Here is a 144,179-nt window from a genome sequence, read left to right as displayed (position 1 = left end):
GTATACAAAGAAACTGTCTCGAAACTTAATTGCTTTGGATATTTTTTTCACTAAAACAATACACATATATGATATCTAAACGCTCTTAGAAAATGATGATTCCGTTTTCTATGCTACAATACTTAAGGACTTTATCCAATAATTAAATAATAGGATGTTTCTTTTAATATTTCTTAAAACTTAGCGACTGTTTAGTTGACAAAGTAACTTTTATTTCTCCTGCGGCTGTTTTCACACAGTGTTGCAATTATTGGTGCGAATAATCGCGGGAGATTGAGCTTTATTATCAAATGATAGCATTGTTTTTATGAATATTTCACATTTCAATACTAAAACCATTTTTTTTTGCTATAATCCCAAGTGCCTGCTCCAAGAGAAACTCCCCATGCTGAAAAGTGTTCTTTTCATTTGCAATAATTACCTTTAAAAGATATTTAAAGAATGTAAATAGTACAAGGGAAATAAATAAACTCCAACCCGGATTCACCACATCGATATAAGTCTTCCACAGGCTTCTTTGAAGAACGCATATCAAGCAGTAGGCTCCCTTGCTTTTATCATTGTAGTTGTCGAAATAAATTTTATACACACAAGCATTTAAGAAAAGTGCATTCACAATTTTTGGTCCCTTATGGAGCCGGATCAACAGCAGTATTTTGGCGGAAATGTTTAAGAATTATTAATATTTTCAACATTTTGTTATGAATTAGATTTTGGTGGTGTCAGATAATGCTATTAGGTCCTTTTAAACATATATTGTTAGTTTGATTTGTGTAATTTGGGCTACTGAATATAAATGGTCACCACTTCCTTCTATAGTACCTCTTCACAGGCCTTGGACAAGACAATCTTCTCTCAGAGGAAAAGAGGCTGTATCTCCTCCATTTAAATAAAGTTCTTTAACAAAATATTTTATAAATGTTATTTTCGCCTGTCTTTTTAGCCATATCAAATTCAAGACCTGCTGTATGAACCTGAAGACATTGATGTTTCCATATTCCAAACTTTAGTTAGTTGGGCACACGTTTTAGAACACATATGAGCCATGCCATGACAAAACCAACATAGTGGGTTTCCGACCAGCATGGATCCAGACCAGCCTGCGCATCCGCGCAGTCTGGTCAGGACCCATGCTGTTCGCTAACAGTTTCTCTACTTGCAATAGACTTTGAAAGCGAACAGCATGGATCCTGACCAGACTGCGCGGATGCGCAGGCTGGTCTGGATCCATGCTGGTCGCAAAGCCATTATGTTTGTTTTCTCATGGTGCGGCTCATATTATAAATATTCCTAAACAATTTCGGTGATTTTTTTGTTTTATAAAAAGGATTTTCATTTTTATATGAATTTGCAAGTTAATTTGCAATCTGAATTTATCAACGAGTCAAGGTGACTAACTCTCCAATTCTAGAATTGATTTTACTTTCCAAAGTATACATGGCCTTTCTAAAAGAACAGGACCTTGTAGTTACATCATCGGGTTTTTTGTGAAAGTCTTCAAGTTTTGCTAATATTTCACAAAGCATGAATGCAACAACTAGAATTATTTTACAATGCTTCTCGTACTTGAAACTCCTTAGAATCTAGAACTGAGATTACGCGGTCAATAATCCAGCAAGAAACATATGGAAAAATTGCATTATTACAAATTCATATGAGGAACACACATTTGCGGTAGACAATAAGAGAACATCAAACACTGGCACCAGACGATAAATCAAATGTCATTAAATTATGTATTGTGTACATGTAATACCCTACCAGTATGAATTACAAACGGTGTTCGTGGACGAGCATACTACTAGCCAGTTCTCAGTTCAACAAATTAATACTACGCATGTGGGTTCGTACGGCGCTTTCATGGCGCTCTCACGGCACTCGCACGTTCTCCGCACGGTGTCATTAATATCGTATTTTTTACTAAAGACATCGTAAGTTGACAGTACGAGTCCCCTGGGATAAGCAAATTTGAATATCTGCTGTCTAAATTGGATGTTTACAAAAACTTTGTGTAGGAAAAATTGATAACATTTAAGAAAACTTGAAAAACGCAGTATCACTGCGATTTGAAATTTGCGAAAAATGTGATTGGTACACGACTGAATTATTCAATATGATTAGTACCCATTCGCCTAACTGCGCGTTTTAGGTGAGAAATGTGTGATTGAAATGGCTATTTTCCCGTCATGACCTAGTCTATAATGCTATACATACTGTCATGTACAATGACAACTTATTAATAGTCAAAGTGCACCAAACAGCTGACAAATACAGGATCTTACATGAGAGCCCATTCGTACAAAATATTCTGCTTTATTTCACTCCCACGGCGTAAAACGTGATCAATGTTATTGACATTTGATAGCGTAAAGTAGCAGCCACTTAACTGTAATCAATGTTGACTGTAAAATATAACATAAACTATTTCGAGCTGTTCGTTATGTAACTATGTTGTAAATAACATATATTCCTATATAAGACAGAAAAAAACATTATATAAGATAAATGTATTAGAAAGGTGCCTCATGTTTTGTTATTGTAGTTTATTTTCTTTTATCGAAATTCACTTCACAGTTACAGACTTGATTCAAAATGATTTTACATTCGAAGATGTATTAAAACCCCAACAAATGTATCTAATTCATTTTTATTTCCTTATACAATACAGTATTCATGGATGAACAGGGTTGAATGTAAATGAATACATTATTTAATACTACCAGATTTATATAGCGCCCTTTGCATAATTTAACGGGACAGCGCATTAAAATGACGTCACGCACCTGATATGAAATTCAGACGTCAATATGGAAAATATTGACGCTTTCGGTTCTATTATAACTGAACGGAAAATAAAATTAAGTATGTAATGATATTCTATATTTACGTTAGATGGATGCATAAAACGGAGCCTTGATACTCGTCATGCCTTAAGTCATACAATAAAAGATAACATCGGTGATTTATGAGATATCAAGGTTAATAAGATAAAGATATATCAATATGTAGTTTCAGAAAGAAGTTGTCTTCAGATAATATGGTCAGACGAGGAGACTCTGAACACACGGGAGTAATATTATTTTTTATTTCAGAACTCTGCCACCTGTCAAGTTCACCATTACCGTTGACAAACAATGACGTAATGCTCAGACAAAGGTTGCCAAGAATACACTGATTTACGCATAGATACAACTGTTCGAGGGAATAATTTAAAATGCCACAATAAAACTCAGCATATGTAATTCCCAAGTGCACTTACAGGTGGTCAATCGCATTTGAGCAAAATTTTATGACATCTTTCATATATTATTTTAAAGATTTTTTAGAAAACAAAAAGACCTATTACATACAGTTAGATCCCTATTGGAAATGTATATTTTATTATTTTTATGAATTTTGTAATTACCTCCCTTTAACATAAAAGTATTTAAAAAGTGAACTACTTTTTGTATTTTGATTTCAGTATTATTCCTGATTTTACATTTGTATTAATTGTAATTAGGCTATTTCAACTACCCGAAACAAAAGGCAAGTTTTAAACAGCTTATAGCTTCAAAATTAATATATGTTCAATCTATATTGATTGTGCGCAACCGAGATAGATAAAGGGAGGTAATAATATTTTTATAAACTTGCTTTTCTAATTAAATTTGGCAAAATATGGTCTTTTCAATGCAATTCTTTGACAACTTTAATACAATAGTGCTTCATATTCATATCATTCCTTGGGCAAAATATGTTTGTTTAATTTATACTTATGCTAAAGTAACGCTTTCTTGATTGGGCAACCAGGATAGGAAAATCAAATTTTCTGCCAGTGAAAACCTGACGTGTATTAAGCTTTCATCACAATCGAACTTAAAGAAATTACTATCAACTAAAATAGGGCAGGCATCATCCGTAGTTTTGTTGATCAAAACATTGAAGGTTTGCTCGTACGCAAGCCGGACGTAACGTAATGCAGACGTCTGGACATTAAAGCTTGTAATATGTTTCTGTATTAGAGATATTTTATTGTGTGTTTACAGGGAAGTTGACATGGAGATAAGCGCCGTTTTCAACAGCATTTCAGTTATTTTCGACGAGCAATTATCCTAACAACCGCTCCTGAATTCCTAAATTTTGTTCCTGCACATACCTGTTCTCCACAAGTAACTTCTTACTTCATATGAATCTGAGGTGGAGGACCAATGATTTCAGGTATAACATCTTCTGTCAAGTAGAACATATGTGTTTTCGAGGGAACGAATTCACGACCCCATGACCCGTTGAATTCCGTTGTCCATAATGTAGTAATGGAGCGGGATTTCTTAAATAGCTAATATACCCTAAAGATTGTGATTTATTTTGGCACTTGTAGAAAAGCGTGCCTTGTTCTTAGTCATGCATCTTTCGAAATCTTTTATTTATAAAAGGTAGAAGAAACAATCCGCATTCCTTCTATGACAGCCATTGTGATATCATGATATGATAGTTCTTTCTTTGGAAAATTGCTAAGCTAGACAATTGTTTTGGCGTCAATCGGAAATCCCTATGAAGTGTGCTTTATTTTTGTGTTTCATTGTAATGAAATAAATATTAAAATTTTCTCTTAAAAGACAAAAGTCGACAAAAGTATGTCCGTTTATAAATATTTTCCCTTGATGGGTTCTTTTTTGGTGGTAAGACAAAATAAAGGTTGTCAAAAAAGACAATTTTATGTCGAAGAAAATAAATATTTCCTAGTCAAAGCAACAAAAAGGTATGCACGGCGCCTGCATTGGCAGAAATTTATGCCCCCAAAAAAAGAATATACGGTACTTTAAGTTCCACAATAATACTGACAGAAGAACAAGGAAACTGTATTGTTAGTGAAATTGCAATCTTCATTCGAAATTCTTCTCACGGGGCGCCGTCGTACTGCTTAGAATGTCTATGCAGCAAAATTATTGCTTCTTTATTTGATATTTACGTTTGTAGCATACATAGAGGGGTACCTTGATTTTCACCAGGACTAAGACTAGCTCATAAAAGATATTACATTGGTTATTTATAGGACATTCAGACGAACAAAATGAAAATATTTCGTAATCAATTGTCAAAATGATGTATACTACATATGCAATTTTAAGACTTTGGAGATAAAATACACGAAAGTTCTTCCTTTAATATGGAGCAAGGAGAATTACTAGGATTGCCTTTATTCATATATTCGATTGTATTACTTTCATATTTCCTAAATCCATGGACGTTTTTCTTTTCTTTTTTTTTTAATTCATCTTATGTCAAAGATGATTTGCAGAACAAATAATATTGCTACCAGGCACGTTGGTAAAAGATCAAGTCAGTTTTCAAATACCTATACTATGATAGTTAAAAAGGATAACAAGAAATGATTAAAGAGAACACTTTGATAAACATAGATTGATAATTTAATATCGCTGTTGAAAGTTTTTAATAGGCATTTACAATACTAAAATTTAAAGTTATTTTGACTATTGAGTTCGTGTATTAGGTGAACATCAACATCAACGATTTTTTTTTAATTTTGTGACTTCCATTTACGCAATTGATGTCTTTCGACGAATACAAACGAGTGAATATGCATTTATTCTTATGGAAATTATATGGCTTTATATAAGAATGACTTGTATTGCTAGGTCAGTGAAAATCTTTGTTTTAAAATCGCGTTATTCAGACCTATGTTAGGTATACGTTTACAAAACCCTTAGACGTAACAGAAAACAGTACCTAACTAACATTTAAATACTTCTGACGAAAAGAAATAATAGGTTCTTTTTTCCCTTTTTCATTGTTCTTTTTTTTTTTTGTCTTTCAGTACATTTTAAAATTTAGCAATTGTTTAGTAAACAAAGTCATTTTCATTTTTTCACCCAGTACTGCAATTGCTGTTGTGAATACTCGGGAGAGACTGAGCTCTTTTATTACATGATAGCATTGCTTTTTGTAAATTTTCCTGTTTAAGACTGAAAACATTTTGAAATAATCCCATGTGCCTTCTTTAGGAGAACTTCTCTCGACACCTAACACTGGATGTGATGTTACTGACAGATGTTTTTTTTTTTTATCTTTTGCAATAATTAGTTTTAAAGATATTAAGCAATTGCAAACGTTACCAAGAAAAATAAAATAAAACTCGTTTTTACAACATTGCAGGCAAATAACGATTATTTTATTGATCTGTTCATTTTTTTTCTATTTTAGCTGTTGAAAAATGTCAATAAGCATCTAAAAAAGTCTATTTGCTCTGATCAGTCTATTTTGGTGCCTTACAAAACGCGTTTACAGTGCGTTTTGACTGACAAAGTGATACCAGTGTGAAAGTTTTTAATATTGATAATTTCTAGGTGTATATATATTTATCTTGATTCAAAAATAACGTACTTACAACGACAATGATCAAAAATGGAACAGCCACGTTCCACGAACGCAGCCATTCCCACACCCACCCACGTGTTGTACAATAATGCATGGGTGTGCGAGTGCGTTCGTATGACTATTTGAAAATGATACAAAAATGCACAATAGTACAAAGGCAAAGTAACACAATTAGACCACAAGGGCGGTCACTATTGCTCACAATTTTTTGAACGCGGTTCCCAAATACGGCAGTGATTTTTTAATGAAAATGCTCTGCTAGTAAAACATGCAAACTTCTCAACCAAAATATATGATTCCATTTTATTTTTGCCAGTAAGAAATGGTAAGAATTGTACTTTATGTTGTAAAGACAAATTTCAAAACATCCAGTATATATTGCACCAATAAGAGAAAACATAAACCTCAGAATTCCATATATATTTTCAAACAAGGCACTTTGAGCTACTTCAAGCTGACCTATTGAAGCTTTTCAATAATGAAAAGGAAAGAAGGACCGGCCGGAAATTGCACACATTTATTTGTCGTTTCAATACACGTTTCCATTTGATATTGAAAATCACGGCAAAATATATCTGTTAATTTTGCAGTGAAAAATATTTTGCACGGCCTTACTAGGGAAATCTTTTATATTTTGATTTTCTCAGATCGTTCAGCACGACTTTTATGCCGTGTTATTGGTACTGTTTAGTTTCTCAGTTTGAGCAATTTCGTATCCTGTCCATAACTCTGTCATTCATCAACGGATTTTAATATTACTCGGCAAGAACTTTCCCCATGATGAGAGGACGTGCACAACCCGGACCCCTAGTCTAAAGGTCAAGGTCACACTTGGAAGTCACATGTCAACAGGGCTTTTTTTCCTGTTTGGTCTGTAACTCAACAATCTATGAAGGGATTTTAATTACTTGGCACAAATGTATCTCATAATCAGACAATGTGTCATGTACGACCTAGCTTAAAGGTCAAGGTCACACTTCGCAGTCAGATATTAACATGGCATAAACAGTGTCTTATTCGTGTCTGTCATCCATCAAGGCATTACAATATTACCTGGCATAAATGTTCCCTATAATCCGACAACGTGTCATGCGCAACACCAAGAACACTAGCTCAAAGGTCAATGTCATACTTGGCTGTTAAAGGCCAACACGGATTTTTCCTGTCTGGTCTGTATTGCAACAATACTTAAAGGAAATTTAGTATAACTTGGCACAAATGTACCCCATAATAAGACGATATTTCATGCGCTAATCTAGAACCCTAGCTCAACGGTCAAGGTCACACTTGTAGGTCAAAGGTCAATACGTTTTTTCCTATATGGTCAATAACGCTGTAATCCATTAAGGGATTTCAATAATATTTGACACAAATGTATCCCACAATGAGACAACGTGTCTTACGCAACACCCTTCTCCCAATCAAAGATCAGGGTCGCAGTTGGAGGTGAAAGGTCAGTAGGTTGTTGTTTTTCCTTGCTGGTCCATACCTCTGTCATCCTTTCAGGAATTTTAGTATTACTTGACACAAATGTTCCTCATAATGAGACAGTATGTCAGGTGCAATACCCTGACCCCAAGCTCAAAGGTCAAGGTCAGACTTGAAGGTCAAAAATAAATATTGATCTTTTCCTGTCCAGTCTATCAATATTTTGATATCAGCTCACGTGTCATATGGACCCAATTAAAAAAAATTGTTGGTGTATTTTCTTCAGAATTACTTCCCTTTAATATGATGATTTCTTACATTGTTTCTCATATTTTCATATCCTATTTCAAAAAGAAATGTTATCAAACTTGACATTAAAAACTTTTTTATAATTATAGACACTATAATCAATCAAAAACTGTCGACTTTTATGTATGCAAATTTTATTCCAAACTTCGTATTATTATATATTGTATATTATAGTACAATATTGTTTATACATCATTGACAGATATCAAGATCATTTTGTTATACTGCAGTAGAGAAAATTACTAGTAGTTGCCTTCCAGTTGCAGACTTTGTATTGCATGGCAATAGTTCATTCACTTGTCGTGAAAATATTGCATCTTGTGTTCAATCAATGAAAAACATTTCGATCTTACACTAAAACAATCAAAAATATATCATTTTTATTTCAACTTTCTGATTACGAATTGGTGTTTTACTGTGTAAAAAAGGTATATTTTACTCACAATTTTCATTTTATGTTTTGAACACATTCCCTCTGTGGATTATTAGAACCTTCTGGCTATTGTGGCTTATAACATCTCGAACATTTTCGGCGGTCTTCTTTAAATCGCCATTTATGCTGCGATATACTTACTTTAATACTCGAGTAATAAATCACTCAATATCGTAAAGGACCACCAAATGTGCCATTAAAATTTGTATATGGAAGAAGGAGTTTGTTTAGGACAACATCAATTTAACTTATTTTATATAATATGGGTAGGGAAGTTTTACTTAAGTCGGTTCTAGGGGTGTGAGAGGTGTTTTGCATTTCATTAATTCTCAAACGAATCTGCTTTTATTTTGCTTGGTTGCGTTCTAATGTTTCCAAAGTATTTTCTTATAAATTTATTTCAGGAAGAACTTAAAACACCAATTCTCTGTCGCCGCTGTACTTTTCATCTGAGGTCTATATCATTCTGACAAAAGGTATTGATATACGTACATTTCGTTAAGCTCACTGTTGCATAAATCACTGGTGTTATGTTTTTACAAGCCAGCGTAGGTCCTGCTGAATACCAATGCTCCACTTTATATATGCAACAAATGTACGTATCAAATAAAGAAGCAACCATTGTTCTGTATGGGCATACTAATCAGTACGACGGCGCCCCGTAATAAGAATTAGAAATGAAAATCACAATTTTTTATTTCCACTAAAAGCACTGTTTTCTGACTCTTCTGTCAGTGTTATTTTGCAAATATAAGCATTGTATCATCTACTTTGTATATTTTTCTGCCGTTGCCGGCGCCGTGTTTTCTTTTTATTGCTTCGCCTAGGATATTTCCTTCAACATAAATACTTCTTTCTTGACAGTCTTTATTTTGTTTTACTGCCCAAATAAAACCTATCAGAGGAACAAATATGTGTTAAAATGACATGGTCTTGTCTGGTTTAGTCTTTTAGAAGATACTTTTTCGAAAATGTATTGCATGGAGTATTCCCAATTAAGACATGTCAAGATATCAAGATATCTGTGAAAGAATGAAAGTTAATGGTGTCCCTCATTTTTGAAATACGGAAGAGTGTTACATGGAACTAGGCTCACTTTTCTTCTTTTTTTGTTGGGTTTAACATCGCACAGACACAATTATAGGTCATATGGCGACTTTCCAGCTTTTTTGGTGAAGGAAGACCCTAGGTGCCCCTCTGTGTATTATTTCATTACGAGCGGGCACCTGGGTAGAACTACCGACCTTCTGTAAGCCAGCTGGATGACTTTCTCACATGAAGAATTCAACGCCCCGAGTGAGGCTCGAACCCACATCGATGAGGGGCAAGTGATTTGAAGTCAGCGACCTTAACCACTCGGCCACTTATGCCCTCACTTTTCTCCAGATGCCTTAATAGATAACAATCTTAAGGATACATGAGCTACTTATTAAGTCCTGCCCACTTAGCTCAATAGGGAGACCGCAGATCTATTACTCGTGGAAGCGTGAGTTCGATACTCTGGTGATGGATGGTTTGACAGTTAACATTGTTACTGAAATCATTCGTCTCCCACCTCTGGCATGTGTCGGGAAGTTGGCATTTACTTGCGGAGAACATGATAGATTCCTCATCTGAACTTTGTCTGAAGTATAACTCATTTTGACAATACATATTTATATATATTCATTTTTGTTAACCTTAAAGACCTGCTCCAGCCCTACCTTTTAACCTTAAATTGTCATTGAAAAAGCATGAAAATCCTGACTATGAACAGTGGCGCCTGTCAAAATTGAGTCTATTTCATATAAAATTCTTTATAAAATACCTGTGGTTTTGCGTGCTAAAATGTGGCGCGAGGCCGTTAACTGTTACCTATTGTATACACACAATAGTATTTGAATAGTTGCGGAGCAGGGCTTTAATGTCTAGTAAATCATAAGTGGTACATCATTTAATTAAATGTTCCATATTTGTGCATTTAGCCGAATATCAAAATTCACTGAGTAGGCACTAGTAAGACGATGGCCTGTCTGAAAAAGTTACTCAGTCATCAATCTGCTATCTATTTTTATGCTTTTCTGTCAGTTAATCAAAACTAGAGGCCCTTTGTTTTGTCCAAAATTTTGCCAATGCATAACTTTTGTTTTATTTTTATGTAAGAAATATATATCTTTTCTAGCTAGTGCTTTAGCAACTGGCTATAGCTCTAAATCAATTACATCACACAAATATTATGGACGTGTAAAAAGTAGTCCCATATTTATTTTTATAATCTTGGTATTGTGTGAGTGTGTGAGCAACTAAGGACTACTGTTTTAAACAATAAAAACAAGCAGCAACGGATTCTAGAATAATTATGAACTTTATATTCGCATTCGAAATATTCGGAATCACTCCGCTTTAGGGTTTAGGGTTAGGGTTATTGGTCCCACCCTGGGGCAAACTTAGTTTTACATAGAGTTGTATAGGGAAAACCTTTAAAAAATCTTTTCTTGAACCACAATGCACAAAGTTTAAATATTTGGCATATAGCATTGTCTAGTGGACCTCTACCAATATTGTTCAAATCATGACCGGTCTATGGACAATGAAATATTGGTTCTTCAGGTGTATCGGTTGAAATATCACTCAATAAGCACTGGCTATGAGTCCTTTCCAGGCTTTGATTTTGTCATAGGCATTTCCTTCATGACAGTTTTTGTTTTCCTTTTTCCTTGTCATAAACTTTTCCTTTATGGAAGTTTTTGTTTTGTTTTGTTTTTCCTGTCCGCCGGAAGGAAGATTTATGAGAGAAAGACATGTTTAAATCCACAGTGTAATCATGAAAATACATTTCAATTATGTTGATACATGAAATGTGATGTTGGGAAGCTTTGGATGCTTACGTGGAAGACAATGTGTATGTATGGTATAGTTTAACTAACGGAAGTTTTTAATAGAAAATAAACATGTTCACGACATGAAAGTAATTGAACCATAGAAGTATGGTATTCACTTCACAAAAATATCTACCTGTATTCGCAGCACTTTATACAGTTTGAGTTAACCAAGGAATACCTATAAAAAGAGTTTGAGATTGTTTCGAGGTTTCAGAAATGCTCTAGTATACCAATTAAAGCTTGACCGTCAGATAATTAATATCCTAATTGCTGCCTTTTGTCAAATAGCTTGGAGACCAAGCTATTACGTGCGTGTACGTTGAAATGTCATTATGCCTCTTCTGGGATTCCAATTACCGCAGGTATGGTATGGCTAGTTTAATACTTGATCCCTGTAACTGCTGAGAAACTCTCTTGTTACCTGTTTTTCTCGAATGATATAAAGCTATACTAAGCACAAAGTGCTATTTTCTGAATGCTTATTTCGGGACAAAGCCAAAAAGAAAAAAGAAAAAAAAGAGATAATATTTGATGCATGTCTTACATGTGTACACATTCTAGGCTTGCTTTATTTATTTATGTTTTTTTTTTTGTTTTTTCTTCACTTTTTTGTGTTTTACACATATAGTGCCTTTTGTTACCATTGCGTGTTTATTTACACTGTCCAGGAGGGTTTGTTGCGCTCCCTTGAGGGAAATTTGATCGTTCAAAGGCGGAGTCCCGCTGTGACCCTTTGTTTGTTTTGTCTTGGTAGTCTAAAAAATGTTTGGGTTTTTTTTCTAATTTTCCAATACAGTATTTTTTTGTATAAATGTTTAACATTTAACATTTCTCTTTGTAACTTTTACAACATTTCAAAATATTCTCTTTCCGAGCCCACTCTCCGTACACGTGACTTTTTTTTTATAGATTCTGTAATTTGGAACCCGATAAAACAAACAAACAAATTATATTAGGCGCCTTTCTGTGTTACATGTACCTTTATATAATGTTTCTTTTATATATATTTCCTCTAAGTGATGATAGACTGAAGAAAAAGAACGTCGTAAGTTATTCGTTCTCCACCTCAAATTCATGAGAAGAAGTTGTCAGCTACTTACGAAAAACATGTCACTGCTGGTAAGAAATCTAGGACCACAAGTTATGCTAACTGGCCGTTTTACATAGCTGAAATATAGTTGAAAGGTGATAAAACAGAAATGAGAAATTAAAGCGGGTCTTTTTGCGAACTGGGGTAATTCAGTGCTCCTGGAAATTTTATGCAGTAATATATGAATAAAGTATGTTGAATTGAATTGTATTCAATAATTTACTAGTTTCAGTAATTCTAGAAATTTACTTAAACTTACAAATTTTATCATTAAATTGTCCCAGGACATCAGTCTTAACGACTAATACGAACACGAATTTTCAGTTAGAAAACCCATATACTTGAAAAAGAAAAAAATAATTAGTTTACCAATCAACTAACAGCGTTCTACGTTAATGACGGCCTTATTCTGTCACAATATATATTACAGCATCTTGTCATTATAAAGGTCAAAGAAAACTGGAAAGAGAATCTTATTATAAAGGTGGCTATATTTGTATACTAGTTATAGATGTGTTCGTTTTATGGAGTAAATTGTATCTAAACGGAAAATTGTTTAATCAACAATTTACGTTTTACATTAGGCCATACCAAATTTAGTTTAAACAAATTTATTTCTAAATCAACACCCACATAATTACACAAATACGAAAGGGATTGGAACGAAAGAAAACTTACTTAGTTCCCCTTCCTATTCTACCTGTATCTTTATCGTCCTCGGGCTAGTAGATCTTCGGCTGTCAGGTGGGAAAAAAATCTGAAAATGTTAAAAACGCTGGGGAAGGGAAAGATTTAAACCTTATTACAATGACAATTTCTATTCATTTACAGAATAACTATACTTAGATTTAAGCGATTTCAGCTAGGTAAATGCTTACATGTTACATGTATGTATTTTGTTGACAGTTAATGATATAACACTGATAAAAACCGACAAAACTGCATTTTAATACTATTCAAGTTTACTCAGATAAAACGAAAATCGACTACATACCAATGTAGTATTAAAATAAAAATGTTGCAAGTTCTATACTCGTGCGAGCCGAAAACACGAGATGCAATTTTAAAGTCATATGTCCTTAACCTTTGATTCATCAAGGAAATGTTGACAGTTGGTGAATCTTGGCAGCTGGATGACGTTAACTGAAGAAATAATGCAAGCCCCAAATAGTATAAATACTAGCAAAGAATCCGTTTTTGACAAAAGGGACATGATGGCCCTATATCACTCACCAGAGTTTCACACCTCAAATTAGTTTAATCAGAAACATTTCTGCCAAATAACTTTGAAAAATCGCCTGCAGATTAAGGTTGTTGAAAGTTTTTCTAAGAGACATATATAGAGAACTAAACCCATTCTTGTTTTTTCTCTTTATTTTTGGGGGTGGCGGGTGGGGAGAGGTTAACGTCACACCACTGACACATATATAGGTCATAATGGCGACTTTCCAGTTTTTGATGGTGCAGGAAGACACCAGCTACCCCTCCGGGTATTATTTCATCACGGGCGAGTGCCTGGGTACAATCACCGACCTTCCGTAAGCCATCGGATGGCTTCGTCACATAAAGAATTTAACGCCTCAAGCAAGACTCGAACCCACATCGGTGAGTGTATTTAAGTTTTAAATAATACGTGCAATAAGGAACATTGGCTACTTACAGACAGTTATTTAGTATTAACATGTTTACTGTCATCAAAATAACCATGATTCAATGCAATCTATTGACCCTATAAGGGTGGGACATTTTCGAGATCACATTTAGTAAACAAACGTCACATCGACATAATGACCATGGAACGTTTCCGCTACCATCGTTAGTGGACAATGCATTTGATGGCAAAACTGGAATAAATCGCGGTTTGGACAACATCATATACATATTAAACGTCAATGACGTGCATAAAATGGTTATTAGCACAAGTAAACCTATATTAGCACGAGGCTAACCTATATACAATTACAGACTTTGGGGTGTTAGAAACGTCATTGCCGTTTAAAGTTGATTAATATATATATTTATATTTCTTCTTGTGGACTGTATTTGATTTCTTTTAGCCACGTTTGCTTCTTAAGCAAGTTTTTCAGATCGGCGATAATATGACATTTCGAAACGTGATAAGCTACAATAGCCGTATAGAATTGTGTCAGGGCAATTTGCTACATCGTTTAAGTTAATCAGGCTAAAATGACTCGAAGACACCATAGTCGTCACTGTATAAGTGCACGTCTTGAGTGTCCACGTGCTCCTAGTGACCGAGTAACCGATATGGGCGACACAAGCAAAATAAAGTCTGATGACTTCGCGTTTCAATGTAAAGCACGCATAGACGGGTCACTTTCCCCCCATGTTAGCCTTTAAGTTGGAGGAGCGGGAGATCGAACTGAAACAGACTGATGCACATCAAGCACCATGTATCAATGAAACATGCATTTGTTGCCAATGGCGACACCATTTTAAATTTGTGGCAGTCATGGAAAGAATGCAATTTCCTTAAGTTTCTGTTTTGATCTGTCACTCTTGATTTGAAGTCATTTTTTGGTTTCCAGGAAAGCTTTGAGCAAGGCTTTGCCTTGGAAACATTGATCAGTTTCTTTGATTTCACAGCATTATTCCCAGTTTTTGTTTTGATCAGATGCCTATGACAGAGCCTTTCGGTACTCTTCTTTACAGCAGAGCATGTCCAGTATCTGGTGTCAATGAGGCTCGCAAGCATCTGTTCACGCAGAGTAGGTCTACAGCGTGCATTCCTCAATCGTCTGGTTGCCTGTCAAGTCGGGCATATGTAGGGTCAGGCATTCTATCCCTTTCCAAGTCATGACCAGAGGTATTTCTGACAAATTGGAACCTTTCTCGTAGTTCTTGCCGCAATCACCAATCTCATGTCAATAGCTCCTCAAGTACACATGCAACCTAGATAAAGGCTGTCGAGGAAGATGTAACGTCAAAAAAGCTGAAATGTTCTGCACTGCCTTATGCAAGTTTACTCATGTTGTCTACAATCTCGTGCATGTGTGTACTGACACGTGAATCTGACATGTACCTTATTGCAGATAACAGCTCACTTTGTTGAGCGATATATATATATATACAGTTGACTTTCCCATACGTGAGATCCGTTAGGATACAAGTTCGCATTATAAATTATTATATAGTAGAGAGAATTAATTAATACGAACTAAATCACCACCACAATATACCAGACCAATTACGGCAAAGCGCCTAGCAGTACAAACGAACACGCACATGCCACAGCAAGTCCACTAACCCAATAAGATTAGTTTCGATACTGCTTTATATACGAGCCCGAATTGTACTACACATTCGTACTGGTTCAACATTTGCATATATATACTCAAATCTCTGTTTTCATGTCTCACAAATCAGTAGTGACTTTTTAGTCTTTATAACTGATTGGGACCAGAGAAGCTACATTTTCTCTCTCTGAAAGTTAACTGGATCTCGAGGATACTTTGAATATATATAGATAATTTGTGTTAAGGGATATAATTATATTCAGAACAGTTGACTTTCCCATACGTGAGATCCGCTAGGATACAAGTTCGCATTATAAATTATTATATAGTAGAGAGAATTAATTAATACAAACTAAATCACCACCACAATATACCAGACCAATTACGGCAAAGCGCCTAGCAGTACAAACGAACACGCACATGCCACAGCAAGTCCACTAACCCAATAAGATTAGTTTCGATACTGCTTTATATACGAGCCCGAATTGTACTACACATTCGTACTGGTTCAACATTTGCATATATATACTCAAATCTCTGTTTTCATGTCTCACAAATCAGTAGTGACTTTTTAGTCTTTATAACTGATTGGGACCAGAGAAGCTATATTTTCGACGAATATATATATATAATGGGCATGTCGTATTAGGTGACATAGAACCATATTTTTATATAGAAACTAAGTTGAAGGATCTGCATAAATTGACTAACATCTATAAACCAGGTTTCATGAAGAAGCCTTTAAAAAGGTGTACCTTTGAAGTTATGGAAGAATCCACCATTAATTTTGTGATTGATGGACGGACAAAAGACGGATGTATAAATGTAACAAGAGCTGTCCGTAAGACAGCCAGTTAAATGCTCGACTATTCGAATTATTGTCCCAGAAGCAGGAAAATGTTACCCTAAATGTTAAAATATCTATAGAGTTTCAATCCAGTATCTCCCTTAGTTTTGGAGATAGTAACTTGCATGCAAAACTTTAACCAGAAGTTTTATATTCAAAAGGGGACATAATTTGACCAAAATGCATGTCAGAGTTATGGGACTTGATGCAATCAACTAGTTTTATAACCCCGAAGGTACATGTGAAGTTTCAATTTAATATCTGCATTTGTTCTGCAGATAGCACGCAAAACTTTAACCAGAATTTTCTAAGTCTAAAAGGGGGCATAATTTGCCCAAAATACATGTCAGAGTTATGGGACTTGACCCGGTGAGATTGATAATTGATCTAGAAAAAGAAAAAAGAAATTTCAAATCTATATGCCTTTTAGTAAAAGCTGTATGTACTTGCACGCAAAACTTTAACCAGGATTTTCTAAATACAAAAGGGGGCATAATTTGGCCAAAATGCAGGTAAGAGTTATGGGACTTGATGCTATCAGCGAGTTTTATAACCCCGAAAGACACATGTGAAGTTTCAATTCAATATCTGCATTAGTTTTGGAGATAGTAACTTGCATGTAAAACTTTAACCAGGATTTTCTAAGTCCAAAAGGGGGCATAATTTGCCCAAAATACATGTCAGTGTTATGGGACTTGACCCAGTGAGGTTGGTAATTGATCTAGAAAAAGAAAAAAGAAATTTCAAATCTATATGCCTTTTAGTAATAGCTGTATGTACTTGCACGCAAAACTTTAACCAGGATTTTCTAAGTCCAAAAGGGGACATAATTTTGCCAAAATGCAGGTGAGAGTTATGGGACTTGATGTTATCAATCATTTTTTAACGCCGAAGACACATGTGAAGTTTCAATTCAATATCTGCATTAGTTTGGGGGATAGTAACTTGCATGTAAAACTTTAACCAGAATTTTCTAAGTCCGAAAGGGGGCATAATTTGCTCAAAATACATGTCAGAGTTATGGAGCTTGACCCAGTGAGGTTGCTAATTGACCTAGAAAAAGAAAAAATAGCTTTCAAAGCTATATGCCTTTAAATGATAGATGTATGTACTTGCATGCAAAACTTTAACAAAGGTGTGACGCCGACGCCGACGCCAGGGTGAGTAGAATAGCTAGACTATTCTTCGAATAGTCGAGCTAAAAAGGAGAAAATAAAATAATAAGCATATTCTCAATTTTTCCTTCTATCTATGTTAAATTGTTCAAGAAACAATTTCTCTTACTTTCGAAGAAATCGCAGGATGACACTGTTTAGTCATATTCTTGAACTATTTGTTGCCATAGCAACCACGTTTGTCGCCAAAGCAACACATTTAAATGACATTGGTATTCTCCAAATTGCCATGTATCCATGTACCGTACCACGTTTCATGAAAAAATCTGTTGCACTTTTAAAGTTATCGCAGTATCCCACTTTGCACGACTGACGGATTGACAGGCATACGGGGCAACCCATGAGCCCCCTCCGGCTAAACACTAGCAGAGGATTAACAACAATTTTTAATATGATGTTGTTGAGGGGATACAAGTAATATAATGTAAACTACATATAATAAAAAAACATTCTAAAATATGAAAGAACGACAACGTTTTCGCTATGATAATATTAAACTGAGCTTTAATGGCTATATTTTAGCCGCTACTAAGAAAACAGGAAGAAATCAACAGCATTTGAATTGTTACTCTGTGCTTTTAATTAAATTAAGATTTATTTTATCATATACATGTACATCTCTATTTCGGGGCAATTTGGGGATGAACGTAAATATAATCACCTTTTATAAGATTCTCAAACCGTAAATATTGAGTTTTGGCGGCCATCTTGACAGATATCAAATGAGCAACCCATGAGCCCCCTCCGGCTAAACACTAGCAGAGGATTAACAACAATTTTTAATATGATGTTGTTGAGGGGATACAAGTAATATAATGTAAACTACATATAATAAAAAAACACTCTAAAATATGAAAGAACGACAACGTTTTCGCTATGATAATATTAATCTGAGCTTTAATGGCTATATTTTAGCCGCTACTAAGAAAACAGGAAGAAATCAACAGCATTTGAATTGTTACTCTGTGCTTTTAATTAAATTAAGATTTATTTTATCATATACATGTACATCTCTATTTCGGGGCAATTTGGGGATGAACGTAAATATAATCACCTTTTATAAGATTCTCATACCGTAAATATTGAGTTTTGGCGGCCATCTTGACAGATATCAAATGAGTCCAATGAAAAAAAAAATATTTTGCTTTTATAAAAATCTGTGCCATATCTGATGCTTTTTCCCATTTTTCTGAAGTATTTTTGGCATTTCCTGTTTTGAAATGATCAGGCTATAATTTATGTTGTCAAATTTGATCTATGTTTATTGTCCTCGGGCTGGTAGACCTTCAGCTGTCTGGGCGAAGAAAAAATCTGAAAATTTGAAAAACGCCAGCGGACAGATGTAACATAACCATTAGACCATTTCTATTCACATGCCGAATTTCTATATTAGATTTAAGCCATTTCAACTTGATAAATGTTCCCATGCTACAAATGAATTGTTAAAAGTCAGGTTTATATTTCATGGGTGTAAAAGCTATCGTGAAGTATTGATATTTTTTTGTTTTTTTATCAACATTTCCTTTGTTGATACCTGCCTTGTAGGTAGGTTTTGAAAAACAAGAGCACCGCCTTGCGGGTGATGACGCTCATCTGATTTTTTTTGTATAATAGAAATATTGTCCTACCCATGATTTTCTAAGTCTAAAAAGGGCCATCATTCTTGCAAAAAGCAGGATAGAGTTATATTTCTTGATGTACAGTGTCCACTTATGATGGTGAAAAACTGTTGCAAGTTTTAAAGCAATAGCTTTGATAGTTTATGAGAAAAGTATACTTAAACATAATACTCAACCAAGAAAATGATTTTCTAAGTCCAAAAGGGGCAATAATTATTGCAAAAAGCAGGATGGAGTTATGTTGCTTGCTGTACAGGGTCAGTTTATGATGGTGAACAAGTGTTGCAAGTTTCAAAGCAATAGCTTTGATAGTTTAAGAGAAAAAGTTCACCTAAAGATAAAACTTAACCAAGAAATCTGATATTTTCTAAGTCCAAAAGGGGCCATAAATCTTGCAAAAAGCAGGATGGAGTTATGTTTCTTGCTGTACAGGGTCAGCTTATGATGGTGAACAAGTGTTGCAAGTTTTAAAGCAATAGCTTTGATAGTTTAGGATAAAAGCTGACCTAAACATAAAACTTAACCAAGAAAACTGATTTTCTAAGTCCAAAAGGGGCAATAATTCTTGCAAAAAGCAAGATGGAGTTTTCTTTCTTGATGTACAGGGTCTGCTTATGATGGTAAACAAGTATTCCAAGTTTCAAAGCAATAGCTTTGATAGTTTAGGAGAAAAATTGACCTAAACATAAAACTTAACCAAGAAATCTGATATTTTCTATGTACAAAAGGGGCCATAAATCTTGCAAAAAGCAAGATGGAGTTATGTTTCTTGCTATACAGGGTCAGCTTATGATGGTGAACAAGTATTCCAAATTTCAAAGCAATAGCTTTGATAGTTTAGGAGAAAAGCTGACCTAAACATAAAACTTAACCAGGCAACGCCGACGCAGACGCCGACGCCGACGCCGACAACTGCTCAAGTGATGACAATAACTCATCATTTTTTTTTCAAAAAATCAGATGAGCTAAAAATGACGAAGAGTTTTTGAAAAATAATGCTGAAGATTTAAAAAAGAAAATGATGGGAAAGTTTTGAAAAATGATGGGGAGGTTTAGAGGTTTTGAAACACATGGTGGAAAGTTTTAGACAAAGATAGGGAGGTTTTGAAAAAAATTATTGGGAAGTTCTGAAAAATGATGGAGATTTTGAAAAAAAAAATGATCGAGAGGTCTTGAAAAGTGATGGAGATTCTGAAAAATTATGGAATGGTTTTGAAAATGACGGCGAGGTATTAATGGCAATCTGACTTAAGTACTTGATCTTCTAAACGAAGATCCGAGAACGACCCTTTCACATACGTCTACTGTATATTTTGGATTTCCAAAATTGCTATTTTTATTTTCGCAAATCTATTTTTATTTGAGCCAATCAGACGACTTGTTCGAATGTCAAAGAGTAAGAAAAATGTGCAGTCATACCAGGGCTCGAACCCGGGACCCCTCGCTTTGGTCTACCGACTGAGCTAACCGGCTATCTGACACATTAAGACATAAGAATTGTAAATATCAAAAATCAAGGCTTATTATAGATTTGCAAAATGTTGTAAGTTAAGCTCCGATTGGCTAGCGAAAGGGTCGTCAGAAGGAGGCTATCAATAGCTCGTTCTCAGATCCTATGCGTAGCGTCGTAATAGGAGATGTACTTTAGTCAGATTGCAAATAATGGTAGAGTCGCTTAAGGCGGATCCATCTTGGTATGGCATTAACGTGAAAATGTAACTGTAGCCAGGCCTAAGATATTAAGCGGGTTTGTGATCTTGAGCTCAGACATCAAAAATTAATTGAAAAACATTTCTTTTTGGTACTGTTAAAGGTGGAAAATACATAAAATATGTATTTTGTTGCCAGTTGATAATATAACACTGATAAAGAAATGACACAACTGCATTTTAGCTCGACTTTTCGAAGGAAATGTAGAGCTATTGCACTCGCCCCGGCGTCGGCGTCGGCGTCGGTGTCGGCGTTGGTTAAAGTTTTTGATAAAGTCAAATATCTCTGTTACTATCAAAGCTATTGACATGAAACTTAAAATAGATATTTACTATCAAAGTCTACACAAGGAGAAACAATCCCCATAACTCTGATTTGAATTTTGACAGAAATATGCCCCTTTTTAACTTAGATTTTTTGGTTAAAGTTTTTGAAAAAGTCAAATATCTCTGTTACTATCAAAGCTTTTTACTTGAAACTTAAAATCCTTATTTACCATCAAAGTCTTCACCAGGAGAAACAATCCCCATAACTCTGATTTGAATTTTGACAGAATTATGCCCCTTTTTAACTTAGAATTTTTTGTTAAAATTTTTGATAAAGTCAAATATCTCTGTTATTATCAAAGCTATTGACTTGAAACTTAAAATACTTATTTACCATCAAAGTCTTCACCAGGAGAAACAATCCCCATAACTCTGATTTGAATTTTGACAGAATTATGCCCCTTTTTAACTTAGAAATTTTTGTTAAATTTTTTGATAAAGTCAAATATTTCTGTTACTATTAAAGCTTTTGACTTGAAACTCAAAATAGTTATTTTCTATCAAAGTCTACACCAGGAGACACAATTCCCATAACTCTGATTTGAATTTTGACAGAATTATGTCCCTTTTTAACTTGGATTTGTTTTTACTAGCAAAGCTCTTATTCAGAGTCAAGCACTGAGAAAAGTCGAGCGCGCTGTCTTACGGACAGCTCTTGTTAATAACATTGTAACATAATGACTCAAGTTACCTCAACAAAGAAAATGAAAATTGACTACATACCACTGTAGTAACAAAATCAAAGGTTGTGAGTTCGATTCTCATGCGAGACGAAAACTTATGAGATGCCATCGCTCACTAGAATTTCACACCTCAAATCATTTTAATAAGAAACATTTCTGAAAAAGAACTTTGAAAAATGGCCTGCAGATTCAGAATAGAAGATTTTCAAAGTTTTTCTTAGAGTCATATCTAAAACACTAAACTCACTTTTTTGTTGGATTTAACGTCACACCGACAAATTTATAGGTCAACTGACGACTTTCCAGCTTTTGATGGTGGAGGAAGACCCCAGCTGTCCTTCCGGGCATTACTTCTTCACGGGCGGGCACCGTCCGAGTAGAATCACCGACCTTCCGTAAGCCAGCTGTGTGGCTTCGCCACATGAAGATTTTCACGCCCCAAGCGAGGCTCGAACCCTCATCGCCCGTGAAATATGCCAGTTAGCATTTAGTGTGAAGGGAAACAACTACAACGGTGCACATGGCAAAACTACCAATACCGACAAGAGTTGCGATTCTCGTATATTTTACGCTCAAAGTTGGGGATGGTGTAAGTATATAATATGTGCAATAAGAAACATTGGCTACTTAAAGACAGTTATTTAATGTTCACGTATTATAACGGTCATCAAAATAACTATATTCAATGCAATCTATTGACCCTCTAAGGGCGGGGCATTTCCCAGATCACAGTAACAGACGTCATACCGATATAATGATTCATTACGCCAGGCTGGAACGTTTCCGCTACCATCGTTAGTGGACAATGCATTTGGTTGCAAAATTGGAATAAATTGCGGTTTTGACAATATCGTATGCTTATTAAACGGCAATGACGTGCATCAAATGGTTATCAGCACAAGTAAACCTATAATAGACATTTGCGAATTAAGTCTACGTGGACTGGGGACCGTCTCAACATAATTTGATTATATTATGAGTGGTATGAAAAAGAGCTTATAACGGCAATAGGGTTTGGGTTATATCATCACTATGCGGTAGGTGATATAAATTCGGATGTGCCTGTTTTTAGCTCGACTTTTCGAAGAAAAAGTAGAGCTATTGCACTCGCTCCGGCGTCGGCGTCGCCGTTGGTTACAGTTTTTAATAAAGTCAAATATCTCTGTTACTATCAAAGCCATTGACTTGAAACTTATAATAGTTATTAACTATCAAAGTTTACACCAGGAAAAATAATCCCCATAACTCTGATTTAAATTTTGATAAAATTATGCCCCTTTTTAACTTAGAATTTTTGGTTTAAGTTTTTGATAAAGTCAAATATCTCTGTTACTATCAAAGCAATTGACTTGAAATTTAAAATACTCTTTTACTATCAAAGTCTACACCAGGGAAAACAATCCCCATTACTCTGATTTGAATTTTGACAGAGTTATGTCCCGTTTTAACTTGGATTTTTTTTACTGGCAAAGCTCTAATTCAGAGTTAAGCACTGAGAAAAGTCGAGCGCGCTGTCTTACGGACAGCTCTTGGTCCGTGTTTCTGTCCATCAGAGAGAAGTTATGCTACACATATCGCCAAAAGTATTAAAGCGAGGCATGCTCTCTGCATGTAAAGTGGTGAACATTTGTGCCAAGTTTCTTTAAAATCCTTCAAGCACTTCAAGAGTTACACATCGCACTCAAAACAAAGTTATACGACTTTTGACCTCACCCCTAAGTGTGACATTGATCTTGTCTCGATGTGGTGGACATTTGTGCAATGTTTCTTTAAAATCCCTCAAACAGATCAAGAGTTACAGAGCTGACACGAAACAAAGTCATATGACCTTGACACCTAAGGGTGACCTTGACCTTAAAATGAGCCACCTGATACAGGCGCTCTGCACGTCGTCTTGATGTGGAGAACTTTTGTCAAGTTTGTTTAAAATCCTTTAAGGGGTTCACGAGTTACAAAGCGGAGTCGACACGAAATTGCTAACGGACAGACGGGCACACAACAGACAGACAGACAGACAGACAGACGGCCAGATGAACACCTGTGGTATCAAAAAATGCGTCCCCTTGGGCGATCAGACTAGCTCATCTTTTCAACTTTGACGCAGATGCGCAACTTATAGTATTAAAAACGTTTCAGGAAAGTGTTATGACGCTAGATAATTACTTTTTGCGATATGTATAACAAAACATTTCTCTGGTGAACAGACAGACGGAAAGACAAATCCAAATCTTATCCTGTTCGGTGACATAATAAGCCAGACCTTACCATCATTATAGGAATGTTTTCCTACCAAACATAAATTAAAATTATCATGTTGAGACAGTCCCCTTGAAAAATCGATCGTCTTAGCGTAGACTTAATTCGCAAATGTCTACTAGACATTTACGAATTAAGTCTACGTGAACTGTGAACACCTAAGACGATCGATTTTTCAAGGGGACCGTCTCAACATGATAATTTTAATTTATGTGTGGTAGGAAAACATTCCAATAATGATGGTAAGGTCTGGCTTACTATGTTACCGCACAGGATAAGATTTGGATTTGTCTGTCCGTCTGTCTGTTCGCCAGAGAGGTGTTTTGTTATGCATATCGCAAAAAGTATTTGATCTAGCGTCATAACACTTTCCCTAAAGGTTCTTCAGTATTATAAGTTGCGCATCTGCGACAAAGTTGAAAAGATGAGCTTATCTGTTCGCAATGTATCCGTATTCCATCGTCGTCGTCGTCGTCCGAAATGAAAAAAAAATATTAACTGGGTTAGCTGGGATCAAAATGTAGGTCAGCAGGTAAAACATTGTGAAAACTGTAGAAAACGTAATATCTTGCGTCTCCATTCCTTTGTTGTTTTATACGCCCGAATGAACGTATTTTGGTGTTCGTCTGACCGTCTGTCTGTCTGTCTGTGTGTCCGTCTTAGGGGTCAAAGGTCACATAACTTTGTTTCGAGTGCGATGTGTAACTGCTTAAAGGATTTAAAAAACTTGGCACAAATGTTCACCACATTGAGACGACGTGCAGAGCACATAGCTCGCTTCAAGGTAAAGGTCACACTTAGAGGTTAAAGGTCACATGACTTTGTTTTGTGTTTATGTTGCTTTGCATTGCGGTGCTCTTGTTTTTATTTGGCAGATTCTTTTTTTTTTTTGTTCACTTACAATATTTTTTATTGAATTACTTCCCTTTTATGTTACTAGAAATAGGTTATTTTGTAACTTTTTTATTATTAGCCGGTAGGTGAAAACCGAGACCACTTATCTTTGGTACAACATAGTACCTGCAAAGTTAAGGTGTATTTTGACACATCTGTACCCGTTAATAATTTTAGTGGACTAAGAGTTTTTCGGGAAATTTCTTCCCTTTGTTGTCATTTTCCTTAGGACTTCAACAGTAAAGTTCTTTAAATTTTGCTCAAATCCTCTGATATTTGACTTTATCAAAACCTTTGGGGGCCTCCGTGGCCGAGTGGTTAAGGTTGCTGACTTCAAATCACTTGCCCCTCATCGATGTGGATTCGAGCCTCACTCGGGGCGTTGAATTCTTCATGTGAGGAAGCCATCCAGCTGGCTTACGGAAGGTCGGTGGTTCTACCCAGGTGCCCGCTCGTGATGAAATAATGCACGGAGGGGCACCTGTGGTCTTCCTCCACCATTAAAGCTGGAAAGTCGCCATATGACCAACCATGTGTCGGTGCGACGTTAAATCAAAAAAAAAAAAATTCAAAAACTTTTACCAAAAATTCTAAGTTAAAAAGGGACATAACTCTGTCAAAATTCAAATCACAGTTATAAGGATTGTTTTTCCTGGTGTAGACTTCGATAGTAAATAACTATTTTAAGTTTAAAGTCAATCGCTTTGATAGTAACAGAGACATTTGACTTTATCAAACATTTTAACCAAAAATTCTAATTTAAAAGGGGGCATTATTCTGTAAAAATTCAAATCAGAGTTATAGGGATTGTTTCTCCCGGTGTAGACTTTGATAGTAAATAAGTATTTTAAGTTTCAGGTCAATAGTTTTGGTAGTAACAGATATATTTGACTTTATCAAGAACTTTAACCAAAAATTCTAAGTTAAAAAGGGGCATAATTCTATCAAAATTCAATCAGAGTTATAGGGATTATTTCTCCTGGTGTAGACGTTTATTGTAAATAAGTATTTTAAGTTTCAAGTCAATAGTTTTGATAGTAACAGAGATATTTGACTTTATCAAAAATTTTAACCAAAAATTCTAAGTTAAAAAGGGGCATAATTCTATCAAAATTCAATCAGAGTAACGCAGATTGTTTTTCCTGGTGTGGACTTCGATAGTAGATAATTATTTTAAGTTTCAAGTCAATAGCTTTGATAGTAACAGAGATATTTGACTTTATCAAAAACTATAACCAAAAATGCTAAATTAGAAAGGGGCATAATTCTGTAAAAATTCAATCAGAGTTATGGGGATCGTTCTTCCTTGTGAAGACTTTGATAGTAAATAAGTATTTTAAGTTTCAAGTCAATAGCTTTGACAGTAACAGAGGTATTTGACTTTATCAAAAACTTTAACCAACGGAGACGCCGACGCCGACGCCGCAGCGACTGCAATAGCTCTACTTTTTCTTCGAAAAGTCGAGCTAAAAACAGGCACGTCCAAATTTTATATCACCTACCGCATAGTGATGATATAATAACTCGAACCCTATTGCCGTTATAAACTCTTTTTCATATCGCGCATAATATAATTAAACTATGTTGAGACGGTCCCCTTGAAAAATCTATCGCCTTAGGTGTCCACAGTCCACGTAGACTTAATCCGTAAATATCTATTAGCACGAGAACCAAGCCTATATACAAATACAGACTTTGGGGTGTTATATTTACATTCGCCCTATTCTTGTCCATTTGAAATTATGACGTTCATTTCGATGGCACAGTGAAAGGAAAGACGACTTTGCTTAGTGATAACGGGCCGCTGTTTCGACGACATCCACGTTTAGCCCACTGGCACCAGATCAGAAAGAAAATGCCTCCGTACGTGTTACACCCTACCCCTAGGTATTCTATAAGAACCATGGTCGTGAACGGGAAAATATACTAACCCATTTCAATCGCGTATTTCATATCTAAAACACGCAGTTCAGTAAATGTGTACTATTGATATTAAACAAGTGGTAAATCTTCCGTTGTGTACCGGTCACATTTCATCAGTAGTTCTTATCTTAGAAAAACAACGTGTAGTTTACATTTTTTTCACAGGTACTCAAAAAACTTGCTTGAACTTCCCTGGTGAAGTTCCGTTCTAGTTTATAGACACACTCTGATTGGCTGATGTGAAAATGTATGTCAGTCGTCATTTTACTACACGTGTACGCTAAAATGTTTAAATGCAGCATAAATGTGCAAAATGAATTAAATAAACAGCATAGATGTATAACTATGTATGATTTCAAATTCAAAACCATATACAAGATGAATTTCATTCATCATTTCGAGTCTTATCGTAAAACTGTGAATATATTGCATTCTGTTTTTGTTTGTTTACATTTCGCTTAACATGTGCACACTGTCGTGACCTCTAGACCGGATGTTCATTAGGGAAGTTCACGCAAGTTTTTTCTGTAACGTTGACTAAAGCATAAAATATACGGAGCATCTCTGCAATATGGAATATTGAGACAAGGTGACTGGTGCACGATTGAAGATAAATTATCGCTTGTTTAATATCAATAGTACACATTTACTGACCTGCGTGTTTTAGGTATGAAATACGCGATTGAAATGGGTTAGTATATTTTCCCGTTCATGACCATGGTTCTTATAGAATACCTAGGGGTAGGGTATAACATGTACAGAGGCATTTCTTTCTGATCTGGCGCCAGTGGTTTAGCCAGGGAGAAAGCTCCTTACATGACGTCGCAGTTCCGTCAGGTGAACAGAATTGCAGGGAAGCTAATTTTAATGTTAAATGCAACAGAATGTGTGTAATTCATAATATAACACTGTTTACAAATGGAAAGGAAATATAATGTAAATATAAGAAATGAATTTATTTTCCGGAGTTCCGATGATGCGAAATGAACGCCAGAATAGAAGTTTATAGGCTGTTACCTTTTGTTACTAGTGTTACAAGGTACACATAGATAAGCGGACATTTTTATTCACATAAACTATATGTCAGTATGGTTCTGATGTTACATTTTGTTAGTAAGACACAGAACATTTATTACTGGTAACAAAAATACTAGGGTATGTAGCAACCACCAAATTTAGGCCATATATGAAAAATTTCATTTCATAATTTTTATATACATTTATATTTCTTCTTGCGGATTGTAGTTAAATTTCATCGACATTCACCTACGTTTTTTTCTTTAACAAGTTATGTCAGATCGGCGAAAATATGAGATGTTAAAACGTGAAAAGCAATCATAGCCGTATAGGATTGTGTCAGGATAAGCTGACACATCGTAGATAAAACGACGCGGAACTGTATAATGAACGAGTTGTTTCCCTATTATGCTACTTGTCACATATTGAAATATCGCTTGTTTTGTATTAAAAAAATATTTGAGCCGCGCCATGAGAAAACCAACATAGTGGGTGTGCGACCAGCATGGATCCAGACCAGCCTGCGCATCCGCGCAGTCTGGTCAGGATCCATGCTGTTCGCTTATAAGATTCTTTCACTGGTTGTAGGTGCAGATGGGAATATCCGGCCTCGAGGGTAACTGTTTAGGCGGTAACGAGGTTCCTACCGAGTTACCGCCTAAACAGTTACCCGAGAGCCGGATATTCCCATCTGCACCTATAACCAGTGACAGAATCTTTTTCTTGCATACCGATATCAAGATAAAATAATGAAAATAAAATCAGTCGAACGGCTTTCTTTTTAGAACTATTTCTTATAGCAGTGTATTTAAACAAAGCGCGGGAAACCAACGTCCGTAAACAGGAAAGACGTCATGACGTTTCAAAACAAATAACAATGTTTAGTTCCGGTTTTGTTTTATCAGTTGCAACGTAACGTTATGAATTTTTGATAAAATAACGTGATTTGAATCGAGAAATATACTATCAGGCACCAATAGGAACTGTCAAGGTATTGATTTTTTATTCCGTTTTTTAAATAAAATATAAATTACTACATAATCTTCTACATATATGTAGTTCGTAGTACGTCATTTACAGCACGAGAGTCATCTTACACCCCGGGGTGTAAGATGGATTTTTCCAGCACCGGTAAAAATACCGGAAATCCCCGTCTGGTATGCAAGAAAACAGTTTCTCTAATCCCAATAGGCTTTGAAAGCGAACAGCATGGATCCTGACCAGACTGCGCGGATGCGCAGGCTGGTCTGGATCCATGCTGGTCGCACACCCACTATGTTGGTTTTCTCATGGCGCGGCTCATTTATTATCGCCACCAGCAACTGACGCTCCTATTTCAGGTGTAAAGCATTGTTAGCCTTTAAGTTGGAGGAACGTCTGTTTTTATATAAATCGTTTGGTAAGAATTTGTAATCATATAGATCTACTTGGTAACGCACACCTTTAAATTTTCATTATTTATTTTAACCAGCTCGTTTTTCTCATTGTATACTAGGCGTCATTGAAAAGTTACCACTTAATATATATACCTCTGTAGGGATAATACACGTTTTTTTGTGTATTAACGTCTGCAGAAGCCCGCGGGATTGTTTGTGACCGAGACCGAAGGTCGAGGTCACAAACATATCCCAAGGGCTTCTGCAGATGTTAATACACAAAACAAACGTGTATTGTCGCTATTCTTGAATAAAAATATATTTCACGGCGATTTATGTATTGTTTTCATACGTGATGACTTGACGATTCCGGTACATTTTTTATTTACCATTCCAGTTGTTCTTGGAAACGGTAAACATGTTTTAAATATCCGTATCCAGGGCCCGGAAATAAACAACGCTATCAAAAGCACCTCCTGAAGGTTTTTAAGCGATTTTTTATCTCTCATTATTACAAACATAAAATTACCAATAATTGTTCATATCATTTCACAATTTGGTGGACTCGATCACAATTTCAAGAATAATAACTTTGCATTCGAGTTATATTGAGTACGGACACGCAGTTGGAGTACGGATAAGTACGAACGTAGTGTCAAGTTTCCAAGCTGTTTATATAAATTCTTAGAGAAATTAGATAAAAACATACCGACTGATACTTACCAAAATCATAAATATAATACCTAAAAACGAACAATAGCACAAGTTACACGCGATACTTATTTATTCACAGTTATTTACAATAACTGAACAGACGCTTTGTAAAGGGATTGAACTCTAAGAGAAGCTAAGGCGTACATTGATGGGGGCAGTACGTTTGGGGTTGGAAACAGATACAGCTAAACATACTATGGATTACATTGTATTTATAATGCTACAAGATGAGGTTGTTAAGGAAGAAACAAGACGCAGATGCCAAATATCAGTGTGCGTAAAAATACATACATATATCCCTGGCAAAGCATTTCAAAAATAAAAATCGGGTATTAACAGCACGTGAATTGCCTTGTTTGCACATGATTTTTAATACATGGGCGGATCCAGTGAAAAAAGTAGTTTTTATGCAAGAATACTTTTTTATACAATATCGACGTCACTTTCTCATGGCCTGTGCGCGGTCTATTACTCACAGACCCTGTCTGATCATGTATCCTAACCCATTTCATGACTGTCATGTGAGAACAGCACATACGATGTGCAATTTCACGACATGAAAGTTCGGCGTCAACCATGCCAATGGTCCGATGGCGTTGATCGTTCCTTAAACGTGGCATTCTTAGCAAGGATATTCTGGCTTTTTTAACGTATTCCTTTTAGTCTGTCGACTAACTTTCAAGTGCAATGAATGATTTGCGATAGAACTTTCGTACATGTCGACATTGCTGGAAAAAGTCATTTTGCACGTGCAGCCCGTGCCTCAAATGGAGCTAATAGAATTTGACAAATCTTTACACCAGTGACGTCTCAGCTGCGTCAAAAATGTAGTCGTGTTGTGCTTTTAACACCGTCCAATGCAATTTTTAAAATATAAGGGCCATTAGGATGGTAACTTTTCAGTGACGCTGAGTATATAATAGTAACACATACCTTTAAGTTCACATTCTTTAATGCAATGATTTATTGTAAATCTTTAGTATGTATTCACACAAAATTTTGTTGCAGATAAGTATCAATGTCTTAAGTAAATAACATTAAAACTGTATAAAATCATTACTTATTCATTAGGAAATCTATTGCCGGACGACTAGAAAATCCCCTGAGGATTTGCTAGCCGTCCGGTAAGGCTAGAACGCAGGCTAGGCGTCCGGTTACCGGACGGCTAGACACTTCCTTCTTTAATTTAACCAGCTGCTCTTTTCACATTCAATTATTTTGATTCCAAAACTTCAAACTATATTATATCAGCTATTTTTTTTACATCATATGTTGGGTCTTTATTATTTTAATACAGGAATGCCTACACATAAAAGTTTGAAATCGCAAATACACATAGACGTAGTACAATTATATTGTAAGAACTGTGTGTTAATTTGTGTGTACAGGCAATCTTCTGCCAGCTGGAATTTCTTCTTAGTTAGACAGAACTGAAATGGGCTATAACCTGCACAATTTGACACTGGGATAATTTATCTTGTCCAATGCGACTGCTGTCACAAACTGTTGATCCTTAAATGTAGCGGACTTTTAAGGCGGTAGGCTGGTCAATCAAACGAATTATGAACATTACTATAGGTTAAAGGTCAGTAATTCAAATCCTTCTTTGTTTCATATAAAAAACGACAACTTCATGTTGTCTTTACATATCTTTAGAGAACATCACTTTTTCCTACACCAATTTTTCATGAAAGTTCTATCACAAATAAACGAAAAAATGAAAAGAAAATAGGGGGTTGAATAGTTCCTAGTGAAATGCCAGTCAGTTGTGGTCTGCTACCCTAAAAATGGCGCATATTTGCTCTTCTCCGCGCAATAAACACCTACTTCGGGTTTCGATCTGCAAAACTTGCCATGTGGGTTGTATGAACATGAAAACCGTCTCATTTCATGCAGAATGTATTCTAGTGGCAAAACAGTGTCATTAAAGCACTCGTTCTACATGAATTTGCGCAGAAAATGGGAAAATTAGGATCTACATTTTCGACTGAATTACTGACCTTATTCCTATACAGTCAAACTTCGTTCTCTCGAACTCGACAGGACTGTCAAAATGTGTTCGAGTTATCGGTGGTTCCAAGTTGTTAAACAATAAAGATTATACAGGAACTTGGCCCTAAACCGACGATCAGTTTGGGCAAAGGTGGTGCTCGAATTATCTGATGCGATGGAATGAAATTCAACTGTATCTATAAAAATTCCTTTAAGACAGTTTGGACTGCCAAAGTGCATTAAAGAAGACCGATACACAATTACAGAGGCAAATTAGGGTAACAAAACTTCTCAAATACCTCACTTAGAACTTCAGCTAAAGTAAAATCTATGGGATATTTTCACCTTGTGCTAGCAAACTAAGAATCTCATAAAACAAGAGGACCATGATGGTCCTGAATCGCTCACCTGTTCCCACATGACCCAGTTTTGAGTATGACGTTGTTTTTTCTATTATTTGACATAGTGACCTAGTTTTTGAGCTCATGTGACCCAGTTTTGAACTTGACCTAAACATTATCAAGATAAAAATTCTGACCAATTTTCGTGAAGATCCATTGAAAAATATGGTCTCTAGAGAGGTCACAAGGTTTTTCTATTATTTGACCTATTGACCTAGTTTTTTAAGGCACGTGACCCAGTTTCAAACTTGATCTAGATATCATCAAGGTGAACATTCTGACCAATTTTCATGAAGATCCATTCAAGGGTATGGCCTCTAGAGAGGTCACAAGGCTTTTCTATTTTAAGACCTACTGACCTAGTTTTTGATCGCAGTTGACCCAGTTTCAAATTGACCTATATATCATCAAGATAAACATTCAGACCAACTTTCATACAGATCCCATGAAAAATATGGCCTCTAGAGAGGTCACAACATTTTTTCATTATTTGACCTACTGACCTACTTTTTGAAGGCACGTGACCCACTTTCGAACTTGACCTAGATATCATCAAGATGAACATTCTGACCAATTTTTATGGAGATCCATTCACAAGTATGGCCTCTAGTGAGGTCACAAGGTTTTTCTATTTTTAGACCTACTGACCTAGTTTTTGACCGCACATGACCCTGTTTTGAACCTGACCTAGATATCATCAAGATGAACATTCAGACCAACTTTCATACAGATCCCATGAAAAATATGGCCTCTAGAGAGGTCACAAGGTTTTTCTATTATTTGACCTACTGACCTAGTTTTTGAAGGCACGTAACCCACTTTCAAACCTGACCTAGATATCATCAAGATGAACATTCAGACCAACATTCATACAGATCCCATGAAAAATATGGCTTCTAGAGAGGTCACAAGGTTTTTCTATTATTTGACCTACTGACCTAGTTTTTGATGGCACGTGACCCAGTTTCGAACTTGACCTAGATATCATCAAGGTGAACATTCTGACCAATTTTCATGAAGATATCATGAAATATATGGCCTCTAGAGAGGTCACAAGGTTTTTCTATTTTTCGACCTACTGACCTAGTTTTTGACCGCACGTGACCCAGTTTCGAACCTGACCTAGATATCATCAAGATGAACATTCAGACCAACTTTCATACAGATCCCATGAAAAATATGGCCTCTAGAGAGGTCACAAGGTTTTTCTATTATTTGACCTACTGACCTAGTTTTTGAAGGCACGTGACCCACTTTCGAACCTGACCTAGATATCATCAAGATGAACATTCTGACCAATTTTTATGGAGATCCATTCACAAGTATGGCCTCTAGTGAGGTCACAAGGTTTTTCTATTTTTAGACCTACTGACCTAGTTTTTGACCGCACATGACCCTGTTTTGAACTTGACCTAGATATCATCAAGATGAACATTCAGACCAACTTTCATACAGATCCCATGAAAAATATGGCCTCTAGAGAGGTCACAAGGTTTTTCTATTATTTGACCTACTGACCTAGTTTTTGAAGGCACGTAACCCACTTTCAAACCTGACCTAGATATCATCAAGATAAACATTCAGACCAACATTCATACAGATCCCATGAAAAATATGGCTTCTAGAGAGGTCACAAGGTTTTTCTATTATTTGACCTACTGACCTAGTTTTTGATGGCACGTGACCCAGTTTCGAACTTGACCTAGATATCATCAAGGTGAACATTCTGACCAATTTTCATGAAGATATCATGAAATATATGGCCTCTAGAGAGGTCACAAGGTTTTTCTATTTTTAGACCTACTGACCTAGTTTTTGACCGCACGTGACCCAGTTTCGAACCTGACCTAGATATCATCAAGATGAACATTCAGACCAACTTTCATACAGATCCCATGAAAAATATGGCCTTTAGAGAGGTCACAAGGTTTTTCTATTATTTGACCTACTGACCTAGTTTTTGACCGCACCTGACCCAGTTTCGAACTTGACCTAGATATCATCAAGGTGAACATTCTGACCAATTTTCATGAAGATCTTGTGAAATATATGGCCTCTAGAGAGGTCACAAGGTTTTTCTATTTTTAGACCTACTGACCTAGTTTTTGACCGCACCTGACCCAGTTTCGAACTTGACCTAGATATTATCAAGGGGAACATTCTGACCAATTTTCATAAAGATCCCATGAAAAATGTGACCTCTAGAGTGGTCACAAGCAAAAGTTTACGCACGGACGGATGCAATCACAAAAGCATACCTTGTCACTTTGTGACAGGTGAGCTAAAAACAACTGCATCTCATTTCAAACTACTTTTACTGCAGAGACATTAAATAACAGTATCAGTAACAAAAACCATAAATAAATGTGACATAATTTCTAATTTTTAAAAAAAAAGAGGAAGGCTTTTATATAAGCAACATTTTCCTATAGGTAGTGACATTTCAAAAATGTTTTGGCCTTAATTTTGAAACATGGTTACTTTCAACATGATAATGAAAATACTGACAACGTAAAAAAAAAAGAGTGCCAGACTGTCAAAAAATACGCCCGTCATCGAATGCCTAATTCAAGGGGCATAATCTAAGAGTGCCTGGGGCGATTTGGGTGGTTATCATACATGGCTGAGATATTATACCCATAAACATTGCCAGCAAGTTTGGTGAAGATCGGATGAAAACTGTTTGACTTAGAGTGCGGACAAGGCTAAATTCACAGTTTCGCAAGTAATTCAAGGGCAATAATCTAAGAGTGCCTGGGGCAATTTGGCTGGTTATTGAACATGGCCGAGATATTATGACCACAAACATTGTTAGCAAGTTTGGTGAAGATCAGATGAAAACTGTAGGACTTAGAGAGCAGACAAGGCTAAATTCGCAGTTTTTCAAGTAATTCAAGGTCCATAATCCAAGAGTGCCTAGGGCGATGTGGCTGGTTATAAAACTTGGCCGAGATATTATGCCCACAAACATTGTCAGAAAGTTTGGTGAAGATCGGATGAAAACTGTTTGACTTAGAGTGTGGGCAGTTTTTCGAGTAATTCAAGGGTGCCTTGGGCGATGTGGTTGGTTATCGAACTTGGCCGAGATATTAGGTTCATAAAGATTGTCAGCAAGTTTGGTGAAGATCGGATGAAAACTGTTTGACTTAGAGAGCGGACAAGGCTAAATTCGCTGTTTTGCGAGTAATTTAAGGGCCATAATCCAAGTGTCTTGGGCGATTTGGCTGGTTTTTGAACCTGGCCGAGATATTATGCCCACAAATATTGTTGGCAAGTTTGGTGAAGATCAGATGAAAACTGTTTGACTTAGAGAACGGACATATTTTGGACGATGACCGCCTGCCAGCCACCACCACCACAGGTGTTCACATAATTTCAGAGACGCGCGTATAAAAATGATGTTATTAACATCAACCAACAAGCAATATATTTCAACAAAACCATAAACAATTTTCAGAAATTCTTTACTTAGAACAGTTAATTCATCATTTTAAAGAAAAGTAATATTTTACTTCCAAATCTATCCCCAACAGCAATTGGTAACAAAAAATTGTAACACAAAAGTTCAATGTATAAAAAGTTCCTATACGCCATTACAATATCAAACAAGATCTGTCAGTTGACAACGCGCTCAACTATTCGAAGAATTGATGCAAGTATGGGGTCAAAATATTACCAGAGATTTTCAGATTTCTAATTTCTGTGTCAAAAAGGGCCATAAATGAGCCAAAATCCTTGCCCTAGTTATGTAGTCTAGCCTACATATGGAGACTAAGATGGTAAACAAGTGATCAAAGTTTCAAAGCCATATGTCAAACAGTTTAGACAAAATATGGACTGGTACATCAAACTTAACTATTTCCAAGTCCAAAAAGAGTCAAAATTCAGCCAAAAATTTTTGACAGAGTTACAAACCTTTGACTACAGATAGATATTAATGGTGATGAACAAGAGTTCAGAGTTTCAAAGCCATATGTCAAATAGTTTTGATAAAATGTGGACATGTATGAAAACTGAACCTTTTTCCAAGTTCAAAAAGGGCCATAATTCACCCAAAACTGAAAATACTTGACAGAGTTATGTAATCTTGCCTACAAATATAGACAGTTATAATAAACAAGTGATAAAAGTTTCAAAGCAAAGTTTCAAAGCGATATGTCAAACAATTTACACAAAATATGAACTGATACGAAAAACCAAGATTTGCAAGTTAAAAGGGGCCATAATCAAGACAAAATCCTTCATGGATTTAAACTGCCTAAGACTGGACATTGTGATGGTACACAAGTGTTGAAAGTTTGAAACCTATATGTCAAAAGGTTTTGTCAAAATGTGGACTGATACGTAAAACTTAACCAAGGTGTGATGTAAATGCCAACGCCATGCATAGTAGGATAGCACTCCTTATTCTTTGAATAGTCAAGCTAAAAATATATAACATAAATTGTTTGCACTTTAAAAACCACAACTTGCATTTAAAACAGAGGGGCCAATAGTTACAGTATAATTAACAAGGGATAATACGTTTAACAAATATTAGGTTGAACTTTTTGATTCCATGGGATGTTAAACATTACTTCCTTTTTATATCTTCAAGTTAATACCAAATCATTTTACCTTGGTTGTAATGAAAGCTTGCAGCTTATTTGAACCACTCTCGAGTTTGGTTCCTGGAAAAACCAGACTCTGAGGTTAAAAATAGAACTTGGAGACCAGTCTGAGACAACATCTATATCATTGGTCAATATCCAATTTGTTCTCAGAAACTACCAATCAAATGTTGGAGGAATGAGACTGGTTTCTTTACTTTTATCCTTGGACCTTGTACTAGTGTCACAAGAAGATGTTAGCCCATCACCTCTACATCACCATTCCCTTTTTTCACATCTTGAAAGAACGCAGATCAACAACATGGATGATAAGGGTATAAGCTTAAATTGGAAATAAAATCCAATCAGCAGTATACCACAGAAGTAGTCTGGACAAATTTCACTGAAAAATGCCTCTTTAGGAACCATAACTCTGGGGGGAAAATCAGAGATGAATCTACTGAACTAGGCTTTATACCAAAGCTTTATGTATAATAAGCAAAGGGCCATAAATCAGTTAAAAATCATTTAACTGTAAAATATGTGCAATAAAGCTTAGTACTGCTCATTCCTATTAAGTTCCAATAAAACAACATAACTCCACAAAAAATAATCCAAGTGAAAAGTGCCAATATGCAAGAACAGGCTTCATACCAATCACTTCTGTTTTACTGAAATCCAGGGGTTTTTTAGTAGAAGCATCGACAGGAATTTCTACATAGACAATGTATAATTAAGAGCCATAAGTCAAGTGAAAAATCATTAAACCATAAACCCATGACTTGGTACTGATCATTCCTCTGAATCTATCACATCCAATCAAACAGTAAAGAAGCAGTAGGAGAACCTTTCAGGAGCCATAACTCCACAAAAATTAATATGAAATGACCTGCACAACTAGGCTTTATACCAATCAATATTGCGAAGTTTCAGGGAAATCCGGCCAATTTGTTTTTTCTTAGAAAAAAAAAACAACAGAAATGTTGATGGAGAGACAGCAAAAGCTTTAGTTATACAAATCAAATTTCAATTAAGAGTTCAGTAATAATTTCTGGAAACAAGAGCACCGCCTTGCGGGTGCTGACGCTCATCTGATTTTTTTTTTTGTGTAATAGAAATATTGTCCTACCCATGATTTTCTAAGTCTAAAAAGGGCCATCATTCTTGCAAAAAGCAGGATAGAGTTATGTTTCTTGATGTTCAGTGTCCACTTATGATGGTGAAAAACTGTTGCAAGTTTTAAAGCAATAGCTTTGATAGTTTATGAGAAAAGTTGACTTAAACATAATACTCAACCAAGAAAATGATTTTCTAAGTCCAAAAGGGGCAATAATTATTGCAAAAAGCAGGATGGAGTTATGTTGCTTGCTGTACAGGGTCAGCTTATGATGGTGAACAAGTGTTGCAAGTTTCAAAGCAATAGCTTTGATAGTTTAAGAGAAAAAGTTGACCTAAACATAAAACTTAACCAAGAAATCTGATATTTTCTAAGTCCAAAAGGGGCCATAAATCTTGCAAAAATCAGGATGGAGTCATGTTTCTTGCTGTACAGGGTCAACTTATGATGGTGAACAAGTGTTGCAAGTTTTAAAGCAATAGCTTTGACAGTTTAGGAGAAAAGCTGACCTAAACATAAAAACTTAACCAAGAAAACTGATTTTCTAAGTCCAAAAGGGGCAATAATTCTTGCAAAAAGCAAGATGGAGTTATGTTTCTTGATGTACAGGGTCTGCTTATGATGGTGAACAAGTATTCCAAGTTTCAAAGCAATAGCTTTGATAGTTTAGGAGAAAAGTTGACCTAAACATAAAACTTAACCAAGAAATCTGATATTTTCTAAGTACAAAAGGGGCCATAAATCTTGCAAAAATCAAGATGGAGTTATGTTTCTTGCTATACAGGGTCAGCTTATGATGGTGAACAAGTATTCCAAGTTTCAAAGCAATAGCTTTGATAGTTTAGGAGAAAAGCTGACCTAAACATAAAACTTAACCAGGCAACGCCGACGCAGACGCCGACGCCGACGCCGACAACCGCTCAAGTGATGACAATAACTCATCATTTTTTTTCAAAAAATCAGATGAGCTAAAAAAGAGCTGTCTAATAACAGTGTTTGGTTATTTGAAGCCTTTCCACCTAATACTAACTTATATGCCAAAGCTTTAACAAATTTTCCTAAACTGAAAAAGGCAAAATCTTGTAAAATTAAATTTTGAGATATGAAACTGTCTCAGAATTGTCATTTTATGGTGTCAAAGACTTACAAAAATTTTGAGAGCATTTAGTACAACATTTCCTGAGAAACCTGCTTATATACAAAGCTTTAAACCAAATTTCTAAGTGCAAAAAGGGCACAGTGGTGCCAAAATTTAAGCCAAAGGTGTTAAAGCTGCCAATGGTCATCTCATGATGCCAAAGATGTCTGTACAATTTGAAAACACATGGTCAAGTAGTTTCTACGAAACATGCTTACATGCAAAACTTTCAGAAAATTTTATATGTTAAAAAGCGGCATAATTTTACTAAAATAAAACTCGGGGTTATATAACCAGCTCTGTGTGGTCACTTAATTTCAAAGACGTCAGTGGGGTTTGTAGCTCATCCTGTGAAGTCATCTCATGATGCCAAACAGAGTGTGGTTTAAAAGCATTTGGCAGCAGTTTTTGAGAAACCTGCTTCCATGCAAAACATTGACGTTGATGCCGATGAAAGGGTGACAACAAAGGGTCTCATATTTTAAAAAAAATCAAATAGTCAATCTAAAACATACACTCAAAATGTCAGAAATGCCCTGTTTATAAATCTCATGTTTAGCTAGTGCATTAAGGAATTGAGCTGAAAACAATGTAACATGTGCTACTTAAATTTTTAAATTTAAAAGTTACATGATTGAACCTCATCAAATGAAAATCATGGAATGAAATAATATGAAATAATGCCCTTCTTTTAAGTTTTGATATTTTATGATGTCATTTTTACTATGTTACAAATTTATTATCAGTAAGCAGTTCTGTTCACAGGGATTTTGTTTTATATATTCCCTTGCACTGGCTAGTATTATGAATAGCACTAAGCAAGGATTGAGAAATCCTAGCTCTAACTAAGCTTCACAAAATGAGTGTAAATGAGCTGAAAAGATAACACTAAGCAGATGCTACCTTGACATTTTTACTTTCTTCTGTTCTTAAACCTGAAAGTCTGTGATTTCACACATTCATACCACTGATGACAGAGCTTCTTGTGTAAACTGATACTGTCTAGAAATGTGTTAAAGTAGTGCGAGATTATCTGGCAACAAAACATGTTTGAGACAATACCTTCTCACAAAAACTGAAAAACAAACACTATGATAAAGCTGTTGTAGATGGCACATTTAAATGTCGTATAAATCACGAGAGGAAAATATGGTGTGATAATTCCTTCTTACAGTTAACAGCTTTATAGGATAACTTTGTAATGACCTTAAGAGTTGTATTACCTATGACAAAGTACACTAAATAAGTAAGTGAAAAATTTCAAGCAATACAGAGCTCACTTAAGAGTAAAGATTCGTTTATCGTCCTAGGCATAAATATTATAACAAATTAATCAAAACAGCTATTTCATCGAAGTACAAATTCAAGAAATTTCAAGTAGATGAAAAATTAATAAGAATTTTATTTTAGTTAATAGGATTCAATTTCAACAACCCATCCACAAAAAAGTCTGCTACAAACATCAGTGATTTCAGAGTACCTGAATTTATTTTTTAACCTTCATCCTGCTAAATTTCTAAAATGGATTGGTCTATCATTCAAAAGACAGACTCACTTACCGCCTGCTGGATAAAGGTTAGTCACCTGAAAGAATGAGATTTTTTTTTACATATTTAATTATTGGCTGAAAGGTAAAAATGTTTATGGTAGAGATGTGAAAGCTAGAATCAATTTTTTCTTTAAAGTAGGAGTTGACTAAGCTGTTGATATTTTGAAACTTCAGAATATACACTCAGAGTTGATATTAGTGCTGGATTCTTACTGTTTAGAAGTTATGGAAAAATCTTTTGATTTAATTGCCGCGCAGCTTTTGCACTGAATAATTAATCTGGTAATTTGAATGAACCCCAACATTATGAAGTACACACACCTGAGTAAAACCTAGTTAAAAGTTATTTGAACATCATAATTAATGCACTGAAATTACAAATGCCCTCTGCAGCTATACTCCTGAAAAAAATTCAAGTTCCTCTTCTGTCTACAAAAATACTACAACGTGAAATAACATTTTTTTCTCATGGAATAAGTACTAAATTAGCATTAACAAATTCAATGAATGTACTCTGACATAATATATGAGCGATTAAAACATTTTTTTTTTATGACTTAGTCATTTGGTATATGTTACAATAACTTATTTGCATTTTTATCTCAGTTTTGTAGTTAAGTTCTGCACTAAAGTCTTTAACTCTCAAAACTGTATTTATGGAGAAAATCAGCATTGTCTCTTTCTGAGTTACAGCTGCAACCTTTCCATGGCTCAAACCTGTTAAGTCGGGTACAAAAAGAAGAGTCCATAACATTGTTCCCTTTTAAGTGTTCACCTTTTTGTAGGAACTTAAATGCAAACTTCGGTTAACAGTAAATTTAACAATAAGACCTGAATGTTATTTTTAATCAACAGAGTCCATGTCTGTATATCCGAGATCATCATCCGACGATATCACAGTCGCTTCTAATAAAGGTAGCTTTTCATCTTCAAAATCTGCTTCTGCATCTTCTAAATCGGGTAAATCAGTAGATTCACCTTTAGAGGTGTCAATTATCAATCTCCCTTCACCTTCTGTATTACCCAAGAATTCTGACATTTCATCAACGTCGGAGGTGGCAGATTCGTATTCTTCTTCCTCAGAAGGATCCAAAGATAGAACTTGAGGTGGAGGAACGAACACCTCTCGGCGACGATAAAACAGGAGGTATGCTGCTCGTGTTACCACATTCTTTTCGTGGCTGATGGCTGTCACACGACTGTCGTCGCATAGTCTCCAACCTAAAGAATGTTGTGAGAGAAAATGACATAGTGTTAGTTGAATTTAAAGGTAAATCAACACAAAAATGTCACATATCGCCAAGAGAAAAATGTGTTAAAGTATTGTTTCTGACGAAGACATAAAAGTCGTAACTAGTAAAGAATGTGTTGTCTTGGTAATTTTAAATCTGTTTGATCTATTGAAAGTATTGTTAACATTTAAGCAAATTAAAGCAGTTCTCAACATCTTTTGAGTCTGTTTTCACACAAGAAAAAAGTAAGTAAGAGCTGTCTGTAAAACATATATGCCTCCACTGATGGCCTGTCTGGGTATGCAATTTCATATGCTGTGACCTTGACCTTAGATCTAGAATTTCATAAAAAATAACAGGGTTCATCTACTAACTATGTTGAGCAATCATCTAATGAAGTTTGAGGGCTATATGCCCAAGCATTCTCCAGTAACTGATCAGAAATTGCTTCAATCACAAGGTCACTATGACCTTGACCCTTAATGCACTGACCCCAAAAAAGACAGTGATCACCACTTGGCCACAAATGATAATTCTATTAAGTTTACAAGTGTCAACCTGCAAAATGTATGCCCATCACAGAATTATGTTTTGAATTTTCAAGAGTTTCACAATCTGACTAATTCAAGGGCATTAACTGCACGATACTTATCCAAACTGTCTGGTTATCAAATCCTACCTAAATTTTACAGACATAAATATTACTGGGTCTAGTGGGATAACACTAAGTTTGAGCAAAGGTCCTTTGCTAACTAGAAAATGCTTTTGTAAAAAAGCGCATGTCTCCCCCAATGCAAAGTCCTATAGGCAAGAAGTTAATAGGGGTCAGGAGCGAAAGTCAAAGAGACACTGATGGTTGGCTGCAATAGGGATCATCTACTTGGCATGTCCAGTCATCCCGCTAAATTTCAACACTCTTGGCCTAGTGGTTCTCAAGTCACTGTTCAGGCTCCTGTGACCTTGACCTTTGATGAAGTGACCTCAAAATAAATAGGGGTCATCTACTCTGCATGTCCAATCATCCTATTAAGTTTCAACATTGTAGGTCAAGTGGTTCTCAAGTTATTTCCAAAAAATGATTTTACATGAACAGGCCACTGTGACCTTGACCTTTAACAGAGTGACCCCAAAATCAATAGGGGTCATCTACTCTGCATGTTCAATCATCCTATGAAGTTTCAACATTCTGGGTCAAGTGGTTCTCAAGTTATCGATTGGAAATGGTTTTCCATGTTCAGGCCCCTGTGGCCTTGACCTTTAACAGAGTGACCCTAAAATCGTTAGGGGTCATCTACTCTGCATGACCAATCATCCTATGAAGTTTCATCATTCTGGGTCAAGTGGTTCTCAAGTTACTGACCGGAAATGGCTTTCAATGTTCGGGCCCCTGTGACCTTGACCTTTCACAGAGTGACCCCAAAATCAATAGGGGTCATCTACTCTGCATGACCAATCATCCTATGAAGTTTCATCATTCTAGGTCAAGTGGTTCTCTAGTTATTGATCGGAAATGGTTTTCTATGTTCAGGCTCCTGTGACCTTGACCTTTAATGGAGTGACCCCAAAATCGATAGGGGTCATCTACTCTGCATGACCAATTATCATTTGAAGTTTCATCATTCTGGGTCAAGTGGTTCTCAAGTTATTGATCAGAAATGGTTTTCAATGTTCAGGCTCCTGTGACCTTGACCTTTGACGGAGTGACCCCAAAATCAATAGGGGTCATCTACTCTTCATGACCAATCATCCTGTGAAGTTTCAACATTCTGGGTCAAGTGGTTCTCAAGTTATTGATCAAAAATGGTTTTCAATGTTCAGGCTCCTGTGACCTTGACCTTTGACGGAGTGACCCCAAAATCAATAGGGGTCATCTACTCTGCATGACCAATCATCCTATGAAGTTTCAACATTCTGGGTCAAGTGGTTCTCTAGTTATTGATCGGAAATGGTTTTCAATTTTCAGGCCCCTGTGACCTTGACCTTTGACGGAGTGACCCCAAAATCAATAGGGGTCATCTACTCTTCATGATCAATCATCCTATGAAGTTTCAACATTCTGGGTCAAGTGGTTCTCTAGTTATTGATCGGAAATGGTTTTCAATGTTCAGGCCCCTGTGACCTTGACCTTTGACGGAGTGACCCAAAAAACAATAGGGGTCGTCTACTCCAGCAGCCCTACAACCCTATGAAGTTTGAAGGTTCTAGGTGAAATGGTTCTCCAGTTATTGCTCGGAAATGAAGTGTGACGTACGGACGGACGAACGGACGGAAGGACAGACGGACAGGGCAAAAACAATATGTCTCAATATGGGGGAGAGATAATTAATCAGTTTTATGTAAGGTTTGGTGATTCTAGCTAAAACACTTTTTGAATTATAATCATTTTCAATTTTTTTCCGAACAAATCAAGGGAAAAACTCCGTCTTTTCAGGGCCAATGTGGATAATACTAAGTGTGAGCATGTGCTAATTAATACTTACGTGAGGTTCGGTGATTCTAGCTAAAATACATTTTGAATTATTAGCATTTTTTTTTTTCAAACAAATCAAGGGGAACAAGAGCTGTCTCCATAGGATGACACATGCCCCCGATGGCACTCTGAATGAATAGTTATGGCCGATGTTAGAGTTAAGGACCTTTGACCTACGGACCTGGGTCTTGTACGCGACACATCGTCTTACTGTGCCACACATTCATGCATAGTTATTTTAAAATCCATGCATGAATGACAAAGATATGGACCGGACATGCCCATCATTGCACTATCAAGAAATATGACCTTTAACGTCTAAGTGTGACCCTGACTTTTGAGCTACGGACCTGGGTCTTGCGCGCAACACGTCGTCTTACTGTGGTACACATTCATGCCCAATAATTTTAAAATCCATGCATGAATGACAAAGATATGGACCAGACACGCCCATCAATGCATTATCATGAAATATGACCTTTAACGTCTAAGTATGACCTTGACCTTTGAGCTACAGACCTGGGTCTTGCGCGCGACACGTCGTCTTACTGTGCCGCACATTTATGCGTAGTTACTTGAAAATCCATCCATGGATGACAAAGATATGGACCGGACACGCCCATCAATGCACTATCATGAAAAATGACCTTTAACGTCTAAGTGTGACCTTGACCTTTGAGCTACGGACCTGGGTCATGCGCGTGACACTTACTGTCTTACTGTGGTACACACTCATGCCAAGTTATTTGAAAATCCATCCATGGATGACAAAGATATGAAGCGGACACGAAAATTGCGGACAGACCGACAGACGGTTCAAAAACTATATGCCCCCAGGGGGCATATAAACTCTGCTTTTACTGGGTCATGGGGATGCCATGAGAGATTTACTCAAATTTTTGTCATTGAGTCAACAGCATATTAATTGTGGAACTTGTCCTATATCTGCTTAGCAAACTAGGCTGAGTCTTATATACAGTTTTATTTATTTTGTTGGGTTTAACATCGCACCGACACAATTATATACTTACGTCATATGGCGACTTTCCAGCTTTGACTGTGGAGTAAGACCCTAGGTGCCCCTCCGTGCATTATTTTATCACGAGCGGGCACCTGGGTAGAACTACCGGCCTTCCTTAAGCCAGCTGGATGGCTTCTTTAGATAAAGAATTCAATGCCCCGAGTGAGGCTCGAATCCATATCGATGATGGGCAAGTGATTTAAAGTCAGGAACCTTAACCACGGAGGCCCTACATCATTTAATAAAGAAAACACGTTATCTTACTCACCAACTTCACTTGTAACTCCTGGTGTTAAGTCAGCACACCTTACATGTGCTGTGTAATGTCCGCCCAATATGCCTCCATGATGATTGACAACACCGTATAGATCATAGATCGGAGGTGGTTCATTACTCGGTCTACTTCCAACATAAAATGCAGACAGATCCAACCCTCTGTACCAAAACAGAAATATAAGACCATTAAAGAAAGCCCTCATAAGACATATCAATACATGTTACAATTACAAATAATTAAGTTATAATCGTACAAGTATGTCCATCTGTATTCATTATTAAAATTAATACTTAAATCATGATAAGCGATCCCAATTAAAACACCAGGTGCACAACTTCACATGCTGCATGAAATCTTGTGAGGTTTGATGACTATGGGTCAAATACTTTTTGAGATGGGCACAACATAAATTCAGACGGAAGGAGGGTCAGTAATAATTTTGGGGTCCCCAAGAGTTATTTAATATGTGAACAACTGCTCCATGTGTTAGCAGAGACAGAGAAACAAAGAAAATATGTTTTACTTGGTATGCTGAGAGAATGCTATAATACAACATAAATCACGCTGAGAGAATGCTATAATACAACATGAATCACGCTGAGAGAATGCTATAATACCACATAAATCACACACCTTGTAGGAAATTCCACCATTTTATCTATCTTATCTCTCCATATAAAGTTACGGAATGAGAACCTCTTGAGCTGTATAATGAGTGTATGAGGCAATTTCCACGTAGACAATTGTTTTGTCGCCTCTCTATGCTCCTTGCATGACGGACAATACCTGTAAACAAACAACAGATTTTCATATTTTGTAGGACTGTTTAACCAACATACTGTTTTAAACCTGCAATGTTTTACCATACATTTTGTTTTTCCATTGATTATTTTACCTTTTACCCCCCATTTGTTCACTGGCATCAGACCAGAAAGGAAGTGCCATTATAGATGTTATACCATACCCCTAGGTATACTATAAGAACCATGGTCATGAACAGGAAAATGCACTAACCCATTTCAATCAAACATTTCTCACCTAAAATGCGCAGTTCTATGAATGGGTACCAAGCATATTGAACAAGCAGAAATTTATCTTCCATCGTGCACCAATCACATTGTCTCAATATTTCATATTGCAGAGATACTCAATGTTACAGAAACAAGAGCTGTCTGTAAGACAGCCAATATTCGACTATTACAATTGTTGTCCCAGAAGCAGGAATATTACCCTAAATGATAAATTAGTTACAATCGACCAAAATACAAGTCAGAGTTATGGGACTTGACCTAGTGAGGTTGGTAATTGACCTAGAAAAAGAAACAATAAGTTTCAAAGCTATATGCCTTATAGTAATAGCTATTTGAACTTGCATGCAAAACTTTAACCAGGATTTTCAAAGTTCAAAACTATTTGGCCAAAACACATGTCAGAGTTATTGGACTTGATGCGTTGACCTAGGTCTATAACTCAGAAAACACAAGTGAAGTTTCAATTCAGTATCTGCATTAGTTTTGGAGATAGTAACTTGCATGTAAAACTTTAAACAGAATTTCTAAGTCCAAAAGGGGGCATAATTTGGCCAAAATAAAAGTCAGAGTTATAGGACTTGACTAGTATGGTTGGTAATTGACCTGGAAAAGAAAAAATAAGTTACAAAGCTATATGCCTTTAAATGATAGCCATATGTACTTGCATGCAAAACTGACACCAACGCCAGGGTGAGTAGAATAGCGAGACTATTCTTTGAATAGTCGAGCTAAAATTGGCAGAAATGGCGATATTTTCCAAGTAAATTATTACACAGTGAAGATGCTGTTACTGTTCGAGAAAACTACACTGTAGAAAATTTCAAATATTGCTATATCCTGAGAATACTGCAATAACAGAAATGTTGCTATTGTCTGAGTTTACTTAACGCTGAACGTTTACAATTCAACAATTTTAAGAGCTTTTTGGGGTTTTTTAATTGAAAGATGCGGCCAAAAACTATTCAAAATTTATGTTGAATCAGTGTGATCTGAAGTTATTGGACAACATTAACAAGAGCTGTCAGTTGACAGCGCGCTCGTATATTTTCAATGCTTGATAATATATAACATTACAATAAGCATATTCTAAGTCGAAAAGGGGCCATAATTCAGTCAAAATGTTTGATAGAGTTGTCTGATCCTGTTAACAGAATGGAATCATGATAGTAAACGAGTATGCAAAATATGAAAGCAATATCTCAATGGACTTTGAAAATATTTGGGGTGTTACGCAAACTTTAACATTTGTGTGACGCTCACGCTAATGCTCAAGCTAACGCCGACACCCGGGCGAGTAGGATAGCTCCCCTATTCTTCGAATAGTCGAGCTAAAAAAGTGGTGTGTATAAATTAATGACTGACTGAATTCATACTCTTTGTAAAGCAGAATTATATTTTTTTGTAAATTACACATATCATAACTTGGAAATCTAGTAAAAGGCAATTCTGAAGTCATGTATCTGAACACAGACCAATTCTATCATGAAAACTGGCATTATATAAATGCTATCATGTTTTGAATTAGCTTCATTTTTGTCAGTTTCTTGGGATAAAAATTTGATATATACCAAATGAATAATCAATAAAATCTGTCAAAAGATCCTTTGGAAGCAAGAATGCAACCAAGCAGAATAATAGCAGACTCAGTTTGATTGAGTCTGTTTGTGAGAGGTAATATAGTGTGCAACATCACACACGCCCCTAGCACCAGCTTAAGCAGAACTCTATGACACATCTATTGAAAGGACTCCATGTAGTTTTTACCACTCAATGCAATCAATGTTGGTAAACATTCTGAACTGGTAGCAAGTAATTCTGTAAGTTGACACTGTTGGCAGCAGGTAGTTCAGTATGTTTGCTTGGTTGTCATCAAGTAATTATTAAGTAAAATAACACAGTTGGCAGCAAGTAATCCACTAAGTTGATATAGTTATCAGCAAGTAATTCAGTAAGCTGACAGGGTTTGCAGCAAGTAATAGAGTATGTTAACATGGTTGGCAGCAAGTAACACAGTTGGCAGCAATCAATTCAGTAAGTTAACAAAGACGCAGCAAGTAATTCAGTAAATAAGCATGGTTGTCATCAAGCAATTAAGTAAGTTAACACAGCTGGTAGCAAGTAATTCAGTAAGTTGGCATGGTTGTCAGCTAGTAATTCCATAAGCTGACAAGGTTGGCAGCAGGTAATTGAGTAATTTAGCACAACTGGCAGCCAGTCATTCAGTAAGTTAATGAAGTTCGGAGCAAGTAATTCAGTAAGTTGACAAGACTGGCAGCAAGTAATCCAGTATGTTCACATGGTTTGCATCAAGTAATTAAGTATGAGTGAGCTGACCTTGTGACCTCCTGACATGAAATTCAGGTCTCCTTTCATTGAACAAGAGGGCCATGATGGCCCTGTATCGCTCACTTGAGTACCACTGCTCAAAATGATATGATCAAGTTTTGACATAGAGCAAATAGGCATACACATTAAATATCATCAGGATAAACATTTTCTTGTAACAGTCCCTTTTGACCTAGTCTGGGCCAATTTCCATACCAAGTTTGAGGGTCCTAGGCTCAAATGCTGCATTTTTGTACTAACATAACTATTCCTTACCCTGGAAGACTTATATAACATTTAAAACCAATCTCATTAGATGCTGCTGATATATATTCGTTTACATAAAATAAAGGGAGGTAACTTGTCATAAATTCAATCAAAAGTTATCTACCCTGATTGTCCGAGTCCATCTGATGGCACAAATGACATTTCAAATCAGTATCTTCATTGGTTACTGAGATACACCCATTCTAATTTGAAACAAAGGGAGGTAATTTGACATAAAATCAGTCCATAGCTATCCACCCTGATTGCCTCAGTCCAACTAAAGACAATAATGAAATTTCAAATGAGTTCTACAAATATTTACCGAGATAAATCCCTTTTTGTTAAAATCAGGGGAGGTAATAATGCATTGGTATATGCATGTAGAAGATACAGAGTACAAGCCTATACAACAATATATTAGTAAAGTATTCATATCGATAAATGTTCAATCAAGAGTTATCTAATATGACTACTTCTTACCATGGAAGACATAAATAACATTTCAAACCAATCTCATTAGAAGCTGCAAAGTGTATTCATTTAGATAAAAAATAAAGGGAGGTAATTTGTCATAAATTCAGTCAATATGTATCTTCACTGATTGTCCAAGTCCATCTGTTGAAATAAATGAAATTTCAGATCAGTATCTTCATTAGTTACAGAGATATACCCATTTTAATTTGAAATAAAGGGAGGTAATTTGACATAAAATCAGTCCATAGTTATCTACCCTGATTGTCTCAGTCCAACTAATGACAATAATGAATTTAAGTCCTATAAGTACTTACTGATATAAATCCATTTTGATTAAAATCAGGGGAGGTAATCAGATATAAAATAACTCTGGAACCTACGATTGGATCTGACAGATTTGTCGTGGAATCCAAGATTAATTGTTGTTGAAGATATTTTAGAAGTTTGTATCAAATCAAACCATAAATGAAGTCTCTATATGGCTGCAAAACCCAAAATGGCAAATTTTGGACCTTTAAGGGGCCATAACTCTGGAACCCATGAAGGAATCTGGCCAGTTCAAGAAAGGAACCAAGATCTTGTGGTCATACAAGTTGTGTGCAAGTTTGGTTAAATTCAAATCATAAATGAAGCTGCTATTGTGCAGACAAGGTTAAGATAGCTAATTCTGGCCCTTTCAGGGGCCATCACTCTGGAACCCATAATGGAATCTGGCCAGTTCAAGAAAGGACCCAAGATCTTATGGTGATACAAGTTGTGTGCAAGACTGGTTAAAATAAAATCATAAATGAAGCTGCTATTGTGCAGACAAGATCAAAGTAGCTAATTCTGGCCCTTTCAGGGGCCATCACTCTGGAACCCATAATGGAATCTGGCCAGTTCAACAAAGGAACCAAGATCTTATGGTGATACAAGTTGTGTGCAAGTGTGGTAAAAATCAAATCATAAATAAAGCTGCTATTGTGCAGACAAGGTCAAAATTGCTAATTTTGGCCCTTTCAGGGGCCATAACTCTGGAACCCATAACGGGATCTGACCAATTCAAGAAAGGAACCCAGATCTTATGGTGATACAAGATGTGTGCAAGTTTGGTTAAAATAAAATCATAAATGAAACCTCTATCATGAAGACAAGAAATTGTTGACCGACGGACGGAGGTACTAACGCATGGATGCACTGACGATGGACGAAGGGTGATCACAAAAGCTCACCTTGTCACTATGTGACAGGTGAGCTAATAAAACAAATTCAATGGACTCTTTTTATACCAATGATAACCACTCAATGTATAGTTGTGATCTATGGTGGTAAGGGCAGGAAAAAATATTTAGGTATAGTAATATATGATTGGCCCTAAAACTGAGCCCAGACTCTCTTGGAAAAAATAACAAAACCTTCTTTTTCTGCAATCAAAGGTATTTTGATCAATAATTGTTGAAATTCATCAATAAGAGCTTCCATTTTCTAGCAGCATTGATTTTTTTCTCCATGAAGTAAAAATCAGCAAAAACTGGAATATATTACCTATTGATACCTATTTTTTCTCTTCCTTTTGGTGGGGTAAGGAGTGGGGGGAGGGTAATTTATCCTAAATGCTAAACAGTCAGACTCACTTAAAGGTGGTCAATCACATTTAAACAACATTTAATGACATTTTTTACTTTTTGTATATTCTGGTAGAGAATTATTTAAGGAACAAAAAGACCGATTACATAGAGTTAGATTCCTATTTGAAATGTATATTTTATTATTTTTATAAAATTTTGTAATTACGCCCCTTTAATATGAAAGTATATAAAAAGCTGGGTATTTCTTTTTATTTCGATACAATGTCTAGTTTTACATTTGCATTTGATAGACATATCAACTATTGAACAATCTGAACCAAAATGCAAGTTTAAAAGCTGTTGCACAACCAAGATAGGCAAAGGGAGGTAATAATAATTTTTCAAACTTGCGTTTCTAATGAATTCCATCTAAATACATAATTTTCAATGCAAATATTTTACAAATATATTACAATATGTCTAATATTTATACATTTCCTTAGGCAAAGTATGTTTATCAAATTTATACTTATGATAAAATAACTCTATCTTGGTTGGGCAACCAGGATAGGAAAATGAAATTTTAAAAATACCTCCAGTGAAAATCTAATTTGTATTAAGTGTTAAGTGAACATAAATGAGTGTAAATGATCAGATGCTAAAGTTTCGAACAAATCCGATACATGGCCAAAATCTGATTATCCACCTTTAAAGTCCACACAAAAAAAATCCTTACAAGGTAAAGGTATGTCAGAATACACCTAAAAATTGGATGTACCATCCATGTTGTACCATCCATGTTGTACCACAGAAAAGTGGTCCCGTTTTTCTCTACGGCCAATAATAAAAAAGTTTTATAATAAGCTATTTATAGTAATGTAAAAGGGAAGTAATTCAAATAAAAATTATTGTATGTGAACAAAAGAGGGATCTGCCAAATAAAAACAAGAGCACTGCAATGCAGAGCAATAAAAACAAAGTAAAGTCATATATGACCTTTGACCCCTACGTGTGACCCTGACCTTGAAGCAAGTCATCCGGAACATGCGCTCTGCATGTCGTCTCAGTGTGGTGAACATTTGTGTCAAGTTTCTTTGAAATCCCTCAAGCAGTTCAAGAGTTACAGAGCGGACACGAAACAAACTGATATGACCTTTGACTCCTAAGTGTGACCTTGACCTTGAAGTGAGACATCCAAAGCATGCGCTCTGCACGTCATCTCGGTGTGGTGAACATTTGTGTCAAGTTTCCTTGAAATACTTCAAGGGGTTCAAGAGTTACAGAGTGGACACGAAAATGCTAACAGACAGACGGACACCAGCGTCATAACATAATACGTCCCTTTGGGCGTATAACAAGTAAAACTAGCCTCTTATTGCAGGTAGTATATTGGGCATAGAAATTCAATGCTGACTGTTATAGGGAAATTTAGCAAATTGTGTAAAGTTGACTTTAAGGAAATGTCTAGTGTATAAGGATGAACATACCATGCCTCTTCGGGATTCAGTACTTCTGGTTCTGTAAACAACTCCAGACATTGCTCTAGTGTCACATTGCTCTCTGGAAATGAAAATAATTTCAGTTTACAAATACACTGACTGAGCATAAAAACTGTCTTAAAAGTAGACTTGTTAACAAACGTATATCCCTATCTTTTTTTTTTTATTTGATTAAAGTGCCAGCCGGATTGCTTCCTTACATGATGAATCCAATGCCCCAAGGCAAGGCTCAAACCTCTATCAGCAAGAGGCAAGTGATTTGAAGTCAGCGACCTTAACCACTCAGCCATGGAGGCCCCTTTCCAAATCACTGGCTAATGGTCAGTTACCCTTAATAATACCGCGGGGGTGACCGGGTGAGGGTACAAAACATCATATGTTGATTATAAATATTGATGGAAAATTAAAAATGAAAAAAAAAAAAAAAATGGGTGGTGGGGGGAGGGGGATGCATGATCGAGGTGGTGGGCATGACTCAGCGGGGTGGAGGAGTGAGTGAGGTGGGGGAACAGTACAACTTTGCATGTTGATAAATATCCATGGAAGGTTTGAAAAAAAATTAATAAAAAGGAATGAATTTTTTTTTTTTTGGGGGGGGGGGGGAGGGGGAGGGGGTGTGACCAAGGCAAGATGGTGACCAGGTGTGGGTACACAACTTCACATGTTTATAATAAATGTTCATGGAAAAGAATGAAAGAAGTTTGATAAAATTCTACCAATTGGTTGGTTGGTTATGTACAAATCTGTAAATTTTTAAACAAATAAAGGGCAATAACTCTAAGGAAAATTGACCAATTAAAACAAAAATGACAGGCATCTTCGAAGTATGTTAATTCTACCTGATAGTTACTGAGAAATGGCTGTGGACAGACACTTCTTGGCATTTTTCATTAAATCAAGGGCAATAACTCTAAGGGAAATTGACCAATCCAAAAAAAAAACTTGATGGGCATCATCGCAGTATGTTGGTTCATGTTTATTTCAAGTTTCATGAAATTCTACCTGCTAGTTACTGAGAAATGGCTGCGGAAGGACGGACGGATACACTGACGGACGGACAACGCCATTTCAATACCCCACTCCCAATTTCATCAGCGGGGGATAATAAAGCTAATAGGAAGGAGTTGGACACAAATTAAACAAAGTAAATATGGCAGCAATATTTCTTGGTTGCTATATGCAGGTGAACATGACACAGACGTCTGCATGCTTTATAACATTTAAACATGATTTGTCACATATGAACTACAAATACAATATGCAGAATTTCAACATCATTCCTAGTTTTGAAAAACATTGACATGACATTGTCTTCTTGCTCATATTAATGTATATTTGATCTCCATAGTGATAATCTGACACTGTCAAAATTACATGTATATTATTATTTCTTTGCAAAGTTGAATACTACTAGTAACTCCTTTTTAGTCAGAATCAGTGAAAAAGAAGCTTTAAAGGCTAGGTAAATGTTACTGACCTTCTAAGGATGCGGTCATCATACTGCTGTCATTGTCAAAGTCCTGAAAAATAACAATAGGTTGACAATAAGTCTGTCAACTTACTGTGACATCTATCTCATTCAACAAACTGAAATTCATTCTCAGTCTAGATGAGACTGAATTTGACGTTGCAGTCATTTTTTCATTGAACGATGTAACTGCATTTTTAATCAATAATATGCCTGTAATAATGTTTGTTTTTAACACAAGCTATCAAAGGTTTTACTCAACTTACAAAAAGCTCATATTTTAGATGATGCCACATACAAAACAAAACAATGTTGGTGCTTAGATGGCTCTTGAACTTGGAAGGGGAATATTAATAGGCAAATTTAACTCTTGTTTGTATTGAGTGTTAATGCAAAGCATTGGTTTGCCTGTCTACAACCTCTGATTCATATGGCAACCTTGTTAGTTATCTGAAGTCGACAAGTCTGTACTGCGGCAAACTCAGGAAAACTGTTAGTACAAATAACTCACCATATCTTTCGACTGTACTAGAACATATCCCTGTAGCTTGTCATTATTTTTCCAATCAACTGACAAGAAAAATTTATTTGTCAAATCGATGGGGACATCACCTGGAAAAGACAGTCATCCAATAATAGAGGGGACCGGTGGTCTAGTGGATTAGGTGTCAGTCGCTCAATCCAGGGGTAGTGGGTTCGAGCCCCACTTGGGTCACCACCATGACTTCTCATATGACACCAGTACTGGTTTTTCCAGGAAGCGGACTCAAGAGTGGTTCCAATAAGCTTGAAGCTTTTATCACAATCAAGCTAAAACAAATTAGTATAAACCCACAGCTGTGGTTAAATTTTTCAACAAGTTCATTTCTACAAAGTCGGCATAAAATGCATATATGACACTAAAAAAAAGATTATCTATATAAAAGTAAGTGTTAGATACTGGTAAATGGGCTGTTGATTTTCTCCACTATTTCAGAAGCATTGCAACAATTTACTCCCACATATGCAAAATAAATTTCGGTTATTAGAACGATTTACACAGTCAGTCTGTTCCACAAGTCAATTTCACAGTAAAACATTTTATGGATTTTTGAGGGAAAAAAATTCAACTGAATAGTGTGAATTGTAACAAGTAACCTTTTTTCGTATTCCCTTTCAATGAATACCAAATTTGTCTGAGGTTCAATAACCATTGTTGTATTTACAAAATTTCAACTCTGACATAAATGTACCAAACATAGTGTCTACAAAGTACTGTATTTTCACTCAAAATCTAGAAAATATAAAGTGCAACTGGAGTCTCTATAGCAAACATAACTGGGAGGTCTAAAAGGAGTTTGTTGTACAGAGTTTATTTCTCTGCTTACAGGTCAACTTATTCAGGGTTTTAATTACAGTCAAACTTTCTAGAGAGACCAGATCTATTAAGTGACCACTTGCAATTAAGAACCACCAGGTATACTGTAACTGGAAATAGAATCTGTTAAAAGATCCCTTGCAAGCATAGAATGCAACTAAAGAAGAATAATAGCAGACAGGGTTTGATCGAGTCTGTTCACGAGAGGTAATGAAACGTGCAACACCTCTCATGCCCCGACACCGGCTTAAGCTGAACTCTTATTACACGTCTATTGAATGAACTCCGTGATCATAAAGGACCAGAAAATATAACAACACTGAATCCAAGTATGGGGAGACTTGTTGCAGCAAATATCTGCTTTTGAAGGTGTCATTGCAGAGGTTAAACTCTACTTAACACATTTCCCAAAATGTAAATGGTCAACTTTTCTACTGCAAAGTTTCAGACATATACATTCAATGTAATCATAAAAAGAATAAAGTCAAAACTCTTATCATTTGAAATCTATGTCAGAATTTTTACTAACAGATTACACTTTCTGAAACAAACCTTTATCCTCAAGCCTTTCACCATCAGCCCCTGTGAGGCCAACTCCTTCGGAGGTGACTGGTTTTATAAAGAACATTGGAGTTGATCTCTCTGTGTCCCCAGTCTGGATCCCTAGTACAGGTTTAACAGGAGAGGAAAACTCTTTTTCCAGACCTTTATCAGTCCCTGAAGCAGTACTGCTTTTACTGGCCTCTGACGCACTGGTCCCCGCCTGGCTGTGCACATCAGACATGGAGCTAAAACCTGAATCACTCCTTTGAGTTATGTTCAAATGATCCTTTTCTGCCTTAGCTCCAACTGGTTTATTACTTTCTATGGTACCAGTCTGGAATTTTAGACTAGTATCAGATATGCCACTTAAACCAGTCTGACTGGAAATTGCCGAGTCATTGTCCAAAGAAATTTCTCTGGATAATCTATCACAGTCTGGTGCTAAATCTGCATCCTCTAAATTTTGTTCTTGCTCTGCCGTTATTGTGCAAGAGCTGCTGAAAGACGATTGGCTATCGAGACTATTTTGACTGCCACTTGATTGGCTACTATTACTGAGGTTGGAAGATGATGAGCGGCTACTGAGCTTTGGGGTTGTATCAGTCTTAACTGGAGGTTGGAAGACATCCACAGAGTATCTGGAGGAAAATAGAATATCTTTCAACATAGAAAATTAATGACATTTCCATACTGAAAATTTGTCAACAACTACTCTATGAGACATTTCTAAAATACCTCAGATAAAACACAATACAAGATGATTTGCCACAGAATGCTTCCTCACCACTGTAAAATCTAAAACCAATGCTCAGAGACATCCAGTCTAATCTGTTCTTCAAACATAGTTTTATAACTTAAGACTAAGGTTTCTCCATTCAAACAAACTGGAAACAGTCATGGGTGACCGAACAAATTTGAAAATCTTTACTGAATACATGCAAACTTTAAACAGAAGCAGTAAATTCCTTTCTAAAAGACATACAATATTTACCCATCTTTCAAATGATCCTCCTGTTATATAGGTTATTTTAATTACTTCAAAATCAGCAGTTTATTTCAGACCTTTAATAAATACTATATAGGTCAATGACATTTACTTGCTTATTAGACGAGGCAACACGTTAGGTCTGATTTTTAAGAAGAACCTTGTCTTATAGGTGAGTAAATATGGTAACAGGATCAACTCAAACCCACCTTGCATAAGCTTCCATGAGTTGACACACCTTGGAGAATGTGGCACGAGATTCTGGTACACTCAAGACAAATGGTGTTCCCACAGGTTCTGGTGTTGTTTTACACTGACCCCTGTGTAACTGCCAATGATTCTTCTGGCATGTTCTATTAAAACAATTTCTACAGATTAAAATGTATATTTGATTTTGTTTTAAATTTCATCAGTATTTCAGTTATTTTACATTGGTAAGTTACTCTAACTGGAGTTCCTGGATTCTGTACCAGTATAAACATGCTTTTTTAAGTAGCTGATTAACTTTCCCACATGAATCAGTGGCAAATTTCTTCAAAAGTACTGTAAATAGAGGATATTACATGGGTGTCTTCTCATACTGAATTTATTAATTTAAAACAAGTTGAACAAGAGCACCGCCTTGCGGGTGCTGACGCTCATCTGATTTTTTTTGTGTAATAGAAATATTGTCCTACCCATGATTTTCTATGTCTAAAAAGGGCCATCATTCTTACAAAAAGCAGGATAGAGTTATGTTTCTTGATGTTCAGTGTCCACTTATGATGGTGAAAAACTGTTGCAAGTTTTAAAGCAATAGCTTTGACAGTTTAAGAGAAAAAGTTGACCTAAACATAAAACTTAACCAAGAAATCTGATATTTTCTAAGTCCAAAAGGGGCCATAAATCTTGCAAAAAGCAGGATGGAGTTATGTTTCTTGCTGTACAGGGTCAACTTATAATGGTGAACAAGTGTTGCAAGTTTTAAAGCAATAGCTTTGATAGTTTAGGATAAAAGCTGACCTAAACATAAAACTTAACCAAAAAAACTGATTTTCTAAGTCCAAAAGGGGCAATAAATCTTGCAAAAAGCAAGATGGAGTTATGTTTCTTGATGTACAGGGTCTGCTTATGATGGTGAACAAGTATTCCAAGTTTCAAAGCAATAGCTTTGATAGTTTAGGAGAAAAGTTGACCTAAACATAAAACTTAACCAAGAAATCTGATATTTTCTAAGTACAAAAGGGGCCATAAATCTTGCAAAAAGCAAGATGGAGTTATGTTTCTTGCTATACAGGGTCAGCTTATGATGGTGAACAAGTATTCCAAGTTTCAAAGCAATACCTTTAATAGTTTAGGAGAAAAGCTGACCTAAACATAAAACTTAACCAGGCAACGCCAACGCCGACGCCGACAACCGCTCAAGTGATGACAATAACTCATCATTTTTTTCCAAAAAATCAGATGAGCTAATAAAATAATAAAATGCGAGACTCTTCTTCGTTAAATAAATTCTATGTGGAAAGTGACAAATGTAATATTCTTTTTATAACATATTAATTTTTCCTGCCGAAACATCAAACATTCTACTTTCGTTAACTATTATAAACAAGTCAATTTGACTAAAGTCTCCATTACTTTAAACAACGTCGACGTCAAAACTTTATTACGCCAATGTATCATCAATTTTATGTAATCGCTTTATTTCACTCCCGCGACGTCAGACGTGATCAAATCAGTTAATTTTGTGAGCATAAAATTTTACGGTGTTGGTCAAACTGTGAAAACAGCTATTTCATGGATTCCACATTTAGAAGATTGAATGAATAGGAATTTTACCTGTTTGCTTAGATTTAATTTTGTGGGTTGACACAACCACAATATCAATGAAAATTAGTTCCCCAAGAATATTAATCCTTACCCTCTTAAATTTCTATAACGAACTTGTCCATCTTTCAATTTGGACAGTACCATTAACTGTTAAAAGGGGTGCTTAATACCAAAATGATACTGACTGAATGGGGAACAGTACAGATCTTGATCAGACTGCATGGATGTTCATGTTGATCATGATCTACACTGGTCGCAAAGGCAGAATCAATTGTGTCCAGCATGGTAAGGGATAATGATTTTTCAGTATATACTGTAAATCTGTCAGGCAACTTGGGATCAAATCATTTCTGGATTCAAGGTCTTTTGCTCTGCCTATTAAACTAAATGGGCTAGTACTGACAAAAATACAGGAACTACAAGCCAAGTCATGACATTACAAAAGATTTTTCTGGTTTTATATCTATCTTGACTTTTACTGGATCAACAGTCAAAACTCTACAAAGTTAAGATTAAATAGCCAGGTTTCTACTTTAATGTTGCAAGGAAAGCCCCAAAATGTCACAGTGGTCTCTTAGTTAAAGCTCTGGCACCCATTTTGAAGCATTTTTCCACTCTACTGAATTTAAGTTTGAAACATGCTTACATGATCCACAATAATTATCTAACTAATAACTAACACTGAAAACAGTCTGTATATCTTGCCCAACACTAATGTATTCTGTACTTTCAAACATTTTCTAAAAATTCTCTCTACCGTGTCGAAGTTTGAAAGTCAGACTTACTGATCACAGTATCCAACTTTGAAGCATTTTGTACACCTTTTAAGTTTGGAACCCTCTGGACACAGCTTCTTACAACTGCTACAGCGTGATGGGAACTGGTTGGGCATCAATGTTCTCTACAAAGAAAGAAAGAAATATTTATCTATTCACAATATCTACCCACCTACAGGTAACCTACAAGTTCAATGGAAGAAACTTGTACTTTCAAAGTTATTTCAGAATCCATCTTTCTTTTCATATTTTGAAATATCTGTTGCCATAGAAACCACTTCTATGACCTTGGACCTGCATATTCTTCAAATTGCCCACTATCTATAAACTGAGTTAAATGAAAAGAATTCCGATTCTTTTAACATTATCATAGAACCCATCTTTTGTGACAGACAGACAGATGGATGAACACACTATGACAATAAGATTAGATCAGTCACTGAAGCTGATTAATACCCCCAGCTGCTGTTTTTATACAAGGAACAAAAAATCATGACCTTTGGGCTTAAAGTGTGACAATGACCTGAGACACAGTAACCTAAAATGTGCACTCTGTATGTTATCTTGATGAAATTAATAACTGATGCTTGCTTTATGAAAATCCTTCCTATGGTTTGTACGATATGATGCTCACAATAAATATAGCTATTTGGCCTTCAAATATGACCATAAAGCTATTTGACATTCAATTTGACCTTGACATTGAACCTAGGGGTTGAGCCCTCAATAGGTTGTTTTGATGTGGTAAACAAACAAGAGGGCCATGAAGGCCCTGTATCGCTCACCTGACCTACTGACCTTGAGATCATCAAGATTAACATTCTGACCAAGTTTCATTAAGATATGGTCATAAATGTGGCCTCTAAAGTGTTAACTAGCTATTCCTTTGATTTGACCCCGTGACCTAGTTTTTGACCAGACATGACCAAGATTCGAACTTGACCTAAAGATCATCAAGTTTAACATTCTGACTAAGTTTCATGAAGATACAGTCATAAATGTGGCCTCTAGAGTGTTAACAAGCTTTTCCTTTGATTTGACCTGGTGACCTTGTTTTTGATCCTACATGACCCAGATTCAAACTGGACCTTAAGATCATCAATATTAACATTTTGACCAAGTTTTATGAAGATACAGTCATAAATGCGGCCTCTACAGTGTTAACAAGCTTTTCCTTTGATTTGACCTGGTGACCTAGTTTTTAATCCCAGATGACCCAATATCGAACTTGTCCAAGATTTTATTAAGGATAACACTCTGATCAAGTTTCATTAGGATTGGGCCAAAATTATGACCTCTAGAGTGTTAACAAGCTTTTCCTTTGATTTGACCTGGTGACCTAGTTTCTGACCCCAGATGACCCAATATTGAACTCGTCCAAGATTTTATTGAGGGTAACATTCTGACCAAGTTTCATTAAGATTGGGCCAAAAATGTGACCTCTAGAGTGTTAACAGTCAAATTGTTGACGACGACGGACGGACGGACGACTGACACAGGGCCATCACTAAAGCTCCCCTCTGAGCACTTCGTGCTCAGGTGAGCTAAAAATGTGGGTTTTTTGTAAATCCTTCCAACAGCTTATAAGATACAGAGTGGACACAAAAGTAAAGCTATCTGATAAATTTCGAGGACTTAGAGCGAAACTGGACTATCTGTATATAGAAATAGAAGCAGATAAAATAGTTTCGCTCTAAGGCCTCACAATGACCTTTAAATGTGTCCTTGACACTGGACTCGAGTCATACATGATTGTTGCCATATTATGATGACAAACACATGAACAGTATGGTAATTTAACAAGAGCTATCTAACTGAAGCGTGCTCAACTATTTGAAGCCCTTCCATCTGACACTAGCTTACAACTAAAGGTTAAGCAAACTTTTCTAAGTTGAAAATGGGACATAATTTTAATAAAATATAAGCTACAGTTATGTAACTTGTCCTGTGAGGTCATCTCATGATACCGAAGACATGTGTGAAGTCTAACAGCAGATGGCCAAGCAGTTTCTGAGAACAATGCTTAAATGCGAAACCTTAACCTGAAATTCTAAGTTAAATAGTGGCATAACTCTAATAAAATAAAAGCTAATATTACCTAAAAAAATCAACAAAGTCATAAAAATGGTCCATTTGACAAAGTACCTTTAAAAAAAAAAATATGGGACACACTGTAATACTGTAATACATTTTTCAATCAGATCTGTGAATAAGTCACACTTAAGTTAACTTCATAAATACCTGTACAATAGCCACTTCATATACTGGCTCTCCCGCCACTTCTTCCGATAACACCTCACACCTGAAACATGTAGCACCTGTGTAATAGTATGAAATGGCATGACTGGTAACAATAGACAGTAGACTGCCAGCATTGATGTTATTCAAATGTGAACAATTTATAACACTTAGATGTGACATATGCCTACAATACCAGTATGTGATTCACCTTCTCATATTTCTTGTGAACATGGCAGTCTGAAGGACAGCTAAATCCCCCGCCACTGCTATGAATAGTGAAAGGGTAAACCTTTGATATTAGCTGTGACCTTGACCTTGAACTGACATGGCTGACTCATGAATTCTGCACAACGTCTTGATGAGGTGATCATTTGACCCAAGTTTCATGAAATTCCTTCAAGGGGTTTAGGAGATACAAAGCTGAAACCTTTGACCTTCAGTTGTGACCTTGACCTTGAGTTGACATGGCTGACTCATGAGTTCTTGATGAGGTGATCCTTTGACCCAAGTTTGATGAAAATCCTTCAAGGGGTTTAGGAGATACAGAGTGGACACAAAATGGAAGGCTCAAACCTTCGACCCTTTGTTGTGACCTTGACCTTGAGCTGGCATGGTTGACTCATAATTTCTGCATATCGTTTTGATGAGGTAATCATTTTACCCAAGTTTTATAAAATTCCTTTAAGGGGTTTACCGGACACGAAATGGAAGGCTCAAACCTTTGACCTTCAGTTGCGACCTTGACCTTGAGCCGATATTGCTGACTCATAAGTTCTGAACATCGCCTTGATGAGGTGATCGTTTGACCCAAGTTTGATGAAAATCCTTCAAGGAGTTTAGGAGATATAGAGCCGACACAAAATGGAAGGCTCAAACCTTTGACCCTAAGTTGTGACCTTGACCTTGAGCCGGCATGACTGACTCATGGGTGCTGCACATCGTCTTGATGAGGAGATCATTTGACCCAAGTTTGATAAAATTCCTTCAAGGGGTTTAGGAGATATAGAACGGACACAAAATGGAAGGCTCAAACCTTTGACCTTGAGTTGTGACCTTGACCTTGAGCCGACAAGGCTGACCCATGGGTTCTGCAAATCCTCTTGATGAGGTGATCATTTGACCCAAGTTTTATAAAATTCCTTCAAGGGGTTTATGAGATATAGAGCGGACACAAAATGGCAGGCTCAAACCTTTGACCTCGAGTTGTGACCTTGACCTTGAACCGACAAGGCTGACTCATGGGTTCTGCACATCGTCTTGATGAGGTGATCATTTGACCCAAGTTTCATGAAAATCCTTCAAGGGGTTTAGGAGATATGGACCGGACACGATTTTGTTACAGACGGAAGGACAGACAGACGGACGGACAGGACGCAGACCATTCCTATAATCCCTCCACCACGGCGGGGGATTAAAAAAAGGAAGGAAAATTTCAATGAGAAGTTAACTCATATGTGGTTACATGTGAAAAAAGAAGGAACCTGATCACTGTGGCCATTTGTTTCTGCTATTTTTATGCCTGTTATTTCAGTGACCCACTTACCTTTGCTCCATTGTAAATCTTCATTAGAATTTGGTAACAGCAGAAAATAACAAGACTTAGTGTAAAGTAATTACACTGAAGTAGTCATAATAACAGCTAACTTTTCATACTGGAATAGGAAAACTGGAGTAACAAAAAAGAAATACTGATGTCTCAATGTTAGTCTAGCATGACACTTACACTTGTGGATAATGAATCATGCACCAGTATTCTATATCAGACCTTACTTTATATATGTACAGCACTAAATTAAGATAATACACACTTACGCTATTATGCAATCATTTGCTTGTACAGTACTGAGGCTTGTTCCTCGCCCAAACATCTTATGGATTCTTCCTTTATAGGCTTCAAATACCCGTATCTGTAATGTCAGAACAATAAAAAAAAAACATGTATAAGGAGAGTAGTGAAGAAAGTGTCTGCGGCTCAACACGGTTGTTACTATTGTTGGAGTAAAATCAGTGCCACTTCATAAGAGATCATAGCTGGTTTTCACAGGTGCAAATCAAAAACAGAATTCAATAATCTCCGAAAAGTTTTCACAATTTGAGCTAACAGAAATTCTTATTACAGGACCCTTTATAAAAACTTGTGATCCACTCTATTTCTCTATATTTATTTGTTTCTGTTTTTGTTGGGTTTCAAGCCACAATGACAGAATTTAGGTCATATGGCAACTTTTCCAACACTTGATGGTGGACGAAGACCCTAAATGCCCCTCTAAAGCTTTGTTTCAGGCATGGTGGGCTGGCACCTGGGTAGAACCACCAACCATTCTGTAAGCCAGCAGCATAGTTTCCTCACATGATGAACTCTACATTCCAAGCAAGGTTCCGAACCCACGTAGGTAAGAGCTATATATTCAACATGTTTGCTGGGTTATAGTCAAAACTTGAAAAACAATTTGTGAAAATCTATTTCTGATGTCATGTGATTAAACTTCAGACATCGAGCAAATAGTTCTGACTATTGACTGGCAAGCCTTCAATGCCAGTTAGTGCATACTAACGTAAAAATAAGATCATAAACCACAAGGACTAGAGAAAACCAAGAGGACCATGATGGTCCTGAATCGCTCACCTGTCCCCAAATGACCCAGTTTTGAACTGAGTATGACGCCGTTTTTTCTATTATTCGACATAGTGACCTTGTTTTTTTGATCTCATGTGACCTAGTTTTGAACTTGACCTAGATATCATCAAAATAAAATTTCTGACCAATTTTCATGAAGATCCATTGAAAAATATGGCCTCTAGAGAGGTCACAATGTTTTTCTATTATTTGACCTATTGACCTAGTTTTTGAAGGCACGTGACCCAGTTTCGAACTTGACCTAGATATCATCGAGGTGAACATTCTGACCAATTTTCATGAAAATCCATTCAAAAGTATGGCCTCTAGAGAGGTCACAAGGTTTTTCTATTTTTAGACCTACTGACCTAGTTTTTGACCGCAGCTGACCCAGTTTTGAACTTAGATATCATCAAAATGAACATTCAGACCAACTTTCATACAGATCCCATGAAAATATGGCCTCTAGAGAGGTCACAAGGTTTTTCTATAGTTTTTGTCGGCACGTGACCCAGTTTCGAACTTGACCTAGATATCATCAAGGTGAACATTCTGACTAACTTTCATGAAGATCCATTGAAAAATATGGCCTCTAGAGAGGTCACAAGGTTTTTCTATTTTTAGACCTACTGACCCAGTTTCGAACTTGACCTAGATATCATCAAGATGAACATTCTGGCCAACTTTTATAAAGATTCCATGAAAAATGTGACTCTAGAGTGGTCACAAGCAAAAGTTTACGGACGCACGGACGACGGACGCCACACGATCACAAAGCTCACCTTGTCACTTCGTGACAGGTGAGCTAACAAGCATTGTTATTCTAAGTCAATATTTATACACCTGATTATTTCATTTTCAACATTTCATTGGCTGACAAGATATTATATATATATATATATAAGATAAATATACAGTCAAGCTTCATTTGCTCAAACTCTGATCATTCAAACACTTGGCTCAAACTCTGGTCCTGGAAAAATCCCTGTATGTTTATTGTTCGATGGCTCAAACTATTAATAACTCAAACAAATTTTGCTGTTCCCGCCGAAGTTGAGCGAACTAAGTTTGACTGTATTTCACAAAACTGCTACTGAAAGCATCCATGCCCTGTAAGATAATTACTGTAAATATATTTGGAAGTAACAACTAGAGCTATCACTAAAGGTGATTATTAACCAAAGATGCCACTTTGATACAGGGAAGGTAAAATGCTGTGATTATGACCTCTCACCTTGTTGTGTGACCATGACCTTGGACCTAGTACTGTGATCATGACCTTGGACCTAGTAGTCTGGGTTGTGCACTCTGCAGCTTGTCTTGAGGAGGTTACAAACTGTTTTATGAAAATCCTTCCAGCAGTTTAGAAGATATGGAGAGGACATCAAATTAAGCTATTTGAATTTAACCTCCAACTTTGACTGTGACCTTGGTCCTAGTGTCCTCGGTCATGCACGATTCTTATGAACAAAATTAAGTTATTTGACCTTTGACCGCCGTGTGTGGCTTTGACTCTGGACAAGAATCAAACATTCTTGTACAGTAATTTGACAATCCAGTAAAAAGTTTCAGAGGTATCTGTCTGGAATGTAAATAAAGGATGGACCAACGAACACGCTTGTATCCGAGGGAATAATAAATGTTTTTCCTTAACAATACCTTTTCAAATGAGATAATGCACAACATCACAAGAGAATGTAAATGTTTAACACAGACTATCTGAAACAAGTATGGCTTACGTTACGAGGATCAATTGCAGTTTTCCGTTGTAAAGCTTCCTTCATACCTTCAACTGTAGCTTCCTTGGACAACTTTAACATGTACTGTAACAGGAAAATAGAAAATATTCATCAAATACAGTTTTAATTTTTGCTAATATTCACCATCAGGGCAACATGTGAATTCAAAACTTGCATAGACATTCTGAAGCATTAACTCCTTAATTATATAATAAGTTTAAAATCAATAATTACGAAGCCCGAATTTTCAATAGTATGAGTAAGTTTATTGTCTATCAAATTACTAAAACAAGAGGGCCATGATGGCCCTATATCGCTCACCTGAGTAGAGTTGCTTGCTTGAACAAATTTCTTAGCTAAAGCTTTAAGATCTAGGCCCTCTGGTTTATTTTTAGCAAATTTATGAAGATTTCCCTATGCACAATCAAGTAACCCTGGGGCTGGGTCAATTTGACCCTGGGGGGTCAAGATTTGAACAAATTTTGTAGAGGTCCACTAGGTAATGCTACATGTCAAATATGTAAGCTCTAGGCCTTCTGGGGGTTGTTTTTTTTTAGAAAATTTTGAAGATTTTTCTATGTACAATCAAGTAACCCCATGGGGCGGAGCCAATTTGACCCCGGGGGTCATGATTTGAACAAATTTTGTAGAAGTCTACTAGGCAATGCTACATGTCAAATATCTAAGATCTAGGCCTTCTGGTTTATTTTTAGAAATTTTTTGAAGATTTTCATATGTAAAATCAAGTGACCCCTGGGTCGGGGTCAATTTTGACCCCGGGGGTCATGATTTGAATAAATGTTGTAGAGGTCCACTAGGCCATGCTACAAGTGAAATATCTAAGCTCTAGGCCTTCTGGTTTATTTTTAGAAAATTTTCATATGTAAAATCAAGTGACCCCTAGGGCGGGGTAAATTTTGACCCCGGTGTCATGATTTGAACAACTTTAGTAGAGGTCCACTAGGCAATGCTACATGTGAAATATCTAAGCTCTAGGCCTTCTGGTTTATTTTTAGAAATTTTTTGAAGATTTTCCTATGTAAAATCAAGTGACCCCTGGGGCGGGGTCAATTTTGACCCCGGGGGTCATGATTTGAACAAATTTAGTAGAGGTCCACTAGGCAATGCTACATGTCAAATATCTAAGCTCCAGGGCTTATGTTTTTTGAGAAGAAGATTTTTTAAGATTTTCCTATGTTAAATCAAGTGACCCCTGGGGCGGGGTCAATTTTGAACCCGGAGGTCATGATTTGAATAAACTTGGTAGAGGTCCACTAGGCAATGCTTCATACCAAACATCTAAGCTCTAGGGCTTCTGGTTTTTGAGAAGAAGATTTTTTAAGATTTTCCTATGTAAAATCAAGTGACCCGTGGGGCGGGGTCAATTTTGACCCTGGGGGTCAAGATTTAAACAAATTTTGTAGAGATTCACTAGGCAATGCTACATGCCAAATATCTAAGCTCTAGGCCTTCTGGTTTATTTTTAGGAATTTTTTAAAGATTTTCATATGTAAAATCAAGTGACCCCTGGGGTGGGGTCAATTTTGACCCCGGGGTCATGATTTGAACAAAATTGGTAGAGGTCCACTAGGCAATGCTTCACATTAAATATCTAAGCTCTAGGCTTCTGGTTTTTGAGAAGAAGATTTTTAAAGTTTTTCCTTTCGGTTGCCATGGCAACCAGAGTTCTCCATGGAATTCAATTATTTGAATAATTTTGAAAGGGGGCCACCCAAGGATCATTCCTGTGAAGTTTGGTGTAATTCTGCCCAGTGGTTTTCAAGAAGAAGATTTTTTTACAAATTGTTGACGGACGACGCACGAGGGACGACGGATATCAAGCGGTCACAATAGCTCACCTTGTCATTTTGTGACAGGTGAGCTAAAAAGTGATGCAGAAACTGCCAAATCTAAGACCATTGGAAACCAGTTTTGAGGAGTTTTGTTTTACAGATTTCGATTTGATTAATTTTATTTATCTGAGACATAATTTTAAGTCAATTTTTGAAAATTGACAGATTATCTAAACTTTTCACTTCATCTGTCCATATTGAAAGCAGCATTAATACACTGTTAATACATACCCTGACAGGCTTCCTGTATGGGTCTTTCCACATGAATGTAACTGGTAACAAGCGCTGTCTCTTTGGTAATGGAAGGGACAGATACAGGAATGGATCAAAGGTAATTGACACCTGAAATAGTATTGGTATTGTATAGGCTGGGTATATCTTTGGATCACACTTTTCTATGGATTTTAGCCAAACTTATCTTTTTCATGAAAACGAGGCTTTTTCAGTATTTCCAAAGTATATGAGCAACTGAAATTCAATAATAACAAAGAACATCTGTCAGCCAAAATGCCCTGAAACACCATAAATAAATATACTGATAATATATATATATGATTATACATGTAGCAACATTCCATATCATCACTGCATATCAGAGAAAGCAACTTCTTGAAGCCATGTTGCTATACTAAACTACATTCAGAGACTCATAAGAAAAATGGAAAACCTAGATTTTAAGTAAAACCAAAATAATATATGATGTTTGGTACACTTAAGTTTTCACTCATAAGAACACTGAAGGACTGTGCGGCAACAGGTTCAAACAACTTGAGCTGGGGTCAAAAACTTTGCTTCTCTATGCATGTATTTCTACAAAACCATTTTAAACTACAGCAAAACGAAACAAGGATTACTAATTATTACCTTTCCGCAAGCAGGGCACACCAGTTTAGACTTGTACTGGCCCTGAAAGAGGTCCACAATGAAGGAATCGTTCCTCTTTTTGTGTACAGCCCATGCCTCATTAGCTACCACCTCATCTGGTCTTCCACCATCTTCTACCGTCTCTGTATATGGTTTCTTCTTTATCCTGTTCAAATCCTATTAAAATGAAAATCATTACATGTGGAAATTAGCAAGAGGAAAATGTCATAAGACTGGGTTTTGTATAACACAGTACTAATTAAATCTGAACAAGTTAGGTACCTATAGACAAAAGCCTTGGCAAGATTAAATGGTAATGGTAAAGTTTCTTGTTTAATGTGTGTATTCGACGGCAGGCCCACCTGGAATGGATGCCACAACTTATTTCCAGCTTAGCCCACTGCAGGTGTCACATTTACCTCCTCAGCATCCAGTCTAGGCCTATACTGCTGAATACAGTACCAGTTTAAGTAAATCACCCAGCACTGAACTGGATATCAGACACAACTGTGAATCAAACCCAGATCAATGGCACTGTAATCCAAACTGCTGACCACTGTGCCACTGACACCCTTCTACTTACAGACATTTATAGACAAATAATTTACTTATTATCCTACTAGTCAGCCTACAGTAAGTAACTTATACTCATGGGCATAATTTTAAAGTACCAACAGCTGAATGATTTCTCAATAGCTAGTGATTTACCAATGCCTAGAGTATATTCACTTATACCTATAGCTGAATTATTTATCAATAGCTAATGAGAGTTACCAATAGCCTAGAGTACATTCACGTGTACCTATAGTTCAATGATTTCTTATCAATAGTCCACGAAAATTGCCAACAGTCTAAATTTACAGGTACCTATAGTTATGGGATATTTCAACAGCAAGTCTGTTACCATTGCATCCTAAAATCTTCCTATCATACAAAATAATAACTACTGAAATTTATTTACAAAGTTGTTTATTACACAAAAAGCCAAAAAGTTAAATCTGTACTTTACAGCTCTAGTGGTCTATTTATTAGGCCTACTATTTATAGTAAAAATGTGAGCCAAAATGCTGTAATACTATATACCTCATGAAGTCCATCAAGAAGAAAAGCAAGAAATTCCTGGGAGTCATGTTGAGCAAATCCTGTAAACTGACTTGCCTTCTGAGCAACTAAATTCTGCAATTATAAAACCCATATTATATCATATTTAATATATATCCAACCAACTTCAATCTGAGAACATATTCACAATTACCAAAACACAGAAATTCATCTAAAATAATACATTTTGATAATCTTTATAGCATTTTTATACACATTTGAGCATAATGCAGGATTCTATTTCAGTCCATTAAGCCAACAGTGTTCCTTATTCTTTGATAATAAGAATTACAAGTGTTCTGCATTATTGTGCCTCTAATACACAGCTCTCTCGTTCATATTTTGTAACAGCTTTCAATATTTATATCATTTCTTATCATTAGAAGCAAATAATAACCATTACCTACTTTTTAGTATTTAAGCCACCACGCAACTGAGGTCATATGGTGACTCTTCCAGCTTTTGATGATGGAGGAAGACCCTACGTGCCCCTCCGGACGGCATCCTCACACAAATAATAATTAAATCACAAGGAAAAAGCATTTAATGTCTCACCTTAAGTTTGGATGGAGCATATGAGTAATGTTTTCCTGACCACAGTACTTTACACAATACAGCAAAACAAACTGCCAGTTTTCCACCACTACCAAGCACATTGTCTATATTCAAATCATTCTGAAACTTTCCATCTGCAAAAACAGAATCATAGGTCAACAAAAAATGTTTCATTCTTAGTTCTTGAAACCAAAGCAAGTGTTATTACATAGAACGAGTTTGCAATGATTCGAGGCTATAAACTTTAGTTTGGTGAGGAAATATCATAAATTATACAAAATTTATAAAAACGGCACGATAAAAGTCATTAAAAAATTGCAACACAGTGGAAAACAAGGTCAACTTTAAGAATATACCAGGCGAATGCCATTTTTTAAATATTTCTATTAGGTATCTAAAACCTTAAAACTGTGAATCTCTGAGGCTTTGCATGAAACACAACATCAAGCTAATAAAATGCGTACCAAGGAAAAAGTCTCTGAACTCTCTAGAATTGACCAGACACTGTAGAACACCATTCATAAAGCAGGTATTGCCAAGATTGTCCAGTCCAGTGAATCCTGGAGGCCTTACAACCTGCTCTCTTTCCTCAGTCTGTTTGTTCAGAGGCTGAACTTTACATGTTGGCTTCTGAAAAATTGTATCTTACATCAATCACCAAATGCTCTTGAATAAACCCCCAATGCGGGCACTGCATTTTGCAAAGGTGTGTGTGCGGGGAGGGTAGGGTGCCATGCAGAGTCCTGTTTCATTTTGTTTTTCTTTTTAATATCATGATGTAAAGCTATAACTGAAACTTCAAATATATTATACCAGATTAATATAGTGCCCTTTTCATGAACACATCAAACTTACCAGATACAAGTTTAATGTTTCTATGACACAATAATATTCTTCTATTAAATTCACAAAATATCTTTAAGGTGTAAAAACACTCTGACAGATATATTTAAGGTCAGTACCTGTATAGGTGATGCTGTTAGTCCACCGTCTGGAGGTTTGTCTTTCAGGTTATCTCTCTCTATATTCTGTTTCATCTCATTAAACATTGTTTTACGCTCCCTGTCTGTACTAGCGTCCGTCTTTACAGACACAGAATTCACTGACATCCAGCTGTCTGACTTTGTAGATGGTGGAGTCTCTTAAATATATAGAAAATGTTTTTTTTTTTTCGGTGCAAGACTGAAAACTCTTTGAGGGCATACAAAAGATGAAAAATCTTTAGGAGTGGCACAGTCACACTTATTAAATAAAGATTCTGTACCGGTGAAAAAAATGTATATTACTAAAACAATTTCTGTATTTCACTCTGGAATTACCAGCTACATCGACTTCAAACTGATGTTTTGGACTGGCATCTGAAGAACTACAGTGAAATGTTAATTTTGTAGGCACAATACTTTGTGGTTTCAGCCAAATAGGCAACATCATGGGGACAAACATTTGTGGATTCTACATAGCCTGGTTTGGAAAGGAACAGAATTTTATACTTTTGCTGGGAACTTATTCTGAGGATTGGACATGAAATCCACGTAATTTAGTCCCCATACAAATTAATATCTATGATTTCATAGTTTACCTTTCCTCTTTAATGCTTCCAGATCTCCCCACCTGCTGAAGACACTCTTTGCAAGAGTTATCTCAATGAAAGACTGTGTCACCTTGAATTTGCTTTTCTCTGGTATTATTTCCCCTCTGTTAATTAAGCAAAACAAAAGCATTTGTCAAAACGGTTGTGTAAATATTGCAAATTTTAATGAACCTGATGCTCTCGAGTGTAATAAATACAAGTAAAATTTGTATATATCAATTCATAATCATACTAAAGCATGTATAAATCTTATCAACAGAAATCAATGCAGATAACAAAGAAACAAAGGAAGTATTTCCAGGCAATATAAAGTCTCCTTTCTCCTTTCAGGGCAATGAAAAGGGTGTGTGAATGCGCACGCGTGTGTGCATGCATGTGTCTGTTTGGGTTTGTTCTTTTTTTTTTAACAATTTTTCTGTCAAATAAATGGCGTAGTTGACTTGTAGCGAGTACAATGCCCAATTTTACAGTGCTGCCTCACTGGAACATCACTCTATACACATGTGACATGATATCCAATTCAGTCACATTATACAGACATAAGGCTGACTAGAAACTAAAACTATCCCCTTTATGCTGAGCACACAGTGAGGTAGCTACTAGGACCATTTCTCACGTCTTTGGTACAACACAGCCAGAAAGTGAACTTGCAACCTCCTGTACTTGCAGCAGGCACTCTACAACTAGGCAATGGAAAGGGAAGTTATCATCCTTTATAGATGTGGTACTTTATGAAGTTTATCATTAGTAACAAAATGTTTCATTGTCTTTTTATGGTGAAAGTTTGTGGCAAATCTTTGAATATCTACCCATATATCATACCAAAAATTATAGATCTGACATGAAAAATCATCTACAATATTTGACCTCTTTGTGTGACCTTGACCTTTATGAGCTACAGGTTAGGCCTTGCAAGTCACAAGTCACTTGTGATTTTTAGCAACTCTTAATGTCATGTTATTTGAAAATTCATCCATGCAGAAAAAAGTGAAAAGATCAGACAAGAAAACTGACATCAAATATCTCACTAAACATGTAAGTGTGACCATGAACTTAAAGCTGAGGTCACTGTTTAGTATGTGGCCTGATGTCTTACTATTGTCGTTATTTGTGCCGAGTTATATCTAAGTAAAAACAATATGTGGGGGGACTTTGTACTTTCAAGGAATTATGTACAGACACTGTACCTTAGTTTTATCTGCCAGCAAAACTTGGTTTCCTCTGTGGTCCCAGCATGAAGCTTCAGAAATTGTGGGTTGCTTAAAAAAAAGATATGTTATAAACTGTGTTAACCAGCAGCAAATAAAAGTGATGTGTACTAAGTAAAAGTATCAGATATGCTTATTTTAATTCAAACAATTCACATTCTATATGAGGTAAATGCTTGTATAACTTCTGAACTATATAATATTTCATCACAAAATATATTCTCAAACTACCATAATAAATTTCTAGTGATGTAATTATAGGACTGGCTGGGAATCAGTACCTGGATAAAATTCTATGGGTTTTTTTTATTATTTTCCTAGAAATGATTTGATAAATGAAAATCACATTGCATCAACTTTAGCTGCTACTGCATCCGATAATTTAAGCAGAACAGTTTAATGACATTAAATGTAGGTTTCCTAGGAGCTCAGTAAGGTCATAAAAAGTAGTCATTTTCCAAGTTCAGTGAACCAGTACCTGGCCAAAATGTTTTGATGCTGAATTACTGTTAATCTCAGATCAAAACAAGTAACTTAAAATATTTTTATGCATCTTTTTATCTTTAATCTTTCCGACAATGCATATAAACCTGACTGCTAAAAGCGGTTACAAAAGTACCAGAATCCAACTCACAATAACTCAAATTTCATCTTACAGAAATACTTGAATACTCAAAAAAGATAAATAAAATAGCACAAAAATCAACAGCCCTGAATTTTATGTAATTAATACTGTGATATAAAAGGTAAACCAATGTCAACAGCACAAATGTATGGTTAAATTCTTTCTTCCCCACTTGGTACCCAGACAACTTTTAAAAAAATTGCACATGCTATGTACATGCTTTTTGAGACTAACGGTTGTTTTGTAAACACAGGTGAGGTATCATCATAAAACTTAATGTAACATACAGTCTTGCCAAACTGTTTTCTCATAGCCTCTAAGAACCTACATCTAAATGAATACGATGAAAGTACTGCTTAAATAACGCTGAAATAAAACCATTAATTCATGTGTCCAGAAACTGGTCCTGTCCAGATACTAGGTCCCGGTCAGTACATATACTTCCTATTAATTTCTTGAAAATTAGAACATAACAGAAAAAGGTACAGACATATAGGCTCCAGTAAGAAAAGTGTCAGAGAAATTACTTTGACTGAAACTTGACGCTGAAAGTGTTGACTTCAAAGTTTACTGACAGGTTATCTTTGTTCACCCCTTTCACGTAAATATGTACAATAAACACATCATCCTGTAAAAAAAGAAGTGTTAAAGCAGTTAGTTACCAGAAAAATGTTATGTTGTTCTACGTATCATATGACGGTAATTTTAAACAAAAACAATGCTATTTATTTCATCTTAGGTCAAATTTTGTTTTGAAAATACTGACAAAATTTGTAAACAAGAGGGTCATGATGACCCTATACTACTCACCTGTTAAACTTGGCCTTGGAATCATCAAGATAAACATTCTGATCAAGTTTCTTAAAGATAGGGTCATAAACATGGCCTCTAGAGTGATAACAAGCTTTTACTTTGATTTGAGTGGTGACCTAGTTTTTGACCCAATATGACCTAGTTTGGAACTTGGCACAGGAATCATCAAGATAAACATTCTGACTAAGTTTCATGAAGATAGAGTCATAAATATGGCCTCTAGATTGTTAACAAGCTTTTCCTTTGATTTGAGTGGGTAACCTAGTTTTTGACCCATATGACCTAGTTTCGAACTTGGCCTAGGAATCATCAAGATAAACATTCTTACCAAGTTTCATGAAGATAGAGTCATAAATACGGCCTCTAGGGTGTTAACAAGCTTTTCCTTTGATTTGACCTGGTGACCTAGTTTTTGACCCCATATGACCCAGTTGTGAACTTGGCCTAGAGATCATCAAGATAAACATTCTGTGCAAGTTTGTATCAAATCAAAGCATAAATGAAACCTCTGTATGGCTGAAAGTGCCCAAATAGAAAACCCATGATGAAATCTAGCCAGTTTTTGAAAGGAGATGAGATCTTATTGTGACTTAAGTTGTGTGTAAGTGTGGTTAAAATCAAAATGTAAAATGTCACTTCTATCGTGTTCACAAGGTAAAAATTAACAAATTTTAGCTCTTTCAGGGATCAATTAGGGGCCGTAACTCCGGAACCTATAATTGGATCTGACGGATTCATCATGGGATCCAAGATCTATTGTTGTTAAAGATACCTTGCAAGTTTGTATCAAATTAAACCATAAATGAAGTCTCTATATGGCTGCAAAAGACAAAATAGCAAATTTAGGCCCTTTAAGGGTACATAACTCTGGAACCTATGATGGGATCTGGCCAGTTTCCAAAAGGAACCAAGATATTATGCCAATACAAGTTGAGTGCAAGTTTGATTAAAATCAATTGCAAATTGTGGTCTCTATTGTGTTCACAAGAAATTGTGGACAGACGGACAACAGACGATGAACGACGATGAAGGGCGATGACAAAAGATCACCCTGTCACTACGTGACAGGTGAGCTAACAAAAACTATTGGAAGAACAGTACGCACAGCTATTTCAAAATGTTTACCAAAAGAGGAGTGAAAATGATAACAGTAAATGCAAAGATATTTTACCTTCCTGTGTGTTTTGGAGAGGAGTGTAAAGTGGGTGTATTGTACTATTTATTTGAACTGTCAAAACATGTTTCTGGCTTTCATGTGAATCTTATATAGGTGTGAACAGAATATAATAAAAGCCAGGAACGTATTGACAGTTCAAATAAATAGTACCATACTATTAAAGAAACATTAAGACTGAAAGGCAGAAGTGTGTGCAGGGGGAGTGGGGCTTCCATACAAAAGCGTTTGTTAAATCTGAATGCTGAAATGAGTTACGTAATTTATTCTGTGAGGTCGTATCATGATGTAAAATACATGTGTGAAATTTGAAAGCACTTGGCATTGTAGTTTTTGGGAAACATGCTTACAAGCAAAACCGTGATGCAGATACTGAAGCCAAAGCTAAAAGGGTGATGACAAGAAACTCTACTATTTTATAAATTCTAATCTAAAAAGCTATAAAAACAAGAGGACCATGATGGTCCTGAATCGCTCACCTCTTCCCACATGACCCAGTTTTGAGTATGACGTCGTTTTTTTCTATTATTTGACATAGTGACCTAGTTTTTGAGCTCATGTGACCCAGTTTTGAACTTGACCTAGATATTATCAAGTTAAAAATTCTGACCAATTTTCAAGAAGATCCATTGAAAAATATGGTCTCTAGAGAGGTCACAAGGTTTTTCTATTATTTAACCTATTGACCTAGTTTTCGAAGGTACGTGATCCTGTTTTGAATTTTACCTAGATATCATCAAGGTGAACATTCTCACTAATTTTCATGAAGATCGCATGAAAAATATGGCCTCTAGAGAGGTCACAAGGTTTTTCTATTTTTATACCTACTGGCCTAGTTTTTGACTGCACGTGACCCAGTTTCGAAACTGACCTAGATATCATCAAGGTGAACAATCAGATCAATTTTCATGAAGACCCATTGAAAAAAATGGCCTCTAGAGAGGTCAAAAGATTTAATAATTTTAGACCTACTGACCTAGTTTTTGACCGCAGTTGACCCAGTTTCAAACTGGACCTAGATATCATCAAGATGAACATTCAGACCAACTTTCATACAGATCCCATGAAAAGTATGGCCTCTAGAGAGGTCACAAGGTTTTTTTATTATTTGATCTACTGACCTAGTTTTTTAAGGCACGTGACCATGCTTCAAACTTGACCTAGATATCATCAAGGTGAACATTCTGACCAATTTTTATGGAGATCCATTCACAAGTATGGCCTCTAGAGAGGTCACAAGGTTTTTCTATTTTTAGACCTACTGACCTAGTTTTTGACCGCACATCACCCTGTTTCGAACTTGACCTAGATATCATCAAGATGAACATTCAGACCAACTTTCATACAGATCCCATGAAAAATATGGCCTCTAGAGAAGTCACAAAGTTTTTCTATTATTTGACCTACTGACCTAGTTTTTGACGGCACTTGACCTACTTTCAAAATTGATCTAGATATCATCAAGATGAGCATTCAGACCAACTTTCATACAGATCCCAAGAAAAATATGGCCTCTAGAGAGGTCACAAGGTTTTTCTATTATTTGACCTACTGACCTAGTTTTTGACGGCACGTGACCCACTTTCGAAACTGACCTAGATATCATCAAGATAAACATTCAGACCAACTTTCATACAGATCCCATGAAAAATACGGCCTCTAGAGAGGTCACAATGTTTTTCTATTATTTGACCTACTGACCTAGTTTTTGATGGCACGTGACCCACTTTCAAACTTGACCTAGATATCATCAAGATGAACATTCAGACCAACTTTCATACAGATCCCATGAAAAATGTGGCCTTTAGAGAGGTCACAAGGTTTTTCTATTATTTGACCTACTGACCTAGTTTTTGATGGGACGTGACCCAGTTTCGAACTTGAACTAGATATCATCAAGATGAACATTCTGACCAATTTTCATGAAGATCTTGTGAAATACATGGCCTCCAGAGAGGTCACAAGGTTTTTCTATTTTTAGACCTACTGACCTAGTTTTTGATGGCACGTGACCCAGTTTCAAACTTGACCTAGATATCATCAAGGTGAACATTCTGACCAATTTTCATGAAGATCTTATGAAATATATGGCCTCTAGAGAGGTCACAAGGTTTTTCTATTTTTAGACCATAAAGATCCCATGAAAAATGTGACCTCTAGAGTGGTCACAAGCAAAAGTTTACGGACGGACGGACGCACGCACGACGGATGACGGACACCGCGCGATCACAAAAGCTCACCTTGTCACTTTGTGACAGGTGAGCTAAAAATATTATGATATGTGTTATGAGGAATGTTAAGAAACAAACTATTTATGGATGGATGGGGTGTAATATAGGGTAGAAGTATATGTTGGGGAATGAGGCATACTGTATATTAGAAAAATTATGAGGTAAATCTTTATTAAGATTCAGTGAAACTGAGAGGTAAGTGTTGAACTTTAATCTTTAGTAAACCTCACCCAAAACTCAAAATCAGATGTCTGTCCCTTATTAAGACTAACCCTGCTGTGAAGTTCAATGATAACAGGGCAACAGTTACATGTACATTGAATCTGAGAAGTTTGCAATAAAACTTTACCTGAAAGCAATACCAAACCCACAGTCAGTACAATAGCTTTCCTAAATATTCTTTGAATAGTCATGCTAAAAGTAGGACTTTGGAAGTACATTTTTTTACCTTACAGCAAACATCATAAAATTATACTGAGTTCTTGCATACAGGATAATCAAATGGCATTCCTTACTTCATTTCCAAGCTGCTGAAACAATTAAGTGTCCTACCTTTTCTATAAAGTCATGCTTTATCAGCTGAAGCTCAACCACTGGCTCTGAAACATATCGAAGTAAAAATACAAAATTACCTCTTACATCAGAACTGCATATCCAAGTTAATGGTAATTAAAATCATTCATTTAAAACCTGATAAAAAGACAAAATGTTCAACTACTGAACCTGGTATTTTTGGTAATGCAGGAAAAAATCTGCTTTCCTTCTCTGGATCATTTTAACACAGACTTAATTTTTCAAGTAAAAATCATATCTGTAAGATTATCAATTTAAACAAAAACAATTACCATACATTATGTTTGCATTTTTCTATTTATCCAATAAGAACTTAATTACTTCAAATGAAAGAAGTTTTAACCCTCCCATGTAAAATTAGAGGATGATATTTCATCTTACTGTCATTTATATTCTATTTTTCATGGAAATAATTCAGTATTATTCTAATCAGAAACAAGAGCTGTCCGTAAGACAGCCAAGCTCGACTATTCGAAATATTGTCACAGAAGCAGGAAATTATTACCCAAAATGTTAAATATCAAAAGAGTTTTAAGTTCTGAAACGGGACATAATTTGACCAAAATGCATATTAGAGTTATGGGACTTGGTGCTATCAACTAGTTTCATAACCCCAAAGACACATGTGAAGTTTCAATTCAATATCTGCATTAGTTTTGGAGATAGTAACTTGCATGTAAAACTTTAACCAGAATTTTCTAAGTCCAAAAGGGGGCATAATTTGCTCAAAATACATGTTAGAGTTATGGAACTTGACCCAGTGAGGTTGGTAATTGACCTAGAAAAAGAATAAATAAGTTTCAAAGCTATATGCCTTTAAATGATAGCTGTATGTACTTGCATGCAAAAACTTAACCAAGGTGTGACGCCGACGCCGACGCCAGGGTGAGTAGAATAGCTAAACTATTCTTCGAATAGTCGAGCTAAAAATGTAGTTTATTCTTCCCTAATATTGTTTCCAATTACCCTATCTGTGATTTGATCAGCAAAGCAAGGTGATAAACAGGAAGTAAAAGGATGTAAAACATATACAATTACATTGTAACACTGCACAACTAGAGAATGAATGATATCTGTAATGATTTATTCCACAGGGGACTGTGTCTAAAGACCATCATCCTTTACCTTTTGACTTATGAGTGCTTCTAACTGAGAACATAAAATACATACTGATGCAGAACCAAGGAACGCAAAGTATGGTAAATAACTAACAGTAATGCATTTTATTTTGTTTTTGTTCTTTTTTGGTGGTTTACCAACACAATTATATGTTATATGGTGACATTCCAGCTATTCTTGGTGGAGGAAGACCCATTGCAAGGTGACCCTCTGTGCATCATTTCATCACGTGCGGGGCCCCTAGGTAGAAACAGCGACTTTGCATTACACAGCTGAATGGTTTCCTCATATTTAGAATTCTACACCCCAAGTGAGGCTCAAATGCCCATCAGTATGGGGCAAGTGATTTCAAGTAATGCATTTGAATACCACTGTATAAAAAATATCCTTAAACCATAAAAAAGACAAGAGGGCCATCATGGCCCTATATCGCTCACCTGTTATCATTGCATTTGAGGACAAGAAGGTCCTCAGAAAAAATATCTAAGACCAAAGGACAGGAACAACAAAAGGAAGAAATTTAACCAAAAAGAAAGAAAAAAAATCTTACAAGGTACAGATATGTCAAAATGCACCTAAAAATTGGAGGCACCATCCATGTTGTACCACAGAAAAGTGGTCTCGGTTTTTCTCTATGGCGAATAATAAAAAAGTTACTAAAAATGAGCTATTTATAGTAACGTAAAAGGGAAGTAACTGAAACTTTTTTTATTGTAAGTGAACGAAAAAAGGATCTGCCAAATAAATCTGTTGATATAAATGAAATTTCAGATCAGTATCTTCATTAGTTACGGAGATATTCCCATTTTAATTTGAAATAAAGGGAGTTAATTTGACATAAAATCAGTCCATAGTTATCTACCCTGATTGTCTCAGTCCAACTAATGACAATAATGAAATTTCAAATAAGTCCTATAAGTACTTACTGATATAAATCCATTTTGATTACAATCAGGGGAGGTAATCAGATATAAAATAACTCTGGAACCTACGATTGGATCTGACAGATTTGTCATGGAATCCAACATTTATTGTTGTTGAAGATATTTTGGAAGCTTGTTTCAAATCAAAACCATAAATGAAGTCTCTATATGGCTGCAAAAGCCAAAAAAGCCAATTTTGGACCTTTAAAGGGCCATAACTCTGGAACCCATGATGGAATTTGGCCAGTTCAAAAAAGGAACCAAGACCTTGTGGTGATACAAGTTGTGTACAAGTTTGGTTAAAATCAAATTATAAATGAAGCTGCTATTGTGCAGACATGGTCAAAATAGCTAATTTTGGCCCTTTCAGGGGCCATAACTCTGGAACCCATTATGGGATCTTGCCGGTTCGACAAAGCAACCGAGATCTTATGGTGATACAAGTTGTGTGCCAGTTTGGTAAAAAGTCAAATCATAAATAAAGCTGCTATTTTGCAGACAAGGTCAAAACAGCTAATTTTGGCCCTTTCAGGGGCCATAACTCTGGAACCCATAATGGGATCTGGCCAGTTCAAGAAAGGAACCAAGACCCTATGGTGATACAAGTTGTGTGCAAGTTTGGTTAAAATAAAATCATAAATGAAACCACTATCGTGCAGGCAAGAAATTGTTGACGCACGCACGCACGCAAAGACAACGGACGACGGACGAAGAGTGATCACAAAAGCTCACCTTGTCACTATGTGACAGGTGAGCTAAAAAAAAATTAACAACCTTCTTCTTTTCTCAGGTTCTCCTGATTTTCAGTTTCTTCCTCTTCATTTCCACTTTTATCTTGTGTTCTGTCCTGTTCCTCTAACAGGTTGGTGCTCCCAGTGCTAAACACAGGAAGCTGGGTACCAGAGTCCTCTGACAATACACTGGGTGAATCAGCTGGATCCTGGCTCTCTGTGGAGCACGAACTGAAGGCAGGTGATGGCAGTGGACCCTCTGGTTCAATGTGCTGGTGTATAAATATAAACATTAATACATAGTATGAAGGCAGGTGATGGCAGTGGACCCTCTGGTTCAATGTGCTGGTGTATAAATATAAACATTAATACATAGTATGTACTCTTCAGACAAACATGCATTGCAGCCAATATGGTATACATTGAGATGATACAACAAAAGGGACACTACTTCACCGTTCGGATAGCTGCTTGTATAAACACTTGTATAAACAATCAGCTTCATTTTCAGAACACAAAATAATGCCCAGGGGTGTATGGCCAAAGATTTTGTTTTTTTAGATTTCAAGTTTAAAGGTGGAGATCATGCAAAGGTCAAGGTCATCTATATACATGTAAGTTTGTAGGTCATGCCAGAAGGTTTGTTGAATGTATGAACTAAATTGGGACATTTATGCAGGCTGTAGGACCAAAAATGTTGTTTATTATGTTTTAAGTTTGAAGGTGAAGGTCATATGAGGGTCAAGGTCATTTATATATAGGTCAGTTTGAAGTTCTTGCCACAACAATTGTTGAGTTTAAGTATGAACTAAATCGGGTCATTAATGTGGGCTGTAGGCAATCTGGTTTCTACGGATGGACAGACAGACGGAATGTAGGGTGGGGGGCATAAAAATAATATCATATAAAACACACAAGTATGATTAGGTGTAAAGGGACACTACTTCAGTTAGCTGCTTGTATGAACAAGAGGGCCATGATGGCCCTATATCGCTCACCTGTTATCATTGCACTTGAGTACAAGAAGGTACTCAGAAAAAATATCTAAGTCCAAAGGACCGTAACAACAAAGGGAAGAAATTTAACCAAAAAGAAAAAAAAATTCTTACAAGGTACAGATATGTCAAAATACACCTAAAAATTGGAGGTACCATCCATGTTGTACCACAGAAAAGTGGTCTCGGTTTTTCTCTACGGCCAATAATAAAAAAGTTACTAAATATAAGCTATTTATAGTAACGTAAAAGGAAAGTAATTAAAAAAAAAAAATTATTATAAGTGAACAAAAGAAGGATCTGCCAAATAAATCTGTTGACATAAATGAAATTTCAGATCAGTATCTTCATTTGTTACGGAGATATACCCATTTTAATTTGAAATAAAGGGAGGTAATTTGACATAAAATCAGTCCATAGTTATCTACCCTGATTGGCTCAGTCCAACTAATGACAATAATGAAATTTCAAATAAGTCCTATAAGAACTTACTGAAATAAATCCATTTTGATTACAATCAGGTGAGGTAATCAGATATAAAATAACTCTGAACCTACGCTTGGATCTGATTTGTCATAGAATCCAAGAATTATTGTTGCTGAAGTTATTTTGGAAGTTTGTATCAAATAAAACCATAACTGAAGTCTCTATATGGCTGCAAAAGCCAAAATAGCCAATTTTGGACCTTAAAGGGGCCATAACTCTGGAACCCATGAAGAAATCTGGCCACTTTAAGAACGGAACCAAGATCTTGTGGTGATACAAGTTGTGTGCAAGTTTGGTTAAAATCAAATCATAAATGAAGCTGCTATTGTGCAGACAAGGTCAAAATAGCTAATTCTGGCCCTTTCAGGGGCCATAACTCTGGAACCCATTAAGGGATCTGGCCGGTTTAACTAAGGAATCAAGATCTTATGGTGACACAAGTTTTGTGCCAGTTTGGTAAAAATTCAAATCATAAATGAAGCTGCTATTGTGCAGACAAGGTCAAAATAGCTAATTCTGGCCCTTTCAGGGGCCATCACTCTGGAACCCATAATGGAATCTCGCCAGTTCAAGAAAGGAACCAAGATCTTATTGTGATACAAGTTGTGTGCAAGTTTGGTTAAAATCAAATCATAAGTGAAGCGGCTATTGTTCAGACAAGGTCAAAATAGCTAATTCTGGCCCTTTCAAGGGCCATAACTCTGGAACCCGCAATGGGATCTGGCCAGTTCAAGAAAGGAACCAAGATCTTATGGTGATACAAGTTGTGTGCCAGTTTGGTAAAAATCAAATCATAAACTAGAAAATGCTTTTGTAAAAAAGCGCATGTCTCCCCCAATGCAAAGTCCTATAGGCAAGAAGTCAATAGAGGTCAGAAGCGAAAGTCAAAGAGACACTGATGGTTGGCTGCAATAGGGATCATCTACTTGGCATGTCCAGTCATCCCGCTAAATTTCAACACTTTTGGCCTAGTGGTTCTCAAGCCACTGTTCAGGCTCCTGTGACCTTGACTTTTGATCAAGTGACCTCAAAATAAATAGGGGTCATCTACTCTGCATGTCCAATCATCCTATTAAGTTTCAACACTGTAGATCAAGTGGTCCTCAAGTTATTTCCAAAAAATGATTTTACATGAACAGGCCACTGTGACCTTGACCTTTAATAGACTGACCCCAAAATCAATAGGGGTCATCTACTCTGCATGTTAAATCATCCTATGAAGTTTCATCATTCTGGGTCAAGTGGTTCTCAAGTTATTGATCGGAACTGGTTATCAATGTTCAGGCCCCTGTGACCTTGACCTTTAACAGAGTGACCCAAAAAACAATAGGGGTCATTTACTCGGCATGAACAATCATCCTATGAAGTTTCAACATTCTGGGTCGAGAGGTTCTTAAGTTATTGATTGGAAATGGTTTTCCATGTTCAGGCCCCTGTGACCTTGACCTTTAACAGAGTGACCCTAAAATCGTTATGGGTCATCTACTCTGCATGATCAATCATCCTATGAAGTTTCATCATTCTGGGTCAAGTGGTTCTCAAGTTACTGACGGGAAATGGTTTTCAATGTTTGGGCCCCTGTGACCTTGACCTTTAACAGAGTGACCCCAAAAATCGTTAGGGGTCATCTACTCTGCATGACCAATCATCCTATTAAGTTTCAACATTCTAGGTCAAGTGGTTCTCAAGTTACTGATCGGAAATGGTTTTCAATGTTCATGCCCCTGTGACCTTGACCTTTAATGGAGTGACGCCAAAATCAATAGGGGTCATCTACTTTGCAAGTACCATCATCCTATGGAGTTTCAACATTCTGGGTCAAGTGGTTCTCTAGTTATTGATCGGAAATGGTTTTCAATGTTCAGGCCCCTGTGACCTTGACCTTTGACGGAGTGACCCCAAAATCAATAGGGGTCATCTACTCTTCATGACCAATCATCCTATGAAGTTTCAACATTCTCGGTCAAGTGGTTCTCTAGTTATTGATCGGAAACTGTTTTCAATGTTCATGCCCCTGTGACCTTGACCTTTGACGGAGTGACCCCAAAATCAATAGGGGTCATCTACTCTTCATGACCAATCATCCTATGAAGTTTCAACATTCTGGGTCAAGTTGTTCTATAGTTATTGATCAGAAATGGTTTTCAATGTTCCGGCCTCTGTGACCTTGACCTTTGACGGAGTGACCCCAAAATCACTAGGGGTCATCTACTCTTCATGACCAATCATCCTATGAAGTTTCAACATTCTGGGTCAAGTGGTTCTCTAGTTATTGATCGGAAATGGTTTTCAATGTTCAGGCCCCTGTGACCTTGACCTTTGATGGAGTGACCCCAAAAACAATAGGGGTTGTCTACTCCAGCAGCCCTACAATCCTATGAAATTTGAAGGTTCTAGGTCAAATGGTTCTCCAGTTACTGCTCGGAAATGAAGTGTGACGTACGGACGGACGGAAGGACGGACTTATGGACAGGGCAAAAACAATATGTCTCCCTCAGAGGGGGGGAGACATAATAAAGCTGCTATTGTGCAGACAAGGTCAAAATAGCTAATTTTGGCCCTTTCAGGGGCCATAACTCTGGAACCCATAATGGGATCTGGCCAGTTCAAGAAAGGAACTAAGATCTTATGGTGATACATGTTGTGTGCAAGTTTGGTTAAAATAAAATCATAAATGAAACCACTATCGTGCAGACAAGAAATTGTTGACGCACGGACGGACTGACGATGGACGAAGGGTGATCACAAAAGCTCACCTTGTCACTATGTGACAGGTGAGCTAAAAATAATATCATACTAAACATGCAAGTATGATTAAGTGATATTACACTAGTGAAACAATCAACTTTCAAGGAGGTGTCAAATGGAAAGATTTTAACAATGTGACAATCAAACTACAGACAGTGTGCAATTTGAATGTGATATAACCTGAGATTTTGAAACTCCTAAATTGTTTTTATGTCACAAAATAATCAATCAAGCTCGAGTATACTGTTACTAAAAAGCAGTAAGTCATTTACGAAGGACCAAAAGTAAACAACATTTGAATATTAAACAGACATTATACCTCCAGATTTGACCATATCACCGAGTTCTTTTTCTTCATGTGCAAACTCATCTTTCGTTTCTTCACCTTAACACGACTGTCCTCACGGAATATTTCATCACACAGCTGCCATGTCCAATTTCTACCATCTGCAGCAAGTAAAACATATGAATAAATATTCTTAACAAAGATTAACAAAGCAGTTTTACTTTGTTCTGATTCAAGAAATCAACCAGATTTTTCTACAAAATAAAAAAAAGAGTACTGACATATAATGACTACCATTTTGTAACTGGTTGCCAGACTACTTATTTCTTTGTTTTGGATTTAGATCTTTGTTTCAAGTCATGTATTTCAATTATGTTACATTGACCAGTTAACTTAAACAGTGGTCCAGGATTCTGTACCAGTGTTAACCTGTTTTCTACAAGTAACTGCCAACTTCTCAACATGACTCAGAGATGGAGGATAAGTGATTTCAGATACAATGTCTTTTATCAAACTGTCACGGAGAACATATTCCTTGCCTGGGGATCAAACTCATGATTCTGCAATATATAATTCTGCATTGTCCCAACTGAGCTAAGCAGGTTGGCTTACCTTCTACATTGTTCTTGGAGCTGTTTGTGCATCCAGTGAATAATTACCATTTTAATAACAGATGCGTATTTTGGTTGATTTTGTAGTGTATTTGGTAATTTCTTTAAAAGCATCTGACAATTATCAACATGGTCAAAATGTCATACAAATTTGAATAAGGAGCTGCGTTCAATAAACGCTTGATGCCCCTGGTGGCATCCTTGTCGATACAAAGCAACCTAAGTTCAAAACGAGGTCAAGGTCAAACTGAGGTCAGGTGATGTTTGAAGATGAGGAATGGTCACAGGTTACATCTGTATTGTTTTCAATTCATTCTTGTAAGCGGTACTGATGCTAGATGAAACAGTCCCATTTGGTTAACCAAGAGATGGCCTATATAAAGCAACTTAGTCCAAAATGAGGTCAAGGTCAAGGTCAAACTAAGGTCAAGTGATGTCTGAAGGTGAGGAATGGTCACAGGTTACATCTGCATTAGTATCAAGTCATTCTAGTAATGGGTATTGATGCTAGACGAAACGGTCCCATTTGTTTAACCTCATACAGCCGGATGAACGAACGGATGGATGGACAGGACAATCACTATATGCCTCCCACAACAGTAGATGCTGGGGGCATAAAAATCACGACTGATGCATGAAAATTCTTAGTCAACATTCTGTTTTCGTCTTAGTTTAAAATTGTATTTAAATTAAATTAATTTTACAATCATAATTTGATCACATTATAGATATATCCGGTAATACTAAAAAATATCAGTATGATTAATCCTTACAGAAGTTAAACAGCCTTCAAAATTATCATTATCACTGTTTAACTTTGATACCGGTATTTGGCACATTCATGTTATTCTGGTGCATCATATGAATTCAAATTAAACATTTATATCATGGATTCAGATATAAAAAGACATAAAAATATAAAAGGCATAAACCCATATGCAGCCACACTTGTGCTAAAGACCACATCTATTGAGGCCGCTATTTTCAATATTCATCTGTTCTTAGTGAGAATATACCCACATTGGAGACCACTTGTCAACAAAGACCACTGTTTTCATTTTTCCAAGGGTGGTCTTTACAGACTATATATGTTACCTAACTACTTGATGTCCAGTGATTTCTTTTAATGTAATGTGCATGAAACATCTACAAGCTGAAATCTCCAAACTCCTCTTAGAATCATTAACCTTTAGCCTGCTAAATTTCTACAATGGACTGATCCATCATTCAATTTGGGTAATACCATTTATTATTCAAAGGGGTGTTCACTGAAAAATTACTGGCTGAATAGCGAACAGTGCAGACCATGTTCAGCCTGCACAGATGTGCAGGCTGATCTGTGCAGGTGCAGGCTGATCTTGGTCTGCACTGGTCGCAAAGGCAGAATCACTTGCCACCAGCAGACTAAAGGTTAATATCTAAACTTAATTATACTGATGTCTTAAATTACCTGGAAGTGTTACTGTGACATCACTGTCTGCAAATGTAACATCACTCTCTCGTAACTGTTCATTTGTAATGTTATCAATCTTTAACACCATTGTTACACTTTCATCTGTCTGTGACCATTCATACTTGGGACCTAAGTAAGAATGAAACTACATTAAATTAACAATTTTCTTTTTAAAAAGAATATTTAAAATTCTGCATAAATTTTGTGAAATTGCTTATTAATATTATATAATGGTAACCAGTGTTGTCATATATTTATAAACATTTCATGCACCAGATTTTTATCATCTTTAACTTGATAACACCATGACAAGTGTCAGAAATTAAAATTTTCAAACAACCAACCTTGTACACTCATTACTGTGATTTACTTATGTTACAGCACAAGTACTCATTTTTGAAATTTAACACTTGTACTAAAATAGTGCTTTACAATTTTTTTCTGATTATCTATGCTTGATGTGCTTAATAGTTTTTAAGAAACAAGAGCTTGTAGAACCTCAAAATCAATAGGGGTCATCTGCTGGTCATGATTAACCTCTCTATCAACTTTTATGACCCTTGGTCCAAACATTCTTCAGTTATCGTCCGGAAACCGTTTAATTGTTCCTGGCCAATGTGACCTTGAACTTTGACTTAATAACCTCAAATTCAAAAGGGGTCATATCGTCATGTTAGTGCAATAACTCAGTAAGTGCATATATATTATATAAGCACTTATTGAGTTACTGCACTGACATGACGATATGCTGGTCATGTCCAACCTCCCAATCAATTTTCCTGATCCTAGGCCCAAGCATTCTTGAGTTATCATCCAGAAACTGTTTTACTGTCCCTGGTCACTGTGACCTTGACCTTTGACCTAGTGATCTCAAAATCAATAGGGTCATTATTATTATTATTATACCAGATTTATATAGCGCCCTTTTCATGATCAATTTCACGTTCCAAGGCGCTTTACTTAGTTCAAATGCAGCCACACAGGGCACATAATTCATCCTCTACTAGTACAGACACAGAGTGATCTGACCAGAGGGACAGAGTGAGACAAAGCCCCCACGACAGAGAGAGCAGAAATCAGATACAGGCTTGTCCGGCTTACTTAGCCTAGCTCGTTGCGAAAAGACAGCCTGGTTCTTTAACGTGCCCAGTGTATAGCACTGATACACGCAAGGATTGCCTGGGTTCCTGACCAGTACACCTCTAGTTGGGTGGGAAACACTGAAAAGCGTTTCTGAAAATTCCCGAGTAGCTGCCAGGGATCGAACCCCCGACCTCAGGATTGGAAGGCCAGTGTGCAAACCACTGAGCTATCCGTCCACCTGCTGGTGGTGACCTACCTCCTTATCAACTTTCATGATCCTAGGCTCAAGCATTTTTGAGTTATCATCTGGAAACCGTTTAACTGTTCCAGGTCACTTTAACCTTGAACTTTGACCTACTGACCTCAAAATCAATAGGAGTCATCTGCTGGTCATGACCATCTTTGAAGATCCTAGGCCCAAGCGTTCTTGGGTTATCATCCGGAAACCGTTTAACTGTTCAGGGTCACTGTGACCTTGACCTTTGACATACTGATCTCAAAATCAATAGGAGTCATCTGCTGGTGATGACCAACCTCCCTTTTAACTTTCATGATCCTAGGCCCAAGCGTTCTTGAGTTATCATCCAGAAACGGATTGGTCTACGTTCCAACCGACCAACCGACCGACCGACATCTGCAAAACAATATACCCCTCCTTCTTCGAAGGGGGGCATAAAAACAATTTCATTACTCATGTGTGTCTTTCTCTTTATGTCTGAACTTACCCTGATTCCAAAAAATAAAAAATTTAGCATTAAGCAGCTGTAGCAAAAACAGGTTAATTTATGTGGTTTTTCTCTAAAAATTATATTGATAATTTATGTATGCTGCATCATAGCTGGTTAGACCCAACATGAAACAGAAATTACTTAATGTTCTGAGATCAATTAACTTGAAAGATGAGATTCATGGTCATAGCTATATAAGATAATGCTAAACTTTCCCAACCCCATTCTCTGTTCGGGGTGTGGAATTCCCAATATTTTTCATTTGTCCATGGACAAGTGAGACTTAAAAATCCACTTGCCAGTCAAAATTCTCTCATCCAGACTTTCAACATTAAAAGCTTCATGAAACTGCTATTTCGTACAATGACCTACAAGTAGCAACAAAAGCAAACTTAATACAGTGTATTACTGTAACTGTGACAAAAAATAAATAAAAATTAAGCTATGAACACTTTTTCCTATATACATTACAAGGCTGAAGTTGGATGCGCAAGGCTGGGAAACATTCAATAGATACAGTGTAACAAAATGCCATGCCAAAATTGTTGCTCGTGCAAGCCAGCTGTATTCAGAAAATCAAGACTCTTGAAAAGTTCTGTCTCGTTTAGAATCGTACTTGTGATTCTTAAAAATGTGCTTTGACTTTCATTTTTGCTAAACTGTTAACTCCCATTTTTGTCAGCAGCCAAAGTTCTAATGTACGACAAATTTGTCCAAAACTTTGCCAGTTTGCAGGGATTATTCATGTCTCGATCCAGAGATACCATGTGCAAATTCATGCGAGACCAAGACCAAGCGCCAATCAGAATGTGGAAAGTGATGCTAATATAGACGCGCATGATTTTTCCAAAATGCAGCAATCTAGAGGCCCTCGACAGGTTTAACAAATTATTTTATCATTACTTCTATCTTGAACATCAGTGTTAATAAATTATTCTTCCTTTGTCTTAATTTATACCTGAAAATGTATGCTTGTCAACGGCCAAACGTAACCCGTGGAAAAAATGAATGAAAAAGTATGCAATTAAATTAATTGTCTGCCGTCAAAAAGTAATGAGTCTGACAAGTCGGACAAAGGAATTCCACACCCACGTCTGTAAGACAAAAAATGGAACTAAACCAACTGTTTTTATGGTGAACATTAGCATTCATATAGAAACTTCAAATGATTTGAACATAACGCAGAATCATAATGTTAAATAAGAGACTGGGTAACATTTTCATTCAACTGTATCAAGAATACAAGATTATGTTTCTATTCAGTTATTTTTTTTTAAACCTTGCTGGTTCTCCCTCATGTTCTCTAGTTCTTTCTTTCTTTTAGATTGTTGTGCTGGGTCATCTTTCTTTGTGTCCATTGCAGGGCTGGCTCCTGGGGGTGCAGGCATGTTTTCGTCACTTGGCAACAGGGCTTGGAGTGAAGGCACACTTTCTGTGTGCCTCCTTTTACGTACACGTTCCTCTATCTTTAAAATGTATAAACTCGTTATTATTTTCGGTACAAACTGAAATATTTTGATCCTTATTTCTTATTCATTGATTCTTGTACGAGCAGGTTGACAGTGTCACAATGATCCAATCAAAATTATTGTAACAAAATTTGCACCAATCAGTATTCATCTGACATGCAGCCTCATTCTCATTTCCAACATGGAAGCCAATGCAGGTGCGGTGACAATCTTTTTGTACATATTATGGTTTGTCACTATAATTCATGAGTACTTAAGTTCTTCCTTTGAACATATAGCTTGAAATTGTTTTAACTTATTTTGTGCATTGTAGCAGTTCTTAATTTCTTGTTGAATAAATTTTTATTTCAATGAATTCGTTTTGCCATACGTTTTCGCGATGCTTTCCAAACGGAAAGCAGATGGGCACATTTACCCACAGGTGGCAGTAACGTACCTAGGATACAGTATGGATCCATGAGCCATATGCACTTAAATTTACTACAATTATAATGTTTTCTTAAGAAAAAATGACAAAAAGCCATTTTGAAAAAAAGTTTGCTCCTGTGACAATGAGCCATGAGAAAGGTGATCAAGAACAGTTTGACATGTGCATTGCTTCCAGGTCCGTATTTTGTTTCAAAACAATATTTCCTTATCAATGGTTGGCCGCCTTTTCGGCAAAAGATCAATCTTTCAGAAAAACCTTACTTCAAAACCCAGTTCCAAACCGTTTACGCATCACGAGCGAGCAACGGCATACGAAACGATAGTGATTTCTCCACCCGAATAAATCCCACACATTTTTTGCATCGAAGTCTCCCCCCTAAAACACATCAAGCTCACAGTGCGAGTTTAAAATAACGTAATAACCGTTCATAACAGACTAAACACAAAATAACAAGACCGAAAACTAGGTTCAATCCTACTTTGTTACTTACAAATCCGCTATTTAACATTTTCGCTTTTGGAAATTACCTTCGCCTGCCATGATTACCGTTGACAAGACGGTGGTTGTAAAGAACGTTTTCATTGGCGGAGACAGTTTACGTATTTCAAACGTAGCGATAAAATCCAAAGAGTACCCGAATATAAACAAGCAGCGATGGCTCACGAGGATTATCTACCAAATTCAAATAAATAACAACTGGTAAGTAATTAAGTAGAATTGAACCTTATTTTTAGTCTTGTTAGTTTACATTTAGCCTATTCTGACTGCTTGCAGTGCTATTTTTAACTGACATGGTGTACTTGATTTGTTTTACGGGGGAGACTTCGGTGCGAAAAATGTGTGGGATTTATTCGGGTGGAGAAATCACTATTGTTTCGTATGCCGTTGCTCGCTCGTGATGCGTAAACGGTTTGGAACTGGGTTTTGAAGTAAGGTTTTTCTGAAAGATTAATCTTTTGCCGAAAAGGCGGCCAACCATTGATAAGGAAATATTGTTTTGAAAAAAAATACGGACCTGGAAGCAATGCACATGTCAAACTGTTCTTGATCACCTTTCTCATGGCTCATTGTCACAGGAGCAAAATTTTTTTCAAAATGGCTTTTTGTCATTTTTTTCCTAAGAAAACATTATAATTGTAGTAAATTTAAGGGCATATGCCTCATGGACCCATACTGTATCCTAGGTACGTTACTGCCACCTGTGCATTTACCGACTAGGGTAAATAATCATGTTCGGAGTGTTTGGGACACCTGAGCTTTACCGCTTCATTTAAAATATTACAACTCCACATCCCATCCTACAGACTAGCAACAACAACAACCATTTTTTTTTTGCTAGTTTTGATTTCAGCAAGATCAAGTTTTTGGACTCATATTTGTTGACAGAGCAATAGTGTGTTTGAACATAGAATTTACAGATAAAAACATAGAATTTACAGATATATTATTATATGTTTAAAGTTGTGTCCTAGATTTTGAGACATAATGGCTTTTCAGAAGGGAAGTGTCTAGTCCGGTAACTGGACACCTAGGCTGCGTTCTAGCCGGACCCCTAGCAAATCCTCGGGATTTTCTAGCAGTCCGGTAATTGATTTCTTAATGAATAATTGATGTGTAGCAATTTGACTCTATCATCAGTTTCAAGCTCTTTCATTTCCAATATATAACTTTAACATAGAAATACTTCTTAAAAATGGTCTGGGGTTGCTACTTCATGGGTCCGGTGCGGTAACCGGATGGCTTAAACGCAGGCTAGGCGTCCGGTTACAGGACGGCTAGACACTTCCTTCCAGAAGTGTCTGCAGCAATGGCATTTTTTTCTGCTTCGTGTATTTTCTTTTATTTTAGAATGACTTAATTGTCTATTAAAAAGGAAGATTTCCTTAATTTGATTTTCTTTAGAGAGATTTCGATCAATAAAAAAAGTTCGAATGAAATTTTGCTTCATTCAGATACATTGTACCTTCACTTTGGAAAGCAGTGTTTGGTTTCTAAACTTTTATTTTAAAAATCATACAGTTTTTAAAATACAATCAATGCAAGCTAGTTTCAGGGTTTTCCCTGATGCTCAAATCCTGCGTCATAGTCGCACTTTTTAGCTCACCTGAGCACAAAGTGCTCAGGGTGAGGTATTGTGATCACTCACCGTCCGGCGTCCGTCCGTCGTCCGTCCACACTTTCCTTTAAACAACATCTCCTCCTAAACCAACAAGCCAATTTTGATGAAACTTCACAGGGTTGTTCCTTGGATGGTCTTCTTTAGAAATTGTTCAAAGAATTGAATTCCATACAGAATTCTGGTTGCCATGGCAACCAAAAGTAAAAACTTTAAAAATCTTCTTCTCAAAAACCAGAAGCCCTAGAGCTTAGATATTTGGTGTGAAGCATTGCCTAGTGGACCTCTACCAAGTTTGTTCAAATCATGACCCCAGGGTCAAAATTGACCCCGCCCCGGGGGTCACTTGATTGTACATAGGAAAATCTTAAAAAATCTTCTTCTCAAAAACCAGAAGCCCTAGAGCTTAGATATTTGACTTGTAGCATTGCCTAGTGGACCTCTACTAAAATTGTTCAAATCATGACCCCGGGGTCAAAATTGACCTCGCCCCAGGGGTCACTTGATTTTACATAGGAAAATCTTCAAAAAATTTCTAAAAATAAACCAGAAGGCTTAGAGCTTAGATATTTGACATGTAGCATTGCCTAGTGGACCTCTACAAAATTTGTTCAAATCATGACCCCCGGGTCAAAGTTGACCCCACCCCAGGGGTCACTTGATTTTACATAGGAAAATCTTCAAAAATTTTCTAAAAATAAACCAGAAGGCCTAGGTCTTAGATATTTGACATGGAGCATTGCCTAGTAGACTTCTACAAAATTTATTCAAATCATGACCCCCGGGGTCAAATTGACCCCGCCCCATGGGATTACTTGATTGTACATAGAAAAATCTTCAAAATATACCAGAAGGCCTAGAGCTTAGATATTTCATATGTAGCATTGCCTAGTGGACCTCTACAAAATTTGTTCAAATCATGATCCCCGGGGTTAAGATTGACCCCACCCCAGGGGTCACTTGATTTTACATAGGAAAATCTTCAAAAAATTTCTAAAAATAAACCAGAAGGCTTAGATCTTAGATATTTGACATGTAGCATTGCCTAGTAGACTTCTACAAAATTTGTTCAAATCATTACCTCCGGGGTCAAATTGACCCCACCCCATGGGGTTATTTGTTTAGCTTTAGCAAAGAATTTTTTTCAAGAAAGCAATTAAACTCAGGTGAGCGATATAGGGCCATCATGGCCCTCTTGTTTGATAAATGACCCGTAAAAATAAAATCTGTGCGTCAGTGGACGCAATTTTTTGAAAATCTAAATCAGGTCAATTTTGTTTACAAAGAGTGATTTTCTGAAAATGTACTTTCAGTTTCATAATTATATGCAGACTGTGTCACCAATTTTCTATATTTGTGTCGATTCACATTTCACAGATTTAATACCCAGTCTGATACTTTGACTGATTAACGCTTTGTAACAGTTGTTTTCGCTGCTCCTTACTACTACCAGTAGTATCAGTCTGCTGTTTACTAAAAAAATGGCTCAAAAGCAGTGCAAGCTGACGATGTTTATGACGTCGGCAGCAAGTACAGTAGGACCCAGTGGTTCAAATTAACTGTTTCTACTGTAATACTGCCAGATAAAAAGTATTAAAACCTATTTTAGCACATCAGTGATTTTTTTCACTTTTGGGGGAAGGGGGTCGGTGCCCTTTGGAGGGGGAAAAATACGACGTAAAACTAAGAAAAGGGGAATTTTCATTTGTGTTGAAATAAAGTAGTTTCAAGTTTATTGATAAATTCAGGGCCCATAAGAACATGTGACACGACATATAACACAGTGTAGCATATCAATACCAGATAACCAAATAAATTTTTCAAATGTGCAGGATAAGATATCCATTAGACAACCAAAATTTACAACAGACATTAGGTTCCTTCCTAAACAAGCTGTTGGTGAGCGGCTATTTTTTTTTTTATTTCTGTCAAATTCCGTCATTTGCAGTCACTGCTACATTTGACCTGTCACAATGTAAAACAAACTGTAAAAAAGGTGTATGCATTGGACTAGTCCCTTCCCAAAGCATAAAATCAATCCCTGACTGACTAGAAGATGGGAAACTCAACACTACCCGGCCAAACAAATAGAATGCAAATCATTTACAGACTAACATTCAACAGCGTTGTTGTGCAGAATAATAAAGCGCTTCGATGATACTGATTTATCAAGGGAAGTTACTCCAACCGGTGTCGATGTAAACAGAACGCGAGATACCGCGGTGAACTGTTTTCTAATCTATATGAAAATAAATTAAATAAACTAGTGAATTATGATTTAATCGATATGCTTCTTTTTGTATTTTCGGAGGGGAATTTTACGCATCAGAAAGGGGAAAAAACATACTATTTTGAGGGGGGGAATGGGGCCGAATTTCGCCGAATATTTTGGTGAAAAAAAACGCTGCACATTATATAAATAAAAGTCAAACATCAGCTGTTTTTATCATTTTATTCAATGACATATATGCGGAAAGACTTCAATCTGTATAATCACTAGTATAAGTAAAACAAAGTTTTATTCAAAATACTGAAAGTATATCTGTATGACCCCCAAAATTTGGAAATGATCCCCAGATGTGAAACACTGGGGGTCACAATGACCCTCATTTCCAAAAGTCAAGGGAAAACGCTGCTAGGTTTGAAAAGTGATTGTGAGCATTTCAAATTTTTTGTGGACATTTTTGAAATCCTGAATTAAGGGTTTGTAGTAGAGGTGCGCGGATTACCGGTATACCGGTAACCGTGGTACCATCTTCCCGTGGTACAATACCGTGGTACCATTGGGGAATAGTGGTATTTTATCAACATTATCCCTACTTCTGTTAATTTTTAGCTCACCTGTCACAAAGTGACAAGGTGAGCTTTTGTGATCGCGCGGTGTCAGTCGTCTGTCCGCGCATGTGTCCGTAAACTTTTGCTTGTGACCACTCTAGAGGTCACATTTTTCATTGGCTCCTTTTGAAAGTTGGTCAGAATGTTCACCTTGATGATATCTAGGTCAAGTTCGAAACTGGGTCACGTGACTTCAAAAACTAGGTCAGTAGGTCTAAAAATAGAAATCCTTGTGACCACTCTAGAGGCCATATATTTCACAAGATCTTCATGAAATTGGTCAGAATGTTCACCTTGATGATATCTAGATCAAGTTCGAAACTGGGTCACGTGCCATCAAAAACTAGGTCAGTAGGTCTAAAAATAGAAAAACCTTGTGACCTCTCTAGAGGCCATATATTTCATAAGATCTTCATGAAAATTGGCCAGAACGTTCACCTTGATGATATCTAGGTCAAGTTCGAAACTGGGTCACGTGCCATCAAAAACTAGGTCAGTAGGTCAAATAATAGAAAAACCTTGTGCCCTCTCTTAAGGCCATATTTTTCATGGGATCTGTATGATTAATCTGGTCTGAATGTTCATCTTGATGATATCTAGGTCAAGTTCGAAACTGGGTCACGTGCGGTCAAAAACTAGGTCAGTAGGTCTAAAAATAGAAAAACCTTGTGACCTCTCTAGAGGCCATATATTTCATGAGATCTTCATCAAAATTGGTCAGAATGTTCACCTTGATGATATCTAGATCAAGTTCGAAAGCGGGTCATGTGCCTTCAAAAACTAGGTCAGTAGGTCAAATAATAGAAAAACCTTGTGACCTCTCTAAAGGCCATATTTTTCATGGGATCTGTATGAAAGTTGGTCTGAATGTTCATCTTGATGATATCTAGGTCAAGTTCGAAAGTGGATCACGTGCCATCAAAAACTAGGTCAGTAGGTCAAATGATAGAAAAACCTTGTGACCTCTCTAAAGGCCATACTTTTCATGGGATCTGTATGAAAATTGGTCTGAATGTTCATCTTGATGATATCTAGGTCAAGTTCGAAACAGGGTCATGTGCGGACAAAAACAAGGTCAGCAGGTCTAAAAATAGAAAAACCTTGTGACCTCTCTAGAGGCCATACTTGTGAATGGATCTCCATTAAAATTGGTCAGAATGTTCTCCTTGATGATATCTAGGCCAAGTTTGAAACTGGGTCACGTGCCTTAAAAAACTAGGTCAGTAGGTCAAATAATAAAAAAAAACCTTGTGACCTCTCTGAGGCCATACTTTTCATGGGATCTGTATGAAAGTTGGTCTGAATGTTCATCTTGATGATATCTAGGTCAAGTTTGAAACTGGGTCAACTGCAGTCAAAAACTAGGTCAGTAGGTCTAAAATTAGAAAAATCTTTTGACCTCTCTAGAGGCCATATTTTTCAATGGATCTTCATGAAAATTGATCTGAATGTTCACCTTGATGATATCTAGGTTAGTTTCAAAACTGGGTCACATGCGGTCAAAAACTAGGCCAGTAGGTATAAAAATAGAAAAACCTTGTGACCTCTCTAGAGGCCCTATTTTTCATGAGATCTGCATGAAAATTAGTGAGAATGTTCACCTTGATGATATCTAGGTAAAGTTCAAAACAGGGTCACATACCTTCGAAAACTAGATCAATAGGTCAAATAATAGAAAAACCTTGTGACCTCTGTAGAGACCATATTTTTCAATGGATCTTCATGAAAATTGGTCAGAATTTTTATCTTGATAATATCTAGGTCAAGTTCAAAACTGGGTCACATGAGCTCAAAAACTAGGTCACTATGTCAAATAATGACGTCATATTCAAAACTGGGTCATGTTGGAAGAGGTGAGCGATTCAGGACCATCATGGTCCTCTTGTTAATTTACATTGTCTATGTAGCCTACCGTAACAGCAAATGACACAATGCATGATTTTCTGATTTATATCTCTGGAATTCCCATGCTACTATTATTAGCTCCCAAAACTAACCACCCAATGGTATAATTGAACATGCATGATCGACTGCGTGATCCCCAATCAAAACATTCAAAAACCTCCGAATTATTCCGTATAGATGGATGACGTCATGTGCGCACTTGTTTTTACTTTGAGTCTGGTAAATTCGGTGAGTCCCGACTTTTTGTTTAAATGATGATAGTTTAAAATATCCCGGTATGTATTTGCATGTATTAAAACAGAAATAAATAGTATGGAAAAGGTGGAGTCGAAATTTATTTATTTTCTTTTTATTTGAAAACGATTTGATGAAGCCTTTATACTACTTGTAAACGTTACTGGTTTATCAAACGGGTGCACGAATCGAACTTCAGAGAAGCGCGACCTATATACATGTGACCCAGTGCTTCCCTAGAGGCGATATGGCGTCTTCCGACGAATACACACTGATAAAAATACTAAGGGTCATAAATCTAACTAGTCATAAGTCAAGTTATTATTCCAGTGTATTTTTAGCTCACATGTCACAAAGTGACAAGGTGAGCTTTTGTGATTGCGCAGCGTCCGTCATCTTTGCTTCAGTCCGTGCGTCCGTCCGTGCGTAAACTTTTGCTTGTGACCACTCTAGAAGTCACTTTTTTTCATGGGATCTTTATGAAAGTTGGTCAGAATGTTCATCTTGATGATATCTAGGTCAAGTTTGAAACTGGGTCATGTGCGGTCCAAAACTAGGTCAGTAGGTCTAAAAATAGAAAAACCTTGTGACCTCTCTAGAGGCCATACTTTTAAATGGATCTTCATGAAAGTTAGTCAGAATGTTCATCTTGATGATATCTAGATCAAGTTTGAAACTGGGTCACGTGCCATCAAAAACTAGGTCAGTAGGTCAGATAATATAAAAACCTTGTGACCTCTCTAGAGGCCATATTTTTCATGGGATCTGTATGAAAATTGGTCTGAATATTCATTTTGATGATACCTAGATCAGTTTCAAAACTGGGTCATGTGCGGTCAAAAACTAGGTCAGTAGGTCTAAAAATAGAAAAACCTTGTGACCTCTCTAAAGGCCATATTTGTCAATGGATCTTCATGAAAATTGGTCAGAATGTTCATCTTGATGATATCTAGGTCAGGTTTGAAACTGGGTCATGTGCGGTCAAAAACTAGGTCAGCAGGTCTAAAAATAGAAAAACCTTGTGACCTCTCTAGAGGCCATATTTTTCATGAGATCTTCATGAAAATTTGGGAGAATGTTCAACTTGATGATATTTAGGTCAAGTTCAGAACTGGGTCACATGAGCTCAAAAACTGGGTCATTAGGTCAAATAATAGAAAAACCTTGTGACCTCTCTAGAGGCCATATTTTTCAATGGATCTGTATGAAAATTGGTCAGAATTTTTATCTTGATGATATCTAGATCAAGTTCAAAACTGGGTCACATGAACTCAAAAACTAGGTCACTATGTCAAATAATAGAAAAAGCGACATCATACTCAAAACTGGGTCATGTGGGGACAGGTGAGCGATTCAGGACCATCATGGTCCTCTTGTTTTCTTTAATTCTAGTCGAGTAACTAGTCATAATAAATTAAGCATTTCTGAGAGTTTTTCAATATTTTTATGACCTCAGCCATAGCTGTGAGTCTTACGATAAAAATGGTGGTATACCGTGGTAATTTGGGAAAAAACGTGGTATACCGCTGTATTTTTTCAGGGCGGTACCCAGCCCTAGTTTGCAGGAATTATCTTTCCTGTGGTTATTGCTGTACTGAGTTTGTTATTATGAAAGTTTAATTTGGAGCTTTGAAACAAGCAAACCCCTCCCTTCTAAATCGTTAGCAGGAAGTGCATAACATAATAAAGCCAGGTCCTCAGTTCCTCATACTGCATTGTTTAAGCTGACGTCTCAGTGAGGTATTTGTCAGTTGTTGCATTTTGCTTTTACTATAAGTAAAAGTTCGTTACAATTCTTCAGTGAAAAAGTTGAGGTTTTCGGCAGTCTAATCAGACCCGTAAGCACTAGAATATGTTTGAACATAAAAATTAATAATATTAGAATAAAAATTAAAATTACTTGTCTTTAGTCAAAAAACATTTAAGTTTGGTCCTTTATAGTAATGATAGCATTGCCATGGATCCAAAGCCTTAGAAATTTTCCCTGCAGAATAATTCTTCAGGTTAAAATAAAAGAGTCAGTATTGTTAAATTGGCAATAATTATTTGCTTTTCACAGTTTAGTTCAATATCACACTTCTTTCACCATGTTAGGGAAAGCATTGCTAAAACTTAATAATTTTAAGAAGAATCACACTTGTTTTTCACATGACAAACAAATACTTCGTCATATTTTGAGGGGAAAGCCCTGACCTGTTTGTAATGATGATATGCAAAAAAGAAATGTTCACTGTTTTGTTGTTCTTGTTTCACAGTTTTTAGCTCATCTGATTTTTTGAAAAAAAATGATGAGTTATTGTCATCACTTGATTGGCATTGGCGTTGCCTGGTTAAGTTTTATGTTTAGGTCAGCTTTTCTCCTAAACTATCTAAGCTATTGCTTTAAAACTTGCAACACTTGTTCACCGTCAATAGCTGACTGTACAGCAAGAAACATAACTCCATCCTGCTTTTTGCAAGAATTATGGCCCCTTTTTGACTTAGAAAATATCAGATATCTTGGTTAAGTTTTGCGTTTATGTCAAATTTTCTCCTAAACTATCAAAGCTATTGCTTTAAAACTTGCAACATTTGTTCACCATCATAAGCTGACTCTGTACAGCAAGAAACATAACTCCATCCTGCTTTTTGCAAGAATTACGGCCCCTTTTGGACTTAGAAAATATCATAAAAACACACAGGTAGGACAATTTTTTTATGATACAGAGACAAAAAATCAGATGAGCGTCTGCTGCCGCACGGCGGTGCTCTTGTTTGGATATAATGTCCCATACAAGGTAATTTACCCAAATCAAGAGATGTGCTCAACATAATAAGCATTGCATGCATGTGATTGTTTTAAGAATATGTTTGCTTCAATTTTATGCTTTTTATGCACTTGTAACGTTGTTGGTTAAAATATTATGCCATTCATGTGTAAACCAAAACATGATATTTAGTCTTAGGTAAAAAAACTGAATGAAGGGACAAAGTTTTGCATAGACCAGTTCTCAGAGCATATCATACTTATTAAGGGATGTCAAAGTTCTTCAAACATGTCAAATCTGCAGTTTTAGAAGTTTTTTCTAAGACTTTTAGTGAAGTACTTTAAAATTTTACCCACTTGCATTTTTGGTACATGTAGAAGTTTCAGTTTACTGTCTTATAACAGCACTGCTCCTAATAAAAGGGCAGTAACTTTGAATGCATTTATTATGATTTATGGTAAGCATTGGTCCTGTCACTTTAAACCTTTATCAAAAGGATTCACCTATGTTAAACCAGATATCCATTTGAAGAATTTCTTGCCAGACAGTGCACTTCAAATAAATCTAAACTTTTAAGTAATTTATTTTGTAATTTTGTATTAATCATTTTTCAGACATTGAACTAGAATCTGAGAACTCCCATTCCTCCAGTCCTAGACCAGCCAGAAAGAATATCACTCTGAAGTTAAAGACTGAGAAGTCTTCCTCATCGTCGGGTAGAGGCCGACCAAGAAAGTCGTCCAAGACGGTGAAGAAAGAAGACAGTGACCAGCAGTCAGCTGCAGGTGTGGTATAGTTCTCAGTTGTACAGACATCTTTATTAAACGTGATCAGTCAGATTGTGAGCAGTGGTTTTGCATGTTTTGTAGTTACCATGTTTTCTGTTTAATATTTCTTTAACAAACAGTATACATGGCATATTACTGTACATAGTGTCAAATTACCACAATAACCACATCTTGTGCTTTATAACTTTTAAATTGCCTTACTCTTGTACAGCATGCTCTTGGCGAATTCTCGGTTTGTTTACATTCTAGAATCAACATTTTCTGTAAGCTTTAGAGGAGTGAAAGTCACATTTTTCTGAAATATCACAATTCTCCAGACAGAATTTGAAAAAATAAAAACTTGCATACTTCTTTAAGTAAGTTTCTCATTATTCCATTATTGTGAAAATAAGTTTCTGATTATTTTATTGTGTTTGATCAACAAATATTTTTCTTTACATAGAAATGCCAAAAAAAAAAAAAAAATAGTGTAATATAAGTTATCAATTATTCATTAATTTAAAATAAATTACATTGTTTCCCCTTCTCACTAATTGATATACTTGTAAGGTAGACTGACTCTCCAATAAACAATGACCCTTGTTTATTGGAACCATACTGTGATGGTCATTAGCCCCCAACTGTGCTGGTGAAGACAGAAATCCCTTGGCCCACTGCCAAAATCTAGGCCTTTAATCAAACTTTCACACAACATATATTGCCAAACCAACCTTTGAAATATTTTTGTTTTCCCCTATCACAGCCCAGTGAGGGCTGGTTAGGTATTAATGGATCGCGATAATTTTATTTTAACGGTACTTGGTAACATCCAAAAACAGGTAAAGCAGGTGTATTATCCGATAAGTGGTGTTAATTGGTATAAAGTAGTATTCTTATCTCTAAATACGATAATTTATTGTACAACAGATTTGTAGTTTAGTGGATAGTGTGTCTGACCTGTATTAATTTTATGTTTGTATGGTGTAGGTTCGAGCCAATCTTTTTAAATGATTTTTACTTATTCTATTTTTGCAAGTCTTTTTTACATCATTTTTTTGTGTTTATTTTTTTTTCATTCATACCTTTTTATTTTTTTGTTTATTTAATATATTTTTCATATCATGACATACATGTATATGAATGTTCATTAAAAAGCACTGTCGGTATTTGAGTAGTCATCCTGCTCGCTAGCAGTGTCTGAAGTCTTCTCATCACTGACCTCAATGATGAAACGCTCACAAATAGCTCCAGGTAAAAAACATGCCGCAAAAATATAAAAAAAATAGCTCGTCCTGTATTCGAACCAGCACCGTAAGCTTACAAATCATACGTGTTAACCACTAGACCACGCCGCTACTTACATCGATTTTGCGATATAGGATATTTGTCATGAAATGTGTCCACCTGATTCCCTATTTCATTGTTATGGGTTAATCCGGTATTAGTAAATAAAGGCCACAGTTATCGCGTTTTGTTAATAGGTACATGTAGGGACTTTATACCTATTTTTTTTTTAGCTGACTTGAACATGAAGTGGCAAAAGTGAGCTTTTAGGATTGTTGGATGTCCATAGTCTTTATAAAAGTATAAATGTGGGAGGTTTTCAAAATTGGTAGTCAGTGCTGTCATTAAGCAGCTCTTGTTCACTATGTTTAAACACAGTTTTTAGTTCATTCTAATTCATTTTTATATGCCTGTCTCTGAAAGAGCGGGGCATATTATGTGAACACCCATGGGGGCGGGTGGGCAGCATCCAAAGCATGTCCGCTCTCTTAAGTCCAGCAGTTTTCATCTGATCTTCACCGAACTTGCTGACAATGTTTGTGGACATAATATCTTGGCCAAGTTCGATAACCAGCCAAATTGCCCCAAGCATTCATGGATTATGGCCCTTGAATTACTAAAAAAAAACTGCGTATTTAGCCTTGTCCGCTCTCTCAAGTTGAGCCCCATGTGATTCTGGGACGATCTGTGTATGAAAAGAATTGGAACCACTGCCTTACTCTTGCATGATCATAAGAGGCGACTAATAGGGTCTTAACACTTGGTTTTGCTGTAAATCTGTGATTCCAGCAGGTATGCAAATTTTGTTTCCATACCTCATGTTTTTATTTCGATGTAAATGAGATGTGAAACCAAAATTTGTAGTCCTGTTTGGTGCCATATAACCTATACTGTGTTGGTACGCCTTAAAACGCAAATAAATAAATCTCTTAAGTCGAAAAATTTTCATCCGATCTTCACCAAACTTGCTGACAATATTTGTGGGCATAATATCTCGGCTGAGTTTGATAAACAGCCAAATCGCCCAAGGCACTCTTGGATTGTGGCCCTTGAATTACTAAAAAAACTGCAAATTTAGCCTTATTCGCACTCTAAGTCGAACAGTTTTCATCCGATTTTCACCAAACTTGCGAACAATGTTTGTGGGCATAATATCTCAGCCAAGTACGATAACTACCCAAATCGCCCCAGGCACTCTTGGATTATGCCCCTTAAATTAGGCCAGTTCGATGACGGGCGTTTTTTGTGACAGTCTGGCACTCTTGTTTGCCAGTTGTAATGTTATGTTTACAGAATGTTTATAAACACCTATAAAATCTTAATCAAATCTAATAGTGGCTGATTCTGGTCAGGTTGTCAAGAGTAATGTGCCCTTGATTTATCCAAACTGATGTATTTCACCACTGGTATACACTACTTGCCATTGTATTTCACGATTTTAATACTCATAGCATTTCTTCACCAGCTGAACCATATTTAAGACAGAGCTTCCTGTTACATTTCATTGCCCCTTAAACAGAAGTGGATTTGTACTTCCTTCAGTAGTACAATATTGTCCTGTTATTTAGAATTTGTTTGAAACCTATGTACAAAATGGTTGTGCATTATTTAGGATGATGCAGACACATTATTATGTGACATATATTTATGGAACTGTTGTATTTTGTTTGCAGAGGATGAGGTGCTAGAGACACCAATATTTAAAACCATGGAGCCAGGAGAACCGCTACACCACAATAAAAAGTTGAGATGGGATCATAAGGTAAGACTGGAAGTTATTATAACCCTGAAAAATAGAATTTACTGCCAGTTATTTTAGGTTTTGTGGGAGACATCTGTTGCTGAGTGGATAAGTTTGCTGACTTTTATTCACTTTCCCCTCATATGCCATGGGTTCAAGGTTATCAGGGTGGTTCTACCGAAGTTCCCACCAGTACTTGAAATAATGACCAAATGGGCACCTTTGGTCTTCCTTTATCATCAAAAGCTGGTAAGTCATTGTTGAACAGTTGTTAGGATAACTTTAAACCAAAGCAATAAATAAGTAGATAATTAAGGCTTTCTCAGAGATTTATGATGAATGTAGATATTTCAGTACTTTTGTTCAAATTAACCGTTTATTGCCTACAACTTCTGTGTTAGTACTCTTGTTGGCAGTGCTTTCCCATCTGATCTCGCCAGTCAAGCTGTGATTGTGTTGATTTTTACCCCCACCCCTCTTGGAAGGAGGGGTATATTGTTTTGCAGATGTCTGTCTGTATGTAGACCAATCCGTTTCCTTATGATAACTCAAGAACGCTTGGGCCTAGGATCATGAAAGTTGATTGGTGATTGGAAGGTTGATCATGACCAACAGGTGACCCTATTGATTTTGAGATCAGTAAGTCAAAGGTCAAGGTCACAATGACCCGGAACAGTTACAGTTTCCGGATGATAACTCAAGAACGCTTGGGCCTAGGATCTTGAATGTTGATAGGGAGGTTGATCATGACCAGCAGATGACCCCTTTTGATTTTGAGATTAATAGGTCAAAGGTCAAGGTAACAGTGGCCCAGAACAGTTAAACGGTTTCCGGATTATAACTTGAGAACGCTTAGGCCTAGGATCACAAAATTTGATAAGGGTGTTTATCATGATCAGCAGATGACCCCTATTAATTTTTAGGTCAGTAGGTCAAAGGTCAAGGTTACAGTGACCCAGAACAGTAAAACCGTTTCTGGACGATTACTTGAGAATGCTTGGGTCTAGGATCATGAAAGTTGATAGTAAGTTTGGTCATGACCAGCAGATGACCCCTATTCGATTTAGAGGTCAATAGGTCAAAGGTCAAGGTCACATTGACCCAGAACAGTAGAACTTTTGTGTACAGTGACCAAATAATTTCTGTTCCTTGTGCAATTACTGAATGCATCAAGGGGGCATTTTGTGTTCTACGTGCTCTAATTAATACTATATTCTCTCATCCTAAGTCCATATTCATCAAGGTTAAGACTTTGTTAGACTTGGAAACCCAAAATATTCAAATTGCAATATACCTGCCTGCTTAGCTCAATAGGGAGAGCACTGATCTACGTCTTCCACCTCTGATTCATGTGGGGAAGTTGGCATTTACTTGCTGAGAACAGGTTAGTACTGGTACAGAATCCAGGAACGCTGGTTAGGTTAACTGCTCGCCGTTACATAAATGAAATACTGTTGAAAAATGGAGTTAAACCCAAAACAAACAATCAAATTGCCATATAAATGTTTGGGAAATTCATAATGCTAAAATTTATTGCAGCTGTCTGCACCTTTAGATGATTTATTCAAACTAAGTTTATTCACAAGATCTCCTATCCTAATACATGGCAGAGACAAAAAACAGCACTTTGAAATCTTATTATATAAAACATTGATGAATATTGGTCCTGTTCTCATGTTTAACAGTTATTACAGCTATTCATTCTGTGTTTTACAGGTGAACCTATTAGGAGAGAAAGTGGTAGACCCTCTCATCCATTGCTGTGGAATATGTTCACTGCCCATCTTAATTTATGGTCGAATGGTGAGTCAGTTATAACTCCCTTATGTATGTTTCACTGGAGGGCAGTGATGGTTTGCCCTGTCAGTCTGTCTGTCCATCAGTCTGTTTGTCACATAAAATGGGATTCTGCTGTAACTTTGAAAGTACAAGAGACTTTTTCATGAAACTTTGTACAATGATAGATGGCAGTTCAGACAGTATGTACATCCTTTTATTTTGTTGTTGTGGCAAAAATTACAGTTGCTATGGCAATAAATAAACTTAATATATGGCAAAATGTTGCAATCTGTGATGACTTTGAAATGTGAATGATATTTGGTCATGAAATGTGGTACATGGATAGCTTCAATATGGAAAATTTCAAAGTTGTTTTATTTTGTTGCCATGGCAAAAATTTGATACTATAATAATTGGAAATGTAGAATAGACATGTAATATATAGAAGACAGTGTGCAAAACATACATAAATTTGTCCATCTGTCTGTCCTTTTGTCAGAAAAAAGTAGTTGATTCTGCTATGGAAAACTTTAGATATGCAAGAGGTTTTTTCATGAAACCTGGGACATTATAATAGGAAGCTATATAAAAGATAAGCAGATTTTTTAGCTCGACTATTCGAAGAATAGTCTAGCTATTCTACTCACCCTGGCGTCGGCGTCGGCGTCGGCGTCACACCTTGGTTAAGTTTTTGCATGCAAGTACATACAGCCATCAATTAAAGGCATATAGCTTTGAAACTTATATTTTCTTTTTCTAGGTCAATTACCAACCTCTCTAGGTCAAGTCCCATAACTCTGACATGTATTTTGAGCAAATTATGCCCCCTTTTGGACTTAGAAAATTTTGGTTAAAGTTTTACGTGCAAGTTACTATCTCCAAAACTAATGCAGATATTGATTTGAAACTTCACATGTGTCTTCGGGGTTATAAAACTAGTTGATAGCAGCAAGTCCCATAACTCTGACTTTCATTTTGGCCAAATTATGCCCCCTTTTGGACTTAGAAAATTCTGGTTAAAGTTTTGCGTGCAAGTACATACAGCTATTTCTAAAAGGCATATAGATTTGAAACTTACTTTTTCTTTTTCAAGATCAATTACCAACCTCACTGGGTCAAGACCCATAACTCTGACATGTTTTTTTGAGCAAATTATGCCCCCTTTTAGACTTAGAAAATTTTGGTTAAAGTTTTACATGCAAGTTATTATTTCCAAAACTAATGCAGATATTGATTTGAAACCTCACATGTGTCTTCGGGGTTATAAAACTAGTTGATAGCAGCAAGTCCCATAACTCTGACCTTCATTTTGGCCAAATTATGCCCCCTTTTGGACTTAGCAAATTCTGGTTAAAGTTTTGCGTGCAAGTACATACAGCTATTTCTAAAAGGCATATAGATTTGAAACTTATTTTTTCTTTTTCTAGATCAATTACTAACCTCACTGGATCAAGTCCCATAACTCTGGCATGTATTTTGGGCAAATTATGCCCCCTTTTGGACTTTGAAAATTCTGGTTAAAGTTTTACATGCAAGTTTCTATCTCCAAAGCTAATGCAGATATTGAATTGAAACTTCACATGTGCCTTCGGGGTTATAAAACTAGTTGATAGCAGCAAGTCCCATAACTGATATGCATTTTGGTCAAATTATTCCCCCTTTTGAACTTAAAACTCTTTTGATATTTAACCTTTTTGGGTAATATTTTCCTGCTTCTGGGACAATATTTCGAATAGTCGAGCTTGGCTGTCTTATGGACAGCTCTTGTTTTGTCTGTGGTCTATTAATATGTTTGTTCATCATTCAGTCACAAAAGATATATATAGCCTGCATGAACTTTAAAGATGAAATTATTTTTTTTGAAACCTATGTTATTGATGATAGATTATTTGGCGAATATGCAGGTCTTTGAATCAAGTTTCAATATAAATGATTTAATCCTATGACAAATACCCCTTCTTGTAGGGACTTCTGTGTCTAGGCAAAAAATAGTTCTTCAGCAGTCAGTTGTATTTGAAGTTTTTAACTATTAAATGGGGGTCTGTGTCCTGTATATCCATATGTCTCAATTATACTATAATTTATAGTTTCTTATAACTCTGTGCAAAACATGGAAGATATTATGAATGAGTTCACAAGTATCTTCATTTTAAGAAGTAATATGTTAAGCATTAAGTTTTTTGAACTTTAAATACTGCACAAAAAACAACTACATTTAAATGCAACATTCTAGGAATGACCTGAAAAAAGATGGATCTTACGAAAAAAAAGGTACTAGGTTAAATCCAAGTCAGGAATTCTTATACAGTGAAACACCGCTCGCTTAAGCATCAATGACTCGAGCACCCGGGCTCGCTCGAGCAATTCATGTGGTCCCGGCCGATTTCCTTCTATATTGTTTATGAAATTACCATGGCTGGGTCGAGCATCGATAACTCATTCACTCAAGCATGACACCTGGCCCCTGTGTATTAGTTTACTCTTTGTTGCTTATGGCAAACTCGAGCAGAGGTGTCAAGTTGTTTTCACACCTTCGGCGGTCAGAATGTATCGGTTAATTTAAAATTTTCGCACATCATGAGAATTGCATGGTCTATTCCCCGACTGTCTTAAATGTTTGTTTGTCGGTGTATTTGATCTGATAAAGAGATCAATTATTGATGAAAGGTGGGAGAAAAAAATTATTGATCAAAATTGTTATTAATTATTTCTTTTTTCTGTTTGCATGCAAATAAAGGAAATAAGATAGCCTTTTAATAAAATTGAGACGATAATTATGAGATCTTAATTTGTGGAAGAAAATTGAGAATTCGGTTACAGTATTTCAAATAAAAAAAATGTCTTAGCTGTTTCTTCACATGTGTCATTAACGATCTATCATAAATAACGTTTGTTTTTTTGAAAATGTCACGAGTGTGTTTATTATTACGCATCACCGTTTCCTTATATTAAGTTTTATGTTATTTCAGATCCAGTGTAAACATGTGTTTTGCTTTACTTGTGCAAAAAAGACAGAGAAATCATGTCCAAGGTAAATATAATAAGCAAATGTGTGCCACCATAGTTGCATTAATAATCAGGGTGGCCACCGACTCTGGAAAACAGGGAAAACAGGGAAAAATGCTAAAAAAAATTCCCTGCATGGAAAATTCAGGGAATTTGAAAATTTTGAAAAAATCAGGGAATTATCAGGGAATTTTTCATAAATTGAAAGAAAAAATTAAAAAGACTGTATAATTATGTCTTCGCTACTGGTGGTTTCTCTACATAATAGTTACATTTATTTTATATAATACAGAATACTATACCTAGTAAAGGCACTCAGTGTTTGATGATTCTAAAACTGTTATTCATCAACTATAAGAGATATGTTTTTAGCTCGACTATTCGAAGAATAGGGGAGCTATCCTACTCTCCCCAGCGTCAGCGTGAGAGTCACACAAATGTTAAAGTTTGCGTACCACCCCAAATATTTTCATAGTCCATTGAGATATTGCTTTCATATTTTGCATACTTGTTTACCACCATGACCCCAGTCTGTAAAAAGTAGGAGGCAACTCTATCAAGCATTTTGACTGAATTATGGCCCCTTTTCGACTTAGAATAAATGTTAAAGTTTGCGTACCACCCCAAATATTTTCACAATCCATTGAGATATTGCTTTCATATTTTGCATACTTGTTGACCATCATGACCCCAGTCTGTAATAAAGAGGAGGCAACTCTATCAAGCATTTTGACTGAATTATGGCCCCTTTTTGACTTAGAATATGCTTATTATAATGTACTCATTGCTTATATTATACTATCAAGCACTGAGAATAGTCGAGCGCACTGTCCACTGACAACTCTTGTTGTTTCTAAAACGGAGAGAAGCTAAAAATGGAATTGAGGAACCATTGCCTCAGAGCTCAAATACTAATACATTGTTCTTTGAAAGCAAGCAGAAGTTGTTACACAACTAAAAACTACCGGTAAAATGAATTGAGTGTCAGTATATTGCTGACATTAACAAAATGTATACCAACATTTGAATCATGCATTATAAGTACCTGTGTATTGGTAGTAGTTGCTTGTTACACTTTTGCTAGTTATTAACATTAGTCTTGAATAGCATAATTATGAAATGTATTTTTAAAACCATAAAATTAGTAACTTCATGAGAAAACTCTTTGGATTTGAAACCAGTAATGGAATCAAGACTAGCCTGTACATTCTATGTAGTCTGATCAGGATCCATGTTGTTTGTTTGTGCACATTAACTGTAACAGCCATAGGTCTATAAAAAGTTAAAATGAACAGGATGGTTCCTGACCAGAGTACAGGCTTTTTTAATCCATACTGTGGCCACAAAGTCATTATGCAGGTGTCCCATGTCATGACTTGAGTTTGAAACTCATTTACCCAGAAAGATGAAATTGTTGTTATGAATGAAGGAGGTGTTGACAGTTGTGTGCAAATTTAGTGGACTAATTCATTTTAGAAGAAACACTGAATGGCTAGAATGTTTGTGATGTAGAACATTGATAATGTTTAGAAAGTTATATATTTGTAATGCTTAAAGGCTTATTTGTAACCTTCTGCTTTAATATGCAGTATGATTATGAAGATTGTAGTGTCTTTGTGGCATTATAAATCAGGCTCAGTTCATTTACATTAAAACATGATAACTGATTATAGCTGTAATCACATTGTTAATTGTACCCCCCGACAAAAAGTTGTAAGGGGGGGTTATACTGGTTTCAGGTTGTCTGTCTGTCTGTCCGTAGACACAATTTTGTGCGCACCATCTCTCCTCATCCCCTTGACACAATTTAATGAAACTTCACACAAGTGATCAGTAACAACAGTAGTTGTGCATGGGGCATGTTTGGTTCTTTCAGAAAAAAAAAAATTACAGAGTTATGGGACTTTGTTTTTTGTTACTATACTATATACATAGACACAATCTTGTGCACACCATCTCTTCTGATCCCCTTGGCACAATTTAATGAAACTTCACACAAGTGATCATTAACAATAGTAGTTGTGCATGGGGCATGTTTGGTTCTTTCAGAATTTTTTTTGCAGAGTTATGGGACTTTGTTTTTTTTTTACTATACTACAATGTATATACATAGACACAATCTTGTTCGCACCATTTTTTTCTTTATCCCCTTGACACAGTTTAATGAAACTTCACACAAGGGATCAGTAACAGTAATAGTTGTGCATGGGGCATGTTAGATTCTTTCAGAAAAAAAAACTGCAGAGTTACGGGACTTTGTTTTTTGTTACTATACTATATACATAGACACAATCTTGTGTGCACCATCTCTCCTGATCCCCTTGGCACAATTTAATGAAACTTCACACAAGTGATCAGCAACAACAGTAGTTGTGCATGGGGCATGTTTGGTTCTTTCAGAATTTTTTTTTTTTTGCAGAGTTATGGGACTTTGTTTTTTTTGTTACTATACTATATACATAGACACAATTTTGTGCGCACCATCTCTCCTCATCCCATTGACACAATTTAATGAAACTTCACACAAGAGATCAGTAACAACAGAAGTTGTGCATTGGGCATGTTAGGTTCTTTCAACAACAAAAATTGCAGAGTTATGGGATTTTGTTTCTTGTTAACATACTATGTACATACAGTCTGCATATGCAATCTTGTGCGCGCCTAATCTTCCAAACCCTTGCACACAACTTAATGAAACTTCACACAAGTGATCAGTACCAACCCTAGTTGTGCATGGTGCATGTTACGTTCTTTTAGATAAATATTCTGCATTGTTATGGGACTTTGTTTTTTGTTACAATACTGTATACATACAGTCTATATACATAAAGTCCACATAATTATGCAATCTTGTGTGCATCAAATTGCAATGTTCTGTGTCAGTTCATGCGGGGAGTACATTCATCACCTTTAGTGATAGCTCTAGTTTGAATAATCAATGTTATAGGCAATAAAAGACTCTGGAATTAGTATCACAACAAGTTACAAAATAAATAATGGTATGTACATGTTTGTGAAATGTAAGTCATGCTGCTGAAGTATTGAAGTTTTCTTTTTGAGCTGTTTTGAGTTGTTACTTACCATATGCTTACTTCTCTTACTGAAGTTGCTCAATGAGATCTTAAATTACCGATATAATTGATTATTGAAGCAGGATTCTGAAAATAAAGTAAATAATGAATATATTTTCAAAGTATAAAAAGTAAATATAATTTCATATGTATATAAAATAGATGTAAAATAAACAAGTTTATTGGTAGAGAAGGTATGTCTAGAAGGGGAGGATGGAGGCCATAATATTACTACATTTATATTCACTATTGTTGCTACGCCAAACAAAGTATCAGGGAAACTGACTATCCTGTCAGGGAAAATTCAGGGAATTATCAGGGAAATTTACTTCAGATTTTTGGTGGCCACCCTGATAATTGCCCCCACCCACTCCCCACCCTTTGAACAAGTTGAGGTGTCTTAATAACTGGAGAATGGTATGGTATGCAGGAGTCTAACTTAGGTAATTGCCTGTTGTTAGTAGAAGATGCTTTTTAGGGTTTAATTGTAGGTCAAACATCAAGGAAACAATAATTTTCAGACAGAAATGGGTTTCAGCTCAATAACTGGAACTTTATTACACCTACACCTGTCTTTAGTCAGGAGATGACTCCTATTGTTTTTGGCAACAGTATGATTTTGTTCATAGAAAATACCTATAGATTTTAGGGTTAGTTGGTCAAATGTCAAGATGAGTGTGACATTTACACTGAAAATGTTTTCAGCTCAATAACAAGTATCATTTGACCTTCACAAAACAATTGCCTGTAATCAGACGGCACCTCTTGCTTTTAGGGTCTGCAGTCAAGGTTACATTGAACTGTAGAAGTTCCAACTTGGGAAATTCTCTGGCCATTAAATGGAAAAGACTTGGGCATACAATGATCATACTTGATAGGCTGGCTGTCTGTGGTCAGTAGATGATTTACTTGGTTTTAGGTGTCAAAGATCAGAGGTCAAGGTCACATTGACCGTCAGACTGAAAATAGTTTCTGCATAATAACTAAAGAAGGCTTAACCCTGCAATGGTCAAATTTAGGATTATTGCCAGATGTCAGTAGATGGCCCCTGTAGCTTTTGTGGTCAGTATGTGAAAGGTAAAGGTAATGTTGACCTTTAGGTTTAAAACACTTTCTTCTCAATAGCTGAAGAAGGCTAGGGTCTACAGTTGTCAAACTTTATAGGATTATTGCCTATTGTCAAAAGATGACTCCTATTTTTTTGGAGTCGGCCCAACATCTGGGTCAGAAAAACCTTAAAAGTTAAAACATATTCTGCTCAATTATGGAGAAAGCTTTGGCCTAAAGTGGTAAAACCAGATTGAATAGTCCATTGATATTGTGAATGCTTTCTTCCATATTGTATAAATAGTAATGGTAATTTAAAAAGACTGAAAACAATGGGATTCAGTAAATTTAGACAGTATTAAAGTAAAGGAAAATCGTGAGATGTTCAGTTAATTTTACCTTACTGTGGAATCATTTAAATTAATTTTCATGGGGGACTAATTTTCATGGATTTTGTGTCTTCCTCTATCTTTGAAATGAAAGGCACTGGCCTCCAGATCGTACGACAACAAAAAGACAAAACATATAGGTATCAGGAAACTAATGCTATATTTCTTAAGAAAGCTTTGAAACTGAATTACTGACAGACTATAATTATGTTATGGAAACACACAAAAATTAGTACTTTTTCCTAATTTTTACATCTAAATTTGAAAAACTTTTGTAACGCTTTACTCGAGGTATTCTGCCTTAATTAAAAATTGTTGAAAAAGACGTTAAACCCAAACACACACACATAAATATCTATATCTTTGGTGTATTGGTAAAGACAAAGGGGGGGGGGGGGGGGGGATTTATTGCAGCGGAGGTCCGGGTTCGATTTCCGACTCGGGCATTTTTTTCTTCTTGATTTGTCATTTTTAGCTCACCTGTCACAAAGTGACAAGGTGAGCTTTTGTGATCGCGCGGTGTCCTTCGTCCGTCCGTAAACTTTTGCTTGTGACCACTCTAGAGGTCACATTTTTCATGGGATCTTTGTGAAAGTTGGTGAGAATGTTCACCTTGATGATATCTAGGTCAAGTTCGAAAGTGGGTCACGTGCCTTCAAAAACTAGGTCAGTAGGTCTAAAAATAGAAAAACCTTGTGACCTCTCTAGAGGCCATATATTTCATGAGATCTTCATGAAAATTGGTCAGAATGTTCTTCTTGATGATATCTAGGTCAGATTCAAAAGTGGGTCACGTGCCATCAAAAACTAGGTGAGTAGGTCAAATAATAGAAAAACCTTGTGACCTCTCTAGAGGCCATATTTTTCATGGGATCTGTTTGAAAGTTGGTCTGAATGTTCACCTTCATGATATCTAGGTCAAGTTCGAAAGTGGGTCACGTGCCTTCAAAAACTAGCTCAGTAGGTCAAATAATAGAAAAACCTTGTGACCTCTCTGAAGGCCATATTTTTCATGGGATCTGTATCAAAATTGGTCTGAATGTTCATCTTGATGATATCTAGATCAAGTTCAAAACAGGGTCATGTGCGGTCAAAAACTGGGTCAGTAGGTCTAAAAATAGAAAAACCTTGTGACCTCTCTAGAGACCATACTTGTGAATGGATCTCCATAGAAATTGGTCAGAATGTTCACCTTGATGATATCTAGGCCAAGTTTGAAACTGGGTCACATGCCTTAAAAAACTAGGTCAGTAGGTCAAATAATAAAAAAAACCTTGTGACCTCTCTAGAGGCCATACTTTTCATGGGATCTGTATGAAAGTGGTCTGAATGATCATCTTGATGATATCTAGGTCAAGTTTGAAACTGGGTCAACTGCGGTCAAAAACTAGGTCAGTAGGTCTAAAATTATTAAAATCTTTTTACCTCTCTAGAGGCCATATTTTTCAATGGATCTTCATGAAAATTGATCTGAATTTTCACCTTATGATATCTAGGTAAAGTTCAAAACAGGGTCACGTACCTTCGAAAACTAGGTCAATAAGTCAAATAATAGAAAAACCTTGTGACCTCTCTTAGAGACCATATTTTTCAATGGATCTTCATGAAAATTGGTCAGAATTTTTATCTTGATAATATCTAGGTCAAGTTCAAAACTGGGTCACATGAGCTCTAAAACTAGGTCACTATGTCAAATGATAGAATAAATGACGTCATACTCAATACTGGGTCATGTGGGAAGAGGTGAGCGATTCAGGACCATCATGGTCCTCTTGTAAAGATAGTTTAGAAACAAAAACTCATATTCTAATGTTCATATGACCCAACTTAAAGAAGTTGAAGTCAACAAATTTTTATCCTCATGAAATGATCTTTTTGGACAAAATCCACAAAATTTCTTGTCCACAATTTTAAATGGTTTTACAGTATTTGCCAGCAGCTCACCCAAAATTAAACTTACAGCCGGTGCAGCTTGTTGAAAAATGTTTTCATTCAAATGAACCTAGCAAAAATAAAACATAACGTCAACCAGGTCATGGTGACCTCTACACTATATACCATCTCTACTGACAATTGGCAAACTTCGGAAGTGAATTTGCACGAGATATTTAGTAAGAATATTACCAGTGTTGTTGTAAAAGGTATGTTGTGTTTCTTTCCAGGTGTGGTGATCCTGTACAGAGGATAGAGCAGTCAGCCCTTGGTACGGTATTTCTCTGTACATACGGTGGGTCTAAACATGGTTCCAATGGCTGTAGACGGACTTACCTTTCCCAGAGGGACCTTAATGCACATATTGGACATAGACATCTAAAACATGAGATTAAGGACCAGAATCTGTCTGTGGCTGCTCAGAAGGCAGGAGCTGTGCTGACCACACCTAAAGTAGCTGTAAATCCCTCCCCAGCACAGCCTGCTCAACAGGCATTTTTAGAACAGTTTACGTCAGCAATACGACAAGTAGCTGCGGCAACTGCAGTGGCAGCGCGAGCACCACAGGAAAATTTATACTTGCCAGGGCAGGTTGGAGGTATGCAGCATGCACTGCCTATTTCTACGGCCCATCAGCCCCAGCTAGCTACTGGACTGCAGTCACAGCATGTTTACACACCTTCCGGGACAATAATGCAGAGCTTGCCTTCATCACAACCTGTGTTGTCACAGTCGGTGGTATCGTCGGCAGCTGATAATTACACTTCTGCCATACCGGTTGTAGGCTCCAGAATAAAGACCTTAATTAGTGTGCCTATACAAGATGATGAGTATAGTAAAAAACCACAACAAACTTATCAGACTCATCCGGCAGGGGCAGCAGCACTGCCAAACATGAATTATCCCCCGCCTTCTATTGGACAGTATCCAGTTGGAAGCATTGCCCCTAATATACATCAACCACCGCCTGGTGTGCCCCCTCCAATGTTTTCCAGTCAAACAATTCCGAGCTCGTCATTTACCAGCCCGCCACCGGGACCTGTACCACAGATGATACAGTCAGGTCCGCCTAGAGCACCGCCTAGGATGGGTGGTCCACCAGGGGGACCAAGGTACTATGACAATCAGGGTCCACCTCGAGGTCCTTGGACAACGGCTCCACCTAGGGGGCCAGGAGGACCACCTCATCCACCAAGGGGACCCCCTAGAGCAGATTATAATTACTACTAAAATAACAGTATAAAAGATTTATTTATGTTTTAGTTGTGGTTTTATGAATTATTGCTTCTGAGCTGATGCTACTGTATATCTTATTTTAGATGGAAGTAGGAATGAGCTTTAAACACAGGTTATTTAAGATCACGGTCTTGACATAATAAAGTGCTTTATCAGTTTTGTTTTAGAAAAGAGCCGCGCCATGAGAAAACCAACATAGTGGGTTTGCGACCAGCATGGATCCAGACCAGTCTGCGCATGCTGTTCGCTTTTAAAGCCTACTGCAATTAGAGACAGCGTTAGCGAACAGCATGGATCCTGACCAGACTGCGCAGATGCGCAGGCTGGTCTGGATCCATGCTGGTCGCAAAGCCACTATGTTGGTTTTCCCATGGCACAGCTCAAATCAAGTCTTAATTCAGTTGTTGCAGATTATAACAGAGACATACAAAGTAATTATAATGTTCAACAAATTGAGAAATGTTTGTGTCAACTTCGTAATAAATGGAAATATGATAATATACATAACATATTGATTTTCAAATTACTTTACATTGTTACAACCACTTAGTTTATCCCCATTCTTCATGACCTTATCCATAATATATGAAACATTAGCTCGAACAAGGGACTGAGGTAGTTCTCTAGTGTAAGATTAGTGGGTTATCTCTTTTAACAGTTGAGGTTTACTAACACTGTTGTATTATAAAAAAATTAACTTGAGATGGGGTCATTTTTGCATAGGCTTTATTTAGTGACTATATGGTTAAAAGCCTTCAATGTGGTGTTAAGAATTTGCAAAGTTTGAATGCTTGTGTTTTGGGAAAAACATGAATATTACCTTATTATAGTGCTGTCTATAAGTCAAAATCGGATCTCTTGAAAACTGTAAAGCAGTTTTCTGCACAAGTTTTACAGTGGACATTTAAGGCAGCAAATACTACATTGTTCAACAGTTTTGATCTATGCATCAAAAATTTGGTAAACAACCTTTTATCAGCTTTAAAATCAGAACCAATACCTTCAGACAGCAGATAATTTCACCAAGAAAAGGAGTACACACAAGTGTTTGCAGTTTTTATACACCCGTCTGAAAGAGCGGGGTAAATTATGTGAACATCTGTGGTGGCAGCGGCAGGGCGGGCGGGCGGCGTCCAAAGCATGTCCGCTGTCCAAGTCAGTTTTCATCAGATCTTCACCAAACTTGCTGACAATCTTTGTGAGCATAATATCTTGGCCAAGTTCGATAATCAGCCAAATCGTCCCAGGTACTCTTGGATTATGGCCCTTGAATTACTAAAAAAACTAGCAAATTTAGCCTTGTCCACTCTCTAAGTCAAACAGTTTTCATTCAATCTTTACCAAACTTGTTGAGAATGTTTGTGGGCATAATATCTCGGCCAAGTTCAATAACCGGCCAAACTGCCCCAGGCACACTTGAATTATGACCCTTGAATTATTCGAAAAACTGAATTTAGCCTTGTCCGCAAAGTCGAATATAATCCAACCAAGACCTCAATCTTTGTGTAATCATTTCATTTTCGATTACTTTCTATTACACTAATTTTTAGAGAAGTCTAAAATGTTAAGTAAATTTAGTAAGAATAAATACATTTAACTGAAAATGACAAAATATTTTCACCTTGATCAAATTTTATAATGAAGCTGATTGTTTTATGAACAACTTCATTTCATTCTTTTGTGTCTTAGTTAATTATCATCAGTTATTTCAAGATAAATCATTGACAATTAATTTTAGGTGTCTGCTGCAATGAATATTTTATTGTGCCATTGATATGCCTGTGTAAGTTTTTAGATCGCAAAGAAATTTATGTTAATTATGCTTCCAATGTTTTTTATTCACAGCTTTAGAAGGTCCTAACAAAGAATCTTTTCAGCTACATTAAACCCTATTCTAGAAGGCTTTATATCAGTAATATCATAATAAATTTTATGATGTAAATTTGTGGCTGTTAATAAAAGCTTGTGAAAGACAAAGTATGATATGAAAGGTTAATATTTCCTGGAAAAGACATTTTGATATATTAATGAACTGTGTGCTGAGAATAGGGATGGATGATCTTACTGGCATGAAAATGACCAAGATTACCAAATGGTTGTAAAACTTGGTTATACAGGCAACATGTGGCCTTTTGGTTTTAACAAAGTCTTTCTATGGTTTGACCTAGTGACCTACTTTCTGACCTCCGGTTATCCAGATTTGATCTTAACCTAGATTTCAAAGGCACAAATACTCCAAAAGAGTTTAATGAAGTTCAAGTGGTAAATGTGGCCTCTATATTGTTAACAAGATTTTTCTATAATTTGACTTAGTGACCTAGTTTGTTACCTCAGGCAAACCAGTTTTAAATTTTTCCTAGATTTCTTAAAGACAAATATTCTGGTCAAGTTTCATAAAGCTTGGGTAGAAACCTCTAAAATTGTTAACAAGGTTTTCATTGATCTACTGACCTAGTTTTTGATCCCAGATGACCCAATACAACCTTGTCTAAGCTTTTATTGAGGTTACAATATTCTGAAAAGTTTCACTAAGATTGGGCTAAAATTATGAACTCTAGATTATTGACAGTCAAATTGTTGACAATGGAAGATGACGGACTAGGAGCGTTCACAAATGCTACCTCAGCTGTTATCCATTTTAATGGATTTGTGCATTTGTAAACATGATGAGCAAGATATACAAAACGTAAAACAGCACAAAATGACTGCCATCATTTAGAATATGTGTATTCTCTACTAAAAAATGTTGTTTTTTGTGATCGCATTTCGTTCGTCGTCCGTCCGTTCACATTTTCTTGTGAACACGATAGAGACCACATTTTGCAATCAGTTTTAATCAGACTTGCACATAATTTGTATTGGCATAATATCTTGGTTCCTTTTGAAAACTGGCCAGATGCCATCATGGGTTCCAGAGTTATGGCTCCTTAAAGGGCCAAAATATGCTATTTTGGCTTGTGAACACGATAGAGACCACATTTTGTAATTGATTTTAATCAAACTTGCACTCAACTTGTATAATATCTCGGTTCCTTTGCTATTTTGGCTTTTGCAATATAGAGACTTCATTTATGGTTTGATTTAATACAAACTTGCAAAATATCATAAGCAGCAATAAATCTTGGATTCCAATTTATCCAATAACAGGTTCCAGAGTTACAGCTCCTGATTGACCCCTGAAAGAGCCAAAATTTGTTAATTTTTACCTTGTGAACAGGATAGAAGCGACATTTTACATTGGATTTTAACCACACTTACACACAACTTAAGTCACAATAAGATCTCAGTTACTTTCGAAAACCGGCCAGATTCCTTTAAGGGTTCTGGAGCTACTGCCCCTGAATGGTACAAATTTTTCTATTTTGGCCCTTTCAGCCAAACAGAGGTTTCATTATGCTTTGATTTGATACAAACTTGCACAGAATGTTTAATTGATGATCTCTAAGCCAAGTTCAAACTGGATCATGTTGGTCAAAAACTAGGTCACCAGGTCAAATGAAAGGAAAAGCTTGTTAACACCCTAGAGGCCACATTTATAATCCTATCTTTATTAAACTTGGTCAGAATGTTCACATTGATGATTGCTAGGGCAGATTTGAAACTAAGTCATGTGGGATCAAAAACAAGGTCACTCACTTGAATCAAAGGAAATGCTTGTTACTCTAGAGGCCATAGCTTTGACCCTATCTTAATGAAACTTGGTAAGAATGTTTATCTTGATGATTCCTTTGCCAAATCCGAAACAGGGTCATGTGAGGTCAAAAACTAGGTTACCACTCAAATCAAAGGAACAGCTTGTTAACACTGTAGAGGCCACATTTATGACCTTGTCTTCATGAAACGTGGCCAGAATGTTTATCTTGATGATTCCAAGGCCAAGTTTAACAGGTGAGCGATATAGGGTCATCATGACTCTGTTGTTTTTGCATTGTGGCTCTAACTACAGCATTTATATAAACATAATAACTCGTACAGTATTTTCTCGGTATCAATAATCTGTAATAACCTTTCATAAACAACAGAGGCAAAACGCAAACTGAATGCATTTTACTCGTGGTACAGGACAGACAAGACCTAACAAGAGGGCCATGATGGCCCTGTATTGCTCACCTGAGTACCATTGCTCAAAATGATATGATCAAGTTTTGCCATAGAGCACATAGGCATACACATTAAATATCATCAGGATAAACATTTTCTTGTAACAGTCCCTTTTGACCTAGTCAGGTCCAATTTCCATACCAAGTTTGAGGGTCCTAGGCTCAAATGCTGCATTTTTGTACTAACATGACTATTCCTTACCCTGGAAGACTTAAATAACATTTAAAACCAATCTCATTACATGCTGCTGATATATATTCGTTTACATAAAATAAAGGGAGGTAATCTGTCATAAATTCAGTCTAAAGTTATCTACCCTGATTGTCCGAGTCCATCTGATGGCACATTGACATTTCAAGTCAGTATCTTCATTGGTTTCTGATATACACCCGTTTTAATATGAAACAAAGGGAGGTAATTTGACATCAATCAATTCATAGCTATCTACCCTGATTGCCTCTGTCCAACTAGACAGTAATGAAATTTCAAATGAGTTCTATATAATAATAATATTTACGGAGATAAATCCATTTTTATTAGCTCACCTGTCACAAAGTGACAAGGCGAGCTTTTGTGATCGCGCTGCGTCCATCGTCCGTCCATAAACTTTTGCTTGTGACCACTCTAGAGGTCACATTTTTAATGGGATCTTTATGAAAGTTAGTCAGAATGTTCATCTTGATGATATCTAGGTCAAGTTCGAAACTGGGTCACGTGCCATCAAAAACTAGGTCAGTAGGTCTAAAAATAGAAAAACCTTGTGACCTCTCTAGAGGCCATATTTTTCACAAGATCTTCATGAAAGTTGGTCTGAATGTTCATCTTGATGATATCTAGGTCAAGTTCGAAACTGGGTCACATGCCATCAAAAACTAGGTCAAATAATAGAAAATTCTTGTGACCTCTCTGGAGGTCATATTTTTCATGGGATCTGCATGAAAATTGGTCAGAATGTTCAACTTGATGATATCTAGGTCAAGTTCGAAACTGGGTCACGTCCGGTCCAAAACAAGGTCAGTAGGTCAAATAATAGAAAAACCTTGTGACCTCTGTAGAGGCCATATTTTTCATTGGATAAGCATGAAAATTGATCAGAATGTTCATCTTGATGATATCTAGGTCCAGTTTGAAACCGGGTCAACTGCGGACCAAAACTAGGTCATTAGGTCAAATAATAGAAAAACCTTGTGACCTCTCTGGAGGTCATATTTTTCATGGGATCTGTATGAAAATTGGTCAGAATGTTCATCTTGATGATATTTAGGTCAGTTTCGAAACTGGGTCACGTGCGGTCAAAAACTAGGTCAGTAAGTCAAATAATAGAAAAACCTTGTGACCCCTGTAGAGGCCATATTTTTCATGGAATCTGCATGAAAATTGGTCAGAATGTTCATCTTGATAACTTCTAGGTCAAGTTTGAAACTGGGTCACATGCGATCAAAAACTAGGTCAGTAGGTCAAATAATAGAAAAACCTTGTGACCACTCTAGAGGCCATACTTTTCATGGGATCTGTATGAAAGTTGGTCTGAACGTTCATCTTGATGATATCTAGGTTAAGTTTGAAACCGGGTCAAAAACTAGGTCACTAGGTCTCAACATAGAAAGACCTTTTGACCTCTCTAGAGGCCATATTTTTCCAATGGATCTTCATGAAAATTGGTCAGAATTTTTATCTTGATGATATCTAGGTCAAGTTCAGAAGTAGGTCACATGAGCTCAAAAACTAGGTCACTATGGCAAATAATAGAAAAAAACTCGGTTCATGTGGGGGCAGGTGAGCGATTCAGGACCATCATGGTCCTCTTGTTAAAATCAGGGGAGGTAATCATGAATTGGTATAGGCATGTAGAAGATACAGAGTACAAGCCTATACAACAGTATATTAGTAAAGTATTCATATCGATAAATGTTCAGTCAAGAGAAGGAAGACATAAATAACGTTTCAAACCAATCTCATTAGAAGCTGCTAAGGTGTATTCATTTAGATAAAATATAAAGGCAGGTAATTTGTCATAAATTAAGTCAATATGTATCTTCACTGATTGTCCAAGTCCATCTGTTGACATAAATGAAATTTCAGATCAGTATCTTCATTAGTTACCGAGATATATCCATTTTAATTTGAAATAAAGGGAGGTAATTTGAAATAAAATCAGTCCATAGTTTTCTGCCCTGATTGTCTCAGCCCAACTAATGACAATAATGAAATTTCAAATAATTCCTATAAGTACTTACTGATATAAATCCATTCTGATTACAATAAGGGGTGGTAATCAGATATGAAATAACTGGAACCTACGATTGGATCTGACAGATTCATCATGGAATCAAAGATTTCTTGTTGTTGAAGATATTTTGGAAGTTTGTATCAAACAAGAGGGCCATGATGGCCCTATATCGCTCACCTGTTATCATTGCACTTGAGGACAAGAAGGTCCTCAGAAAAAATATCTAAGTCCAAAGGACAGTAACAACAAAGGGAAGAAATTTAACCGAAAAAAAAATTCTTACAAGGTACAGATATGTCAAAATACACCTTTTTAAAAATTGGAGGTACCATCCATATTGTACCACAGAAAAGTGATCTCGGTTTTTCCCTACGGCCAATAATAAAAAAGTTACTAAAAATAAGCTATTTACAGTAACGTGAAAGGGAAGTAATTAAAAAAAATTATTGTAAGTGAACAAAAGAAGGTTCTGCCAAATAAATCTGTTGACATAAATGAAATTTCAGATCAGTATCTTCATTAGTTACGGAGATATACCCATTTTAATTTGAAACTAGAGCTATCACTAAAGGTGATGAATGTACCCCCCCGCATGCACTGACACAGTACATTGCAATTTGATGCACACAAGATTGCATAATTATGTGGACTGTATGTATATATAGACTGTATGTATACAGTATAGTAACAAAAAACAAAGTCCCATAACTATGCAGAATATTTATCTAAAAGAATGTAACATGCACCATGCACAACTAGGGTTGGTACTGATCACTTGTGTGAAGTTTCATTAAATTGTGTGCAAGGGTTTGGTAGATTAGGCACGCACAAAATTGCATATGCAGACTGTATGTACATAGTATGTTAACAAGAAACAAAGTCCCATAACTCTGCAATTTTTGTCGCTGAAAGAACCTAACATGCCCCATGCACAACTACTATTGTTACTGATCACTTGTGTGAAGTTTCATTAAATTGTGCCCAGAGGATGAGGAGAGATGGTGCGCACAAGACTGTGTCTATGTATATAGTATAGTAACAAAAAAACAAAGTCCCATAACTCTGCAAATAAATTTTTCTGAAAGAACCTAACATGCCCCATGCACAACTACTGTTGTTACTGATCACCTGTGTGAAGTTTTATTAAATTGTGTCAAGGGGATGAGGAGAGATGGTGCGCACAATATTGTGTCTATGTATATAGTATAGTAACAAAAAAACAAAGTCCCATAACTCTGGAATTTTTTTTTCTAAAAGAACCTAACATGTCCAATGCACAACTACTGTTGGTACTGATCACTTGTTTGAAGTTTCATTAAGTTGTGTCAAGGGGATGAGGAGAGATGGTGCGCACAAGATTGTGTCTTTGTATATAGTATAGTAACAAAAAAACAAAGTCCCATAACTCTGCAAATTTTTTTTTCTAAAAGAACCTAACATGCCCCATGCACAACTACTGTTGGTACTGATCACTTGTGTGAAGTTTCATTAAATTCTGTCAAGGGGATAAGGAGAGATGGTGCGCACAAGATTGTGTCTATGTATATAGTATAGTAACAAAAAAACAAAGTCCCATAACTCTGGAATTTTTTTTTCTAAAAGAACCTAACATGTCCCATGCACAACTACTGTTGGTACTGATCACTTGTGTGAAGTTTCATTAAATTGTGTCAAGGGGATGAGGAGAGATGGTGCGCACAAGATTGTGTCTATGTATATAGTATAGTAACAAAAAAACAAAGTCCTATAACTCTGCAAATTTTTTTCTAAAAGACCTTAACATGCCCCTTGCACAACTACTGTTGGTACTGATCCCTTGTGTGATGTTTCATTAAATTCTGTCAAGGGGATAAGGAGAGATGGTGCGCACAAGATTGTGTCTATGTATTTAGTATAGTAACAAAAAAACAAAGTCCCATAACTCTGGATTTTTTTTTTCTAAAAGAACCTAACATGTCCCATGCACAACTACTGTTGGTACTGATCACTTGTGTGAAGTTTCATTAAATTGTGTCAAGGGGATGAGGAGAGATGGTGCGCACAAGATTGTGTCTATGTATATATATAGTATAGTAACAAAAAAACAAAGTCCCATAACTCTGCAAATTTTTTTTCCAAAAGAACCTAACGTGCCCCATGCACAACTACTGTTGGTACTGATCACTTGTGTGAAGTTTCATTAAATTCTGTCAAGGGGATAAGGAGAGATGGTGCGCACAAGATTGCGTCTACGGACAGACGGACAGACAGACAGACAGACAACCTGAAACCAGTATACCCCCCCTTACAACTTTGTTGTCGGGGGGTACAATAAAGGGAGGTAATTTACATAAAATCAGTCCATAGTTACCTACCCTGATTGGCTCAGTCCAACTAATGACAATAATGAAATTTCAAATAACTCCTATAAGTACTAACTGATATAAATCCATTTTGATTACAATCAGGGGAGGTAATCAGATATAAAATAACTCTGGAACCTACGATTGGATCTGATTTGTCATGGAATCCAAGATTTATTGTTGCTGAAGATATTTTGGAAGTTTGTATCAAATAAAACCATAAATGAAGTCTCTATATGGCTGCAAAAAACAAAATAGGCAATTTTGGACCTTTAAGGGGCCGTAACTCTGGAACCCATGACGGAATCTGGACAGTTTAAGAAAGGAACCAAGATCTTGTGGTGATACAAGTTGTGTGCCAGTTCGGTTAAAATCAAATCATAAATGAAGCTGCTAATTTGTGCAGACAAGGTCAAAATAGCCAATTTTGGCCCTTTCAGGGGCCATAACTCTGGAACCCATTATGGGATCTGGCCGGTTCGACAAAAGAACCAAGACCTAATGGTGACACAAGTTTTGTGCAAGTTTGATTAAATTCAAATCATAAATGAAGCTGCTATTGTGCAGACAAGGTCAAAATAGCTAATTCTGGCCCTTTCAGGGGCCATCACTCTGGTACCCATAATGGAATCTCGTCAGTTCAAGAAAGGAACCAAGATCTTATGGTGATACAAGTTGTGTGCAAGTTTGGTTAAAATAAAATCATAAATAAAGCTGCTATTGTGCAGACAAGGTAAAAATAGCTAATTTTGGCCCTTTCAGGGGCCATAACTCTGGAACCCATAATGGAATCTGGCCAGTTCAAGAAAGGAACCAAGATCTTATGGTGATACAAGCTGTGTGCCAGTTTGGTAAAATTAAATCATAAATAAAGCTGCTATTGTGCAGACAAGGTAAAAATAGCTCATTTTGGCCCTTTCAGGGGCCATAACTCTTGAACCCATAATGGGATCTGGCCAGTTCAAGAAAGGAACTAAGATCTTATGGTGATACATGTTGTGTGCAAGTTTGGTAAAAATAAAATCATAAATGAAACGACTATCGTGCAGACAAGAAATTGTTGACGCACGGACGGACAAAGGGTGATCACAAAAGCTCACCTTGTCACTATGTGACAGGTGAGCTAATAAAACCATAAATGAAGTCTCTATATGGCTGCAAAAGCCAAAATAGCAAATTTTGGACCTTTAAGGGGCCATAACTCTGGAACCCATGATGGAATCTGGCCAGTTCAAGAAAGGAACCGAGATCTTGTGGTGATACAAGTTGTTTGCAAGTTTGGTTAAAATCAAATCATAAATGAAGCTGCTATTGTGCAGACAAGGTCAAAATAGCTAATTTTGACCCTTTCAGGGGCCATAACTCTGGAACCCATAATGGAATCTGGCTAGTTCAAGAAAGGAACCAAGATCTTATGGTGACACAAGTTTTGTGCAAGATTGATTAAATTCAAATCATAAATGAAGCTGCTATTGTGCAGACAAGGTCAAAATAGCTAATTCTGGCCCTTTCAGGGGCCATAACTCTGGAACCCATAATGGGATCTGGCCAGTTCAAGAAAGGAACCGAGATCTTATGGTGATACAAGTTGTGTGCAAGTTTGGTTAAAATAAAATCATAAATGAAACCTCTATCGTGCAGACAAGAAATTGTTGACGCACGCACAGACGACGGACGAAGGTTGATCACAAAAGCTCACCTTGTCACTATGTGACAGTTGAGCTAGAAATGATGGTACAAATATAGCTCTGTTCACAGCAAATTTACCTTTGATTACCTATCTTTTTGTCATATATCGGTTATACTTAGCAAATATTTAATACTTGACAGGGGTTCTGTAAGTTGTAAAATAACCTCTCGAATAAAGATGTTAGAACTGCCTAGACAAAGAAACTTTAACCAAAAATTCTAAGTTATAAAGGGGCATAACTGTCAAAATTCAATCAGAGTTATGGGGGTTGTTTCTCCTGGTGTAGACTTTGATAGTAAATAACTATTTTAAGTTTCAAGCCAATAGCTTTGATAGTAACAGCTATGTTTGACTTTATCAAAATCTCCAACTGCGACACAGATGCCGGGTGGGTGCAAAAGCTTTTTATTTTAAAAGTTGTGCTAAAAAGGTGAAGGAGGGTGTAGGTAGTATCCCTGTGACCTTGAAGAGCCATTGATCCCTTAAATCAATTGGGATCTTCTTCAACTGATACTTTTTCATTGTGTAAAGTTTGAAAGCCATAACTTACAGTCTGGGAAACATTTCCATTTTTCTGGTTACTGTGACCTAGACTTCTGACCTACTGACCCCAAAAATAACTGGGATCCTCCCTAAGATACTTGGTCATCCAGTAAAGTTTTAAAAATGTAGCTATTATACTTTCTGACTTCAGAATCCAGAAATGGTGATGGATGAACAACAGACAGAAGGACGGACATTGCTTTTCCATAATGTGTTTTTATTTCAAAATGGGCATATAAAATGTAAAATGTTTATCTTTCAATTTTGATCAAACAGACCAAGTCTGATATACCTGTAATGCTTCATAGTGACTGAGGCAAAACTGAGGTCTTCCTTTCCCTATACTATGCAACACTGTTCATGATTGTATCTTCAATTGCCTAAGAGAACAATTTAATCTGATGTAAATCAATAAACTAACAAAAACAATCTTTTTCAGCTTTATTTAAGAAATATAATGTAAAATACTTAAATATAATGATATGTTTATAAAAGCTTCTACTGCATAGAAAAACAAATCTGACACACAAAACTGAATATGACACTATCATAACAATACCATACTGAACATAGAAAATGATTTTGGTAAATAAAAAAATAATTGCAATTTTTGACAAGCTTGTAACATATTCAAAAGGTAGTGTGCAAGCATATGAATCCTAAAACAATAGTATTGCAATGTATGATCACGTTACATTGTGTTTAACTACTGTAAAAGAAGAAATTGAGGATTCAAATTTCGCTATAATTATTCGCGAGGCCCTACATATCGCAAAAAATTATCCTTGCATAAATATTCACCATAAGTATAATTCAAATTCAAATAGGATATCATTTTTACAATTTTGGGAATATTAAACCTGGCGAACATACTCAAAATTTCAAATTCGCGAAATTTTGACCCAGCAAACACGTGCTTTTACAGTACATGCCAAAACTCAGAGAGAATTGCATTTATTACACGATATGAAATCAAATTCTAACTAAGTATTTACATTCTACAAGACAGTATGCCAATAACAAAGCACTAACAAGAATATATTATGCACAAGACACTTCCTATATCTAAGACATCTATTCCACTTCTGAGAGATCACAAATATTTGCATCTGGAATGTCTGGACACCTGAAAGCAGAAAATAACACTTGTGTGTCAATGTTGTAAAATTTAGTGCACATGCTAAGATTCTGTTATATACTTGCGAGTTTTCTGTCTGAAATACAGCCTGTATTTCACTCCTGAATTTGACCCTGGTCAGATGTAGAAATATATTCCATGGCGGGACTACTTCTTTCAGTTGCAACATTCCATACATCAAAAAGTTCATCCTTTCAAACCAATTTTCAGCCTCATTTATAAACAAGAGGGTCATGATGACCCTAGATCGCTCACCTGAGTAATATGAGCTACATGTTTCAAATGTCAAACTGATGCTAAAATATCAAGAAAGTCAGTAGGTCACATTCATGGTCAATGAAATTCAGTTTTACGATCGGTGTGCAAAACTGTGTATGTCATCCAAATTTAAAGGCTTTAATTTAAAAAACAAGAAAGTAGGTCAGCAGGTCAAGGTCACAGTCAAGTGACATCATATTACTTGGGGTCATCAGGTAATTATAATTAAACAGTCTTGGAAATAGGATCAGATAATTTTTTAAGTATTTTTTCCTATATAACTCATATAATAACTAAGTGACCCCAGGGCGGGGCCTCTTTTAATCCTAGGGGCATAATTTGAACAATTTTGGTAAAGGACTACTAGGCAATGCATCACACCAAATATCAAAAGCCTAGGTCCTGTGATTTTAGACAAGACGATTTTTAAATTATTTTTCCTATATAAGTCTATATAATACTTGGGACTTCTAGGGCAGGGCCTCTTTTCATCCCAGGGGTACATTTTGAACAATTTTGGTTAAGGACCATAAGAAAATGCTACAAAGCAAATATCAAAGGCATTAGTCTTGTGGTTTCAGACAAGAAGAGTTTTAAACTTTTTTTCCTATACAAGTCTATGTAAAACTTGGGACCCCCGGGACGGGGCCATATTTGACCCTATGGGGATAATTTGAACAATCTTGGTAGAGGCCCACTAGATGATGCTACATACCAAATATCAAAGCCCTAGGCCATGCAGTTTTGTACAAGAAGATTTTCAAAGTTTTCCCTATGTAAGTCTATATAAACCATGTGACCCCGGGCGGGGCCATATTTGACCCTAGGGGGATAATTTGAACAATCTTGGTAGAGGACCATTAGATGATGCTATATACCAGATATCAAAGCCCTAGGCCCTGTGGTTTTGGACAAGAAGATTTTTTAAGTTTTTACTTTTGGTTGCCATGGCAACCAGAGTTCTGCATGGAATTCAATTCTTTGAACAATTTTGAAAGGGGTCCACCCAAGGATCATTCTTGTGAAGTTTGGTGTAATTCTGCCCAGTGGTTTTCATGAAGAAGATTTTTTAGAAAATGTTGACGGACGACACACGACGGACATTGAGCGGTCACAAAAGCTCACCATGAGCCTTTGGCTCAGGTGAGCTAAAAATAAAGGCTATTTTTAGCTGATGTAACAGTAGAATAGTTAAATGTATATAATAAAAGGGTCATTAAAACAATACCTTGATAAATTTGCAATGATGCATTCCGCTCTCTTGAAATTTGCAAGACCAATCATTCTCGGCACAAGCGCCACGTGGTATCCAGGCCTGGCAAAGTCCACTTGTGAAGCCAAATACATTTCAGATCAAGGTACCGTTATAATAACCTTATTATATTCTATCATTGCACCACTAACTCTAGCCCAATAGAAAATTGAAAGCCCTCCAGGTTAACTCAATATGTAGAATACAATGTAGAGTACAAGGTTTAGAAGCACAGATGGTAGTTTGATTCCTAAAACACAAGTGAATAGTCTCCTTGACAACAGATAAAGACATTCCTCTTCCATCTTGACCTCGGGTGTGTGGAGGAAAATGTTACTAAGTTCCGTTTACAAGGAGAATTTGGAGCGTATTGTGTTTGATGAAGTACACACAGCTGTGTCATGGTAAGAAATTTTGTTTTATAATGTTATAACTGTGCAAACATTCTTGTACACCAGAAGTCATATAGGGAGTTGTCAGTTCCATGATTTAGGTTAACTAACTCTGTCAAACAGAAAACTGAAAGGCTATAGATATTAAACAACTTGAGAGGGTTGTTTCCTAAAACTTTTCCTCATACATGTGCCATTTAATTAGTGGACCAAACTCCCTATATGCAGAAGAAAATCCAGAGGTAAACAAGTCCCAGAGATTACAAATTATACCATAAATTCAACATTATTTTTCCTTGAAAATTACCAATATTCTCCCAGGGACCTGCTTTTATTAAGCTGAACAAAACATTTGTCATTGAGCTGCACAAATTTTTTCACTTGGCAAATGCTTGAGAAATTAAATACTGGTTGAAAAAGTATTAAAAGAGAATCTGACATGGCATCATGTTTTTATTATAAAATCTTGTAATAACAACTACCATTGAACTGAGAATATACTGTATAAATTTGTATTCAAATTCTTGAAACAATCGCAGGGTCTTCAGATATCTTAAAATTTTCGAGTATGTAGCACCATGTTGTAACTTGTATGCGTATTGGAGGTAACAAAGGCACATACTTTCTAAACACTTGTATGCTTTACTTCCAGCAAACAAAATGGCAAAAAAATAAGAAAAGTTTGTTCTTTTATGAAATAGCTGTACCCAGCAACAATGAACTTACCTTGAATAACCGCAGAATTCTAGGCCCTTTTAATGCATATTTTTTCTAAGGCAAGGGCCAAAACTCTGGCCTGGCTGTGTGAAATCCCAACTGAAACACCTAATGTTCAACTTCAAATGCTGAATGACAATCCTGAGAGGTTTGATGACTGGGTCAAAAAGTTTTTGAGATAAGCACGACACAAATTCTGACTGCCAGACAGACACATGGAAACCCTAAGTGTCCCCCCACCCACACACCCTCCCCGAAAAAAGATCCATATTCACATGATTCAACTTTTTTTAACAGAGTGCTTAACTACTTATAATTAATAATTTCTTCTTGTCTATATATCTACCTGCATGAATAAAATGAGATTCAATTAAACTGTTCATCGGTGTTTCTTTTTCTCCCTTTTGCCGCCTTTTCTCTGTGCAGGGGTATGCTGCAATGTTGCTCCTGGTGACTTCGCCTCTTGTGTCGGCTCATCAAACGTCTCCTGGAAACAAATTTAATAATCTTCAACTGAACCTTCTTCAAACTCTTTTTGCAGTTAAAAATTATAAAAGTTTATTCTTTCCCTATTAATATGACATGACTGAAACATCAGCTGATCTAAAAAGTTTGTTTTGTCTAAAAAAAAAACTGAGCTGTCATCCTCAAGCTATTACAAGAATACTTGGAGATCATTTTCATCCATATCGTGATTGCATTAATAATTATCATTAATCCTTGCAGTTTAATCCCAACAAACAAATATTTTGTTCCTATTTATGTTTTCTTTAACATTTTAAATCTATGAATTCTTTAAGCCGATAGGTGTAGTTGTTTCTCCAGATTGTATGTATTTTATTATACATACATCTTTTTCTTTAAAGTGATGAGTTTATCAATAAAGTTCATTCCTGTAAAATTATGATAACATTGAACTACTGGTTCTACAGTGTGCAATACATTCTTTCATTTTATTCTACAGCTATCACCAGAAAAATACTGTGAATGCCTTTAATATGTGTATGTCCTTGGTATGTACATGTATATATAGAAAAACAATGCATCCTTTTTGTTAAACTTTTTTTGTCTTTTTATTCTCAATTAACATACCTATGTTGCACTTGAGCCATTTCAGACCTAGTTCTCTTTAAATGCATTTCATGCTTGTAATATTTATAATAGATACAGACAATAACTTATATAAGTTATATACAAGCTGACAGAGGAATTTTTGTGGTTAATTTAGCCACTGGTGGAGAATATACAACCATTTGGCTAATCCAAAATCAAATACATCATAAGGAGTATTTTTTTCCTCCAAAATAATTATTTTGCCAAAATTGAACTATTTTGCAACTGCAAAAAAGGACTTAAACTTGGCCTTGAAATCATCAAGATAAATATTCTGACCAAGTTTCATGAAGATAGGGTCATAAATGTGGCCATTAGTACTAACAAGCTTTTTCTTTGATTTGAGTGGTGACCTAGTTTTTGACCCCACATGACCCAGTTTCAAACTTGGCCTAGGCATCATCAAGATAAACATTCTAACCAAGTTTCATGAAGATAGGGTCATAACTGTGGCCTCTAAGGTGATAACAAGCTTTTCCTTTGATATGACCTGGTGACCTAGTTTTTGACCTCACATGACCCAGTTTTGAACTTGGCCTAAGATCATCAAGATAAATATTCTGTGCAAGTTTGTATCAAATCAAAGCATAAATGAAACCTCTATATGGCTGAAATTTCAGGGACAGTAACTCTAGAACCCATGATGGAATCTAGCCGGTTTTCGAAAGGAACCGAGATCTTATTGTGACTTAAGTTGTGTGTAAGTGTGGTTAAAATCCAATGTAAAATGTCACTTCTATCGTGTTCTCAAGGTAAAAATTAACAAATTTTGGTTCTTTCTGGGGTCAATCAGGGGCGTAACTCTGAAACCCATTATTGGATCTGAAGGATTCATCATGGAATCCAAGATGTATTGTTTCTAAAGATATTTTGCAAGTTTGTATTAAATCAAACCATAAATAAAATCTCTATATGGCTGCAAAAGCCAAAATAGCAAATTGTGGCCCTTTAAGGGGCCACAACTCTGGAACCCACGACCGTCATGACGGGAACTGGCCAGTTTTCGAAAGGAACCAAGATATTATGCCAATACAAGTTGTGTGCAAATTTAATTAAAACTGATTGCAAAATGTGGTCTCTATTGTGTTCACATGCCAAAATAGCAAATTTTGGCCCTTTAAGGGGCCATAACTCTGGAACCCAGAATTCGAAAGGAACCGAGATATTATGCCAATACAAGTTGTGTGCAAGTTTGATTAACATTTATTGCAAAATGTAGTCTCTATCGTGTTCACAAGAAATTGTGGATGGACGAAATGCGATCACAAAAGCTCACCTTGTTACTACATGACAGGTGAGCTAAAAAGTGTAGACCCCGATAGATTATCACAGAAATGACATGACAATTCTAGTCAATATATTTAAAATTCAAGAAACTGACTAATGATTGATGACAATGTGCCAGAAACGAGTAAAAAAAAAAAAAGAAAGTCGTAGAGTTTTCTGACAATGGAAAATTCATGTTCTCGATTTCTCTTGATTTGCCGAGAGAAGTCACGTCAAAAAAGGATTATGCACCACGAAGATGGGGAAGTACCTTTGAGATAGAATGCTCCGCTTTTTTTTTTTTTTGTCTAAGACTTCGCGTTGTGTGACATTTTGAAGCCATCTGCGAGACGCTTGACTATGAAAACAAAATGAATGCGGAAAGCGCCCATGTGATAGTACTCAGTATTGAATAAAACCCATCGCCGCACGGTATAGAATAAAACCTGGTGCCACATCAGACATCAATTTCACTCAATGTAATCTCCGGCGAGGGTTTTCTTTTTGAAATGGGGGAAAAACATACTTAAATACTTTTCAGAGGGAATGAGGCCGAATTTCGCCGAATATTTTAACCAAAAAAAAACCTGCACCCACCCCCTTCCCATAGTTTTATCTTGTAGTGATAGTAGGTTTATAGGCCACTTCCAACAGCCTTGCTGTTGGGTTAACCCTTTAGCGACGTGGTTCGAGTGTACGCCTACAGATCAAAAGGTCCGCGGTTCGAGCCCTAGTAGTAACCTTGGCATTTTCTCTCCCAGGGTTTACTTTAATCTGTAAATTACCCCTCCCCCGGCTTCCACACTACACAAACAAAATACACTCCCCTCCTCCTGTTCCCAAAAAAACAAGAGCTGTCCATAAGACAGCCAAGCTCGACTATTCGAAATATTGTCACAGAAGCTGGAAATTATTACCCAAAATGTTAAATATCAAAAGAGTTTTAAGTTCAAAAGGGGACATATCAGAGTTATGGGACTTGATGCTATCAACTAGTTTTATAACCCCGAAGAAACATGTTAAGTTTCAATTCAATATCTGCATTAGTTTTGGGGATAGTAACTTGCATGTAAAACTTTAACCAGAATTTTCTAAGTCCAAAAAGGGGCATAATTTGCTCAAAATACATGTTAAGAGTTATGGAACTTGACCCAGTGAGGTAGGTAATTGATCTAGAAAAGAATAAATAAGTTCCAAATCTATATGCCTTTTAGTAATAGCTGTATGTACTTGCACGCAAAACTTTAACCAGAATTTTCTAAGTCCAAAAGGGGGCATAATTTGGCCAAAATACATGCCAGAGTTATGGGACTTGACCCAGTGAGGTAGGTAATTGATCTAGAAAAAGAAAAAATAAGTTTCAAATCTATATGCCTTTTAGTAATAGCTGTATGTACTTGCACGCAAAACTTTAACCAGAATTTTCTAAGTCCAAAAGGGGGCATAATTTGGCCAAAATACATGCCAGAGTTATGGGACTTGACCCAGTGAGGTAGGTAATTGATCTGGAAAAAGAAAAAAATAAGTTTCAAATCTATATGCCTTTTAGTAATAGCTGTATGTACTTGCACGCAAAACTTTAACCAGAATTTTCTAAGTCCAAAAGGGGGCATAATTTGGCCAAAATGAAGGTCAGAGTTATGGGACTTGGTGCTATCAACTAGTTTTATAACCCCGAAGACACATGTGAAGTTTCAATTCAATATCTGCATTAGTTTTGGAGATAGTAACTTGCATGTAAAACTTTAACCAGAATTTTCTAAGTCCAAAAGGGGGCATAATTTGCTCAAAATACATGTTAGAGTTATGGAACTTGACCCAGTGAGGTTGGTAATTGACCTAGAAAAAGAATAAATAAGTTTCAAAGCTATATGCCTTTAAATGATAGCTGTATGTACTTGCATGCAAAAACTTAACCAAGGTGTGACGCCGACGCCGACACCGACGCCGACGCCGACGCCGACGCCAGGGTGAGTAGAATAGCTAGACTATTCTTCGAATAGTCGAGCTAAAAACAAGAGCACCGCCTTGCGGGTGCTGACGCTCATCTGATTTTTTTTGTGTAATAGAAATATTGTCCTACCTATGATTTTCTAAGTCTAAAAAGGGCCATCATTCTTGCAAAAAGCAGGATAGAGTTATGTTTCTTGATGTACAGTGTCCACTTATGATGGTGAAAAACTGTTGCAAGTTTTAAAGCAATAGCTTTGATAGTTTATGAGAAAAGTTGACTTAAACATAATACTCAACCAAGAAAATGATTTTCTAAGTCCAAAATGGGCAATAATTATTGCAAAAAGCAGGATGGAGTTATGTTGCTTGCTGTACAGGGTCAGCTTATGATGGTGAACAAGTGTTGCAAGTTTCAAAGCAATAGCTTTGATAGTTTAAGAGAAAAACTTGACCTAAACATAAAACTTAACCAAGAAATCTGATATTTTCTAAGTCCAAAAGGGGCCATAAATCTTGCAAAAAGCAGGAAAGAGTTATGTTTCTTGCTATACAGGGTCAACTTATGATGGTGAACAAGTGTTGCAAGTTTTAAAGCAATAGCTTTGATAGTTTAGGATAAAAGCTGACCTAAACATAAAACTTAACCAAGAAAACTGATTTTCTAAGTCCAAAAGGGGCAATAAATCTTGCAAAAAGCAAGATGGAGTTATGTTTCTTGATGTACAGGGTTTGCTTATTATGGTGAACAAGTATTCCAAGTTTCAAAGCAATAGCTTTGATAGTTTAGGAGAAAAGTTGACCTAAACATAAAACTTAACCAAGAAATCTGATATTTTCTAAGTACAAAAGGGGCCATAAATCTTGCAAAAAGCAAGATGGAGTTATGTTTCTTGCTATACAGGGTCAGCTTATGATGGTGAACAAGTATTCCAAGTTTCAAAGCAATAGCTTTGATAGTTTAGGAGAAAAGCTGACCTAAACATAAAACTTAACCAGGCAACGCCGACGCCGACGCCGACAACCGCTCAAGTGATGACAATAACTCATCATTTTTTTTCAAAAAATCAGATGAGCTAAAAACTGCTTTGTACAATACAATATTCAGAAAAACTGACAGTATCAAGTCAACTCATCCCCTAGTCAACTCGTCCCCCAGTCAACTCGTCCCCGATTTGGTCATTTCGTCCCCAAAAATTGGTCATTTCGTCCCCCTCATCATAAAATTTGGTCAACTCGGCCCCATTTTGGTCAGCTCGTCCCCCTTTTGGTCAATTCACCCCCGTTTTAGTAATTTTGTCCCCCTTAATATTTTAGGCATTTTTGCTTTTTTTATGATATTTTTGACTTTGAAAACTTGTATTTAAAATCATCGTGAGTTTTGAAGGAGTTATATTGGAAATAGTTAACTTTAGATAAGTAGGTTTGATAGAATAATAAAAGAAATATACTGAAACTATAAGACAATTAACTGAAATGAAATATAAAAAAAATAAATACAATGCCCGTAGTATTAAAAATATAATATAAGAGAAAATCTAATTAACTTTTTAAAAATCATAGTTAGAAGAGAGAGCAATAAATCCTTACCCCTGGTCATAATAAAAGAAAGTTTTAATTAGAAATACAAAAGAATAAATAAACAATTAATATCTGTCACATATGTTTTACTAAAAATAGCCAACATGCTTTATCTTCATTTTTGTCATTAAAATAAAAAAAGAAATACTTCAAAAGTAGGAAAACAACAATACAATTTATTGCGTAAAACACTGTACAATGCTTATAGCAAATACAAAATTATAATGTTACAAAGTAGGCAAAAGGCATTTTACAAGAGCAAAATGTTACCAATGACATTTACATTCTTAATAAATTGGTGAAATAGATAAATTTGGCTAAATTTCTTATTATTACTCTGGATTTTTCCGACATAAGATTTGTAAATTTTTGAATATTTGGCCACGTATAATAATATCGTTTTAAATATTTGTTTCTGAGAGTGCTGTATTTAGGACATATGAGAAGAAAATGATACTCAGACTCAATCATACCTGAATTACAATTATTACATATTCTTTGATTTCGAGGTTGATTTTGGTACCTTCCACGCTCTATAGATAAGTCATGTGATGAAGTTCGGAATTTTGTCAAGGCTATTCTAAATTTATTCTCTTTGATGAATTCCAGGTGTTTTTCAAAAGAAAACAAGTGTTTAAATAGACAATATGTACTCAAACGTCTTGAATTATTGATACATGAGTACCAGCTTTGGTAATATATATCAAGAATTCTTTGTTTTAATTGGTTATAATCTATTAACATATTATACTGGTTTTGCCATAGGTAAGATAATCCACATTCATCGATTATAACTTTTATCGGGTATGCCCAATTGTTTTTATTACACACGGAGTTGTTATCTACATCTATTTTAAGCATATTATACATTTTAAATAGCAAAGATTGTCTATTCAATTTTAACAATTTTAACCAATATTTGACCATCAATAATTTTCTTCTAACAAACATAGGGGTTCTACCAAGTTCTCCATAGAGTGCATCTAAGTTAGTGGAACGTTTAACACATAATAGTTTTCTACAAAATTTAGAGTGTAGAGTTTCGATATCACGGCCCTCGTTGTATCCCCATACCTCGGCCCCATAGTTAAGGACTGGAGCGACCAGTGAATCGAATAATTTTATCTTATTACTTATAGGCAAATCTAACTGGTTGTAAACCGTGAATAAATTATGAAGTGAAAAGGATGCATGTTGTGCTACTCTTTTTTGTGTTCGATTCCAGTTGCCATTTTTAAAGAGATGAACTCCTAGGTACTTGAATGATTCAACTAATTCAATTTTAGAGTTATAAATGAAACAAAAGCACCGCCTTGCGGGTGCTGACGCTCATCTGATTTTTTTTGTATAATAGAAATATTGTCCTACCCATGATTTTCTAAGTCTAAAAAGGGCCATCATTCTTGCAAAAAGCAGGATAGAGTTATGTTTCTTGATGTACAGTGTCCACTTATGATGGTGAAAAACTGTTGCAAGTTTTAAAGCAATAGCTTTGATAGTTTATGAGAAAAGTTGACTTAAACATAATATTCAACCAAGAAAATGATTTTTCTAAGTCCAAAAGGGGCAATAATTATTGCAAAAAGCAGGATGGAGTTATGTTGCTTGCTGTACAGGGTCAGCTTATGATGGTGAACAAGTGTTGCAAGTTTCAAAGCAATAGCTTTGATAGTTTAAGAGAAAAAGTTTACCTAAACATAAAACTTAACCAAGAAACCTGATATTTTCTAAGTCCAAAAGGGGCCATAAATCTTGCAAAAAGCAGGATGGAGTTATGTTTCTTGCTGTACAGGGTCAGCCTATGATGGTGAACAAGTGTTGCAAGTTTTAAAGCAATAGCTTTGATAGTTTAGGATAAAAGCTGACCTAAACATAAAACTTAACCAAGAAAACTGATTTTCTAAATCCAAAAGGGGCAATTATTCTTGCAAAAAGCAAGATGGAGTTATGTTTCTTGATGTACAGGGTCTGCTTATGATGGTGAACAAGTGTTCCAAGTTTCAAAGCAATAGCTTTGATAGTTTAGGAGAAAAGTTGACCTAAACATAAAACTTAACCAAGAAATCTGATATTTTCTAAGTACAAAAGGGGCCATAAATCTTGCAAAAAGCAAGATGGAGTTATGTTTCTTGCTATACAGGGTCAGCTTATGATGGTGAACAAGTATTCCAAGTTTCAAAGCAATAGCTTTGATAGTTTAGGAGAAAAGCTGACCTAAACATAAAACTTAACCAGGCAACGCCGACGCTGACAACCGCTCAAGTGATGACAATAACTCATCATTTTTTTTCAAAAATTCAGATGAGCTAAAAATCATACTGCGTATGTCGCCCATTTTCAAATATCATTATTTTTGTTTTATTGACGTTTAGACATAGTCCCCATGTATTACAATAAATTTCTAGATCATTCAACATGGATTGTAAAGATACTGGCTCATGAGAAAACAAAACCGCGTCGTCTGCAAATAGAAGTAAAACAAGAGCATCGCCTTGCGGGTGCTGACGCTCATCTGATTTTTTTTGTATAATAGAAATATTGTCCTACCCATGATTTTCTAAGTCTAAAAAGGGCCATCACTCTTGCAAAAAGCAGGATAGAGTTATGTTTCTTGATGTACAGTGTCCACTTATGATGGTGAAAAACTGTTGCAAGTTTTAAAGCAATAGCTTTGATAGTTTATGAGAAAAGTTGACTTAAACATAATATTCAACCAAGAAAATGATTTTTCTAAGTCCAAAAGGGGCAATAATTATTGCAAAAAGCAGGATGGAGTTATGTTGCTTGCTGTACAGGGTCAGCTTATGATGGTGAACAAGAGTTGCAAGTTTTAAAGCAATAGCTTTGATAGTTTAAGAGAAAAAGTTGACCTAAACATAAAACTTAACCAAGAAATCTGATATTTTCTAAGTCCAAAAGGGGCCATAAATCTTGCAAAAAGCAGGATGGAGTTATGTTTCTTGCTGTACAGGGTCAGCTTATGATGGTGAACAAGTGTTGCAAGTTTTAAAGGAATAGCTTTGATAGTTTAGGATAAAAGCTGACCTAAACATAAAACTTAACCAAGAAAACTGATTTTCTAAGTCCAAAAGGGGCAATAATTCTTGCAAAAAGCAAGATGGAGTTATGTTTCTTGATGTACAGGGTCTGCTTATGATGGTGAACAAGTATTCCAAGTTTCAAAGCAAAAGCTTTGATAGTTTAGGAGAAAAGTTGACCTAAACATAAAACTTAACCAAGAAATCTGATATTTTCTAAGTACAAAAGGGGCCATAAATCTTGCAAAAAGCAAGATGGAGTTATGTTTCTTGCTATACAGGGTCAGCTTATGATGGTGAACAAGTATTCCAAGTTTCAAAGCAATAGCTTTGATAGTTTAGGAGAAAAGCTGACCTAAACATAAAACTTAACCAGGCAACGCCGACGCAGACGCCGACGCCGACGCCGACAACCGCTCAAGTGATGACAATAACTCATCATTTTTTTTCAAAAAATCAGATGAGCTAAAAAAGCTGAACTTCATCTATTTGAAGAATACCATTTATGTTGCTATTGATATTACCTAGAATATCATTTAAGAAAAATAAACACAATAAACTATTGGCCGGATCTCCTTGTTTAACGCCAATATTTGAATTGATATACTCTGATTTAGAACTTCTATAACGCACATAAGATTTCACTATGTCGTACATAGATTTAACTGCTGTGATGAATTTTGAGCTGACATTTTCCTTTAACAGTTTTTGCCATAAATATGCTCTATTTATTCTATCAAACATTTTTTCCCAATCCAGGAATGCCACATACAGTTTCTTTTTACTTGCTAATTTTTTGAAATAAGTGCATGTAGAATAAAAATACAGTCTACGGTGGACTTAATTCTTTTGAAAACCAAATTGGTTATCAATAAGCTTTCCATGTTTGTCGGCCCATTTCGTGAGTCGATTATCTAATACTTTTGAATAAATCTTTGACAGAATATTGTTCAGTGTTATACCTCGATAATTCTTTGCTTCGTCCAAGTTACCTCCCTTGAAAATTGGTATTATAATTCCTTCTCCCCAATTTCTTGGAAATACACCGTCAGAGAAAATTTTATTGTATAACTTGATTAGAAATGGCGATATGATATCAAAAGAATGTTTGAACACTTCAGATATCAGGTGGTCAGTTCCAGGACTCTTAGAATTACTCTGGGCAAAAATTGCACATTTAAGTTCTGAATACGTAAATTCTGCGTCTAATTCTCTATCGTATAGATTTTCTGTTTCTAAGTAGGTTCTGTCTTCAGATTCATTAGTCTGTGACCCGTACAAGCCATTGAAATGATCATACATGTCATTTGCGTTAAGTTTCTCCGAATTCATACTGTTCTTTTTATACTGTGTTTTAACATTTTTCCAAAATGATTGTGGACTATTTTTGGCTAAATTTGCAATTCGTTCTCCTTCTTGTTTCCCGTAACGCCTTTTAAATTTACATTTTATTTTTACATACCGTATTTTCCCGGATAAACGCCCCCCGGGGGGTTTCATTTTCCAAAAAAAATAAAAAATAAGATTTTTTACAAAACTTAATAACATCGTTCAAACCAACTGTAAAGTGTTTCTGTGTTGTTTAATTCCCCCAAAACATAATTATTTTGCATCCAATTTAATGCAGTGTACCTTAAAATTATGCATTTAAATACGGTACCTCATGTATTCCATGACACGCTCGCAACATTACACATTACGTCATCATACCCAAACAGCTGTGTACTCCGATAATATTTTCCTTAGTACATGCGGGTAGCAATACACAATGTCAATGGTTTGACACGCTGCTTATGTGCAGGCTTTTAAATTAAAAGTTATTAAAACTGTCGAAGAAAAGGTTAACACTCTGCCGCAAATTTGTTTAAAGTCGACAGGAAGCTTGTGTGCGGGTGGTGCAAAAACAAATCAAAAACGGATTTACTGTTTAATTTTCTATTTGATGATTGGATACGTACCGTACTTAGTATAAACGTTTTGGATTTACGGTACATGGACTGTTTAAAAGTGTGTTTAATTCTTAATACATTGGACACTTACTGTAAATTACTTATTATGTGGACTTATAA

General features: G+C 36.2%; 2 protein-coding genes across 3 annotated transcripts; one reads left to right on the top strand and one right to left on the bottom strand.

The window, feature by feature from the left end:
* Window positions 1-34,985: 34,985 nt before the first annotated feature.
* Window positions 34,986-92,064, bottom strand: LOC123529254 (ubiquitin carboxyl-terminal hydrolase 19-like). Its single transcript, XM_053522193.1, has 26 exons — window positions 91,791-92,064; window positions 88,698-88,829; window positions 86,670-86,797; window positions 82,165-82,393; window positions 79,328-79,374; window positions 75,085-75,185; window positions 73,912-73,983; window positions 72,713-72,828; window positions 72,096-72,274; window positions 71,598-71,763; window positions 71,134-71,267; window positions 70,561-70,653; window positions 69,478-69,654; window positions 68,845-68,955; window positions 66,761-66,844; window positions 64,217-64,311; window positions 62,405-62,465; window positions 60,173-60,288; window positions 57,788-57,931; window positions 56,603-57,231; window positions 55,205-55,305; window positions 54,703-54,745; window positions 53,214-53,286; window positions 46,716-46,868; window positions 46,074-46,240; window positions 34,986-42,303 (listed from the first exon to the last, which is right to left on the bottom strand). The coding sequence occupies exons 1-26, from the start codon at window positions 91,897-91,899 to the stop codon at window positions 41,927-41,929; spliced, it is 3,837 nt and encodes a 1,278-aa protein (XP_053378168.1). The 5' UTR covers window positions 91,900-92,064; the 3' UTR covers window positions 34,986-41,926.
* Window positions 92,065-92,085: 21 nt separating this feature from the next.
* Window positions 92,086-120,477, top strand: LOC123529276 (E3 ubiquitin-protein ligase Hakai-like). Of its 2 annotated transcripts, none has more exons than XM_045309542.2 (6): window positions 92,086-92,177; window positions 102,862-103,032; window positions 105,972-106,060; window positions 107,756-107,842; window positions 110,788-110,849; window positions 117,494-120,477. In XM_045309542.2, exons 1-6 carry the CDS (start codon window positions 92,162-92,164, stop codon window positions 118,491-118,493), a joined length of 1,425 nt encoding a protein of 474 aa, XP_045165477.1. In that variant the 5' UTR covers window positions 92,086-92,161; the 3' UTR covers window positions 118,494-120,477. The 2 variants fall into 2 exon arrangements, with proteins under 2 accessions (XP_045165477.1, XP_045165478.1); XM_045309543.2 differs by lacking the exon at window positions 92,086-92,177 and adding an exon at window positions 95,979-96,116.
* The last annotated feature ends 23,702 nt before the right edge of the window (window positions 120,478-144,179 follow it).

Source organism: Mercenaria mercenaria, chromosome 13 (assembly GCF_021730395.1).
Source record: "Mercenaria mercenaria strain notata chromosome 13, MADL_Memer_1, whole genome shotgun sequence".
In the NCBI taxonomy this organism is placed as follows: Eukaryota; Metazoa; Mollusca; class Bivalvia; order Venerida; family Veneridae; genus Mercenaria; species Mercenaria mercenaria.
Note: the sequence above shows the minus strand (reverse complement) of the source record. Positions and strands in the feature narration are given on the sequence as shown.

Excerpts from the sequence above, each read along its gene's own strand:
- LOC123529254 (XM_053522193.1), bottom strand. The coding sequence starts at position 91,899 with ATGCCTGCACCCCCAGGAGCCAGCCCTGCAATGGACACAAAGAAAGAT. Across the intron at positions 73,984-75,084 it reads AGCGTCAAGTTTCAGTCAAA|CAACCCACAATTTCTGAAGC; the intron begins GTAATTTCTCTG and ends CTTTTTTTTAAG. Across the intron at positions 60,289-62,404 it reads ATGAAGTGGCTATTGTACAG|AGAACATTGATGCCCAACCA; the intron begins GTATTTATGAAG and ends CTTTCTTTGTAG.
- LOC123529276 (XM_045309542.2), top strand. Across the intron at positions 103,033-105,971 it reads TGACCAGCAGTCAGCTGCAG|AGGATGAGGTGCTAGAGACA; the intron begins GTGTGGTATAGT and ends TTTTGTTTGCAG. Across the intron at positions 107,843-110,787 it reads TCTTAATTTATGGTCGAATG|ATCCAGTGTAAACATGTGTT; the intron begins GTGAGTCAGTTA and ends ATGTTATTTCAG.